This window comes from Vidua macroura, chromosome 3 (genome assembly GCF_024509145.1).
Source record: "Vidua macroura isolate BioBank_ID:100142 chromosome 3, ASM2450914v1, whole genome shotgun sequence".
In the NCBI taxonomy this organism is placed as follows: Eukaryota; Metazoa; Chordata; class Aves; order Passeriformes; family Viduidae; genus Vidua; species Vidua macroura.
The window spans coordinates 71,735,943-71,856,718 of record NC_071573.1 but is presented as its reverse complement, the minus strand read 5'-3'; the positions used below and the strand labels follow the sequence as shown (position 1 = coordinate 71,856,718).

Genomic DNA, 120,776 nt, shown 5'->3' with positions numbered 1-120,776 from the left:
AGCTTATGTGTTTTCAGCAACAATCTGGCAGAAAAAATAGAGGAGCAGCAGCAGACCTGTTCTTTGAAGAAACCTTATAAAAGTAAAGGTGGAACCACACCAAAAATCTCTCCCATGCATAAATGCTTTAGAAACAGCATGGGAGTTTTATGGCAATGTAGGATTATTTAGAGCATGAAGGACAGTGAACAACAATTTGCTCAAACAGGACTCCATATTTTAGGACCACACAGTGATGTGTTCATGACACATTCAGTGAAGTGTTGGAAAAGAGGCTCACAAAACATTGGCAAAATCAAGTAATTTAATTTTCAAATTTCCTCCCTTTTGTGATAGATGTGCTTAATTTTTTTTTCCTGGACAAATGACAATTTTTCTGCAATTAAATAAGAATTTTAGGACATGTGTTTCAGTGAGGGGTGTCGTGGTTTGACATGGAAGTGAATTTTTTCCAGGAAGTTGGGTCAAACCAATCAGTGGTCAGGTTTGGATATTGGCACCTGGAGTGACCACTGAAAGTATGGACACGCCTCTGAGAACACAGGGGGTTAAAAGCAAGAACTCCCAGGAGAACTCTCTCTTTTGGTTCCGGTCGTCAGAGAGTGCAGACTCCCCCCCTGCCCAGCCTTAGGCTGGGTGGGGGAGGGGAAGCCACGCGGCCTTGTCCAGGTAGGCCGAGGGGCTGAAGGTCTGGAACCGAGCCAGCTCCTGGACGGAAGGGTGGAGAGAAGCGGAGATGCCTTTGCCCCCCCCCCCCCCCCAAGAGGGAAAGAGACAGAGAGCCTGGCGGCACCTGGAAATCTGCCGGCAGAGGAGAAGGAGAAGGGGGTGGAATGCCCAGCGTGGGAGGCGGAACGGCGGACAGAGATATCAGCCGTCCAGGGAGTCTGAACTTTTAACCCTTTCCAGGAAATGAGGGCTTTTTAAAGGTATTACTCCTCCTTGATTTGTAGTGGAAGAGAGATAGTCCGGGAACTGAGATGTTAGAAGAAGAAATATTTAGGTGGGAAGAGATGATGAAGTAGCTTTGGCTGGACTTTTCTTGTTAGCCATGGACTGAACCAAAATCTCCTGCAATGGAGACTGCATTTTAGGGGGATGCAGTGGTGACCCAGGGAGACCTGTTTCAGCTTCGAACAGCACAAGAATGGCGAGAAACGAAGAGAGCTGAAGAGGGAATGGTGATACCCTCTGTCTTCGGGAAGAAGATGAGTCCTGTTTTTGGACCCCTCGGCCCCAGGGGAAAATGGGGGGGGACTGTAGTCCCAGGATGAGAAACTGAACTGTTGTATCTTTGGGTCTGTGGCAGAGCATCCTTAAAGGAGCCCTATGAGCAGTCTGTCCATGCACGGTGGTGAGAGCACTGTGACATGGAATGGAGAGTGTCACACTGGCAGATTTTTTCCGGGCGGTTGCCATGTGTGACAGGGAAACACAGGGGGGCAGCTGTGTTTCCTGGGGGTCTGTGGTACAAGAGAGACTTCTCTCTCCCTTGATAGTTTGAGTATAGATTACCTGAAGGGTGGTGATTTGATCAAGAATCCCGGGTGATGTTTCATGGCTGGGTGTTTTTGGAATTGGGAGGAGGAGGGGTGGTTTAAAAGGTCTTCATCCTGGATTTAGTTTATGTGTTTTCTGTATTAGTAGTAGTTTAATAAAGTTTTTTTTCCTTTGTTATTAAGCTTGGGCCTGCTCTGCTCTGTTCCTGATAACATCTCACAGCATTTATTTAGAAAAGGTGCATTTTCATGGGGACGCTGGCATTGCGCCAGTGTCCAACCATGACAGGGGAAAAAACCAAACAGCAAGACATTGAACCCATTATATATGAGTTTGACCAGAAAACTGAAAACCACATTTTGCACCACAAATAGCAGAGGTGAGAAGTTGAAGTGAAAAGGCCGAGACTGCTGGCATCAATGTCAGTATCTACAGCACAGTCAGTTAAATAAGAAGAGAGAAGAAAAAAGAATGAAAAGATCTCAGGTTAATTGTCAGTTGTCAAGCCAGCTTGAAATTAAGTGTGAGTAGAGCAAAGGATGATTAAAGGCATTTCTAGTAACGAGCTGGCACCAGAAGCTTGATTTTGTTTTGATCAGAAAGCAAAGAGCTCAGGAAACTCCTTGATAACCCTTGCATGAAACCAAGTAGTAAGGGAGTAGTAGTAATGAGCAGGTACATACATATTCCTTTGCATAAAACCATCTCTGATCATTTTACCTGTGTCTCTCTTTCAAAACACTCTGCTGCTCAACCTTTCTATGGGCCAGCAAAGATCATCACAGGAGATGAAGACACACAAGGACTGACTACGGAAGTGCATTCCCTTGGTTGAAAAATCCCAGCAGTGGTAGGGTGTCACATTCAGAAAACATGTGGTCTTAGTCTTTATAATCTTATTCCTTTTTATATCTTAAATGGCTTCAGACTGCAAGAGCTGGAAAGGGTTTAAGAATGAATGAAAATATTTCCTTTTTACAACCATTTCCTCACTTTTCTCCCACCATCTTTCTAGTGTGAACAATCTTCAGGATGTGTCATGGAGACCTGAGAACCATGATGTTTGGAGGTTTTTTTCCCCTTCAATTTCAACAGTAAATTGTACATAAAACTGATTTGCTCCAGTTTAGAGGGGATTGTCCATACTTTTGTGGTAAGGTTCAGACTTCCCAGGACTTGAAGTGAGCAGGTGCAGCAGGGTCTCAGGCTGCCACTTCTCTGATGCTGTGCCTCCCCCAGGAGCAGGGCTGAGAGGGAGATGTTGTTAGGAATGCTGCAGGGCTCCCTAGGATGAGCTTCTGGCTTGGAGCCAGGTGGGGAGCTTCCTGGGGATAGGGCACAGCTCTCTGGTCTCATCCCTTTGCTTCGTCCCTAACACGTGTTCTCACCCACCCTGTCACTGAGGGTGACTGTGATAATTAATGACCAGCAGTTCCCAGACTGTTCAAGGACTCAGTTAAAATTTGCAGTGGCAGAACTACCCTAGTGAGGTATACTGAAATATCTCAACAGGTATTTGAGGGCTCTTTCAAACCATCTATGCTGCAGCTTCACAATTACACTAGTGTGAAAATTTCCCTGCTGTTTTTGGATCTGATCTGAAAGTTCATTGCCAAAATGGGAAGATTCACACGGATTGTTGTGCTTTGGATGAGGACTGCCTTCTGCTGCCAGCCATTTTTCAGCTTCCAGTACCAAAAATCTTGTGCTGGGGGGATGGTGTTTCACTTTGAGGAATCCCCAAACTCCTCCATTCTGTTGGATTTTGTTTGATTTAGACCCTGCTGGCTGTGTTTTCCTGAAATGAGAATAGGGAAATGCCAGACATATTATTTGTGTGTCTGCAGGAGATGCTGTAATGAAAACAGCACGGAATTTGCAGGAGGAGAAGCCCACATTGTCCTGGGGGCCTGTGTCTCTGAGACAATTACTGGGACAAGTGACTGCTGTAGAGGTGCAATCATCATCAGGGCTGAAACCTCTGCAAGCTGCCCATCTTCCAGTGTGGAAAGCATGCACAGGCAACATCTCTTCATTAGCAATTTCAAGGAATGAGATGGAGGAGATGCACAAGAGGTGGCAGCAGTCTGTGGGGACAGCTTGCCCTGGTGAAATAATGAGGGAAAGGAAAAAACAACAGAAGCTAAACCACAGCTAGTTCCAGCTAGAGGAGCTGATTAAACAGACCAGGAGGAAGTTCAGAGCAGCAGTATGTCTTGGACATTACTTGTTTGTTAAGTAAGGACATCCAATTATCACAGAAGCAACTGGAGAGGTTTTTCAGAGAGCCACAACTTATATTCCAGAAGTGTTTCTTTAAAAATCAACAGCTGGAGTTTGCAACAGATGGTGAAAGCACAGTAAAAGCAGGGATTACAACCAGAGGGCGAAACGGGAATTTCAATGCTAGTACCAAACATTCCTGACAGGAAAGATTCAGTTGTCTGTGGATAATAAGCATGCTGTCGCAATCCCTGCTGCATCCCAGAACTAAGATTTGAGTGACACTGTCCTTAGGAGGGCCATATTTGTGGCATCCACATGTCACCCAAGGAGAACAGCTAGTCTTCAGAAACTGGCTCAAGGGATTTCTGAATTGCTAAAAAGTGATCTGGAACAAAGAAGAGAGAAAATGAAGCAAAACCCCAAGGAAAGGTCTCTCTCTGCATCTGTGTTAGCCAGCAGCTTGTTTGTTTTGCCATAAGCTTTGTAGACATTCTCACAAGCTGAAGCTCCAGATAATTCAGAGAGTAGACAAAGTTGAAAAGCAAGAAGGCCGAAGAATGAAAAATGATCAGATGTAATGTGATTAGGAAAGATGAGAACACCTTTTGGAGCTCAAAGGTAAAGAAAATTATGTATGCCTGTAACATGCAAAACTATAGAGAGAATGGGATGGGAGAATGAGAAGGGCAAAGCTTGTTGCTGTAACATATGGGCTCAGAGTCAATAGGAGGATCTATGTCAGACAGGCTTTAGGTTTTTAAGTCTAAAGCTGTCATTCAGAAAACCCTGTCAATTCATTGCTTCCCCCAAAAATATCTCTCATGCAGGCCAGAAATCTCTCTTGGTAGCTGGAGGTCTCTGCTGTGCCAAAGGCCTGACCTGAGCAGGACTTCTCCTGTACACTGAATGACAGGCCAGGCTTAGTTTCCTGCCAGCTTCACGCTTTACAGGACAGCAGGACGGCTGAAACAAATGAGCCAGTGGTAGAATTTTGGTAAGCCCTGTAGAAACTGGGGCTCCCCAGCCTTCCTTGCCTTGGCTGCTCTTGCTGGTCCAAGGGGTCTCCTGCTTATGGCATCTCCCTTATCCATAGGTCTGTGTGGGTCCTGGATTGGCAAGCCAGGAAGACCAGCTCCATGCTTCTCTTGCAGGGAGGAAAACCCCTGGGAAGCTGGCTTCTAAGCTAAACTGGTATTTTCATCAAAATCTGTGCTGGAGATAAAGATGACATGTTCTCCCAAAAGGTTTGTGCAGCCTTCGAGGGCTTGACAGAAGAATAATTAGCTTCCCTAGATGTCTGCTGTCATCCTGAACAGTGGAGAAAATGCACAAATGAGATGAGCAGGCTAAAAAACTTGGAAAAAACCAGCTTTGATTGCAGATGTTTCAAGGAAGAGAAAGGTAGCCTCTGTAATTTGGCAGCATTCAGGTCCTCTACTGAGGCAGGGCCTCTGGTGGTCCTGGAGACCTCAAATTCCAAATTTATTTCCCGAGTTCCTATGTAAACTCATTTTTCTCCACAGACAAGACCCAGATCACAGGATCAAGCATCCAGAATCACTTGGGTTGGAAAAGACCTCTAACCTTTGACCTTGTCAGCTACACCATAGCATTGAGTCCAGCTATTTCTTGAACACCTCCAGGGATAGTGACTCCAACACTCCCCTGGGCAGGCCATTCCAATGCTTAACAACCCTTTCTGTGGAGAAATTATTTCCCATGTCCAATTTGAAACTCCCCTGGCACAGACTGAGGTAACAACCTCTGAATTTTACCATGGCAGCCAAGCAAAAATGATTAACACCAGACTTCTTTTTTGAACTTTAATTCAGGAGAGGCATCTCCCACTAATCGGATCCTAACAGGGAACAAGTATCAAAAATAATGAAAGCAATCCAAAATCTCCAATGAAACGTTCTTAATAACTGTCTAACTCATTAGTAGGAAGCAATGTTGTAAATTTGGTACACCTCCCCCTCATTTGACTTCCTCTGGCAATCAGAGTGGCCCTGGAAGGCTCCACCAGGCAGGAAGAATGGGCAGCAGGCCCATGGCAGCAATCTATTTAATGACTGGGTTGTGGTGCGAGTGACTGTCATCTGTGAGAGGAGGATATTTTCCAGTTTGTCCTTGGCAGCCGAAGCTTTGCTGAAGGATAACCACATTGCAGAGACAGGGAATTTCAAGAGCTGCTTTTGCTTTTAGGCATTTTGAGTGATGTGTACTCTTATGAAGTTCAGATTTGGATCTGTACTTCCTTGAAGCTCAAGGAGGGCTGAGCATCTCTAATTAGGAAAAGTAATCCCTTTAATTTCAAATAACAGCGGGAGGCTTGTTTACATACATCAACCATAGAGGTTTCTCAAGACCTTCAATTTACAGGCAGTGCTCATCTACAGTTATTTTACTGTTATGTGAACTTTTTCTAGTTCAGTGTGGAAAAAAGCAGCTTTGGGCTGACCTAATTATAGCCTTTCACAGGTAGGAAGCCTACAGGAAAGATGGAGAGATACTTTTTACAAGGGCATGTAGTGACAGGACAAAGGGGAATGGCTTCAAACCAAAAGAGGGTAGGTTTAGATTAGATATTAGGAATAAACTCTTCAGTCTCACAAGGTGGTGAGGCACGGGAACAGGTCATGCAGAGAAGCTCTGAATGCCTCATTCTTTAAGTGTTCAAGACAGTGTTGGATGGGATCCTGAGCACCCTGGTCTAGTGGAAGGTGGCCCTGCCCAGAGCAGGGTGGTTGGAACTAGATTATCTTTAAAGTCCCTTCCAATCAAAACCATTCTATGATTCTACATGTGTCTACTCAGTGACACAAAATGAAAGGTTTTCATTCAGGAGCTGAAGCTTGGGTCCCCTGTCAATGGTCTTACATCTACAGCTTTACAGCCCTTATGATGAAAACATGGTTTTAATGCTGAGAAGCTTTAAACTAAACAAAAAAGCAGTTTCAGCGGCAGAATGTTAATTATGGACACTAAATATATGAAGTATTTAACGGCTTGGCCCAGCTTCTGAAAGAAATATCTGCACACACCTACATGACAAAGCTTGTTCTATTACAGCAGAGCTTCCTCTGCAACAGCAGTACTACCAGAAAACAACATAGTTTGTTGTTTTGAAATGACACTGTTTCATTTGAAATAATCAGAAGACAATAAGTATTGTTTATCTGCTTCTGTTACTGTTCCAAAGGAAACTGAAGAGTGCAATGCCCAAGCCCTTTATTCAGTTTCTTCCTCAGGAAGGAAACAACAGTCCAAGTCACAGCATTTTGTCACTTGGTGCCACAATGACACGCTCTTGTTGCACACCAGAAATGGTCTAAAAGAATAAATCAGCATGGATAACAGTTTTTCACCAGCTAAGCACTCCCCAAACTTCGAAAAATTTGCCTAAACTGGTGTAAAACTAACTAATGAATAAGCTCCTCTGTTATTTAGTATGTTCATGGCTGTTCAGTAACTGCTAGGTGGCAGGTTTTTTTTTTTTTTTTTCTGCTGCTCTTGTCTTCTGACACTTTCAATGTCCCACAGCAGAATATATTTGATGGCATCACTGAAATGCAATGTGTCTTCAGGTTCATCTGTTCTGCTGAGGAGATGTCAGAGGTTAAATACAGCTCTTCACGGAGAAAGAAAAGCACCATAAAAATCATGGTGCTAGGAACTAAATTAAATCACCTCCTGTTAGTTCAGGTGCTACTGCTGAACTTCTCCTTTTCTGATTATTTCCCCACTACTTTAAGAGTAAGGCTAAGATAAAAATTACAGATAATATTTTGGGCCTAGTAATGCCCTGTATAGGTTATAGAGAAGTATCAAAATTACTGCTTAGTTAGCACTAACAGATACCTACCTAGGACACATTTTGCTTATAACAGCATGTCCCCCACCTTAGGGGCTTCAAGAATAGTAGCTCTTTCCTTTTTGCACACAAAAGGCCTGGGAGGCATTGAAAGTAGTGCACAAACACAAGTAACAGTTTTCAGAGCAGCATGTGGCCAGCTGGTAATGTCACCTTTGCAGGGATGTCATCCATCCACTGACTCCAGCTGCCATACTGCATCAACTGTGGGAGCTGGAAATGTTTAGTGAAGTCACCACACACTGACTCTTGCTATTCAGACTTTCAGCATTAAACTTCCACTGCAATGGGTAAGGGCATGAGCACCAAGTTTGTTCCTTGCCTGTCTTACTCCTGGTAACAAGGCAGAGGGATGTCTTCAGAAAAGAGATTCTCACTAATACATTATTGCTTAGCTTTGGTTTTAAATGTTGAATTTTCAGTTATTCTTATGAAAAATTAGAAGAAACAAATTAGAAGAAAATTAGATTAGAAAGTCAAATCACAGCCCTTCTAGTCCAGAATTTCAGTAAATTTCTGTGCCAGTACCTAGTCCAGCTTCCCCTGAAGGACTCCGTCACAAGGATTGCTCTCCCATGAATACAATGAGGATATGAGCTTATTCAGAATTTTCTATTCATGGATAAAGTTATCTTGAGGACACACTATAGTTATCTTCAGGGACATGAGAATTGGAAGGCTACCCTACATCACTCTTCTGCAAGAGTAAGCTAAAAAAAGCCTGAGCAGTTTTTTTTGGTGTTTTTTTTTTTGGTTTTTTTTTTTTTTTCTTTTCTCTCCTGGCATGCCATATCTGAAGGCAGAAGTAATTAACACAAGGAAAAATGAACAAAGTTGCCAAACCTGGCTGTTCAAATCAATAGGACCTATCCATAATCTGAGAGATCTGGACAAAGAGACAATTACACAACAAAAGTGGTCTACTAAAGATTTTCGAAGTAGAAGAGCTTGGCAGAAAATTGTGTGATTATTTATTAGTCTGGCTTCCAAGTCCCTCTCTTGGCCTTCTCCCTAAATCCTACTCAGCTTGGAAAACCCCTTTCACAGGAGAGACTGTCAGGAAGTCTATAAGCAGATCTTTAGGCAATCCTGAGGGGCAACCTCAGGCTAAAAATAAATAAATGACCTGGCAACATTAATCTTTGAATGCTGCTGCTTGCCATACTGAATCCAGAAGTACTGCTGCTCATGTTTCTGCCTTCCTACAGACAGATGGCAAACTAGAGCCAAGTCAAGAAAATCCTGGTCCAGAAGCTCTAGGTGCCAGGTACAGGTATCTATCTCCAAAATCTGTCTTGAGCACCCTTTATTCTTACATACCCACAGGCTAGCTGTTCTCTTCCATCTCTAGGCTATAGAGTGCAGCTCCCAGCTGAAATCAGCACATACATACACACATATCTATCTATCTATCTATCTATCTATCTATCTATCTATCTATCTATCTATCTTTTTTGCAGCTACCAAAATGTAAATTAACTCCAATGCAAAGGAATTCAAATCTCTCTCTCTGTAAAGAATATCAGCTTTTAAAAATACTTCTGACCTTTTTCACATAAATCAAATCTAATGCAAATGTACATTCATGGGAGGAAAGACAACGAAGTTATCTTTACATGAGTTGTGAAGACTATTAGGAGAATTATATAAAAAGTTCATTTATTTCCAAATAAACCCATATTTTTCTTCATGTAACATAAGCCTCTTCCAGGGCTTTTTTGGGGGGTTGGATCTTGCTGCAAAACATCAGTATTTATTTTTCTAAGGTGGTTTTGAAAATGCAAGGTATCTGGGAGGTTACCTTGCCCAGCTTGTGAATTTTGCTTCACATACTGGAAACAGACACCATAAAACACAATAGTATCTTCATAAAATAGCGTTTCCACTATAGAGAAAATAACCTTGAAACTAGACTAACAGAAATTTCATTATGTTTTATACAGCAGGAATGGTTTGGCTCCAGGTCTATTTAATCAAAACCCTGAAGGCTGAAATCCCACTATATTACAAGAGCATTACTCGCTTAGACTTAATTACAGATTCCACTTGGAATATGACCCTGTCTGCCTCAAAAGCAGCAACTCAGATAACAGGACAGCTTTGCAACATCATTTTTTTTGGCACCTGAATCCTGAACTTGGCACAGCTGATTAAGATCAAATAAATGTTGACATGATGACCCTGTTACAGAAACACAATGCCTTTCCAATACTTACCCCAGCATGCCACAATAGATACTCTGGAACATTTACTTTGTGTGTGGTGTCTCCAGCAAGTAGCTCCACTTTCAGTACTACTGATTGCCACTCAGAGAAATGTTTGTTTCCAAAGTCCCCAGATTATGGGTCTTAATCTGTCATGACACTGAGTCATTCAGGGAACTCAGCTTCGACAGAAGGCTTCAGGAGGAAAAAGAGTTACTTTTAACCTGTGCCAGAACTTTTGTGCTTGAGCAACTGGAGAACAAGGAAAAGCATTTTTAGGAACAGACCTAGAGGTGACTGAGCTGGCAGTACTCAGGCATTTGCAATTCAATGCACCAACATAGTTCAGCTCTATTTCTTGAATGTCTGAGGACGATGTTTCCACACACCCTATCCTGCAAAGCTCTGTGTCAGAGGTGAGCTGGGTACTGCCCTCTTGACAGAAACTGTAAGTTCAATAGAAGGCTACATGCCACAACTATGAATATTTCAAACGGAGATGGCACAGCTTTATATGCTTTGTTTCTGTCACGTGGGAAAGCTGTTGAAAATTTCTAGATGAGCAAAGAAAGCAGTTCATATACCTCTGGGAAAAGGGGCTGAATCTGCGGAATCTGTACCCCATTTTCATAGCCTGAAAGAAAAAAAAAATCAACCCTCCCTCAACTCTCTATTCTGATTGTTTAACTTAATGATGTGATCAGAGTGCAGAAGTTTACAGAGTATCTTGTAAAGAACTCTAATGCCTGTGGATCCTAAATAAACCCCTGATCACATACAAGTTTTAGGTGTGGTATTTCATATGAAAGCAGAAATAATTTTTTATTTCCTCCTAAAGTCAAATTAGCCCTACATAATAAGCATGATCATTCCTGGACTCCAGAGAGAATCAAAAGAAGTCCAGATCATGAGGGAAACACAGAGTGACTCTGGTACAAATTTATTTTTATTTTTGCCGCTCTTTAGAGCATCTCCCTCTCTTTTAAATATCGCTCCCTCCTCTTCCTGCACCAAGACATTGTTTGTTTAGAGATAAAACTCCTGAGCCCAGAGTTAAAATACAGTCCTTAGGGTCTAAGTATGAATGCAATGACAAGCATGATTCTGTAAGATTACATCAGTTCATCCAAAAATGAGAAACACTGAAGTCTTCTGGAGGGGCAACGAGACTAATAATAGTTGATAGAATACTTTTTTCCCCTGCAAAATCAAACTGTAATTCCTGCAGTGCATCAGAGATTAAACAGCAGGCAAACACTCACATCTACTTTACAGCCCTACAGCCTAGATGGGAAAAATGGCAGTTCAAATAATGTGCCTGTGTCAAATCATAGGGGAGTCTGACTATGAACTCTTGCTGTTTTGCAGCCAAAACTAGGTTATATATACATGTTCAGATTTTGACTTGTTAGAGAATGTCCTGTGAGAAGCATCAGAAAAAACCTGAACCTGAATAATCTGGACAAAGCTGTGCCTTTGGGTTGGGGTGGGTTTTTTTATTCTGTTTTGTGTTGTATCTTGTTCATTTATTTAAATCAGTGCCTGGTCTACTCTTCAGAAACAGTCAAAGAAATAATTTCACATGGGTTGTTGGAGAATATCTGTGTAGCTTGACTGAGATTACAGTGAGAATCTAAGATTTCATCAAGTTTTTCAGCCTCCAGTCTTCTGTGCGGAAATAAATGGCAGAAGAGAACACTGGTGACATTTTGAAGTCTCTTTGGAAAGAAAGAACAATTTAGCAAAATCATTATTATAGACTGTAATGCATTTATGAACAGAATGTAATATAAGCTTTTTAATAATATTTGACATAACTGGATTACTGTCTCTTCAGTTTTTCGTGGTTATCACTGAACACTTTCAGTTTACATTCTTAAATAAATTACTGTGTAAATAAAATATGCTCAGAGATCTTGTATGTGAACAGTACTTACATTTAATTACAAACGATCTGGATATGTTTATAGGTGAAATACATTAAAATTGTTTACAGGAAATAAGCTCAAATAGCACTAATTTTGAAATCTACATTTTCACAACAGTACTGAGAGTAGCTCAGCTATTTTTTTGAACATGCTTTTCAAAATGGAGTTTGGAATGCAGTAGAAAAAAAATCAAAGAAATGCCAAAAGAGGGAAGCACAGAAGATCAAAACTCCATAACAGGTTGGATCAATAAAATATTAAACTGCAGTTCTTAAATGTAAGTACTACACCAAGTAGTAGTGTGGCTGTTCTTAAATGTTAAAGCCCTTGTTTTCTAAAGGAGACAGTAATAAGCATTTTTCCTATTCAATCCACTCAAGATTTAGACATCGTGCTACAAAAGCGAACATATCTGACACTTCTTCTATAACTTTAGCAGTTGGCTTTCCTGCTCCATGCCCAGCCTTGGTGTCAACATGGATGAGAAGTGGATTGGTTTGTTTACTGCTTCGGCCCACAATGTACTGCAGGGTAGCGATGAACTTCAGAGAATGCAGAGGGACCACACGGTCATCGTGGTCTGCTGTGAGAAGTAGTGTGGAGGGATACTGGATGCCATCTTCTTCTGGTAGTTTGACATTGTGAAGTGGAGAGTACCTGAGAAAAACACACAAATGTTTCCATATCTTCTTCCTCAAGACCCAACAAGAAGGTCCTTTCCTACTGAAACCATCACAGTGGCATTTGTTAGCACTCAGAATAGAACAGTTCTCAGTTACGTTAATCAGAATTGTGCTAATGGCAACTGACACACGGTAGTGGCCACAGATCTCTGGCTCTGAAATGTGAAGCAAGTACATTTCTTTATTTTCAAGAGAGATGTATGTGTACATCTCATAGGAATGTCCAAAATATCAGGAGAAGCCAGCAGGGGAAGTGCAGCAAAATCTGTCAAGTCCATAGAAGGATCCATCCTGCTGGCAACAGGGAAATTGAGACTCTCAACAGAAGCTGAGAAATTAATTAAGATCTTACTACGGTCTAGTGCCATTCAATTCCTACAAATAAATCCAACCCACATTGTATAATACAATTCACAATGGTGACTGTCTCTCCCTCATGGTAAAATGCAATTTATGTAGTGGTCCACTTGAGAATATTCTGTTGTAATAGCCTAAAAGAGTCATTATTCAGAAAGAAAACCTTATGAACTGTTAAAAGCTGCTAGGAGAACAAGGTCTTTGAAAACAGAACCACTTGATTTAACAGGGCTTTGAAGACAGTCTTTGATTCAAAACTGACTTGTAAGGAAATGCTGAAGTCCCCAAATTCAGTGTGGGAAAGGATGAAGTAATCACTAGAATAGATATTGATCATGACAACCAGAAACTGTTGAGCAGACTACGCGTTTTAACGACCACAGAAAGTATTTAGAGGCACTTACTTGCGCAGCCATTCAAACTGCTCCTTACAGTCGGAGCAACCATAGTCAGTGGTCCAAGCGTGGCCAATGGTGTACTTGTGGAATTTGAGCATGTCCATCACTCCCACTTGGGCAATAGCACAACCAAACAGGTCAGGGCGCTGATTAGCACAGGCAGCTTCAGCAGGAAAACAATTCCATTAGTATTCAAATCTCAAAGAATTTAGTTCAACAGTAAAAGCTTCACTACCAACTTGTACTGGGAGTAGGCTGTCAGTGAAAATGAAGTCAAATAGACTTTCAAGCAAAACTGTAAGCAAATACACAAATGGATAAAAACCGTAACTCTGAAAAAATGGCATGTTCAAAAGAACTTAAGAGCCATTTCTGTGCTCTTCAGACACCAAACGTCATTCTATGAAAACTGCCTTTCAAACCACCAAATTGGGACTGAAGGAGAAATGAACTTTTAAAGCATGTGCGATTTTGAACTACTGCACTGAAGGTACCTAAACCATTCACTGTTTAAACTTTTAATACTAGTCTCAAGAAAGAAAAGGGCATTAAGGATCAAAAGCCCTCCATTTACTGATGAAAATTGTCTTCCATAATTACTATGTAAACTCATAAGAAAAGAATTTTGATAAAAGCAGACTGTTACAAAACAGTGGAATAACTTTAAATTAACGAAGTGAATTGCTGCTGTATTTTCTTGTTTTATGTTTTTTATCTTCCTACCATTGGAAGGGACAATTTCTTTAAGAATAATGCTTGCCATTATATATTTTAAAAACAACTGCAGTAGGCCCATCAAGCTCAGTGTTCAATGTATAAGAGTGGCAACTGGGAGATCTCTCCTGTAAATTATTATCTGATGAACTACTTATTTCAGTTTTCTCCTAGTTGGAGTAATCTTCAGCCATCCTATTAAAAAGCCATCAAAACACATATCCTCTGTAAATACAACTTTTTTCTCTCTTACTGTTTATTCATCCACTGTTCATCATATCTTGTAAGTAAGTTCTTCAATTCCAATTACTGTTTCTTGATTTAAACCTTTTCCCTGATTTTACAAATTCCCCTGCCTTTTTTGAATTTTAAGAAATAAGAGCACTGAAATTATCACATAACTATTACAACAGATCCCAGAATCTCCCTTAATTAATTCAGAACTATTCACTGTGCATCCCCATGTAGGTATAATCTCTCCCAAATTCTTATCTCCTCATTTTTGTCCATTGTGAAAACGGATTGATTATCGCCACTCTTTGCCTCCTGCTAACCATGACATTGCCATGATGTGACTTTGCTTCCAGCTCAGCAAGGACTTTCTTTCACAGCTTTTGAAAATCCAAGAACAGCTCCTCACCTAGATCAGTGTTACAAGCCCCATATGAAGCCTGACTCCTTCAGATAGCTCTAACACATTTGAAAGCTGCAACTTCAGCCTGCAGAATTCTTTCTTTTATGTCAGCTATTATTTATTGGTTTCAACTAGCTTGCCCATTAGATAAGTCAGATTTACTCAGCTGCAGCTTGTGGATCACCATGAACCATTTAAAACTTGGCATTACACTTGCCCCCTTCTGTTCCTCAGACATTCAGGCTTAGTAGCCTGCGATTTCAAATCAGAGTTCACTTAGGATCCTGCATGTGCACCATCTGGTCCTAGCAACACGCTACTTTTCATTAGATTGATTCATTCTGAAACCTTTCCTGCTGATGCTTCAACTGGAGCTCCCCAGAATATTCCCCATGAAGACAGACTGGTGCAGGGAACCCCCAACCCTCTCCTCAGGAGGGAACATCAATACAAACAGACCATTTAGTTGTTCTGATTTGCAATTAATTTTCTTTAATGCTCCTTTTACATCTCACTAACCTGCAAGCCCCACAGATCATCTGGCCAGCTTCCTGCCTCTGACGTGCACAGAAAAATGTCATTGCTAATCTTAATATTGGAAGCAATTTTCTCATCATTCTCCTGTGGTCTGTCTGTCCCTGCCAAGAGTTCACATTATACCCTATTTTCTTGATTTAAACATGATTTTTACTTTCTGAAAAATGAAATTTTACTTCTGGTCATCTCTGATATGCAACTATGCTAACTCTTCCTTATTTATGAGTCATTTCCATAAGGTACATATTAAAGAGATGCTATGTAAAAGATCTCTAGGTTTTAACAAAAGATCAGATCCCTCCTCTTCAAGCTATCTTCTTTTATGAACATAAACGGTATTGTGGTAGGAACAAAAGTCAAAACAACTAATATAACATTTTGTTTTAATATTCTTTATTTCAGAGTGTCTCTTGAAGCACTGTCTGTTGCTCAGGATTTTGGAAGAAATTGCTCCTTACTAGTTCCTTAAGTAGTTACTTCAGTGAGAAATCACCTACGGAGACACTCATCCATGCACAATGCACCTTTTCAATTAGCCATAATAATTATCTGCATTAATAAAGTGTAATCTGGAACAACAATTTATTTGTGAATTTTATGCCCCTACACATAACTTTGAGCTTTATAATTCAGTACAAAAGTAAGCCTTCACAATGTCAGACCTGGTTTTGTCTAGGCAAACATGAGAGGTCAAGCACTGCATTTGCACAGAGGTTTTCAGCTCACAGCTGTGCTGCTCTGCTCAGCTTGGGGATCACACTGCAGGACAAGGAAGTCTTGTTTTGCAGTTGAATGAGGCAAGATGAGCTCAGGGCTCTGCAGTCCTCAGAGTCACCTCCTGCTAGTCTGACTGAAAGGAAGCAGTATTTTGGAAGAGTGACAATACTCTTCTTTGTCAGCTTTTTCTTCAGTAAATAAGAACAAAGAAAATCTCGCAGTTGGTCCTTGAACCTACAGGATGAGTTATGATCTCTAATGTTGCATCAGCAACTATTGCAAAATTTACTTTTGCTTTGATAAAAAAGACCTTATAAGAATTTCCTGAATTCACCTAATTCTACTCAGTCAAGGAAAATCCCTATCTGGTTCATCAAGAGCATGGAAATCCTGCTTGACTGTAATCTACCAGTAAATTCAAGGGAAGGATTCTAACAAGATTTTTTAGAGCAGGGAGGTCTAGATTCCTACCACCTGTCTCCTACCAGAATGATGTACTTCCTGCAGTTGTCACTTGCTTCCCTTTATTGACTCAAGGAGCCCAGCTGAACAGTTCAGCCAGTAACCCAGGGGGTTTTCTTACTGAAGCTGGGTAGGATGAATCTCATCCTGACTGAAGCTGAAGTCCCCATAACGATAAAGAAGTATTTTCAGAAGAAATGTAAAATATTCAAAGTTTCATTGCATTTCCAACTATTTCCAACATAAAACTGACTTGTACAATGCTTGCATTCCAAATGGAGTACAAACCCTTTAATCCTTTATCATATTCACCCATTTCTATTTTAAATGGAGAAACACCTTCTGCCACTTGTTATTGAGAAGAATATAAGCAAAACCCAAAATAGAGCTTTACAAGTACTTGTTACTTCATCTTTAAAACAATTGCTTTTTAAAAATAATAATGCAGGTCTAAGATGGCTTAGACCAAAGATCTGTATAATTCCAAATCCTTTTTCTCATGCTGGATGCCAATTCACTGAAAAGTAGAATAAAATCAATAGAGTCAGTACAGAGCAGCAAATAAATGCAAAAAGAAGAGTAAGCAGAGTGGGCCTAGGAAAACTGCTTGTTTTCTATCATTCAGTGGTTTATGAACTTGTGGTGCCCTTTTTACCTCCTTTTCACAGAAGTAGCTCAAATCTATCATACTGTCTGTCACCTTTCATGCTGCTTAAAAAAGGCAAACAGAACCTGATACTATTACTTTGTGTCTCCTTTTCCTTTCAAAATTGTACAAAAATCACCTTCTTTTTTCTTCTGTTACTTTCAGATGCCTTCAGATAGGGATCTTATCAGAAATATATTTTGTAACTCTTAGACTGCTCAGAATGAGATCTTCCTGTGACAAGACTTCTGTTTAAGAGGAGGCTATTAATTTCCTTGAATTTAAGAATACAGCAGTGAATTTTAAGTGAACATGATGCATTTGTAACAGACCACACACAGTTTCCCAGTGCTACATGAATTAATAGTTCAGTGCTAACTTTGTAATGGTTAACCTGAAAAAAGAAAGATAAACCCCCCCCCCTCCATGTTTTTTAAACCATTCTTACTTTTTGTGTGATTCTACCACAGGGTTAGCTCTTACCACACAAGACTGTGTGGTTTTTAACAGTTAGTCTTTACCAGAGACTGCAGAATTCCAATGTTCTATGCAAATAGCAAATGAAGTCCTACTGTACATATTTAACACCTGGTACACATTAATGCACTGACATACTGGCAACTTTTGACAGGCAGATCTCATCAATTTTTGTCTGGTTACTTTAATAAGCCCAGCACCAAATCTGGGAAATAGACAAGCAGTTCTTACCAACTAAGAGGCCCCCATTTGAGCCTCCATTAATAGTCAGCTTCTTTGGGGATGTGTAGCCTTCCTTGATGAGGTATTTGGCAGCACACTGAAAGTCATCAAAGCAATTTTGTTTGTTGGCCAAGATACCACCTAGCACGGAAACAAAATAAATCAATTGATACCATAAAAATCCTTTTGATACCATCTCTTCAGAACAATATGTGTCCAAAAATACCTGGGAACAATTCCAGTTTCATGAATATTTTAATAATTGATGCAGCTCAGAAAAACAGCAAAAATGAAAGATTCTGTCTTTCAGAGAGGCTATAAGATGGTTCTGTCAATAACTCTGATGCTTTCAGAAACTCTGAATAATACATACCTATACTGTGGAGTAAGTGCCAGGTAATGTTCCTAACCAGTGAAAGGAAAGCTAAATGCTTTGCACAGCAAAATATATACAAAATGACCACATACAACACACTTGAGGGTTGAGCTAATGGGACTTTAAATCCTTAAACTCAGTGACAGTTTCTTAAGGCAATAAAGATTCAACTTATAAAATAGGCTATGTAAAATAAGCACTTCTAATTTCCTGGATATATAATATGTGGCTGGTAATTTACTCTTTTTTTTTATGAGTTGTTTTCAAACCAGATGATATAAAGCTATGGTCAAAAAGGGACTTCACAGTTGCATCTTGCTTTGAAATTTTATTAATTAACTTTCAATATGAAAATGCTTAAGATACTGCCATCATGTTGAATGAAATTCCAAAAGTCATCAGATGTATAAGGGAACAAATAATGACAGAAAATGTTGGTTCTGAAGACATTATTAATAAGATCTCCACGTCTGAAAAAAAAAATTGCAGAGTGGGATAGGGAAGGAAAAGGATGGTTTTTCCCTACAATCTTTCAATTATTTTAATAGAAGAGTCTCAGCTTCGAGAACTCATAGTTGTTCAAATCTTGGTTGTTTGGCAAGAGACTGAAACTAGATCCTCAAATGTTATCATACCTAAAGACCATGGTAATCTCAGGCAATTAAATGCTAGTAAGAAATGGGAACTAGGAAGAAAATCCTTGCATTCCTGTAGCAAAGGCAGTGGCCCAGCCAGGCAAACAGGGCTTATAGGATGCAGAAATGAAGTCCAGTTTCTTCTACTTTCTTTAAAAGCTGAATGTTTATTCCAAGCTGATTACCTAAGGTCCCCCCTATGATCCAGGAACCTCCAGGACAATTACTTTTACCCTAAATTAAGTGAGACGAGCTACAGTCTGGAGGTGTCTCTTTATCTCCATTCTCCATCAAGTGATCCTAGACAACCAGTTTACAATGGTTGCTTTGCTTCTATGTCACAGATGTTTAGCAAGATAAGTCTGACATTTAGTCATAAAGAGCTTGTAGAACTGAAACCAGTACATTTGTAATTTTTTGTATTTTTTTTTTTAACAAATACACATCATTCTTGTATTAACAAGACTGTTGAAGAGAGACATACTGGGATGACAAAAAAGTCTTCAAGCAGGTGGCAATAAGGGAGAAATAAATCTTACTCCTTGTTCAAAACACCAGGCTGGTATAAGGTCAGAATCCTATTTAAAATTAAACCTAAGGGAAAAAACTTTTGTAATTGCTTCTGGAATTAAAAAGGAACAGATATATATTTTATTTCAAACTGCAATAAAAGACTTGGGTCAAAATCAAGCAGGAAAGAGGTGGATCAAAGAAGCATTATCATATTAAGATAAATTTTATTAAAATCTACTGCAAATCAATCTGCAAATTAAAATTAATGAAGAATATTTCATCTTTAGCAATAATATCCTGTATCTGCAAGCAAATACAGCTTCTATTTATGAAACTATTATGTAATTAACTCAATTTTGAGGAAATGACCCAGACAAGTTACCATAGATGAAATACTAAAATCAAGATGCAATGATCTGGAAATACCATTTTGTCTGATAAAAAGATATTATGGATTACTGCCATGGCAAATTGCTAGATCATAAGCACCACTGTTTTGGTACATTTGCCTTGCTGACAACATTCCCAGCAACTTATGCATCAGATTCTTGGAATATGAGTAGAGGGTCATGATTAAATAAGGATAGGTATGTTCCTGAGATAAGAAGGACTTTTTCAAGCTTTTTCCCCTGGTGGAGGAATGTGGACAGTTGTCAACAATAAGGCAAGTAGACAAAGACAATGAAATGATTAAGACAAGAACTTGATGGGAAAACCATGGACAGAAATACATCAAAAGTGTTAAGAAAAGGGGAAAAGAGATTGACAGAGCTTTTCAGTGTTTGACTGAGTTTCCCTGTGGCATGACAGTCAGCTTAAAAAAAAAACTAGAAAGTCAAATGGTTGCCTACAAGTTGGATACCCCAAGAGTTTGGAGGGGATGATGTGAATGCACTTCTGGAGCTGACAGTTTTCATATGAACTTCAATCACAGAATCACAGAACCATTTAGGTTGGGAAAGACCTTTAAGATTATCAAGTTCAGCTGTTAACTCAGCACTGTCATGTCCCTAAGACACATCTATGTGTCTTTTAAATACCTCCAGAGATGGTGACTCAACCACTTCCATGGGCAGCCTGTTCCAGTGCTTGAAAATCCTTTTGTTGAACATGTTTTTCCAGTCACATTCATCAAATATTAAAAAAAAATCTATTCATAAATTTTATAAAAACAATATAGAAAAGTTTATACTCTGAACTCAAGAGTTCACACCTTCCATAATGTTCTGCAATTTTTCTTTTTTAATGTGTGTGTGTGATACCAAGAGAGCCTAAATAGTCAGTTTTGTTGTCTTGGGGATTTAGAATTGGGCACCTGCAATAATGAAAGAGGTATGTGAAAGCAAGCCAGGTCTTTTACAATAGACAGACATTTTTTTAAGATCAGTTCAATATAAATAGCTGCATTTTCCAGTGTTTAAGTCCAGGGAACGTGATATTGCTTAAAAAACCACAATGATTTTCTTGGGAAATACTGTCTTCGTACAAAATCTACTTTTTGCAAAGTAAAATGCAAAAGGAGATGTGAGCACAGGAGAAGGAGTGAAAAGAAAATGTTGCAATTTTCATTGCTAAGCCTGCACCTTTGTTCCTGTGCTTTGACTGACTTACCTTTGTGCCAGGTCTCCCCATATTCGCCCCCGCCCCTGATGTTCGCCACTGCTAGAACACCTCCCAGGTGTCGCACAAAAATAAGCCTTGACACGCTGAAAAAGCAAACAGATACGAGGATTATTTTTATTTTCCAATTTTTATACACCTACCACTTCTGCAAAAATACTTTGAGGGAAAGATCTCTCCCAAAATCAATGATGAAATTGTGAATTAAGAACCTCTTGATAGCGAACCTGAGTAGTTAGGCTTTTTTTGATGGTTATCCATGGAAATGAAACTCCCAGCAGCTTTAGGAGAGGAAGGAACCAGTGCTGGTCTGTTCTTCCTCCCTTAGTTCTGCTCTTTGGAGGAGAGTGGTCAGTGGTTTGGCCTAACAGATGACCATTCAGAATGTGTCACCATTTACAAAAATTATCTTCAAAGCCATTAGTCTGCAGACTAGAGTTATGCAGTACCACTGGTCCTCCATAGCTTTCCGAATTGTTCCTCCATCATGGGACCTCCACTTCTTCAGAGAGGAAAGGAAGATTTAGCCCAAAGGAAGAAATCAAAGAATTAAGATCAGCACTTGGTCTTTGTTTATGAGCAGGTATTTTCAACCTAACTTCTGCTTAATATACTTCTTTTGGACCTTTGCAATACTCTGTTTACAAATAAAAATTCTGCATCTACCATTCTTTTGTGCCATGGTCAGCAGTCACATCAGCAGGTGGCCAATCTCATTCTTATTCAGTTTTCTCTCATATTGCTAAATACATAACAAACAGTGTAACATAAAATTACAGGTTCTGCTTCCTCTATCATCTCCTGAACCTGTCTGAAAGCCAAAATAGCATATTTTTTAAAAATGCCAAATTGCAAAAGCATCAAAGATATTACTATCTTTTTCACATGGATTGAAATAATTAAAATTATATTTAACAATTAAAAAATATTAATTGTTGATCTGCAGTTGACGCAGTAGCTTAATATAGCAGAAGCTGCAGAAGGCCAACCACACATATGCTAAGGAGACAAGTAAAATATTAAAATTTAACCTCAACAAGTCTTTTTTTCCGCCTCTAGTATGTTTAAATTTCTTATTTACTTGAAATTTTTGTTCATCCAGAAACCACTGTCTGCAGAAAATACATTTGTTCAACCACAAGGGCAAGGATTGGGTCTTTTTACCTTTAAGTCCCACTAATCAGAAATGGCTTGAAAAATGGTATTCTTACAGTGTGTCTCATGTGGATGTAGTATCCCAACAGGTGAAGTTTTCATACCTCCCAAAGAAATTACCTATGTACTGGCACATGTTCTTGAAAGTATATATCAAGGAGTAAGGAAATGAAAAGAAAAGCACAAGGATAACTGGTAAGAGATTTCTGTATTTTTATAACCATCAAAGGAAAACCTTCCATCTAGGCTGGTTATCTGGCCCATCAGATGGCTCAGGAGCCATGAATTATCTCAGCTTCTGTAAAATGAATTCTTACTCACTGTGAATTACATGTCCTTTAGACTGCTGTGACATGCTGATCAAATTCAAATTTATATTCTATAAGCACACTGTGCAAAGGTCAGAGAGTATCACTCTGTCAAACTCCAGGACTCTTAATTTCAACAGGTTGCTACACAGATAATGTGGAGTAACCTAACAGAAGGTTGCTTTATGAGACTGGCTTCTTAATTTTTGGTATATAATTTTTGGTACAAACCCTCCCAAAATATTCTGCACTTCTTTTCCCTGTCTGCCTCAAACTTTGGATCTCTTGGGCCAAAGTTCTTTGATTCCCTAATAACCAGAAGTAACAAGTAACAATTAGAAGTAAGATAAGAGCTTGCTTCCCAAACATACTGCCTGAGAATACTTTAAAAAATAAGATATTCCACAACAGAATCCATCCTCTTCCATTTATTGAAAGAAACTGTGCCTGTCTGAAGGATCATGGTGAGTCAGGACCCTAACTTGACCAATGTTTTCAGTATTTGTAACAGACTTTCTCAAAGCTGTTCTCTTGAACTTTACTTTAAAGTTCAAGAAACCAGGTTTTACAAGTATAGAATCCAAACTCATTACTTTTTTAAAAAGTGAAAATTCTAAGTAATCAGACAGCACAAAGCTCAAGTTTTACACACAACCCTATTACTGCCTCCTGTATTTTTCCAGGTGGATTCTTGCTTCCAGATTTGATTTCAAGTCAGCTTGGCATCTGAGTCACAGCAAACTGCCCAGTCAACCTGCATGGCTATGAAATGTCTTATTCTGCAAAACGAAGTCTGGCTCCCTGCTCTTTCCAACAGTCTGTAGCCTTTTGCTCATTGTCCCTGTTCTTCCTTCTCTCCTGGAAGCAGGGTAAAGGAAAGGGCAACAGAATCAAGATGGAGTCAGTGGAAGGATCAGAAGATAGTTCCTGCTGTGGAGAGTTCCTTCCAGACCCTCTAATCACTCTTAAGGAGCATAAAACAAAAAATAATAAATCAGATACTGTTTTTTACAGTAGAGAAAAATGTGAGGAGCTGTGCTTCTCAGAGCAAGAACATTTCCCCAGAATTACTGATCTTTGTGAGGTATTAGAGTTGACAGAAAAATGCAGGCTAGTGCACAGGTGATGGGGAAGAAGTCCTGAGCCACTGGACTTGGTTGCTTTTTAGGCTTTTGTGGACCTGAAGAGAGCAGTAACAGAACAAGCAAAAGGCATAATCCTCCACTCTGCACTGAGGGCTGCTCTTTTGCCTGACCTTTCTCCAGGCTCACAATCTCTCTTCCCTGCACCACCTCTTTGCTTAAAGGCTGGGAACAACGTGGCAGTGATGTGCAATTTCACAGTCTGCTGCACAACCAGCTGTATTCCAGGATGACTTAGAAATTGCTCCTCCTGTACCCACGCAGGCACACACAGAGCAGTGAAGGGAAACATGTTGGTTTCTCCAGTGTAGTTAGCCAAATCTGAGGCATTAGTGGTGGGTTTGTGATGGCATTTCCCCAGCAGCTCACACAAGCCACTGGTATCAGCTCCATCAGCCTTCACTTGCACTTGCTATGTGGGCTGTATAATTAATGACAGTGCTCTAGCAAGCACCATCTCAAAATGCCACCAAACGAAGTTCCCCAGTCCAGAGAAGCATCTGAAAGATGCATGCTTGCATTCAAAAATAAACTACTACTGTAAATGACTTAATGACTTTGGCCTATCATTCTTGCAGTTATTTCTGGATCCTGTAACCTGTTGGTTAGTTTCTATTGCTTTCAGTGAAAAAGATTTTTTTTTTCATTTTTGATGTGAAAAGGAACACCAGTTTGTGAATTAAGCAGAAATAAGTTCCTCAAACCAGAGAGCTGGCTCATGCTAATGAGTGTGAAATACCAGTAATAAAATACAGTACAGGCTGGAAGACATACAGGACAGAATTTAACCACTTGAAAGGGGAAAATGGAATGTTTTGTGGAAAGTTTTAAGAGTCTTAAGTTTAAGTAAAAAAGCCTAGGAGTATTTAGCCAGGAATTATTTTTTTTTTTTTTTTAAAGGTAAGCTGGCTCTTACTGGTTACATTTCCATGGCTACATCTCAGGTCAGAAATGGGTGAATGATGTGGCAAGCCTCAGCCTTGGCCATCCTGTGGCTGTTTACTAGCACTCATGCCTGTGGTCTTAAAAAACAAACAAACACACAAACCCAAACAAACAAACAAGCAAAAAAAAAAAAAAAAAAAAAAAAAAAAAAAAAGCCCCACCAAATCGTGGTGTTGGGCTGTGGATGGAACAGCACTTGGATTTGGGAACTCCTTGTGGAGTACTACTATATACTGGAGTATATAGTAAAAGGGATGGAATAAAACATTAGTGGAATTTGCCAGGTAAAGGGTGAACTGGACATCCTGCCTTTCTGACATAAATTCCCTCTTAAAATTTCCTTTCCCTGATTTTGCCTGCCTACGTTTGGAACACATTCCCTCACCAAGTACTCAATTCTCAGGTTTTTAGTCATAAACATGTATTTGAAGGCTTTGGCTTTTTTTTTTTTCTTTTATAAAGAGAAAATTGAGAAATCAGATCTTGATATTACAGGGAAAGAGTAAGGAGGGAGGTGTGGCCAGTTATGTTTTATTTACATTGTCAGTGGGATAATCTGGAGGTCACTGATAGTTCTCTGTGCATTTACTTTTAAGGGACTGTTACAGATTCATATTCTTAATTTATGAACTGTATAATGAAGGGTTCAGGAAAATATAGGTCACTGCTCCTAACTCCCATCTTCCTCTCTTCTAAATGTCAGCTGCCCCCTTTTGCTGCTGCTTGCTGGACTCCTACGAGAATCAATTTTTAGCTTGCCAAAATGGCAGAAAACCACCCACTCCATTTTGCTGGGATAGTTTTCTGTCATTCTTGCGAGGTAAATCAGCTTAGCAAAAGCTCCAGCAAGCACCAGGGCCAATGGATGGGAGGTGGAAGCAGGGATTGTGAAATACCTTCTCCTTCTGCCAGCAACCAGCTCTGCAGTATGTGAAATTTTACCTTAAATCAATAGATACATAATATTTATTTTACATTCTTTAAAAATTAAAACATGGTAAGTTTTATCACAGTTTTCAGCATCTACCATAAACCGTAATAAATTAGTGGTTGAACCTAACTAGAAAAGAATTTTAAAATTATGCTAGTTATATAATTATATCTCTCAAGAACCACAGGAAATTAGAAGTGTAGCTTTATGAGGCAGATAAAAAGCTTACAAATAATCACAGAGCACAAGATGGGAGGTCCATTGTTAGACAAGGTATTTGCTAAAAAGGACAAGAAACAGTAAATGCAATCACAGCAAACAAGAAAGGCAAGCACTATAAAGGATTTCTTGAAATGTGCAACTTTAAAGCAAGACTGGTAGGTAACAATCCTAAACTTAATAGGATTGTTTCATAATAGATTATTTTTCTGTGGTGAGCTGCTCCTCTGCTTCCTGAAAAACTATTCTCTATTCAGCCCTTTCCATTTCTGTTTTCCTCTGCCTCACCTAGGAGCATTTCTTAGGTATTCAAGCACTGCTTTTTGGCAAGTCTATTCAAATTGCCTTTCTTAAGAAATAAGCCTTTTCTTTAAAGAGATCATCTATGCAATAAAGCTCATGGCTTTTGAGAGCTACAAAGCCTGTTCTGAACACAGCATTTTTGGTTTACAATGTGTTGCTTTGCATTTCTGAGAACAGTATGATTTGCATCTCAAGACACAATCCTCCTTCCCAGGAGGGACCCAGAAGGATTTTGTTTCCGATGTAATCCCAAAAGTATAATATGAAAATGCAGCCAAATTTAAATTATTTAAATTAATTTAGTCAAACATTTGATTTTCTATAATATTTAGACATAGGTAATTGTTTAACTTGGAAAAAAGAAAACTTCCTATGCTATTAGTTCAGCAGTGGGGTCAAATATTTCCTTTAATATATTTGTCCATGTTTTTCTGTTGAACTCAGTGACAGAGCAAGAAGAGGTTAAGGTGTAATCCTTACACCTTAGCAGGTGTAAGGCAGGGTGACTGCTGTAAACATCAGGAGAGCAGAGCACTTCTCTGCTCCAACACAATTCTTCTGTGAGCCTCAAATTCAGAACTAACGAAGTAGACAAATGATGCCTGGGCAGCCGTTATGGCTCCCATCTTGCTTCTTAGGAACCTGAAATGCATCCTGTCAGATTCATGGTCCACCCTGCCCACAGTTTGTGACAGCTGTTAATACCAGATACTTCAGAAAAAGTTGTGAATCACCCTGCTTACCTGTAGCTTGGTGTAATTGATATGTTGAAGCCTCCATATCCATACAAGAAGGCAGGATGAGAACCATCCAATTTAATTCCTTTCTTGTGAATAATAAACATTGGGATCTTAGTGCCATCTTTGCTAGGGTAGAAAACCTAAGACGAGAGAAGAAGAAATACGAAATGCACTTAGTGCTGTAACTCTCCACAAGTGCTGTTAACAAGAATCTGAGGTGACTGTTTCTATAGGGTCTGATGGGTAAAACCTTCTGAGCAACTTGCACCAATTGCCCAGGTGGGGTTCAGTAATGGGTACCACCTGCTTTGTTGCTTAGCAGCTCTGGAAAATATATCAAAATGAGACAATATAAAGGGTATGATGGCATCACCTTTAGGTAGCTTATCCATCAATTCTACACACAAGAGGGTTTAAGAAAATGTTACAAAAAGAATACAGTTCTCTGCAAGGGAAGACTGACAAAACACAAGGGCTGCATGGTCCATCACATGTGAAAGGAGTTGGCACAGAGAACAAACTGAACTAGAACCAGACTTCCTGCACAGATGAATTCACCGAGACAAGTCTGTATCCAGCAAAAGTGGACTAAGCATTGCCCAGTCTTTCAGGTTGTCTCATGGACACTTCAACCTTGTCAGGGTGGCAACACAAGCCATGACAGAAACTTTTGTAGCACTTTGGTGCATTTTCAGACATTACTAGGCAACTAGAACCAGGGGACCCAACCTTGCAGAATCCCCAGTCCATCAAGTAAGACAACTGAACTGCCCACTGGCTTTCTTCCTGAAAGGAAACCAGCTCCCAAAACACCAAGTATCCACATAGCACATGCTTTCATACATCTTTCTGTTGCTGCCACAGCGCTGTGTGAAGTTAAAAGCTGAACTCCATGTACACAAACTAGACTGCAATTGCTTAACACAGTTCCCACATCTTCTTGTTTTGATGCATGTCTCTGCCTGCATAGTCTAATTTGGGATCCACTGTGTCATATTTTGCCAATCAAGAAAAAACATGTGGCTGTGAATGCAGTCTATTGCTTTTCCTAAAATTCTGGCTGATTCCTTTTCACTGCCTTGCTTTAACATCATTGCAACTTTGAATCTACTTAGAACAAAAATGTAGTAAATGAAGAATGACACATTCTTATAATTGAGTTGCATGTTTACATTCTCTGCTTTTAAAGGAAATAGTCCCACCATGATTTGTAAAGCACATGATCAACAGGTTCTATTTTTACAACACATGAACCTCATCAGTAATATGAACCTATGCAAAACATTTATTCCGAGCATTGCCTGTAATGTGAAACATGTAAATCCACATGGCTGAAAACAAAGTAATCACATTTAGTTTTAGTTTAATCATGGCTAAGGAAATGTGTGAAATTTCAAATGAAATCACATCTACCTCCAAAGGACTTACCAAAACCTCTAGACATATTAAAGATAAAAATTCAGCATTTCACAGTGCCCACAGTAGATGAAAAAAAAATTAAAAAACCAAAACCAAAAGCCTAAGGGTGTTTGTACAAAGATAAAATCACTATTTCCAACTGCCATAACTGTATCTTAACTGACAAAGTGCTTGTCAGAACAGTAGAGTATAATGGATTTTAACTTTAAATAGTTACTTGAACATTGTAAACAAATAAAATAACTGATGAACAGGAGAACTGCTGAGGCTGATGATGAGGAGTTCCAGAGACTCTTCCCTAAAACGTCATCTGTCAACTCTAGCTGTTGCTGGAAATTCTCAGGAAGCAAGCACCCGGCCTTTATACATTTCTAGAAACTTACTGCCGTTGGCCAGTCCTTTCCTGATGATTAAAGTATGCCACTAATTTTACTGCTGGTTTCTGAATGAGGACTTTATCTTTTATATAACAACTCCTTGAAAACTGACTTCTGTAGGGCTTTTATTGTCATCAGTTAAGATAAAATAACATACCATTAAATTAAATCTCAACAGAAAAAAAAGACGCATGTCAAGCTGCATGTCATTGCTTAAATTTCCAGTTTAAGGGTTTTCAGTCCTATCTTTGCTAAAATGATTATTACCTCTCCCTCCAAGAACACACAAAAGAGGGGGCAGAAATCAATTCAGTGACACACTAAGATATGTGAAGCCATTTAAGCTTCTCCAAATAGACTATTTTCAACAACTGATTCAATCTCACCTTTAAATTAGCTGTTATCTCTGAAGCAAGTCCAATGGTTTATTCATGTAGCCAATAAAGGGATGTGCTTCTGTCTCAAAGATTAAGGTAAACTGCAAAGGGCAAGCCCTAAAAAGGATTTCCCAAGATGGTGTTTCATGCTTAACTTTAGATGCTATCAGCTTTTACAGTGGTAAATGCTCATAAAAGGGTACTACCTTTTCCTGCTTTATCACAGATAGGAGAGATCCACTTGTGCCAGTCACATTATATTACTCGTTGTTCATATATTTTCCAATAAGGTCTTAAGTCACTTAAGTCAGCATATATAAGAAGAGGATAAGTTAGGAAAATTAAATTGAAGGGAAAAGGATGGAGAAAAACACTTCAGAAATATTATTATGAATGCTGAAACTCACCATTCAAGGCAAGGCATGCTAAAAATAAGTATCTTCAGCCTTTAGGAATGCTAGAGCAATGCTGTGTGGTTGACAGGGCACTCCTGCTGCATGCAACCCTTGGTGCTATTCTAGGACTACAGTACTGGAGCAGTAAAGCAGCCCTGGAATAGTCCTGACTTTTAGTCTCACATTAATGTCCCTGTGTCGCATGGCAGTGGGGTCCCAGTGCCAGAATCACCTTCAATTCTGATAGCAGAGCCTGAATTATACATTTATAGCCTCTAGTCTACTTATTGTGATGGAAGGCGAAAGCAACACTGTTTGCACAGCTACTCATTGCTACAAATTACATGAAAATTAAGCTACATAAGCGAAACAGAGCCCAATCTTAATCATTCTTCTGTAGTGCATACATATGCATTTATAGAGTGGTGCATTACTTTCTTTTGATTTTTAAACTTAGCATTTGAAACCAATTTACACTCCATTTTCACCAGAAAAAGCCAATGGATGTTTAGTCAAAGACAGTTTACACAGTAAGTTTTACAAGCAAATACAGTCTGTGGTCTGGCTTGTAAATTTACTTAGGGGTTAAACAAGATAAAAAAGTTCAGTACATTCATTCCTGGGGAGGTCTTTGTCCTCCTAATTATCATCTGCTTTAAATGTGCAAGTATTTATTAGGTGAATCTTCACTTAGAGAAGAGGGGAACTATCAGCTGGCATTGTGGACACAGACCTAAATTCAGAAAGGCTCTATATTTATCCACCTCTGCCTCTGCAATGACAAGAAGCATCCTTTCCATCTCAAGTCACCAGGAGGCAAAACAAAGTATTTTAGAAAACCAAAAGGTCTGAAAAACAGAGGCTGCAAAAGAAGTTTTTCTTTCATTTATCTACAGAGATAACATAGCCAGACATTGATACTTACACACAGAACTAAAAATAATTTTGGCAATCATCAATATGCACTTCTTTTGTAAATCAGTACCTTAAAGAAAGTGACACAATCATCTCAATAAATAAATAAAACTAATCTGTCTGCATACTCACATTGTGCCAGGTAACTAAAAACACCTAAAATTACTGACATTGAATAGAAACTTCAATTTTTAAAAATTAAAAAACTCAGCAACTTCTGAGTATTTAGTTTTACTTTTTCTCCCTTTCAGAACTATTTATCTATTTATATAATGGAGAGATTAAAAGATGTATATAATTATACTTGTTTGGGTAAGAAAAGTGCACCTTAAATCATCTTGCTTTTACAAAACCTGAAATCCTTCTACACAAAAACCAACCCCAAACCTTTACACATTCAAAATTAACCTTCTAAGGTAAGCTTCAACACAGGTTTTGAAAGGCTGCTGTAAAACACAAATCCAAAAGAATCTTGTACATATGGGTCTAATGTATATATTTTTTTAACTGTGAGCAATATCTGAATGCTTACAAATCTTTTATCATTTGCCTGACTTGCTCATTAATGGCAAATCATTAAAATCCAGTTAAAAAGTGATTACTTTGTCTTGTCAAAAAAGAGTTATGCCCTGTAGATAAAACATGAATTGTATACACGAGAAGAAACTTTAATTTCTGAGACTTGAAAACACCCCCTAAGTCACAGTAGGCTAATTATTCTTAGGAAGCCAGTAGTTATTCTAATAATATCTCTCCCAAATTCTCTTTCAAGATTAGGTATTACATGCCAGAAATAGCAATTGTTTCCATGTCTATGTGTGCTTGATCAAAACCAGGTAAGAATCACACTTGTCATTAGACTGATAACCATTGCGTGAAACACCAAAAAATTTGACAAAGAGCAACTAAACCAGCATATAAATCAATTTGGAATGCTCCTTATTAAAAATTCATGTTCAATAATTTAGGTTTATTAACATCACAACAATGCCTTCAAAATAGTTTTTTCCAATGTCTCCTATATAGTTTTTCTGAGACAATCCATTTTCATTTGGAACAAACACAGGATTTAGCAGTTTTGTGGGATTTAGCAATTTTTTTCTACTTCTAGGTAAGAGCAGCTGCCCTCACACTGCTGCAGCCACCAGAAAGTTACAGACAGCACTGGGAAGGCAAAACACTGTTCAGTCCCAGCAACCCCTGGCACAGGGGCTACAGGGAATGACTACTTGGAACTGAGTTTCAAACATCCAGTTTCACATAAAGTATTCCCCTTGTTAAGTGAAGATTTCTCATCACACTTACACCAACATTTGAGTTTTGAGATTTGGGGAAGAAAAGTATAAGGAATTTATACTAAATCTCATAACATTGCCCACATTTTGCCAAATGTCAAAAATGCTTTGTTAAATAGTCACTGGTTTAAAAATCCCACACCAGTATGTTTGAAAGGTGACTGGAACAGTAAACTTAAAGGAATAGTCCCTAGAGAAAGTCTTCCTTCACAGATGGTGGCATCAAAGTTTTCAAACCTATATTTAGGTACAGAGATAACAGTGTCAGAACAATGCCACATAGCAACATCTCCCACTGACAAGTCCTAACACTTGGTGCTTCAGGAAGGCAAGTCACAAAGACCCTACCCTCACACAAGCAAGTCTGAACATGCAGTGCTGGCATCCTCTCTTGAGATGCCAGGGCAAAAAAACTCACTGATTCAAACAGAATCATGTGCTACCTTCCACACCATCTGTCCATTCTCTTCCTCATCACCTTACAAAACAGACACTAGTCTGGGGTTAAAGATTATAGTACATCACAAGCTCCCCATTTACTGCAGCAGTGGCATGGACCCAAGTATATGCAGTGGCTCCCTAGGCAGCTCTGGCAGCCAGCCAATGGCCACACATAAGAGCAATTCTTACTAAATACTAGTTTTTGTATTCTTATATAGAACATGAATCAGAAGTCAGGAAAAATAGTCATGAATCAGAAATCAGGAGAACTGTTACCACTATAGAGCAAATCCACAGGATCTGATGTTTCCTTTCTTCAGAGGGGAATCCTCATCAATCTTCTTCAAGCCTCTTAAATTAGCTTCAAAGCAATTCTGTGTAGGTTGCAAAGCTTGCTTAACACTGAGCTGGAGAGGGGCCAAAGTAACTCAGCACAGCAAAAATTCATGCAGGTAAAACCCAGAAAGGACACCCACCACAGACATTTGCAAAAGCACTATGAAAATAATCATGAAACCGCTCAGAAGAAATTATTTCACCACCCACCCACCGGCACAAAAAGCAGACTCATGCTGACAGAGGCAAAGTGCCAGGAGATGGTCTTTTAGAGGAAATGTCTCCTTGTTACTAGGTTCAGCTGCCTAACTGCAGGGAGGTATCTCACAGGGTGATGGGAGGATGTAGGGGAAGACAAGAAAAAAATACAGATGAAAGATGAGAAACCCTGCAAGACTGGCACGGCAGAAACTGCTTTTAAATCACTCTATTCTAGGTAAGTTAAAAGGTATCATCCCCCTTACATAAAGCCTTAGTGGTAAATGGGATCCAGTGAGACACCCATACACCCTCTACTTCTGCAACCAGAGAGGCTTCTTGCCTCTTCTGTTTATCCTTTGCCCCTTTCAGTACAATCTCAGAGCTTCCTGCAGCAGAATAATTAGAATCTGCCAAGTACAGTTATTCCTCTTCTTTCATCATTTTGCCTTGAAGTGTAGAGACAGAAAGATATGAGACAGATAAATTTACCTTTTCATTTAAATATACACTGTGTCCTGTTAAACAGAAGAATGTCCCAGGGGCCTTTGTAAGTTACAGTCTCTTTTCTGAATTACCTCTGTGTTTATGCATTTAGGAAATGTACTACTGTGAAGTAGTATAGCATGAGACAAACAAAAGGATGGCTTGATGGAAGTAGCACACCATTATGAATCAAATCACAAATAACAGCTGCTGGCTAGTCCATTTTTTTCATTAAATCAAGCTTTACTTCACTGAGTAAACTGCTCTGACAAGAGACAACTCACTGCAGTAGTGTGTAGGCATTAGAAAAGAAACACTACTCATTTTTACCAAGCTGGAAATGAGTTCAAATTGTAATGAGAAACACTCTACGAGTAAAAATACTGAGGCAACTTAGCATGGGGTAAGCAAGAGAAAAACTTACTTTTTGCAAGCTACTTCACAATAACTATTCTCATTTATGTTTTTATGATGTGGTAGATGCACACACATGCTGAGAGATGAGAGAGATACATTCACTCATACTAGCTACTAATTAGCTAACTAATTAACATTCACTAGTAACTAGCTAATTCACCTTTCCTGGTTTTGACTCCATCTTGCTTCACACTTTCTTGGTCATCTCAACACAGCCTCACTGCTGAGTGTTTTATAAGCTTCAGGAAAATGACACAACTACTGCTGGATTTTCTCCCTAATCTAGGGGCATCTACACAGTTCAGGGTGCTCAAATTTCACCTGTAAGCTCATATCCAAAAATTCTTGCACAGAGAAAATTCAATCTTGACAATGGGGATGTCAAATGTCAGCTTATGTCAAAGCCTCAAAGAGGATCCATGCATTTGCTTACATGGCCAAGAAGCTTTGTTCATGACTTTCAAAGGCCAGACAACTTCAGAGGGCTCTGCTCTCTCTTCCTTAGAGAATCATACCACGTTTATAGATGTCAAGTTGGGTAGCCAAAATCATAAGTGCTATAAATCACTAAACACCTACAAAACCTGCATGAGGCTAGTAGAATATTAAAAAATTCATTAATGCTTTTTGCTTTGAAAGAAAAGAGAGATCTTCTACACCAGACAGTGCATGTTTCAAAATCAGTTCCAACTCACTTTCCTGTGAATATTTATTCTGAAGTACTTACTGAAATAATAGGTCATTAAAAGTATTGTGATGCAGTTCCATATACATTTTCCCACTCAAATTATAGCTTAATATAATTTACTTTCTGAGATACACTTTAAATTCAAGTTACTCACTTGTGCCCCTACATGACTAAAAAAACCACCAAAATGGTAGCAGAAGGGGAAAAAAATCCCTTGAGAATCGTCAAGGTAAAACTAAAGTCCTGTAAAATATCTATGGCGCTATCTTATAAAAAATAATTCTAAGGTTCAGATGCTATTAATTTCAACAGTTTCCTCTGGAGACAGTACTATTGTTTTCAGATTTGTAGTAGTCATTTGTACAATGAAGAAAAATCACTCAGTGAGTAGCCAGAAGCAAAGAGGAGTTTTCATTCATTGTTGTAACGATGCTTAGGGAAAAAAATTATTCCAAGTCTAATATAAAGCAACCCAGCAAACATTTCAACTGATGGTGCAGTTTCCAGACAGATGTAAAAATTAAGACTTTGAAGGGACTTCATACCAGGAACACTAAGGAGTGTGCTGGAGCACCCTTCTAATACTCTTGGAACAGGGCAGAGAAAAACAAGTAACAGAAGAGGAACATTTTTTTTTTAAAGCCCTAAGACTAAGGACAGTTTGCAGCTATCTTTCCTTTCTTAGGCAAAACATGAACAAGACAGCAAAAGCCAATAAATTTGTATCATAATCCACAACTAATAATCAACTATCAATGTAGTTGATCGACAGATCAAATTTCTAATGACACCAGATCAACTAGAATGAGAGCTATCAGTTCAAAAACCATCAGTAAGCAGAAAGAAAAAGTCAGGGAATGTCCTTACTGGCAAAATACGACTCTGAGATTTCAGGCATTATGCTTTGAAGCTTTTCTGCATCCAGATTATTTTTAGCTGTTAGCAGGGATCTCTGTACACTGGTTCTTTCAAAAATAATTGACAAATTGGATGAAGAGCAAGCAGTTCAGGGAGTTGTCAGGGAGAATTTATGTAGCAATTTTTCCCTGTCTGTGAGAATAGAAGCTGGAACTAAGAAAATAATATCTTTCTTTATATCATTCATCTACACAGTTGAAACACTAGTTACTGTGAATAATAATAGTTCTTAGAGGTTCCCCATGTCCCATAAATCTCCTGTGAGATGACTCAAGGACAGAGCAGAAATAATTAATCTAAGGGAAGATAATATTTTATCAGTACCTACGAGCAGTGTTGATAAAATCAAATCAACTGCTAAATTAAGATGCAAACTAGCTTACCATTAATAAAATTGCCACTGATGAATTTGTGCTGCATCATAAGCAGAAAAAAGCCAGAGAAAATGAGTGATTTAAATGTTTTTGCGTAGAAAGTGAGCTGAAAAAAAACCTATCTTTATTTTCCTTCAAAAAAATTTCTTTCAGAATGCACCAAGATTTTGTGATTTTTAAGTTTTTACTACTTCAGTTTTTATACTGAGGACAAATAAGAGAGGTTTGCAGAACAATTCCACTCATGTGTTTCACTTACACAATTTTGCAACTTTGCATCTCTGGATATTTATCAAAGCACTTTATGTTTAGCTTGTCTTTTCAGCAGTGAACCCAATTTAAGAAAAAACAACCCACCAAATCTGTTGACAAAGCACTGACTAAGCTTTTTAAGCTCTGCCTTACTGTTCATAGTGCATTTTTTCTCTGTGTTTTTTATAAATGGAGTAAATGGAGACTATGCCCTTCAAAGTGGTCAGCAACACCAGCATATTACTAAGATTGTTTGATTGTGCCATCAAACACTGAATAGAAGTTCTCCAAAATCCCCTCACTGCTATTTAGCAGAAATTATTTTCTCAGTATAAACTGAACTGTTCATAATATTATGTGATCATCCTGGTTAATATGCATCCTTTGCTAAGGTAATCATGCTCACAGTGAATGCAAGAGTTGTAACTTTAGGTTACAAGACTCACTATGATTTGCTTCCCTTTTCCCCTTTCAATAGCAGTCTGCTCCAAGTAGTGGCCACACAGACTCAATCATTTTTCAGAGGTTTTCATCTTCCATGTGTCTATGTAAGATCTCACCAACATCTGAAATTGTTGTTTTCCACTCTCAACTCTGTTAATCTGCTTTCTACCATGATGATGAATATTAATTAACAAAAAGAAAAACCCTAATCCACCAAGCAGTTTTGACCCTGGATGAAGACAGCAAGTATAATTTTATTGGGCTGCAGTGATTACGTGTGTATATATACATATCAAGATTTTATCTGCATTTTTTAGCAGTTCTAATTTGGATTTGTCTCCTTTAGGTAGTTAATGCATAGCTATCATTATCAATCATCCAAATGTAATTTATTCCTCTGTTCTGCTTCAAGCTTTAGTTGGTAAGGGCCCTATGATGGTCTGCATTTCCATGCTGTCCAGCACACTGTTGAATGTGGCCCATGATTAAGACTCTTAAAAGTCCTGCAATAACCAAGCAAATAAAGGAGCAACAACCTTCTAATTTATTCTCTGCCAGCTGCCCTACCTCCTTAAACCTCTTTGTAATAGTTGCATGCCAAGCCTAATAAATAACTGCATAAACTAGTTATGAATTTGTGTGTGCCTGGAGGCCTGCAACTCTGCAACACAAACCTCTCAGCTCTGCCAGAGCCACTGCTATTCTGAAAACACTCCAGTTTCCAGTTGCCTACAGGGACACCATTCAGAATGAGAGATGCATCCACTGTAAAGTATTTAAATGGGAGTATGGAGCTGTGGTGAAGCTTAATTGCTAACAGGAAACACGGAGACACTGCAGAAAGAGGGGACAGGGGAGTCCTTTTTGAAAGGAGTAACAAAGAGAAGCCAAAACTACCTGAAATACTGAAATGCAATCCAGCAAGGCCAGAAATACAACATACTCTATAACCTGACAGATACAATCACATAAAGAACAGTGAACAAGTCACTAAAAAGTAATTTAGAAAAGTATCTTGAAGATGTAGACATGCCAAACTGAACTTGAATGATGAATTGTTGGGGAACAGGCAAACCCTACATGAGGACATAAACCAAAGTCTCACCCACACTGTGTTATGAACCCCCCCTGTTGTATTCACATTTGCAAAGCTGGAGTGCTGTGTTCAGCTGAAACCATGGCATACCATATACTGAGCATCTAAACAGATTCCAGGAAGAGGATGCAGTGATAGGAGGCCAGGAAATAGAATCCACTAGAGAAACTGAACAGAGTGCAGATTTTTCTTTTGTTTTGATTGTTTTTAGCCTAAAGGAAAATAAAATTCAGGGACACACAGTGTCAATCTTTAAATATGCATAACTTGGCTGTAACCTGAAGAGAACCAATTGCCTTCCACGGCAGTGAGGGACACAAAGCAATACATTTCAAACTCAAGAAGGGAATTCAGGTGAGACCTTTAGGTGGTATCCCCCTCTTCCCTGCAAAAGCTTTTTAACAGTAAACTCAGTGAGAACCTGGGACAGATTGCCTAGGGAGGTTTTTAAACACAAGGCAGACAGAAACCAGACAGGATTGGTACAGGCAGAAGTGACCTGCCATAGTGACCACGACAGCTCAGTCATGCCCATGTCACCACCACATCCAAACACATTCAGGTGTGGTAGTTTCTTCTTTTTCCCAGTCTTTTTGCCCCTTGTTTATTACAGCAGCTCTGCTACAGGTTTTTCTGTTCACAGCTGCAGGCACCTGTTGGGCAGTAGAAGCTGGTTTCTCTCTTCTTGCAAGAAAAGCCAGTATCCTACCTCCTGGGACTTCAGTAGATAAGATGAGCTACTGAGATTGTTTGTACACGAATTTTATGTGATTTCAAGAAGAGAAGCTTCAAAAGCAGAAGTGAAGAAGACAGACTCAAAAACAGAACAAGTACCTCCCTTCTCACAGACTTCTGCCTTTCATAAAACCATGAAACTGAGAAATATGAAGACCATCCAGGAAATTTACATACATAACAAAATCTACAGGAACAGCTGGTGAGAACAGAGATATATTCAAGAATCCACCACTTGCATTATGGGTCTGTATTAGTTAAACTTGAGAAATGGAATAAAAATTTAAGTATTAAACATTTACATGTTAAAACCAAAGAAAACATTTTTAAAACTTGCCCATATGTATAACACAGATGTGCAAACACCTATTAAGAGTGCCCAACATTTTATTTTCAAATAATATGAGCTTCACTAACAAATAAATTACTATAATTGCTACTGTTCTGGAAATTTGTTTGGATTTAAACACTGTCCTGTGGCACAGACAGATACATACCTGGGTATGTAACTCTTACTAAGAATAAATCCCCTTCCTAGGAAACCTAAAGACTATTAAATGCACTCACATGACACAGCTAGCACAGCACTGAAAAATACAACCAGAGAAGTCTGGTTTTCTTGGAGGCCTAGTAAAGGCAGCCAGTGTTCCTCCCTGCTAGGTCAGTGGCTGGAATGCTGGCCTACGCCAGTGATGACTGACAACTGCAATCATCGAATGATCTTTTGCCAGCTGAATAAAACTCACGATTGTGGTCCCAGAGCAATCTGTCCTCAATACAGCATTACCATCACAATTAAATCCCACCCCACCAGCCAGGCTCCATGAGGCAAAATGATGGGTGGGCAGATGGATACAATATTCCCATTCTGCAGAGGAGCATTCTCATTCTGAACAATGCTGGCATGCCAAAGTTTGACATTTATCTTCTTAGTGAGAAAAGGGGCAGCTATCACTTTTTTCTTTCAGTAGAGGACTATGCTGAAATGTCCCATTTTTATGACTACTTGGTTTAATCAAGAATTAAACAGTTATAAAGAGGCTTTAGAGCATTTTTTCCTGTGGAACCATTCTATGTTTGACCCTCTACCATGGAGGGTATTGGCCATTCAATCTGCACTATACAATACACACAAACACTATAATAATCAAAAGACTATGTGCTGTCAGCCTTTATTACTATTAGACATATCAAGAGGGGGGCTTTTTATTGATGCTGAAGTTCTCTGAACTATTTGTGTAAGATTTTAATAACCATCTTGATTAGGTTTTCAACCCACATCTGAAAACTCAACTCTGAGGATCAGCAAACCACTGCCATTAGAACAACAAACCATATCCGCAGAGCAACACCTCATCAGTGTGAAGCCATGGACAAATTTCATCCTGAATGTTTCTGTTCTTGTAGAATGAAGTTAATAATATTCACTACCTTTGAGAAATAACACTATACAAATGGGAGAAGAAAAGTTGGAAGTAGGTTTCCACTGAGGAACATTAAGCAGAATTCTTACTTACTCTGTAAGAGAGTTAATAAAAATAGCAATGTGTTCATGCTTAATTAGTGGAGGTGAGTTCAATCAGAGGAGTGAATATGAGAGGTGGAAGAAAAATAGAAGGGAAGAAATTCTTCAGTGACTTTTTAGAAAGAAGACAAACCTCAAGTACTTTTACTACAACAATATAATTTTAATATCTCTATATCAGCAAAGAATCTACCTACTGAGGTTCCTGAAGACTTCAACACATGTGTTCATTTAAGGTGTCCAAGTGAATAACTTTGTAAATATTTTTGATGGCAAAAGGTATTTTTCCATTTACTGCAAAAATCAAAACTATTTTTTATTTACAATCAACAATGCAATCATTTAAGACACGTGAGGCAACCCTTTAAGCTCCACTACAATTCCTTAAGCTCTTGTTTAAAACTCCTGGGTGCAAAGAGGAACTCAATTCACTACACTGTGTTTAATGGCTACAGGTCTGTGTTATTTTGCCTTGTGTTTGAAGGAATTCTGAGAGAGCGTGGAATGCAGCTTGGGATTAAGTAAGCCAACTAATATATCCCTTCACTAGAAAAGTGGAAAACAAACCACTGCAAGTTCAAAACAAAGTTTTACTGAGTAAGGCACAAGAATAGTATTTCATAATGAGCTTTAGTTAAACTGCTAAGCTATCACTTCTCTTGTATGCTTGAAACAAATGAACGTTTCTATGAAGTCTAGAGCATGAAGGGTCCACAGATGCTTCCATTTTAAGAAGCTCTCCAACTCCCTGCATACTCAACAGAAAAATAAACAATTTATTATTAAAAGCTTGGAACTATTGAATCTCAAAGCCTGTAAGACAATAAAAACAAGCACAGAGAGTGTTTTAAAAAATATTTTAGTATTATTTCCCACATTGTGTGGTCAGTAGTGTGCTAATTCTTCCTAATAGAAGTTTTGCACTCCCCCGCATCCCAAACTGTAATTTCCATTGTTCTGCATTCTGCTGAACAAAAGCTCCAACTTTGTAAACTATGCATCTATCCCCAGTGGTATATAAGAAGGGGATAGAGAAAATCCAGACATTTAGACCTTAAAATAGGATTTGAACTGGACTGGTGAAGAAAGCAATGCAAAGTCTATCGCTTCATCCCCTTATTTGTAATAGAGAGATGTGGTTCCTACTCCAGATATCAAAGGAATATCTGAATTGCATTGGATGGGGCTACTTAAATTATAATGGATATAGAGCCAACTGCTATTCTGCTACTCCAGCATATGGATTTCAAAGTTCAAGAGCACTTAAGGTCATCATAAGAAATCCATCTCTTCATACTCTATCTAGATGTAAAGTCCTTGACTCTGACAATTTCCTCCCTTAAAAAGGAGTGTAATGTGGCTGCGAATATTTAACATATTTAATATAGAATCTCTTTGCTTTCAAGAACTAAAAGGGCCTTTAAACTAGAGCACTACATTTTCAGTGTTTCAGTGTTTCTTCACTGACCTCCAATTAGAAGAGGTAATGGCAGACTAATGTGGTGTTTGTAGCAATCCAAGGGTGTAAGATACTGTATTTCACAGGCATCCCACCAATGCTGTCACAGTTGTCACTGTGATTTTGTTGATGTCCTCCAGAGTGAGACTGGTGCCTTGGTGCCAAAGCACTGGGTGAGATCAGAGCCGAAGGCTTCAACCTCCTTCCTAGGAGCTCTGAAAGAAGTGGCTCAAAGCTATTTTCTCCCCTGCAAGAGAGCAGGTGTCTGCCATACTGTGGCAAGCACTAAAACTGTGGTGTTTGTCCCACTCCTTCTTCCTCCCCATATTTCACAGAATCACAGAATAGGCTTAGTTGGAAGGGACCCACAAACATCATTGAGTCCAGCTCCTAGCCCTGCAGAGGACCATCCCCAAGAGTCACACCGTGTGCCTGAAAGTATTGTCCAAACACTTCTTGAACTCATTTTCTTCCTTACTGCAATACAAAACCTCATGGAAATAAAAAGAATAAAATAGACACAAACAACAATAAGCAACTTGTTTTCCCCAAGCATTAATTCTATCCTCTCATTCCATGAGATCAAGGCAGGATTCAAACCCCAAATACTGTGAGAAGAAAGTTCGACTCCTCAAAAATCAACCCCTTTTTGATTGTGATGGATTCTTAGGAGAGGGATGAAAATTATGCCAAAATTAATACTCCTCTGTAGAAAAGGGGAAAATTATTTGTCTCTGTTCGGAATCAGTTGCAAGTACATGCCTTCAGTTCTCTGGTATGAGAGTGCTTTGTCTCAGCAGATAGATTCAAAGCTACTGAACTTTTCTCCAACTTAAAATGAACAATTAATATAGAAAGTTACACTTGAGTTCTGGTGAATGGGGTTGGCATTTGGGCTGCCGCTGTGTAACACCTTCGTCAGCAAAATGGACACTGGGATTGAGAGTATCCTCAGCAAGTTTGCTGACACCAAGCTGTGCAGTGCAGTGCAGTGGACAGGCTAGAAGGAAGGGATGTCAACTGGAGGGACCATGGCAGGCTTGAGAGGTGGGACTGTGTGAACCTCATGAAGTTCAACAAGGCTAAGTGCAAACTCCTGCACTTGGACTGACACATTCCCAAGCACAAATACAGGCTAGATGGAACTGGACTGAGAGCAGCCCTGCAGTGAAATACTTGGGGGTGCTGGTTGACCAGACACTCAATGTGTCCCAGCCAATGTGCACTCAGAGCTCAGAAAGCCAACTGTGTCCAGGGCTGCATCCAAAGAAGCACGGCCAGCAGGTCACCACTCTGGTGAGGCCCCACCTGGAGCACTGCATCCAGCTCTGGGGTGCCCAACATATGCAGGACACTGGCATGTCAGAGCAGGCCCAGAGGGGACACACAAAGATGATCAGAGGGCTGGAGTACCCCTCCTATGAAGACAGGCTGAGAAAGTTGGGGTTGTTCAGCCTGGAGAAGGCTCTGGGGTAGCCTAATTGTGCCTTTCCAGTATCTAAGAGGGGTCTAAAAAAGAACCGGAGAGGAACTTTTTACAAGAGCATATTGCAATAGAAAAAAAAGGAAATTGGTTTAAACTGCAGAAGGGAAGGTCTAGATGAGAGATTATGAATGAATTCTTTACTGTGAGGGTGGTGAGACACTGGAACAGGTTGCCCAGAGAAGATGTGGATACATGATCCTTGGAAGTGTTCAAGGCCAGGACGGATGGGATTTTGAGCAACCTGCCCACAGCAGTGGGGTTGAAACTAGATGGTCTTTGAAATCCCTTCCAACTCAAACCATTCTTTGATTCTATGATATATATGTGGGTAAGGGGCAGAAAACTATGTTAAGACCATCTCTGTAACTACAATGAAAAATTAGAGATAATTATAATATCAGCTCTTGCATTGCTTAGCAGGTTGAGCTTACTACAGTTTTCAGAGGACACTGCTTTCCTCTGTTATTTTTATATTAATGAGGGAATCTAATGCTCACGGAATAATACCACCAGCAACAGCAAGATCCAGGAATAGCATGGGCAGGTGCTGGGCACAAGTTTCTCTGCCAATCAATCTCAAGCCTCAGTGTTGTATTGTCCTGAAGCAGAGATTAATCACTGTGCCAAACTGTATGGTGTAAAGTTCCACTTGGAATGAAAATGACTGTAGACAAATTTTCCCTATCAGTGCCTCATAACTTGAAATCAGTAGTGCAAGGATTTAGTGATGGGAGTGAAAGACTAAGCAAGAAAATAATAAAATTCTCATGAAAATTACTTCACCTGCAAAAGTAATTTATGCAAAAGAAAGGTGGAAATTCATCCCAACCCGAAGAGAAATATGTTTTTTAAGACCTGTGCTTCTTGCATCTGTGCTGCAATATTTAAACAGCAGCTGCTTTTTAAATCAAACTAAGTTGTAAAACCAAGCTGTGTTATGAATTTCACCTTTTGCAAGAGCTAATCCAAAGTGCATCTGTCAATAGCAACATCTATTTTTGGTTCATCTCAAAGTATTTTAAGTACTGGAGGGTATTCAAAGAATGGTAAAAGGAGCCAATCAACATTTTTATTGTTGCAATTTTAACACTTAAAAGCCTACACATCAACCTTAAAGTAGGTGTGCTGTGAGCCACACCAGAAGACTGTTTATCCATGATCAAGTATCACTGTGAGGTGCTAACATGGAGAGGCATATAAGAACATAGCTGGCAACTTTACAGAGATAAAATACTTTTATTTAAATAAAATGCTTTTATTTAAAGCAACAGTTGAGTTATTAACACAGTAAACATCTTAGGGCAAGTGCTGTTTTTAAGTTCCCGTAAAAGTGACTTTTTCCTTCTGTAAAGCCCATCCCAGGATATTTCCTAAAAAAATCTGTCATTGTGATAGATGGAAGTACGCAGGGAAGAGAAACCAAATTTCAAAATTGGCAGAGAAAGAGTAATGAAAGCAACTTAACATATTATTTAACAAAAGCAGCCAGGAAGAATTTTTAATGTGTGGCAACCATTTAAAACAGTTTGACTTTTTCATGAAGGTCACAGAGTCTTTCAAGATAAGGGCATAAGTACAAGCTACAGCACAATAAATTAGACTGTATTTGCAGGGTGCCACATGGAGCCAATAACTTACAAACATGCTCTCACCCTACTGCAAAAGTCATGTGTGTTGAAACAGCTCTCCCTTCAGTGCAAGTTGGCTAATTTGTTCTTAGTTTGGGCTGTCAAAGTGTAAGATCTTAACCCTAGGTGCAAAAACAGCAGCAGCTCTACCACAAATTTTCTTAGTGTAGTAAACTTTACTACTAGTCTACCCTTGCACTTTACAACATATACCAAATACTGTAGATTGGATTTGAAAGACCAAAAAGAGGGACTGTGGCAATTTTCCAGTTGCCATTAATTCAGGTTTCATATACATGAGACTGCTTACATTTCAATTCAAATCTTGACCCTGTTATATTCAAAGACTGTTGAAGAACAACTCAATACAGTTTCATATATGCTACACAGCAAAGCTGGGAATATTGCTAGTATTAGTAGGTATTTCTTCAGGTATATGAGAATAAAGACAGAACCTTGGCAAGACCTGCCTTTCATTAAGGACATGGATTAGGACAGTCAGCAACATTATTCTTTATTACTCAGTAATTCTGATGGAAATTAAAATTATTAAATAGATTCTGCAGCATTGTTCATTCTCCTATAATAATCAGGGTTTGCCTACTTTCAGTATATTTCTTGCATTCTTATTTTTGATTTTTTTTCACAATTCCCTGCAATGTTGGCTGTGTTTTGAAATGGCTATGTATTCATCTAGGCTGACAGCCTTTCATACCTTGCTTTGATACCCTTTCCCTCTTCCAAGCAGAACCACTTTGAAAGCTCTAAGTGGCACCACACAAATGGAAACAAAGATGAGTTCATCTGACCTGTGCAGCACTGACAGGCTCAGTTACTACAAACTTGAGCAGGCAGTTGCAGCCCTGACCTTGACAAACAGCCCTTTTCACAGCTCAGCTAAGATTTCTCTATGGATCTGAATGAAAGACATCAAAAAATAATTTCCAAGAGGTTGCCATACTGAGATCATTTGTTGGTATAAGGCAAAACTGGATGACTGGTGAGCCAAGAGTGCTCTTTATAAGCACTGACCCCAGTGTATCCACACAGGTCACATTTCCCTAGAGCTGGAACTAAGCAGAAGCTGAGTAAGGAGAAAACCAGAAACACTGATACTGACTTCCACCACATTACAACCTAGCAGTGAATCTCTGCCAGTGCTTTACAAAGTGAAGGTTTCCAAGGGCATAGCAACAGTATCCTTTCTCCTTGAAATTATTTGTATTACTGTTCTATTTTACCTTAGTTTATCATGTAATTGATTTAAGTGTAAAATGAGATTTTATTTTTCCAGACATTTATTTTATAAAATTTGATTTACTAGAAAAATACATTATTTCTAATTTACAGCAACCTTGTCTATATCCTTTTTAATTACATGGGTATTTGTGTTTCATTATTATCCTTCTGGGTTTGATGGCAGCATTACAATTGTACCAAGCTCTTTCCTAAAGAGAATGCATTTTTCTTTTTTTTATCCAGCTCACTCTGCCCTAAAGTTATCCTGAGGAAGTCCCTTAATGAATTTGAGTGAAGCAGCAAAAATCCATTCTCTGTGAGAACATTTCCAGGAAATTATTCTCTACCACACTCTTATTTCTGTCTGGAGATGCAGAGACAAACAGATGGGGCTGTTTACAACCACCCCATGTACACATACTTCCGTCTTTATGCTTTTAGACAATGTGCCTTGTGCATGTGTCAGAGGCAAAATTAAAAATAAGATATTAAGAGAAGCATCTAATCTCTTTCGAAGACTCTAAGCCATGCTGTCACATGGCTTTATGTTGCTTACCTTCTACATAATTTCACCTTTTTGGAGGCTAAGCTTATTTAAGTACCACTTTTGGCACTAGATTTTGTTATGCCTTTGTCTATAGAAAGAAAAAGCCTCTATTCCATTCTTACTCTTAGTCAGAAGATGAAAACATCCTACATATAAGAAAATGAATCCACCCTCCAATATTTATTCTATAAATTGCAGGTCTTAAATATGCTAAACATCTAAATATAATGACTGTTTTTCTTGACCCCTAATGATTTAGGTTGAGTCACCATCCCTGGATCTTTTTAAAAGACAAATAGATGGGCACTTAGTGACACATTTAGTGATGGACTTGGCAATATTAGGTTTACAGTTGGATTTGCTATTAAAAGGTCTTTTCAACCTAAATGATTCTATGATTTCAACAAATTTCCATGAACTCTCTACAAGTTCCACACCTGTCTTAAAAGTCCTGACCAGGGCATAGTAGTTTATCAGGGTCTACCCAAAGCAATTGTCTGTGAAGAACCCTGTATTCTCCTGAACCTGTTTCATATAATCTGTAGCTTACACTGTTTTCCACTGAAGTAATTTCTCGTAACTTTATTAACCTTAAATTTAGCTAATTCTTATACAGCTTCACTATGTGTAATAGGCACCTCCAAAGGAGTCTCCATGCTACTACACTGAGACACTTGTCTGAGCCTTTAGAGCACCTACAGAAGTATTCAGTTCAAAACCAAAGCATAGTTCTAAAGCAAGCCTCCTCACTAATAGCCAAGTCCAGTTGTCTTGAGCTCTTGCCTAGGTGATTAGAGCAAGACAGCAGGGTTCATGTTCATTACCTGAACTGTCTGGTAAACCGAAGGATCAAATCCTTTAACAGTCACTTCTCGGAAAACTCTTGGCTCCAGTTCCTCTTTGGTCAGATCACAGTGATATATAATACCTAAAATACAGAACACAATGCAAGCTTGTCAGCTTAGTATATATCCATCACTAAAAACATGCCAGTTCAGGCACTGTGATGAAGTCATGAATGGGAAAGGTAACTCAGCAGAGTGAAAATCAGTAGTTCTGGACAGATTTTTTCATTTATTATACAATTTAACACTTACATACATGCATTTCATCTAGGAGGGTGCAAAGACTTTTGTGCAGAAAGAATAATTCTCATCACTCACACAAAGCCAGGAGGCTCAAGCAAAATAGGGGAAAAAAAACGTTCACAAAAAGTTAGAAAGGACTTATGGAGAACAATAATGTTAGAAGAAAGAAATGTGAAATCAAATTTGAAACACACCCTTTTACAACCATCAGAATGAAAATAAATATATCAAGAATTTTACTCAGGTCAATGATTTTCGCTTTATGATAAAATATTTGAAATTAAAATTCAAATGGCCTAGATAACAGAAAGAGCTAAACATCCACTTGAAATTGTGGCAGATTAGCACAGATTACCTATGGAACTGAACAAAATCTGGTCTTGAGTAGCTTCTTTTACATCTTGATCCTGCAGGTTTGAAGCCAATTGCACTTGAGTTGTACATATGATTTCCAAAGGATTGTGCCCATGAGAAAACTTATGTCTATAAATAGTACAGCATTTCTAGGTTGCAGCAGAGGCCGAATCACAGGGAATGCAGCTATCTAGACACTACACAGATGCGTAATTAGCCAAGAATAAATTTGCATTTAAACTATAAAATGTATTTCCTGTCATTCAACTCTAATAACATTTGAATATGTGTCATACAATGTGACTATTGTATTTGCACATTGGTTAACATACTAAAAAATCCTAATATTCATGCCTGTACTACAGATACATAAGATACATAAACTAACTTGAGTGTTAATTATTCTTTGTTCTTCTCCTTTACAACAAACTGGTCCCTGCAAAATTTGGAACATATATTAGGGAAAAGAACACTAAAAGGTATGACAGTAAGCACTCTACTGGGATCGTCAATGTAATAAAATTAACCAAGGTGGACAGGACTTGATTGAAATCCTGCTGTATTGTGTGCATTGTAGTCACATTCAGGAAATAGAAGCAACTACTACAGAGGTTATACCCAAAAAAAAATCATACAGACTAAAACATGAAATAATGAGGAAACTTATCTGATACCACAGAATTGCCTCTTTAAGTTAGTTTTATAGACTGGAAAATCAGGAAGATAGAGATTGGTAAACAAATGCAGATGTAAACTAACACTTCTAGCAACTGATAAAGCCTTTTTCCATAACAGTGAATTAACAGAGGACTAGAAATAGGACTACTCTAGTCTGCTGTGATTTTTTTTTTTATTTATCACAAAATGACTAGTAAGCCTGATCAGGTTGATAGGCGCAAACCAGCATTAAGGTACCACTTCCCTTAAAGATCAGGATCCAGAAAATGGTGTGGAAGTGCAGTGTAAAGCCCTCCAGGCAGCAACAGCAGAGCAGCTGTTTGACACACAGGCAGCTGTCCAAGCTGGGCAATGTACTGGCAAACACTGCACACAGCACAGGCAGAATTGCCACATCTTAGCAAACCACATGATAAAGAATAAGCACGGTCACAGACTGCATTTCCAGAGCAAATCAACCTAATGTTACATTAATATGCAATTCAACCCCTGCTACTGCATCTCTTGTTCTCTTGTATTTTTAGTGTCACAGCAGTTAATATAAAAAACCATTGTAATATTTTTAATTGTTTTGCCAGGTACTAAATAAATGTAAAATACCAGAGTGGTCACCTAAGCATCTGACCAGAGTGGACAGCATGGATAACCGTATTTTTCAAGGAATACCAAAAATTATTTTATGGTCTCAGCATATATGGGTTTAGAACTACTTTATTCATTACTTCATATATATGGTTATTATTACTTTTGTTGTAGGTATTAAACACGAGTGTGTTAATTTGTTTCTCATTAGGAAAAAAAGAACAGTCCAACCTAATACAGGTGCAAGTTATACTGATTTCCAATAGTAAAGTATGAATATCTAGGTTAACCAAGGATCAGCCCCATACCTTTTGTATAATTATTCCTCTGATGAGGTGAATGGAGGCTGCACACAAACTAAAATAAACCTACCTAAAAACTACCTCTCTGCTCTGTTTTCTTCATTCGTTCCTTATCTTCATTCAGTCTACCTACATGTCTTACCTCCCCTTTTTCTTCCAGATTCCAGGTCACTCTGCCCCAGTTAACAGAGCTATGCCATAGTGAATTATTTGTAGATGCTAAGGAAATGAATGAAAAGGAGGAAAATAATCTGCCTAAGCAACCAGCAGGCAGTGAGAGCAGCTATTGTTGGCCAGCTGGAAAGCCACAGGCTAAAACAGATCTGGGCTCTTCCCATACACATTTTTAGCAGCTGCAGAGACTCTGCTGGCTCAGCTGAGATGAATGGTGCAGGACTGCAAAACTGGCAACTTCTGGCCACAATGTGGGCAAGTCAACTATGAACCATCAGGCTGGACAAAGTTAAAGATAAATGCAAGAGAGTGCTCAAGCCACTCTCCAGCTGCAATGGCTGCAACAGTCTGAATGCTGTTTAAAAGAGGAACTGAAAATATATAATTTTTCTTTTTATGTAAACAGCAAGACAATAGGCAATTCATCGCACTTCTTATCTGCTAAGATTGAAACCTAATTTTGATAATTTGACATGATCCTTTCTAGCAAAACCAGCAAACTTTATCTGAAGTATTTTACAGCCATTTTGCAATGTAATGTTGCTGGGCTCTAAATGAAACAAGCAAAACCACAGGTCAGATGTTATAATAACATTTTTATCCTCTTATGATACAAAACCTTGGAATAAGAAAAAGATGCTGAAACCTATCTGTCCCTTCATATTTGAATCTTGTGTTGCATTAGATATTGATTGATTGGACCATAGAGAAAACAAAAAAAAAAAAAGAGTGAACAGTAAATACATTTTCTTGTCATATACTAGATTGACAATTGTGTAGAAAGTCCTTTCCTATGCAAAATCCTAGAATATTTACTTTTTTTGCCACACCTGTATTATGTAATGTTTTGGACAGCTCCAGCCTTGCAGGACTGTACAAAGAATATTCCTAAAGCAATCCAACAACACCAAGTACTGTAAGGACAGATAGTAAGGATGCTTAAATAAGGCTATGCATAAACAAATCATAAAACTGTCAGAGAACAATTTCTGTGACTTTCATTAATGTTCTTTAAAATTGTAATTAAAAATCACATTAAACACATTAACAATTATCTTTTACTGAGGTTTTCATCTTCTATCTTGCTGTATGAAGCAAGAACTGTGAGAATGCTACAAATTTATCTCCAGTACAAGTCAGTCTTGAGTCTTAATGCAGGTGTCTCAAATACTAGCAGGCACATTATTTAGGCTTGATGGATCAAAGGATACATTTTTATGTGCACAATCACTGCTAACATGGATGGAAGCAGTTTTATACCAATATACCAAATAACTACTAAGCTACAAAAAATGAGAAACACACTGTTCTCAGGAAAAGAACAATAACATGAGACAAAAAAAAATCTTACCTGGAGATAAAAAGGAAGTAAACTGGTAGAATATTTCAGTGTCCTTCTTTTGGCCACTATATCCCACAATACTACCAACTTCTAGGGGAAAAGTCTTGAGATGTGCACCAGTGGCTAGGTCATGAAGCTGCAGGATATTCTTCACATCATGCAAGTAGCACAAAACCAGGAAATTGGACCTCACACAAGCAACCCATTCTGCACAGCATGGAAAAGAAAAACAAAGCCACAGAAAACACAATTAAAAGACATGAGAAAGAAAACAATCAAACATACTCTGATCCTAAAATTCTTTACCATACCTAAATGCATGCAGCAACATTTCTGACACACACTGCCTTTAACTCTTAAATCTTTGTAAATGAACCCAAAATAAAGTCTGACATTCTCTGGAAATGCATTAACCATGCTGCTTAAAGTTAATTTATGCAGACACAGGAATAAAGAATTGCTTAATCAATATGCTTATGCATTTAGGATATTTATAGATCAATACTGCTCTTAAATATCACATATTTCAATGCATAACCCAAGCAGAACATTTATCTTTGCCAGCAATACTTATGGAAAGTCATGAAAATCAAAACAATCATTATGATTTATACTCAAACTAAACTCGTAAGGAAAAAAGACATGATCCTGTATTGCACATTGAGGTACAGAACCTAGATGTTACTATTTGTCTTTGTTCTTATTGCTGAAGTAATCAGGAGACTATTCTTGCAAGCAAGCCCTACTGGGTATAAGAAAAGGGCTATTCTGGGGTGATATTCTTATCATGCCATTAAAAAAAGCCCTCAAGCTTATTCAAGATGTTAATGTTGCTAAACAGCATTCTTGAGACTGTAAGGTAATAGCAGCAGGATGCAGCACAGTGAACTCAATGCAGCAAAAGAATCCAGGAACAAATCCCTCTGCAGAGGTTCACTGCCTTTATGTCTCTCCTGGCAGTCCTAGTTCTGGTCCTGCCATGTCTGTGCAGCTGTGCAGGAATGAGAGCTTCTGCTCTACAGAACTTTTCCCATCCTGAGTTTTTTCCTTGGAATAATTACTAGACATATGTGAACCTTTATTTCATGGCATGCCAATTTTTCAACTGGACTTTAAAAAATTAAAACCAATAAAAATAAAATATCTGGGTTGGTAATTTCTAAAAGTCTCTGTGGTTCTACTGACTATCTCACTTTAATCTCCATCTCTATAGCCTGTAAAGTGTAGAAACTCTTTGGAGCTCCAGTTCACCCATGATATATAATGCAACATATTCTCTTCTGTCTTCTGTGTCATTGGCTTTAGATCTCTAGTGACAAGTCTGTTTATTTACTCATACAGACAGGAGAAAGATTAAAACATCTTAATCTTGCTCCATATTTCTGTCATTTAAGAAATTATTTTGCAACAAAAGTATTTTAACTTCTCATTAATTCACAAATTGAATACAAGCAAGACAAAATACAAGCATTAAAAATCAAAGAAAGTACCCTGAAGAAGGTAATGTAGGACATTTTTATTTGTTTGTAAGACTAGATGAGGAGGTGATTTTTATTCTCTTCCAACTACATATACACAACTTCTTCTCTGACAATGCAGACTGGAAATCTAAATCGTGGGCAAAAGAGCAGTGTTGGAAAATGGCTTTTTTTTATCTGCTGGAAGCAAAGAATGAGGAGATGAACCAAATGAGCAAGAAATTTTAGGTAGGACAGACAGGGGTACACTGTAATGCCAAAGTAGCACTGAGAGATGGAGAGTCTAATGTGACAACATTAAAGGAAAAAATATCAGAGCATAAGCATATAAAAATTGATGGAATTTCAATTTTATGCCATTTTATGTTATTCACATCTTGACACCTCTTTCTAGTTTCCTCAAAGTCCTATGAAACCAAATCATTTGAATTCTCAGAGTTGTAAAGAGGACAGTCCTATAAATGCATCTTTGCATATTCAAATTCCAGAATAAAAGTTCCGAGTTGTATGTTGTGCCCCTTTCATTAAGGGTAACAAGTTTTTGGAATTGAAGGTCAAAACTCGTTATTCTGAAAGCATCATATATATGCTGTCATAGAGAGTTCAGGTCTGTCATGACCCCTAGAGCTCAATGACCTTCAAATCCTTTTAGCTTGTTTCTGAAGGACCAGTGAAATGCAATACTTGTCTTTCTAGACATGTGAAATCATGTTTCATAAACACCTAAATAAAGCTTTACTACTCCCCTCTTCCCAAACACCACTATTCATATTTTTTGTACTCTCAAAGTTTCCAACTCCCTCATGAGCTTCTAGTCTAAATTTGGGAATTTTCTAACCAAAGCCCCAGAGAACACTAACTGAAATTCTAGCCATGACCTGAAATAATAAGGTACAGCATAACATAACACTGTTTATAAATTAGTAATCAATGTGTAATTTTAACTCTAGGGTGGCAAAAATTTCTTAAGTGAGGCTAGAGAACATAATAAACGTTTTAAGTTAATAGTTCTATTCAATTACATATTTTGAAATACAGAATCACTCTTGGCTGTATACACAAGGAAAATGTGTAGTAATTTAAATATTTTTTACATTGTCACTGCACAAATTTTCCAGCATTTTTACATGGTTTATGAAATTCATACCACATATTAATTAAAAAGTTAGCATCCCAACAGCAACACACCTTTTTTGCATGCAGAATTATTGCCTCTGCAATGAGTAGGAGATCCCATGAGCTCCACTGGTGTTCTTAGCAACATCTATAATTAAAATGTCCAGTTTTACTCTCAAAATTTCTTGAAAAAAAGTTCCACAAAATGGATTATAAACACTCTCAGATCAACTTCAAATGTATATAATATATAGCTTTGCCTCAACAAAAAAAAAAAAAGGGATTTTTATTTTAAAATTATGTTGTGGTGATGCTTTAATTCCTCACTAATTATTTGATTAAACAGTTCAGTTTAATGGATTTTTTCTTTAAGAGCTGATGTTCATTATTACTTTGACTTACATATTTATGAAGAGGTATTACTCTTTTTATTAGAAAGATTCAATTGCTCAGGAGAAAGGCTGCTGGCTTATGTGGGGATTTCTGCTACTAAGGAACTTGCCTAGGAAGCAGCAATATCAACTCTCCATCACCTCTTTGTTTTACAAATTAAATGCTCTCAGGTGGAGATAACAGACGAGAAGCCAATGCAAAATGTTTTTACAACATTCCATGAAATTTAGGAACACAGCTTCTGTGTACAGTACCTGTATTATAACTGGGTTTGGTGCACTGCTAACTGCCTCCAAAACTTACAGTAATGGCAGCTACAAAGAAATGCAAAAATCAAAATAGAGCAAAATATTGAGGCAGACTTGAAAGACCAGAAGTAAAAGAAGACACTAAGAACCAACACTTACATACACAGCAAGCTAAAACAATGCTGAATTATTAACAACAGCTATTTTTCAACTGCAAGCTTTAAGCTGAGTCTCTGTTATTCCCATGCTCAGCACTGAGAACCACAGATACTGTTGGGTGTGTTGCATTAGCAGCCAACCTTTTCGTTTTGCTCGTGCAGTGCAGGATGCATCCTGCATGCCTTTGTATTTCCTAGGAACTTTTAAGACTGTGTGATTTCAAATCTCCTGTCTAAGCCTGACACCATTGCTGTAGGCACCCTTTATAGACAAATAGGGAGAAGAAATAAGCACCTGTAGAGTGCAAATGAACCATTTCTTTTGGATACCCCATTCTGGGATACTGTGAATTGCCTGCTGAGCACTTTCACACACACAGGTGATGGTTTTTAAAAAGCTAACTATCCAAAACTTCACCAATGTATAGGTCAATTTATTTTCAATTAATACCAATGAACAGAGCAGTTACTCTCCTGGATGTACCTAAATTTATCAACCTACCTACTTCCAACATCCATCAGGCACAGGATTTATATTACTACACAATAAACACTAAGAAGTTGTCTTCTCCAACCTGAGCATCTCGCTTCAGGCATCAGAGAGAGATGAACACACTTGGAGGCAGTACTTTCCTAAGTACTGAAAGCAGGTGTGAAGAGTTATCCTTGGTACTGGCCAGTTCTCTCTGAAGAGTACAGTGACCACTTTGGTGACTACAATATGTTACAGACAATTCTTCAATAGCTAAATTTGGGCTAGAGGAGATACAATTCTTAACAAGGCCTAGCAAACTGAGCTCAACTGTGTCTAGAACTTCTAGTTCAACCTTCAAAAAATTCATACACTGCTACTTTCCAAAAACTTTTTTTTTTTAATTTTGACAGCTATCATTAGTCACAAAACCACTAATATGGCACCTGCAATGTTGCTATGAACAACTTTTTGAAATAGTTTCAGCGAAAAAAGGGGTTGGGTCCTCACACAAAACATCTGTGCCACTAACCTTAATGACTTGAAACAGTTTTGACCTTTCTTTTCTGCAGCACTAACTACAGCATGTGAAGTGTCTGAACGTAGAAACATGCTTTGACAGATGCAGGCTGAAATGCTGATGGAGAACACACCCCGCTAGAAGAGCCAAGCAGCCATAGAGCATCAGCAGTTCCTCAGTTACTTGATGTACCCTGTGCTTATGCACCCACTCAACGCGTGTTTTGTTGAGTGAGAATAATTACTGTATTTCAATGGACAGCCAAAGCTGTAGCTGCGAGACGGACCTGGAAGGTCACGGTGGCTATTTTTGGTCATCACAGACAGTGACCATAAACTTCAGTGTCTCTGCAGATTAACAGGTACCAATGCTGATCTCAACTACAATGAGCTCTAACCATCACTCAAGGCTACTTATGGGTAGCCTTGCAGGTAAAGCATGAGCAAAACAGAATAAAACATGAATAATTCTGAAACAAGTGTGTCGCTGTTGAGGCAGGAAGGGAATAATGAAGACTCCAAATCAGAAGGCAAGAAGAGAACTAATTTATTTCAAATACACTGCTCCTTTTATACAGCACATCGTGCAGACCAATTTCATTGTTCTTAAAGTAAAAACATCTCACACCATCGGTGCGCTGTGAATAGCGCACGGTGGCAGAACGTATCTATAAATGTGAACAGCAAGAGAGATAATGAATTGTTTACATTCCTCTCAAACTCTTTCCCAGGCTTAGCCTGGTAGAAATCTCTCCTTTCTCTCTGACTGAACTGAGAATATCCACACAAGTGAGTAAATGATGACAAGCCCTCACAATACAAAGCATATATCTTCTCACTGAAACCCTACCCTCAGTGGCAGCCTGCCATGTTAAAGTTAGTGGGAAAGCTTCAACCAATTTCAAGAAGTCAAGGATTTGGTGTTCCTTCCAGACTTTCCCTCCTAGCTTCACTACAGTGCCAAACCACAAATTTCAGCTGCAGTAACTCACCTCCCCATCTCTCACATATTTATGAATTAGTTAGCAGGTTAAAGGTATAAAGAAAAATACTATTTTCCACTTGGGAATTGTAGCTGAGGGAAGGGAAGCATTTTACATGTGCTGAGTTTAGGTGTGCAGATGTGTACAAGGTACAGGGAGCAGTGCCAGCTTTGCCTGTGCTCGTTAAATGGCCAACTGAGATTCAAGGAACTGTTCAAGATCCTCTCATCTACAACATATTCAGGAATTGTCTTATTCCTCAGCTCTTCTCACTCAGGAGATCTATTCTGCTTTTCACTGCCACAAGGAAAGGGCTGGATACTAACTGCTGCTCTCCAGTTGCCCTGCTCTACCACTACTGAGCACTCTGGGTGCAATAGAAGGTGTAACAGTTCTCAAAAGAAATCACTTAACCTTCTAAACCCAGCAGGCCTTTCCTGTGCCTTAGAACTAGGGTTGCAGGTTTCTTATGGACAGTCTGCATTTATGGTGTCATAGCTGCCTTTCAATTCAGCATGCTTCTTGCAGCTATGTGGTCATTTAAAGCACAAGTTCAATGTCAGATGTGAATCTCTCCTGTGGTTTTACTTCAGACTCCTTGAAAATTAAAACTAGCTCTTTATAAACAAACTCCAAAAGGTAGGAAATTAGTCTCATCACACTACAATATGCTCTGAGGCACCCTCTTTAATTTCCTTTTAAAATAGCTGTCATTTATTTCTTCCCCTCAGCTCACAGAGTAGAGATCTAAATTTACCTCATCTCTGTGTAAAATCCCTGCTGACAGTTGTAAAATGAAATGCGTGTACAACCTCACTGCAGGGATATGCTTGAAGTTTTCCTTTATTTCCCAAATTATCTCACTTATAAACAGTTCTTGAAAAAGAAAGGGTCAAAGCCAATAGGTAAGTCTATCTTAAAGAACAGGTTGAGGAAACCAAATGACATTCATCCCATCATGTAGTCATGTGTGTTTATTTCTTGGTTAAATTGTATTAGCTGTAGCAACTTTCTAAGAATATAATGATACTTTGTGGAACATCTCTTTATGCCAGTGATGGACACTGGTAAAGATTCTTAATTCTAAATCCTGATTATTATTTGTAAATAAATCTATTTCTGTAACTGCAGCTTTTATGAAATTGAATCTAAGTTAAGACACAGAAATGAAAAGGCTATGTCTTCCAGGTAGGTCATACCAGAGTAGGATCCATACATCCCAATAAAACACATTTGCGACCTAGGGTACCACTAACTATAATGCTTGTGAAGAAATACTAATACAGCTAAATTACATCTTGTTAAAGTCACTCCCACACATAAGTAAAAAGCAGTAATACCCATTTACCCTCTGAATCACTGCTGTCTTAGCTTTTGCAGAAGGAGCTTCATTACACTGTCATCTCTTTATCACCCAAATCAAATTCACTTGACTCCAAGGTTTTCAAGAATGAATTATTAATTGTCATCACTATAATTATGTCTTCCTTAACAAAGCTTGTAATGATTAAAAGAGCCTGATATGGAGACTGGCTTGCTTGCTGGCTACATCAAGTGAAGGAGTGAAGTTTTTTATTTATTCAGGACTACAACTTCCTGAACATGATAAAACTCCCATGTCTTGGTGCAAAGGATACAACACTAATCTGCAAGTATCTGTAATAAAGAAGCACCTGATGAATTTAAATTTACTTTGCTGTAAGATCTACTATAGATTTATTAAGATCTACTTAAAACTCATCTTCTAATGGAGATGCTTTCATTTGTTCAATCCAATTTCTTTACATACGATTCCAAAAAGCTATAGAGGGAAGTAGACATATGATTGTCTGTTCTGGCTTCACATTCAACTACAGTAAAAGATTAATGACACACAACATATTCCTCAAAGTCACCCTGATGGTTTTATATGACAGATTATGTTTGCTTTCAAGTGTTTAAGAGCTGAATGCCTGTTGGGTTTACAATCTAAAGGCCAGTGTCCTCAGCAAACCCATTCATCTGAGCTTTCAGTTTTTAGAGCAGTTCTTGTTAAGTCTGTACTGTCAAGGCTGTCATGTATAAGCCATTAAATGAACATTGCATGCATTAATTTTTTTGTTTGTGCATGAACATGAACTCATCATGACTTTGCCTTTAGAATTAAACAAAAATGGAGTTGAGCTAAATACCACGGTGTAGGGAAGAGCAGACTTGGCATTTATCTTAGTGAGAAGGAATAGATAATCAGTGCTTACAGAGCCACTGGTCAAAGCTCCTTTGGCTGCCTAGACCACTTACCATGTAAATACACACATGGTAGTCACATTTCATGTCAGCCACAGGCTTCTGTCCCATTCTGTTTATACACTCACCATATCCAAGTCAATTTTTCAATGTGGTCCCACTTTATAAACTGCTGTGCCTCGTAACTTAAGCATAGCTTAACACTGCCTGTGTATTTGCACATGACCAAAATTAAGACTTGGAAGCAATTTTTCTAATTCTCTGCTTAGGACTTGAAACATATTTCATTTAAGGTGCAGGTCGCTCCTGATTCAAATAGTTCCCAATTTTAAGAAAAGATCTGTGCCTCACCAAGCTCTAATTTGCTACATTTCCATTCACTAAAATTCTCTCAATATTCTAGACCCCAGTCATTTGCAACATCACTACAATTCTGGATAAGTTTAGAATCAACATTTATGTCACACTGGGGACACCTAGGCTGTGGCAGAAATTACACGGCACATTGTGAACTGCAGGCAGAAATAAAGATTTTTTTTCTTTAGGTGACAAAAGCCTTAAGATGACTTTGGAATAGTAGTAAAATAGGTTTGTCTCAGTGAGGAAAGAGAGAAGTTACTGTATATGCACATATGAAATCAGATACACAAAGAGAATTCTACTTATTCTACAAAGCAGCTCTTCACTGGAAAAGTAGCAAACATGAAGGAATTTGTATAAAAATTGATTAATAAAAAATTCAGAGTATTTTTGAATAACTAATTATGCTAGTCAGATAATTAGTACCTTGTACATAATTGTACCTTCTACTGTATGGAGAGCAAACTACACTAGGCATCTGTCAAAAAACAGCTCAGAGGAGGGTCTTCTGTATTATCTGAACCTAATTCTAAGCTTTCATAGAACTTTCTGGAGAATTATGGGATTAAAAAATACACCTTTATTTTAATTATATAAAAAACCAAATATTTATGTTTTGAACGTGCTTCTATACTTCAAGAATTCCATGCCCTTACACTTTCCTGAGGCTTTTTTTTTTCAAGTATTGTTTACTCCTCTTATTCCAGGAACAAATGAAATCCTATCTCAAATTCTGACCAATTCTGTTCAAAGCATGCTGCAGTACTGCCAGATTTGCTCTTTCCCTTCTTTCTGCTTACAAAGTCCCTCTTGTTTTAATTCCTGATTGTCTAGTAAACATTTATTTTACTGACATTACTTTCCCCTCATTTCCTACAAACACAGAATTAAAACAAGGACAGATGAAGCAACTTTAATAGGGCCACACAGGACGACAGAGAGAGAAAGAGATATTTTGAATCACTTGTATCTCAGCAAGTCTTTTAATTGCAAATCCTAAACAAAGTTTAAACACAGGAAAAAAGCAAGAAGGTCTGTAAAAGATAATTCAACAGAATAATTACTGAATTAATTTGGAAAAAGCAGAACCTAATGTCATTAACCTGACATGAACTCTTACCTAGAACATCCTTCTCATGTTCAGGGACGAGAACTTTCCATTTGGATTCCTCTGGATCACTGAAGTCAATGTTGATTAACCGGTAATTTGGAGAATGGCGGTTTGTCTTGAAAGTGAACACTGTTCCTTCATTGGTGACATACTCGTACTCAGCCTCAAAGTTATCTATCAGCTTCACCCATTGAAGAATTCCTGCAAGATCAAACAGAATGTCAATTCCTCAAACAAAACCTTTCAACACCTGAGGGCAAGGTCTTCCTAACAACTGCTGTAGACTCTTTCTTGAACAATGCTGGTGACCAGTACAGTTATGGAAAGGCCAGAATGTGTACCAGGTATTAAGAACTTCCAAAGACTGCTCCAGATCAATAGGCTGCAGTGGAAAAATGCCAGTTCACAGACATGTTAAGATGATTGGTTTGGAGGAATTTCTGGCAAAATACTGACAGAATTATGGCTCATGTTTCACCAGCTTTCCTAAGGGGCTTCTGGAGAGCTCAGATGTTTGCCACAGCAATGCTCCTACCACAGGGGCTGCTGTGAAGCCAACGCCGCCGAGCGCATCAGGCTCTCGTCAAGGGAGCTCACAAATGCCCCCTTCTACAGACATAGAATGAAGGGCTGCAGCTGAATTGAAAGACTGCACTAAGCTTTCAAGTTCAATTTTATTTTTAACAGCTTTTCTAAAACTACTACTTAATTATAAAGAAATGTTTGAGGATTTTAGTTCCTGCAAAAAATTTCACTTTGAATGGAAAGTTTTCCATCCTCCTTAAAAGCCCAGAACTTCCCACAGAATAGAAATTATGCTATTGGCATGAGTACAATAAACTTCAAAGAGAAATTTCTCTTTCAACTCAGAAACAACATTCCTGAAATGCTGTTCTGCAGAAATTTGTCACCATCAAAGAACAACTACAGTTAGCAAATGTGGATTTAACAGCCTGGTCGGAGAGCCAGAAAACTAGGTAGGTTTTCCCAGAATTGGCTTGTGAGACTTTTGAAAGTTGAAGATAAACAATGATAGCTTGTTATTATAAAAAACCTGCAGGTGTTGTTTTTCTACTCTCTGTTTTCCTGCTTTTCTCAAAGATTGTTTATAAGAAAGTTGTTTTGTTAATTAGCCAATCAGGTGAATGTATTGATTAACTGACCAATCTGGTCTGTCTGTATCAGAACAGTGTATAAAAGAGAGAATTTTCAAGTAAAGCGTGATGCTGTGCAAACCAGCCTTCTGGTGAGTCTGTGTCATTTCTTACTCAACAGCGACAAGCAAAACCATCTGGGTTTCTGAAGAAAGAAACTGCATTTTGCCTATCAATCTCCTAGAATATCACACTCAGTAAAATAAGTGGACTTCTCTCAGAAATGAATTGCCTCAGTTTCAGACTGTGGTACAGAGTGGGTAGTATTGACTCAACCTGAAGATGGGATTTTAAGACTCCACTGCCTTTTATTCACATTTTCCTGATTTGCAATAGGTTGAGAGGCTAGTAGAAAGAAAAAGTAACAAGGCTAGATATGGGATATATTTGTTATACGTACAACCCAACCTATCATCCAAACTTACTACTGCAAGCATCATACATCAGCTATGCCGAAAAATCAGAATCCTTATTGATATGTGAAACTAAAGTTCTTATATCTTAAAATAACATTTAGTGCACTGTCTTCCACTTTCCTAAAGCTACAAGTTAGGTCTTTGCTTTTAAGTATAAAAAAATAAACTGTTCATAAATCTGTTTGTGAAACTCTATAATGCAATGTTTGTATCAATAAAAAAGCATTTCAGCTTATTTTATAATATTAAAAACTGAGCAGAATAATGCAAGTAGATCATAGCCAAGCTGTAATTACTGTAAATTTAAAAGAAGAAAAGAATAATTGAGGAAGCAGTGAGATGACTAAGGTCATTTAAAACCCATTAGATGTAATTACAGAGTATAGTCAGGCCTGGTACATTCATAAAGTTTGTATCTCTTAATTGCCATTTTGGTTTAAAGAAAACCTCCCTGTCTCTTCATGCAAAGTGATTAAATTCCACTTTGTGTACTGCTGTAGTACGAACTTTCCACACAATCCAGTCAATTTAGTATCCTGAGTGAATACACTGCCCTTTAAACTTGACTTTTCCTGAGATCCAAAGTTTTGCCCAAGAGATTTCATGTTGAAGAAAAATCCTGCTAAGTCACTCCAGTTGCTGTGAGTTCCACAGAGAAAACCTGCTTTGATGCCCAGTAAAAACAAAGCAAATCCATTCTACAGCAAACCCTAATAAACAACATGAAACAGTTTCAAGATCCCAAGTCACATGGCATTTTAGTAAATAAAAACTTTAACTGCAGAGTAACACCATAACAATACTGGTATCTGACAGAATGAAACCATCATACTGAAGTACAAGACTTCATAAAAAGAAATTGCCAGACTGTTGAAAAAACACACTTTTTTAATGGCAAATGTGCACAATAGTTGTAGTCTCCACAAGTGCAACAGAACTTGGATTCCATGAAGAAAAAGGACAATAATGTGACACTAGGGATTTACATTGCTTCCTTGCAACTCATTCATCCACTCCCAAGTGAGCAGCTAGTAAAAAAGTGAGAGGGTTGATGTTCTGCAGGGGTACACTTAGTTGTTATCATACAAAAACAAGAGCATCCATCTTATTAAAGTGGCTTTCATGCAGTCCTTAGAAGACAAATATTGCAGATGAATTACCTCTAAACCACTCTTACTGAAGTGGTTAAATACGCCAACATCTAATCCAGGATCAGAGGCAGGAACGAGGCAACTACAGGCAGTCCTTACATCAGACACATCATTGCTGCACAGAGTATGTGCTGCAGTTCTCCAGTGAGAGGAACAAATCCTTTGCAATGACACAGCTATCAGCCATAAGAGGATGCTTCTTTATGCTTGGTTGCAGGTGACCTGGTTGTGGCTGTGATTGAAAGGGATATTCTAGCATTGCTTCAGATCCTCCTGCTTAGCCTTCTCCTTTGGGCTAGAAATACCAACCTAATGACAAACACAGGCAGTTCACTGGGCACTTACATGGCTGAAAAGTGATGGGGACAGACACCATTTCTCCCTAGGTCATGCCAGTGGCAACACAAGGAAGGTACAGTTCACTAGCATGGCACTGCCCCCATGTCAAGCACTCTGACCTTGCCTCCCAGTAACAAAAAGAACAGTATGTCTGTAAGTTATGACTTCAATAAGTACTTGAAAAACAAGGTGAAGGATAGACACTGAGTCCATTCTTCATAAAAAGGAGAGAAAAGAGTTGAAGAACTGGATCTTGATAAGGCATTTACAGGTTTAACCAGCAGCCCTCTGAGAACATATGTCTTTGAGAAGAATCACTGAGAAGTGACATTTGGATAGTCTAAGGCTACTCTTAACACCTGAAACGCTGAAGACTTCCATTTAATCCACATAAGCACACAATGAGACAGATTTATTATATACAGGAAAAGCATGACAGTTTCCTGTATACTGCTGCTATACCCTAATCCTTTCCCCTGCCAGAGTTTCTATTAAAATACATCACTGAAAAGATACAGACGGTTTTGCCTATATGTTTTATACCAATCAGTTGTTCATCATCACATAACTGCATTACAATAGGAACTGCAGGTAGAATTCAGTGGAAAATAAAGCCATACTACGCAACAGAAAATCATAATCTTACAGAGCTAGGTTTCTGCAAAAGACTAAAGCAATATTCAGTGTACAGACAGAATTTTTAAACAAAGTTTTTGGATCCATCGAAGATCAAAAGAGAAATTGTTTCAGTAAGCAACACAGAATATGCCCTCAATCTTCTACTAGCCTCTGAACATAGTCTGCTGAGAGCTCTGGGCGATGAAGCAGGTCTGTGAATGACAGCTACAGGAGAAGGAAAAGCTAATTTGAACAAATTGATAAGAGCATGAATTATCACAAGGTCATGTTACTAACACTCTTTAGACAGAAAGGATAGAGCGGCTGAGAGTCACTGTTAATCACTTCACTACATGTTCTTGATATTTCTATATTTCATGTTTCATGGAAAGGCCAAACAATCAATTAATGGCAAATAACCTCTGTGTACTGGAGAGAAAGGGTTTAATGGTAGGATTATCTGACACTGGGAAAAAAAGTTTTCAAAAGGCAAACACATTTGGCTTTTTTCATGTGCTATAACAGTCAAAATTACCAGGTGAAGATATAAATGCTCGTCTCCATAAATTCCATTCTGTCTTCTCATTTTTTGCAAGACAGCTTTTCCACAAATGGGGCAGTGCTGAGAAAGCTCAGGAAATGAACCAGGAGGCTTGGTTCATAACAACAGGACAGGTTTTCTAACCCAAAGAATGATGCCACATTTTATTACATTACACACATTAAGTAAATAAACTTCTACCTACAGAAAGATAATGATTTTTTAATTCTTAGATTTTCATAGAAACACAGAATGATTTGGGTTCTAACCACTAGTTCCAACCACCCTGCCATAGGGATAGGGTCGTTTCACTAGACCAGGTGCTCAAAGCCCTGTCCAAGCCAGATTTGAATACCTCCAGGGATGGGGCACTCACAACCTCTCTGGGCAACCTCTTATGGTGTTTCACTAATCCACACTAGGTTTTACATTCAATAGAAGACAGAATCTCATGGTACACAGCATACATCAGACTGGAAGAGACTGTTTCAGGGCCCCTGTGGCATGTTTGTAACGTATTCTGGGAACTCAATGGCAAAGTCCTTCACTCAGAGATCTACTTCCACATCAGAACCTAATTTCTTCTTGAATCATGCAATATTCAGGTTGCTCTCAAGCCCCTGCTCTGAGCAAGGCAGCTAGGGAAAAGAACTCAGTTTTTTTTTCCCTCTTTTTTTCTTCAAAGCCACAAATATTTAATTGTCTCACTCTGATCTCCAAAGGCAAGAGAGATTTTCAAACAATTTGGACTCTCTTTAAAAGCAAGATCTCTCTATATCTTGGGACTTGACTTCATTTATAAACATCTGAGGGAGGAAATCCTGTAAAGGAGATATTAAGATGTTCTTAAAAAGAATGCGACTTCTGTATTTGTATTGAGAAGGTACAACTCACTTTGCAGATGATGGATGACAGCTACTCAGTGATCATGGAAAGCTAATGTATTTGCCCTCTAAAATACAAATAAATGGAAGGAAGCAAACTTCATTCTTTTGAGTCACAAAGTTCAGATGTGCCAAGATATATTCAAAGATTAATCCAGAAGACAAAAATCAAGCACTTCTATGAACAGACATTTCTCAATCAGTTTCAAGGCTCCAATTTTACTTCCACTGGGATAATCACTCAAAAGACAGGAGAAGAGAATATATATGATTCATTTTGAGAGTTATAGCTCATGCCCTCAGACAGCAGAACATAGCAACAGAAAAGCAGGCATCAAAGCTAATCTCTCTCCCTCACACTACACTTTCTCTAATATAAAACAATGAAAGCACAAATACCTCCTCTAAAAAATAACTTCATTATGAATACTATTTACCCTGGTGGTGTTCAAAGCCAGCTTGAATAAGGCTTTGAGTAACCTGGTCTAAAGGGAGGTGCCTCTGTCCAGGGCAGGTAGGGTTGGGACTGGATGATCTTTAAGGTCCATTCCAGCCCCTCATCATTCTATGATTCCGTGATTTATAAATGTAATGTCCAGTCAGAGAGTAGCAGCATGAATGTGCCCTTGCTCAAATTAACAGCAAGCTATTTAATTTCATAGAATAGTTTGCATTTGAAGGGACCTTTAAAGGTCATCTATGCCAATCCCCTTGCAATGAGCAGAGACATCTTCAACTGGATCCAGTTGCTCAAACCCCCATCCCACCTGAATTTAAATATTTTCAGGAATAGGGCATCCATCACCTCTCTGTGATGTGGCAACCTGTTCAAATGTTTTAACACATTTATTGTAAAAATCTTCTTCCCCCTGTCTAATTTAAACCTACCCTTTTTTTAGTTTAAAACCACTACTGTTTTTTGCATGGGAACAAGCCCTGCTAAAAGTTTGTTTCCCACCCTTCTTACAGACTCCCTTGAAGTTGTGAGGCAGCAGCAAGGTCTCCCTGAAGCCTTCTCTTCTCCAGGCTGAACAACCACAGCTCTTTCAGTCTTTCCTCACAGGAGACGTGCTCCAGTCTTCTGATCTTCACCATGGTCCTCCTCTAGGCCCGCTCGAACAGGTCAATGTCCTCTCTGTGCTGGGGTCCCCAGAGCTGGACTCTGTTCTGGAGCTCTCATGAGTGCTCCAGATGAGGTCTCATGAGAGCATGGCAGAGGCACAGAATCCCCTCCCTCATCCTGCTGCCCATGCTGCTTTGGATGCAGCCTAGGATACAATTGGCTATCTGGGCTGTGAGTGCACATTGCCGGGTCGCGTCCAGCCTCTCATCCACCAAGTCCTTCTCGGACCCAGCAGGGCTGCTGTCAATCCTTTCAAGCTGCAGCTTGCATTGAAAAAGGGAGTTACCCCAACACAGGTGCAGCACCTTGCATTTGACCTGACGGAACTTTATGAGGTTCTCATGGGTCCATTCCTTGAGCTTGTCCAGGTCCATCTATATGGTATCCTGTCATTCAGGTGTGAAGCACCACTCAGCTTGAAGATGTTTGCAGCCTTGCTGAAGGTGCACTCGATCCCATTGGCTATATAGCACCGCTCCCTGAGTATGTATGGTCCCATTAGACCATAGACACTCATTGCCCCTGTCCATTGGGACACTCAGCTGTTGACCACTACCCCTGGGATGTGATCATCCACCAAAACCTCACCCACCCATCAAATTCATATCTCTCCAGTTTAGAGAGACTAATATGGTAAGGGATCACGTCAAAGGTCTTACAGAAATTCAAATAGGTTTAAAAAGCCCATAGTACTTTTTTTGTCACTAATTTTATTTATTTTTATTGCTAATAATTTGCCTCCAAAAATAAATATATATGAAGTATAAATTTATGTATAATAAAAAATACAGTGAAAGCAAAACTTTGAAATTGACATTTAAGGGATATGAAATATTTTTCTTAAATGCTCTATTGTGGATCCTTCCACATATTTTTCAAGACAACTAATTTTTTTCTCCCCATTCGTTAGGATACAACAGCCTTGTTTTGATATTCATTTTTGAAACTTTTTTTTTTTAAGTTACTTCAATCACAGAAAAGTTTTTCAAAACATGGAAGAGTATTCTCCCTCTCACCACATTCCACTTTATAGATGATGTCTCCTGTCACCTCACTGTCTCTTGTTCATTTTCATTACAAAGTTTCTGATCCACTATTTCAGTCTACACAGCACATACTGACTCATCCCTTTAATGTTACTGTATATAGCACTGTTCATTGCTTATTTATTTATTAAGAGAGCCTGCTAAAATTGCAAGACTAAACTAAAACACAAAAGGCCAAACAATCCTATTTTCAACTCTGATGTGGACAAACATTACCTTTTTCCACCTGCCCTCAAGTCACATACATGCTTTTTTAGTGTGGGGAAAAAAAGAACAACATTCTAAACAAAGAAACAGCAACAAAAAAAATCTGACTCATAGCCTTGCTCTTAAATTCTTTCTTGCAACTGTTCCCTGCCAGTCTAATACAAAGCAATTTGAGCTGACAATGACTAAGCAACCAGCAAGCTATGAACTTCTGTGTTTGCTCCATTTTTATCACATCTTTTCAAGACAGTGGTTCTCAAGTATTTTTCACTAGCTCCTATTCCTCTACATGTGTCCTTCCACCACCTCACACTGTTCCCACCAGACACAAACCACCAACCTCCAAGCAGACCAGTACTCAAGCATAAGAGCCCCTATCACTGTTCTCTCTCTAGAAAGCCCCTGTACCTCCTATTTAAAACAAATCTGTGTTTAGCTTCCTTTCCAATCCAACAACTCAGTTGTGCTTTCCAATTAGCCAACCCTCTCAGCTTTTTGCATTCCAGAAATCACTGCAGCTTTTCATTAAACCTATGTTTCTACACACCCAAAGGTTATAAGAAGAGCCACCACTTCTGCACCCCATGCCGGTTTATATCCCTTTTTTTGCCTCTGCTCTCATGCTTCAGGTCCCCCAGGAAGAGTAAAGTGGGGCTCTGCCTAGGCTCTGCCTAGAGCTCTGAACTCAATCATAAAACAGTTCTACAGTGTTCACAAGAGGATCCTGACTTCTTCATTAGGCTTCCCAGCTACTACCACAATACAAAATAAAGAAGAAGGTCAATACTAAGGACAACTTCAACAAGACCAATAGGCCATGTCATGCTGGTCTATGTTCATAGCCAAGGGTGATTAAACAGCTTTCATTTATTTCTTGCTGCACAACAGATTGGCGCTAAATTCCTTCTTCACAGCACCAAATCACATATTCAAAAGAGTAAACAGTAAAGGCTGACAATCTAATAAAAAAGAAACAATCTAATTTTTCAAGAAAAGGGAAAAATAAAATTTTACCAGGCACAGAAGCATGAAGAGACATGCTACATTAAAAAAACCACTGTTTTTGTGGTTTGGTTTTTTTGGTTGATTAGGCTTTTGGATTTTTTTGGGTGAAGTGTACAAGAAGGTTTACTAATAAATAATTGCTTGATTACTGTGTATCCAGCTGTTTGGCTACTATGAGGCATTTTCAGGTATATGGAGAACAGTTAAGCAAAGTGATTCATGAGAAGTTTTTTTGTTTGACTGGTTCAACAAACAAGCAAACCTGAGTGCTGTCTGTCTTGTCAAGATTAATAAAATAGCTACCGAAAATTGTGCCTTACAGTGCTCAGCTACTGGGTAAATATGTGTTTTTTTAAGAAATACTTAGCATTAGATCACTTTTAAATACTTGTTACAGGAGCCAAGAGTTGAAAAGCCTATGATCAGCTTAGCAAGATAAGTAGGGAAATCTGGAGTACTGAATGAGGGAATAACCTTCTGGTCACGAACCCACAGTGCCGTCCTTTCCGACCCAACAGGCACTGCACTCCTGCTACTGATTCATAAGGCAGAAGTAAACCTTATCAGCTGGCTGACAGAGTGGTCAAATCTGGACAAGAATCCCATAATTTTGTCCCTGACCTTTCTAAACCTCACCCCACAAGGAGCTAGGGTGCCAAGCACAAAGGGAAGAGCTCCCATATCCACAGTTACTTGAAACAGTACAGCAAGGGAGTTACCCCAAAAGTTTAAAGAGCAGCCAGCTGTCTTCTCACAGGGGGTCTTCTCACAGCACTGTCTTGCCACAATACTGTGAATTATGACCTCAGGTCTCGAGAAATAGAATATTTGTAAAACACTGATATGAGATAAACATATTTTTTAAAGTGTGTTTGGTTAAGTTAGTTGTAAACATAAAATTCCAATTGGTAAACCTGGTCATTTCTAACACAAAGAGTTTTGTCACAAAAACTGTGCTGTGAACTGGGTTAATCGGATGGGATTCACAAAACGTCTATGGGTGGTAGGGGAGGAAGGGAAACAGTATCTCCCCAGATCTCTTATCTTTTCAGACTAATTTAAAATCCCCATTAAAATGAATCTATTTGTCATAGGTTACTTATCATAGTGATTTTCTATTCTAAAAAGGAGCATTCTTGGCACAAGTAGCTCACAATAGCCTGCTTAAAAACCTAGCAAACAACCTAAACATTTGAAGAGGAATATGACTCAGTCTGTATACAGTAGATACCCTGTGAAGGGGGGAAGGAAAGCATGCAGAACATTTTAGCTAATCTGTAAGGCAGAAAAGATGCTCAGATGCTCCCTGGAATGATCATGGAAAAAAACAGAAACACTGCTGTGTAGACTATCTTCTGAGGAAAACAATCTGACAATGAATGTCACAGGAGACTGCACAGCAAATTTGATTAATCTATAGCTGTTGACAAAAACATCATGACATACAGTAAAGGGGGAAGATCTATTGACACACCTTAATTTTCAGATGCAAAAATAGACAAGTTAAATCCTCCTGAACATTTAGAAATAGTCTACTCTCATTTATTAGATGCGATCTCCATTCAGAGACTAAGATGATTCCCACTCAACACAGGACAAGTTAACATCCACTGACTCACAGCCTGAGAAATACATGAACAATCAATGAATGCACAGGACACAACTTCCTTCAGTACAACAAAATTAATATAATGTTCTCTCTTCCAGAAAGTCTTTGATGACATCATTATCACCTCACTTATTATTTAATGGCAGTATATGCAAAAAAGAAGCAACAACTCATGCTGTGCAGGAAGGTAATGAAATGAATTAACTCAAGATTACTAAAGCAAAAAATAAGTGGCAAATATTGAACAAACCATATTTCATAAAAAGATAACTTATGAGAAAGTTAAACCAGAGGTTTCCTCTTCTTCAAAGCAATGTACTTTAGATTGTTAGCAAAATCATTCTGTTCCATTTCTTGATGATTCTTGTGGAACAATCTGGATCTTCCCTTTCAGTTTCTTGGATTGAAAAGGTGCAAATTTACTTTTTTATTTGTATTGTCTAGACAGACAGCAAAAGTGGGACAGGCACATAATTGAGCATAAATATGGAAGAAGTTCACAATTTAAGAAGGCAAAAAGGGTTTTACAGCTTTGTTTTTTCAACTGAATGAGCTTATCTGGTTGGATTAATCTTTTCAAAACAGCCACAAACTGTTGAATTTCATTTGAAATTTAAAAAGTAAATATTGTCTTGCTATAAAAACATGCCATATATAAGTAAGAGTAAAAATGGAAGATTACACGTTTCTTTCCCCTATTGGGAAAGAGGGAAAGAGTATATAATTTCATATGTCCAGTATTTCCTACTGGGGAAAGAAATATCTGAGCTCCTGTAAGCTTGTTATGGGCTATATTGTGTTGCTTGATGATTCCCACAGTAGCTGACTCATCCCTGAATTCACAGCCATCTTCCAAGTTCTACCAGGAAGATATTTATTAAGCATTTTTTATTTCCACACATGAAACATACTGTTTAATTTTGCACTCCTGTTTCTTCTTTCTTTTTCCAAGATGGATAACCTTTTTACTCTACTTCCCCACTCTACCCTGCAAATTTAAGCAAAATAATTCAACCAGCTACTGTGCTCTTTGATGGAAAAGGCCTTTTTTTGTCTCTCAGACAGACAAAATGAACTTTATTCTGAGCAAGAAGGTCTCCTAACATATAGGTAGAAGTATTTTTTTTAAATTGTGCCACCTTTCTAACCTACAGTAAGTTAGAAACAAAGCCCACAAATCAGCCAGCCAACCTTAATTCTAACAACCCTTCAGTACAGTGCATTTACTCTTTCTAAATGATGATCTTACAATGCAAATAAATTCAGAATATGAGAAATTTGTTGACAGCAGACATGAAATATTTACAGAGTATATAATTTCATATGTCCAGCTGTGTACAGAAGTAGACTAGTTCAACTAAATCAAACAAGTCTCCAAAAATTAAAATAATAAAAAATTAATCAATAAAGTCTATACATGAGAGAGAAGACTTAAATTTTTATTTGATCGTATGAAATTTGCCACATACCAACCTCTATATATCCAGTGCAATATTGCCAGATTGCATGAAGTTTTCAAAACCTTTTTCTTCAGTCTCAGTGAAATGAGAAAATTATAAAAACAATCACTATTTCTAAATAAGCTGTACAATATACTATCAAAAGGATCCAAACTACGAATCACTTCATAGAAACACAAATGGCTCTCACTGAATCCAAGAGCCTCAACCTAGAAACCATGATATTGCTATCCAGTACAAGAAGAGCTAGTAACACGTAACTGGACTATAAAATACCTATACAGGAATAGTTTATTATTGTGATTCCTTCATAGCTGAGGGAAGTCCTGACCTTTGTTTTACTCCATCCAGACAAGGGAAGTCAGGTCTGCCAGCCAGGATGCTGCTGCAGAATGACGCAGTCAGTACATTGAGCACAGGAGCTTCTACGACCATAGTGTGGCTTTAGTCCATAAATACACACATGTGCATTATCTTGACCTGCTGCTCAAACAGCACTTTAATTCTGATTTATCTCATAGAAATTAAACAGTATAAAGGACACTTTTATAACCAGCCTTTGTGGGATTTTCAAGGACAGGTCCAAACACTGGAAGTGATATAAGGAACACGGATACAAGAGGTCTATTACAGAAGGAAGGATTAAAAAGAAGAGGGGGACAGAACAACCTAAGTACAAAATTACTACAAGATTGTTTGTAATACCAGTTGTGTTCCTTCAGTTCTGAGGTACATTTCGTATATTAGGTCCTTTCCCTTTATATCAGATGTGTTATCTGCTAGATCCTAGATTACCTATGATATCATCCATTTTCTTTCATTTTTCAGTTTCCCTCATTTCCCCCTTTGCCAGTCAGTACAATTTTCGAAGTAACTAATACTCACTTACATAGTCCTGAAACTAGTTCTTTTTTTCTGATAGCTTCTTCACAAACATCTGTGTCTTAATCAGTTTATTTTCTCTCTCCCCTCAACTTTTTTTCAGATTTCCTGCTTTAATTTTTTCCAGTTGCTTTCAGTTTTGAGGTATTTCTCTTTTCTTTTTCTCCCTTTAATCTTAGAAGCATGTGAGCTACAAGCCACTTTTTGCAATCAGCACAGAAGTCCAAATCTGTCCAGAGAGATACTTGTGTTTCACATGGACTGAATCATCCTGAGGGAGCACAGGAGAGTAGGAGCCTCAGCTAACGGTCTAAACAGGTACATTCAGTCCATCATCTTATCACACCTCCACCTAGTCTGGAGGTTATTCTCACTTTGCCTCCAATACAGAATTTGGCAGCAAGTAGAGTCCTTCATTATAGCACAAGTTAAGAAAATTCATTAATCATCTCATCCACTTTGGATCTCAAAGCAGTGAACGATGTAACAGCTGTTGGATGAACATGGCTTAGACTAACTTAGCCTTGTTATTACATACCCAACTCAGCCAATAGTCCATTCAAGGAGATGGATTTACGAATTTAAAACCAAACAGAATTACTCCACTTGTCCACCCTATGGGTCCTTTAAATCACACACCTCCCCATCAGCCAACATTACAATACATTACAATGCATTTCCCCATTTATTTAACAGTCTTCCCTGTTGACTTTATTTCAACTCTGAGAGCACACTTGTCTAACACACTATGAATTGATCTATGACCTACAGACAGCACTTCTGAGAAAAATCAGAATTAAAAACAGGTTGTTTAAGGAGCTCTCTAGAAATGTAGCTATGCTTATAACTGTTTCTTCTAATCCACAAATGGGTTCTGAAACTTCATCATCTCAGGTCACCACAACCTCCCAGTGATGACAAAGCCCTGCTGAACACCATAATGATCCAAATAAACAGATGTACAGGAAGGGTGCGTCTTAAAAGTCCTCTGAAGTGAGTACAACACACAGACAGAGTCTTGTATGCAATGAAGAGACATAAGTCTCTGAACACTGGAAACAGCGGAACCTACTGGTATATGGGTTTGTATAAAGTCATTTGACATTCTAACTTAATTATATTAAGATTCAGCATAGAGTGTCATCCAAGAATTCACATAGGAGAGAGCTGTTATGAATATCAAAGTTGGAAGACAAATCTTCATTGACTTTCATATCTCTGAGAATCCACAGGGGAGAGAACTCTGACTGAAAGTGGCTCAAGTCTAAGATGAGAAAAATTTCTTCCAAAGCATTCTCCACATCTCAGGAATCCATAAGGGTGTCCATTTGAGCGAGTCTTCAAGATATAAGAAGATTAAATTTATGCCACAAGCTTATGGTCTCACGTCTGCCTGGCCAACTGACTTTCCACACATTCTTGTGAGGGTTGGACCACTGCGACACCTGCTTTTCCATTACCACTGATCGCATTTGGGAGCCAACACTTCCAAAAGCAAAGTGGGATTAAGCATCTCTTATTTCCCTGGAAAGCAGGCTACAAATAAGGAAGAGGAGACATTCACCCATACACATCCAAGAGGAAAATCAATGATTTGGCAGCAATTCTAGGTTACCCCATTCTGTACTATTGCTGCACTGTTGTCCACTGGATTAAGCAAGGCAAAAGGATCCTTGCAGGTTAGACAACCCAGTAAGCAGAGCTTTAAATCGGAAAAAACAGGAGAAAGTGATTCCTCAACAAGTAAGGAAGATGGGGTAGGCAAGCCAAAGGCCTGGGTGGTAAGAATGAAAAAGACACAGCAATTCACAAAACAGAGCTGAAGTGAAGTCTCCCCAAGCACAGGCATGTAAAGAAGGAAGTGCTTGCAGAACAGCCTCATGGAGAAAGCACTCAAAACTCTACTGAGGAATCAGCACACTTGGGTGCCTGCCTGAACTGTCTCTACACTGATGCACACAACATGGGAACAAACAGGAGGAGTTAGAAGTCTGTGTGCAGTTTCTGGACTATGACCTCAATGGGATAATGGAGACATGGTGGGATAGCTCACACGAATGCTGCGCTACCATGGATAGGTAAAGGTTGGTTAGTAAGGATAGGTTGGCAAGGTGAGGAGGTGAGTTGTCTTTTATGTGAAAGAACAGCTGGAAATTGTGGAGTTCTGCCTTGGGAATGTTCAGGAGATGGTAAATAGCTCATAGGTTAAGATTAACAGGCAGACCAGCATGGGTATACTACTGTACTGTACTACTGTAGTGGTATATACTACTATGTGCTATAGAGCACATAGTAGTAGTAGTAGTCTACTAGTAGTCTACTGTATGTAGTACATAGTACATGCTATGGACTTTCTAATTAGGAAGAAGTAGATGATACCTTCTTCAGACAACTGGAAGAAGATTCATGTTCACACGCCATACTCCTTACACTGGAAATTCTAGCCACTGTGATGCCTTCTGTATGGAAGGACAATTTTATCTAGGGCTCAAGCAATCTAGAATTCTACAGTGCCTTGATGATAAGCTCCCAAGGTGATCATGAAGCCAAAGAAAGAAAGGTGCCCTGTCTGACCTGGTATGTACAAATAATGAAGAATTGGGTGTGCATGTGAAAGTTGCTGGCAGCCTTGGCTGAAATTTGGTTGTAGACAAGTCGGTAGCAGTGTCCCTTCCTTAGCCTGAAATATGCTGTTAATAAACAAGAGAACAAGTTTCTTGAGATCCAATAGTCAACAAAGAGCTACTGCAGTATTTATTCTGCCATATGGTGTAGAGTGCCATACTTTCAGTTCATACCATTGTGGCTACACAAAAGCCAAAGGCTACTCCAACTAGAAGGCAAGAAAGGAGCACTTCATGAAGGCACATTTGAAATACGAGTTGATATTTCCACTGTAACAACAATGATGCTACCAAATAACACTGGAGGATTTTTATTTCTTAGTATTATACATAGGACTATCTATAATGTAGTCACTTTTTGTAAAAAAGTGCTATCAGCGCTTGCAGGGAGATATGTGAAGTTTTTAAAATATGAAAAAAAGTTTTAATATGGAAAAGTATTAGTGGTGCAGAATGAAATGGAACATGCACTGGTACAACTGCTTATACTATACCAACTTTTCCTTGTGACCTTTTAAACAAACTACAGAATGAAGAATGGAGTTTTTAATCTACTGATGCATAACAGAAAATGGAATGCTAGCAGTGCGTATTTTATCCAATTTCTGCATTAAGGTGGTTAAGCAATACATGTATTTGAATATATAGATATTTCAATATATGTATATATCTGTATTTTCATTCAAACATAAGGTATTTCAAATCTCATACTGTCTTAGAAGGAAGCAAACTTACAAAGCAACACATACCTGATATACCCTGAGACTCCTTCTGTAGATCACAGTACCACAGTCTGTTCACTGGATCACAGCCTTCTCTGATAGACAGCAAGACATATCGACCATCATCCGACACCTGTGAGAAGTTACAGAAAAATTAAAGATAATTCACCCTTTGGAAAAAATAAGTCCATGAAAAGTGAGTTCACACATGCAGAAAAATCGAGTGCTGCTGTTAAAGTAACATTACAAGCTACAACCACATTATAAATTACCTGATGAAGCTTCTTGGTTTGTGTTTGCACATGTATGTACACACAACAGAAATCTGAAATGGTGCCTGCTAGTACAGAAAGTCATTAATGAATCCTTCTTGCTACTCAGGCTGTGCAAACACACTACATTTCTTGACAAAGCTTTTGAAAGTGCAAGTCTAACAAGGAAAGGCAGAAAGTAACAAGAAGTCTTAGAGTCTCCCTCTCCTGACTGAGGTGTTTTGAGCATATTTGAAAATTACCAAATTTTGACGTTTTAGCAACAGAGTTCATAGAGAAGGCTGTTTACTGTCCACATTCTTATATGACCTTATCTAATGGAAATTTAAACCCCCAGTCACAAAATACAAATCTGGGTTCTGGAAATTTTCCACTTGGCACTATACACAGCTTCAAAACAATTCTTACATTGTAATTACTTCTTAGATATATTTCAGTTTATATTTGTGACATTTGTTATGCAAAATATCTGTAGAATGAATTGTGCAAAATAAATTTCAGAAGAATTAGGTTCTAATTATACTGCTATTCCAACAGACACACAATTTAAAAGACACAAGAAAAGTACCTAGTAGAACAGAAACAAATCTCAGTGTATGAAAGTTAATAAAAAACCCCAACAACCAAACACTCCTTGAAACAAAAACAATCCCCAAATGAGTGCTTCCACATTGTATTTTACAGGCATTTTGTTAAGATCTAATTATACCACAAAAAAAGTCCATACAACCAAAAGCTCACAAGACAAATAGAAAAGAACACCTAAGAGTCACACTGTAGCCAAAAAACTACTCCATTATATGAAACAGCAGAGATATCTTTAACAGGGCACCCTGCACCTAGGAACAAATATATCCAGAAATGGAAACCAAGATTTTTTTTGATCTTTCTTGAAAGATACATCTTCAGTGGTTTTAGGTAAGCAATAACTGCAGGTGTAAAGTTTAATTAAGAAAATGATTGCAATAGGCTGCTTAAACATCTGTCCATACTTGTGAAAGCACCAAGCTCCCTTCACTTCCTCACCAACTGAAAAAACATAACAAATAATTTTAAGTTGTATATAAAAATACAGATTTCAGTTATACTCAAGAATATGACACCCAAAACTCTTTTAGTCACTGTCAGAACCCGTATAAATTTATTCTTTGAATCTGTGAGTAAAACAGTTCAGAGAAGACTGATAACTTTACCCAAGAAAGAACAGAGATGTGCAAATTCCTGCTGTTGTTGCAAGGGCAATTCAGAATCTCTGATGACAGCAAATCTGAGTATATCTAAATTTTCCTTCCATATTCCCAGATGGACTAGTTAAGAGTTGATAGCAGTTTATGTTTAATTTGAAGTAAGAACTCCCAAAACATCTTGCTGGTGGGATACCAATTATGTGTGTCTCTATCACTAAAGCTATTCTTATACCAGTGAGTTCTACAACCCTAAGGATTTTGACAGAAACAGGACAAGACAGCTGACTGCAGCATGCTAAAGTGTTCAGTATTATACTGCAGATTTAGACATCTACATTGCAAAGTTACAGTTTGATGAGCAGCAACATCAGCTTATGCAGTCTCCACCTCTAGCTCTTCCTACTGCTATAGCTGCTTGTGTCCATATAAGTTTATTCCCCATGTCATGCCAGTACAAGCATCCAGCATTTGTGAAGTGCATCAGTTCAGGGAACTGATGCAACTGAAAAAATAGCATGTTCATCAACAACAAAAAAATTTAAACCTCCAAGAACCAGAAAAGAAGAATCCAGAAGAACAAAACACCCAAACAAAACAAAGAATCCAGGAGGGGGAGGAGAAAGAAAAAGAAAAAATACTTAAACAATCCACAATAAAAAATAAATAAATAAAAGAAGCCCCTCTGCCAGATTAGTATCTCAATCAGTTCACTGTTCAGTTGCACAAATGGCCAAGTTAACACACAGCACCAAACAGCTGGAACATGAATAACAGGGGTAGAGATTGCTTAATGCAGCTCAGATTGCACACTGATCATTGTGTAAACACAGCCCAAATGCCACTGACCCTACACTGTAAACAGACAAGAGTCTGGTTTTCGGGATGGCAAAAGGAAATAGGATTTACCAACTATCATTTGAATTATTCTTACACTGCTACATCATCTTCATGAGCTGAGCTGCAATCCCTGCTCTTGGCTCACAAATTTATGAACTGAAATTTCATACTAGTACCTCAGTCAAATCTCAGAATGCATTAATGGTTTAGCATAACAGGGACAGCTGCAATGTCAGACCTGATTTCCTACATTTAAGACGAAAAGGAAACATATCTCAAGAATTTCTGAGAGAGCTCTGGAATGCCAGTCAGTGCACACTTCTCTCATTAAAATAATTATTATCATTTCAAACAACACCCACTGGTAAAAGGTAAGCAGGCTATAAAGCAATTTCACCTCTTAAAACAACATTTAGTATCTGTCAAAACAGGACAGAAGAAATCCTGCAGCCTTTCAACTGGAGCTTTTGAAAACCTTCAGCATAACAATGATTTTACTGGCACAACACAGCACTAATCCCTAACTCAGCACCAGTAAAGGAAGGTTTATTTCAAAGAGCTGATGTTGGTATGTAGCTTTTAGTTTCACTACGACTGTCATTCAGTCAGTTGGCAATTTTAAGTTTGTTAGATCTACTATTTCTTAAAAAATTGTTGTGACCATCATTACACATACAAACACACACAACAGTATCACTAAGACAGCTGTACTCCTAAGTACTATTTTATCTAGTCTTTCAAGCATCAAAACCTTTAAATCCTCCTTCATAGTAAGAGTTCTGGTTTATAGTGGAGTGTTTTCTCTGGGTTGTTTTGCTGCCTAGCGATTTTGTTTTAATGTTATCTGTTCTCTCCATTTTGATGAACAGTAACCACTGCTAAGACAAATATTAACAGAAGGAGCGGTTTACCTGTAACTTCAATATATCAAAAAACACAAAAAAATTATTTGAAGTCTAATCAGTAAGAATTACCTTCTAACCACTCAAATCTCATCTTTGTTACAAAATACAACTAATTCATTATACAAGCCCTACATAAGGAACTGCAAACAGTTATGAGGATCCACAGCAAAAACAAAGTGAAATATTTTGTCTAGCAGCAGCAGCAGATTTCAGACCAAAAACTCATACATAATTGAACAAACAACAACAAAAAAGAATGAACACAAGAAAGCTGTTTGGTTTTTAGACTTCCTGGCTTTATGTATCGCTCAACTAAAATATCAATATGAGACATATTAGAGTACTCTACTTCCAAGTAATTTGCATACTAACAGTGAATATTAATGCAAGCTCTGTGAACACTACCTGGACAGTCACCACTGCCAGATTCAGGATAATGAAGAATTCTCTATAGTCAGTTCACAAATAGGGGCTCTTAGAGTACATCGTATTCTATTAAGGCAACTATACATACACATCATTCCTTTATAGATAATAAATTAAAAGCTTTACTACTTTTGCTCTTTTTTATTATCCTGGTGGAAAAAACCTAATCACTGCGTAATTTATTTCTGCGCAACAAGGTACTAAAAATAAAAAAATAAAATTCAGTTATTAGATCCTATGTCTGTGTTGAGAAAAAGATAAACCCTCTTTTTAACTGCAGGCATTAACATTGTGGTAATCTACAACCTGATCTGCATCTGCAGTTATTTCACAAACTACCGCTCCTCATGCACTGGTGCCCTTTGCACATGAAACTGAGCAATTGTCATTGCTATCTAATGCATTTCCAATGAAGCATAGCAAATGAATCACATAAAAAAAAAAAAAAAAAAAAAAAAAAAAAAAAAAAAAAAAAAGCAAAGTTCAAAAAATCACAGCCAGAAGCAAAGCTAAAAGGTCAAATTACTAACTGTAATGTATCCAGCCATGAAAGATCAGATCATCCAGAAAAAGATGTGTGGCAATAAAGATGCAACTGTGCAACGCATGGAACTAGAAACTCACTGCATCAATAAGCTGGATTTTAACACTGCTACAATTTTCACTATATGCTATGGACGTAACAGCTTAAAACCACCCAGAGTGACTGAATAGATTTTTTAAAAAATATTTATTTAGGAATGTACCCAGTCACCACAATAAAACAGATTAATGACAGCAGTTACTTCATTTAGATATATGCTACACAAAGACTTTTGCATAACACCACTGACCATGGATATGACTCCACTAAGAATAATTTACATGCAAGAAACCTTTCACTTGCTGCAGAAATTACCTCTTTTGTTATTTATGAGTATTTTTAAGCTTTTTATCAGATGAACAAAGGAAAATATTAAGCACAAAACTCCACAAAGCACGTTGGTTCTACAGAGATAAAAAAAATTACTGTAAAATTTGCTGAAACATTTGGCAAGTAAAGAGCAATTACACTGTCTGAACAGCCTCAAGTGTTCTACCATCACAGATGTGCACATGCGCCTGTGCTGCAAAGATCTGCCTGCATGATGACAAAGAACCCCCACAGTAGTCTCTTAGCCTTTCAAATTCCATTTTTATTATCTCACATTTATTAGAAAAAACAAAACTATTTTCTTTCCTAGAACAGGAAACTCTTTGGTAAAGGGTTGTGGGGTTTTGTGGGTTTGTTATGGGGGTTGTGGGGTGTGGTACTGGTTTGTTGTTTTCTTAATGAAGGGAACATACTGCTATGTTCTGATATTATTTTTGCAATGGTGCCAGAAAGTCACTGAAGTTTGCAAATAGCTCCTATCACATTTTATGTTCTTGCAGTCTTTTAAGACATTGAGGACTGGGGCATGAACTCCCTCTCACAAAGCAACCTCTTGGGACTGTCTGCACAATCCAAGCCACCTGAAGCTGCTACTTTCCAGCTGTAAAGGCACTGTTTTGTTTTCTGTTTGCAGAGTACTGGTTTCAGAATCAACCAATTTTCAGAAGCCCTAATGATGGGTGATCACAGGAATGCAAAATTTCAGGATGAGGTCCAACCGAATCCCCTTCCTACATTCTGAGGCACAGGCCTGACATATTTTATGCAGGACGTGGACATGGTTATATGCAAACAACATTCTGATGTGTTCTATCCACCCACTCCCCAGGTTAGAAAACTTGCTCCAGGTATTAATTCAAATCTCTTATTCCAGCTGGGTTTTTATTCTTGGATTTTAGATACAATGTGCTGGTATAAAGAGCACTTCTATTCTGACCATAACCTTTTGAGCCTCTGCTAACTTTGGGGTTGAAGGAGCCCTACCAAAGCCAGAGAACAGGGATTTTGACCCTAGATCATCACAGCAATATATACACATATTTACATGCATTCTCTTCCCTAAGTCTAGCACAGAACAAAATCAGTAGCCTTTTGGGGTGACAAACATCACACACTATTTTACTGTGGCTTTCAGCTTGCTTTTGAGCAATGAAAGCACCAAAGCATCTGAACCTGGTTATGTAAGAGATTATCAGCTCCCATAGTACCACGTGCAGCCACGATTACCTGCCTCTTTCTTATGAGTAAAATTCTCTGGGCCTCCTGCCATCATACTAGTCTTCAATAGAAGGGATTCATCCTTGACTAAGACAGTGTAAGGCTTTAGAAAAATTCCTACTGCCCTGTTTTACCCAGCAGCATGTCTCACTTGAGTGAACTGGCAATGTGTTCAGCCCTCCATGCTGCTCACTCTTCCCCTGTGGATGCTTCTGTGTTGCTGCAGGGAAACCACTATAGCCAGAACACATTTGGCACAGCCTACTCCTCTGTGTTTTGAATTTCATGTGTAAGATCACCTCCCTGGTTTAGAACCAGTGATGTTAACTGACAGCTCAAAATATAAAATCAAGAATTAAAAAATAAAATTGTCAATTCAGAGACAGTGCACAGTGTTTGTTAGAAAACATGAAAAATTTTACTTATTTTACTGCAGGCAGAATTGGGATGGGAGGGTTCCTCTCACCCACTCCTTTCTGTTCTGTTTACTTTCCTGCTGGTACCATAGGGACTTCTCACACTACCAACTGTGAAAGACTGTTATATAACTTATTGTTTAACTTTGAGAATAACAGTCTGCCTGTGAGAGATATGTTCAGTCAGTCTGGAGAAGAAGCAAGAAAATGCCACTTTAACAGAGAAGCATGGGAAGCTTCTAATTTCCCAGAGTACCTATGACATTGCCAAGGTTTTAAAAATCTTCATACCAGACTGCCCTCTGCTGGGCTGTAATGCAATTAAATTCTACCCCTGCTCTTCACAACTCCCCCACCATTCTAGAATCTGTACCAGAAATGTTTATGCTTTTTCTAAGCTAATGAAAAGATTTGACAGCCTCTTTTTCAAAACTTACATATCTGACTAAGAAAAAACAGTTTTTTTCCTCAGAAACAACCCATTCAAGTGAAGAGCTGGAAATGCATCTGTATTTCTCTGCCCAACACCATTTTCAGCACCAGAGATTTTGTTTAAATCGAGCATACTTGGGGGTGGTGTTGAATGTATAACAAGAACCCTGAAGCTATTTGCTTGCATATTGTCTTGTAAATATAGTAAGCTGACAAAATTTTATACAACCCTCTTTTGTCCTTATGAATGACCTAGTTTCCTATCTCCATTGAGAATACACACTACTCCAACTCCCTACAGCACACCTGAGATTATTTTTCCTGAAGTATCATGGCAACATTATTAATTTTGCAGTCTCTGAAGGATCTCCTTGTCAGGTGCTTTTCACTTGCAAGCAAAGTATTTCTCTTCCTTGACAGTAGTTGCAAGGTCTGCAAATTGTGTTCAAACCTATGTATGAAAGTTCAACTCTCCCCCTACCATAGAGAAAGGTTTGGTACTTAAGACTAAAACACCCACACTACAATTCAACTGTTTTCACTGAAGCTTATGTAAAACATAATGCCTCTAGTTAGCAGGACTAGCAAAGCTGGTAAAATAAAACCAGTTTTTTATTTATCTAACAGAAACACATGAAAGCATGCATTTTATAATGTTGAGCTCTGCAAAGTTGTATTTTAAAATCTACAGCAGCATCTTAGCACCAAGGAAGTATATTCAGGACAGCACCAAACAGCCATATAATTTGATTTTGACTAATGATATTTTAATTTTTCCCCCACTACTTTGTGGTCTTCTACTTTCTTAAACACTTAAAAAAACTACCAGAAAATTGTTGGAATGGCCTGAAAAGAATATTTCTGACCCACTGCACAAGGATGAATCCACATTTTGCAATTGCACTGTTTTGGTTTGGGTATGTTGTTTTTTGGGTTTTTTTTGTTTTTTTTTTTTTTAATTGCAGAATATTTTTCTCCTGACTATTAAAAGAACCTTTCTTTTCTGGCAACCTACAGTAAAGACACCTCTAACATTTTCATGGGTTAATGTGTTGAAAAGTGACACAAACTGATGATCGCATTTTTCAAGAGAGGTTTTCGCAGAGAGAAGTATTTGCAGGAATTGAGTACCCCAAACCAGGATAAAACCACTTCAATATTTATCACAAGTGTCAGAAAAAAAAAAGACCAACACAGAAACAAAACGTACTGATCAAACATAGTAGGCAGGAGAGTATAGAGTATTACAAGTATTCATCCACAGGGAAAATGTCATTTCCCTGATAAATAGAATGACCATCACTACATTCCAGCAGCACTTCAAGTAAGTGCACTCAACTGCACACTGCTAAATCTAATATGGGGAATAAGACACATTAATTACAAAAGGTTTACTGGGATTTTGCACTATATAGTAGTTCCACAAAAAAAGCTTAGGAAATCAATTCCATTTCCAGTAACACAGTCTGTACCATATGTGTACTGAGAAAACTTGTAGGGAAATTGAGAGTTTTCCAATTATACACAGAGTATTAACAGATTTTGACCTGTATATCTCCATTCCGCAATTATGCAGATATATTTATTTTTCAGGGAAGACATTGCAAAATTAAATATAACCAAATAAATACGCAGCAGGGAATATCCAGACATGCTGGCTATTAGAGTAAGCTTTTTGTGCAGAAAGTAGAAGCTGGGGATAAACATTGACCAAGAAGAAACAAGAACAGTGACACATTGTCAATCAAATGATCTTCTCTCTCTTGGAATATGTATCAGGCAGAATGACCTTAGTGAAGAAATAGGGGGTATGATTGTGTCATTGCAGGCTGGAGGAGTGATTTAAAGCAAATTATGCAGTCATATTTTCAGGAATTCTTTATCAATGATTCTTAGTTCCATTGTCAACTCTACAACACTAATAAAAATCAAAAAATCAAAATCGAAAAGTAAAAAAAAAAGTTTTCAAATTAATATCCACTATCAGTTGTTAGAATCTGAAAAACAGAATATGATAATGGTAAGGATGTTTACCGTACCTCAGCTCCCCCCATCCATTTTGGTTCATCAGGAAATTCAGCACATAGGATATCTTCTGACTGGTTAGTTCCTAATACGTGATAATACAGCTTTTGATGCAGATTAGTGGAGGTCTCAGTGCCTAGTGAAATGCAGATATTTAAACCAGTAAGTTCTCAAAGAAATGCAACAATCATATGAAACCCTTAGAAACTTGTGTATCCTTTTGTATATAAAATAGAAATTCAGAAGAGAGAACTAGGAATGGTTCCAAGCTACAGCCATTCCCCTCCAAACAAACACCAACCTACTAAACAAGATAAAACTTCATGCTGGAAACCTGTTTAAAAAGTAACCCTTTCCTTTTATTGTTGATAACACCTTCTTCAAATTTGAAGATTTATCATTTCAAGCTTTGCTTTCTAGAAATAAAAGCAAGCAAAGTGAAGAAAAACAAGAATTTCTGCCACCCTCTAATGACATTTTCATTTCCACTTCACCCAGTGCAACTAAGGGGAGATTTACTGCTAATTAACATTCCTAGAAACCTTCGTACTTCCATCTGCTGAAAATATAAAAGTGATGTATTTTAAAGCACTGCATGAGGTGCCATTTGATTTACTTTTTAAAAAAAAAAATTCATTCTTTCAACGTTTTCCAACACTTCAGCTATTAACTACAAACAAGAGGTAAATAAAAACCTCAACAAAACAAGGTCGGTGTCTATCTTGCAAGTCTGGCAAAATTATAGGCTTCAAAAGCAAATACAGAGGCAAAATTCAGGCTCTCTCCTGTTTAATGAAGAGCACATCTCCAGAAGAAACTTTTCAGTAGCTCCACCTTATAATAAAAGCTGCTAAATTCATTCCCCAATGATGCTCCTCCACAATTTATTCCACTTTGTGTGGTGCTCCTTGAATTTTGCTAGCATAAACATTTCATTTTGCTTTGCTGTGAACCACACATGAATTAATCTGGTTGAACAAAAAAAAAAAAAAAACCTTATGCCTCACATTGCTATTCATCAAAGTCAATCTCCTAAAGCAGTTTATCTATGCCCACACAAATGCATAAGGGGAAAGATCTAAGTAAGCTTCCACCAGGCATCAAATTCCAGCCGACACCACCAACAATATGGAACCTAAGTAAATCATCCCAGAGAAAAATAAAGGGAGTAGCAAACTTTGATGAGAAAAAGAGGGGCAAGCAGACAAAAAGTGACTCACACTAATTGAACACAGGCTTTGGCAATACAAGACATAATTTGATCTCTAATTGCACAACCAATACAGCCACTTATTTCAATACAGATTTGTAGAACTAATTATTTGTTGCACCAATTCACTGCAAAAGTGATTTTGCTTCCACATAGCATGCAATTAGAACAGTCATACCTACCATCACTTTTCCCATCTTGTTTCGGGTAGCAATTATAGAACATGCCTTTTCCATCATGGGTCCATGCCATGCAACTGAATTTAACTCTCTCCAGTGTATCTGGGAGATCCTCAGGACCTTCTACTTTCATGAACTTGATAGTAATCCAATCAGAGCCACTAGAACTCAGGCCATATGCAAAGTATTCACCATCTTCACTGAATGCATAACCTAGGAAAATGGAAACAAACAAAATGAAGAGAGATTAAATTGGGATACTAGTTAAAGAAACTGTTCACCAAACACTAAGAGAAAGTTTATTTTCTAAAAACAGTGCAAGACACTACATCTGTTATCACTTGAGATTCACACCACTTTTCCAGTCTCTGTGGACTTCTCAATTAATTCACAGATCCAAGTTTAGGCACAGTAAGTGTATCCATGTTCAGTAACGTAACTTATGCCCAACCAATTATGGTTTGAATCATGCTTCTTCTACTGCCCTGAGCTTGGCAAGAAGAGCTAGAAAATGAAAATAAACACAGGTAGAGAACTTGAGTGAAATTTTTAGACAGAAACAGTACCAAAGAAGCTAACAAAGATGCAAGCTATGTATCCTGAAATAGTGTAAATACCACTTAAAAAATGGAGTCACTGAAAACTAGACCCTTTAAAACCCTGAAAACTGAAGTAACTGGGAAACTTTACCACTAGCATGCAAATGGTTAATTACCAGTATTCTCAGTTAAGACCTGTGATATATACTTCATTTCATCCAAACAGTGAGGAATAAAGAGCTTCCATTGTAGTTGATGAAGATCAAATTCATGCTTGCAAATCAAGTCAAGCAAAGAGACTGAATTATCACAGGCCTGTACAGACCTGAAAGTATCTACCAAAAAATTACCTAAGAAAAAGTTTAATTTCATAACCATGATAGTTTTGAGAAGCACCACTGTGCCACACCAATATATTCTCTCTCATAAGAATGTAAGAGTGGCAGTTCTGGTTCAGAACAAAATTCTACCTAGTCGTCCTCAGGAGTAACCACAGTGTGATACCTACACAAGTAAGAACAATCTCATAATCATGGAAGGGTTTGGTTGGAAGGGATCTTAAAAATCATCTAGCTCCTACCCTCCTATTGTAGACAGGGACACCTTCCACTAGACAAATGTTGCTCAAAGCTCTGTCTAATCTGGCCTTGAATACTTTCAGGGATTGTACATCCACAACTTCTCTGGGCAACCTGTTCCAGTGCCTCACCACCTTCACAGTAAAGAATTTTTTTGTAAATATCTAATCTAAACCTATTGTCTTTCAGTTTAAAACCATTCTCCCTTGTCCTATCACTACATACCCTTGTAAAAAGTCCCTCTCCAGCTTTCTTTTAGGCTCTCTTTAAGTACAGGAAAGTTACTATAGGGTCATCCCACAGCTTTCTCTTTTCCAGGCTAAATAATCTCAGCTCTCTCAGCCCTTCATCATAGGTAAGGTGCTTCAGCCCTCTAATCTTTTCATGGACTCCTCTGGACTCCCTCCAGGTCTTTCCTAGAATGGGGACCGAGTGTTGGATGCAGTACTCCAGGCAGAGTCTCACAGGAGCCCAGTGGAGGGGCAGAATCCCATCCCTCACCCTGCTGGCCACGCTGCTTTGGACGCAGCCCAGGATTAAATCGGCTTTCTGGGCTGCAAGCTCACATTGCTGGCTCATGTCCAGCCTCTCATTCCCCAGGACTCCCAAGCCCTTGTTAGCAAGGATGCTCTCAATCTCTTCATTCCCCAGCCTGTGCTGATACTGTGCAATGCAAGCACAAGAACAACATGCAGGAACAAATGCAAGAACAATGCAAGCACATGTAATATTTCCCTCAAATATTCTTATAATCTCCAACCATTTTCAGTTTAGCAGACTCCGTTTCCAATCAGTAGCTGGCTAATACTCCTGAATGCTTCCCGTCCCCTTGATTATGTCCAGCTTGCCTTTTTCCACCACCACCATCCACAGGTAAGGGATAAAAAGGCCATAAAAAGGCCATATTGATTCTTTTCAGCTAGGTCACTTTTAGAGAAACATTCACTAATTCTAATGGCTGTTTTTATTAACTGTCCTTGAACAGACTTAGAGGACTTTTAGGTCCAAGAATCTGCTTTTAAAAATGAGCAAGTAGGGAGTGTGAAAATTGACAGCTAAGAGAAGTTATAGCCCTAATGAACACAAACAATCTTGTGATCACAGAAGTTAATGCTACGTTCCTTCACAAGTCTCTAACTTGTTGGCTTGTGTTAAAGCTGCAAAATACAATTTTAAGAGAACTAATTAAGATAAATACATAAACTTTTTTTCCTTGCTAGGGACAGCCTCAATAGCTGCTCATATTTCACTGGAAACCTGTTACAGAGTTGTGAAAAAAAGCATTGGGAAACTGAACCAAGTTAACTGTGGATACAATGTAGCTTTAGAAGCGTTCTTCTTACACACAGGGCTATTGTAATTACTTAGATTAAATTTTCAACTTCTGCTGAAGACTGAGACTTACTCAGCAGGACCTGCTGTCTCACTAACCTCGTAAGGCCACGGTGCCATCATCAGAAAGCTTATTTGGATCAAGAAAAACTTTGGCATCAGCATCTAAGGAATCTTGTACGTATAAAACTCGCTGATTCTGGAGCCCAGTATTGTAGAAGTGAAAATACCTAAAAAGAACACAAGAGGGAAAAATTGAGTAGGAAGAACTCTGATTTTCAGTTAGGCAAGCACAAAGAACTTGTATGAAGTTGTCATGAAGTGAATAAAAGACAGATGAATAGGTTAGGGAAACACAAGTTTCACAGCAGAGTAGGAGTCATGGCTAGGATGCGTCCAAAATATCCTTTAAGAATAAAAGCTGCATTTGCTACAGTACATTTCAAAGAATTCTAAGTATACTATAAACTCCACATAACTGTCTATGTTATCACTGGCAGCTGCAGCATTTTTCTGTTACAAGTACTGGCACAGGTTCCCATGCCTTATGTTCTCAGCTTTGTCATTCTTACAGCTGCTTTCAATCCATACTAGGTGACAGACTTATGTTCAAATCAAACAGAACCAAAACTGTTTGAATGTCCCTACAAATGTGTGTTTGAAAAAGTTGTAAGAACAGACAAATACAGAGCTCTCTTTAGTGAGTGATACTCTTCACATCCTAAGACACTACAGAGCTCACAGAAATTAACACCCATTTTCATAGTGCTTTACTACACAAACACATGACTTAAAGAACCAGCGGCAGCTTCACCTGGGGGAACAGGAAATTTACAGAGCAACATTCAAATCTAAATATAAGTTCATATATTCCCTAAGACTGACAAGTACTTGGCAACAAACATTGGAACTTGGCAAAGCCAGAAGGGGAAAATATACTCACAAAGGCCTGGTTAACAACATCAGCTATTAATATGTTCAAGTAATAACAGTAATGTTCAGCAACTGCAAAACTGTAAGATTAAAAGAAATAGAAGAAAAAGAAAAGTAATTTTCTATTTGATCAGCCATTTTCTTGCCAATTTCACCTCTGCAATGCTAGGCAAAAAGCTGGGAAGCAAAGGTCAAGCAATGAGACAGACACAGCACCTCCCTAGGCACCCTTCTTTTCTGCAGACTCTACAGAACAACTCTTCAGATACTGCCATTCTTCATCAGAAAACCAGACCAGTTAAATTTAAAGATTTCTGAGTGTCATGAGAAGTTCAGAAAATTCTTCAAATAGAATAGTTCCTTACCCCACACCTTACTGAGTGTTATTTGACTTGGTAGAGACCTCTTGATTGCCTCAAACACCACAACATAGGGCTTTTCTATTCTATTTGTATTATATTTTAACCACTTTGATTTAAATCCAGCACATGCCAAGAAATGGAGTATCACTGAGAAAGACTAATAAGACATCTATTAAAGTCGAAGTAAAGTGTCATGAATTAAAAGCACATCGAGCTCCTGGCACAAATGTTCTTCCTGGAGGACAGTCAGCTGCATTAAATTAAGAATTTGTATCTACTAGCAGAGACTGTATTTATCACTGCCATGAGCCCTTCTGCAACATTAAGCCTCAACAGCACTGAAGGTAACAACACCCAGATATGTTTGCACTGCACAATGGAGAATGGGTCAGAGAATCCAGAGCAGTCACTGACCAGACCTGGTCACCTGCTACATCTGCATGAGCATCACATACAAACTAACAAGCTGTGCCTGACTCACTCAATAAGGCATATTTCCCCAGGTGCAGCATTGTCCGAAACAGCTCCACTGCTTCTGGGCTTAAACCTCACACCTCTACACACTGGCATGTTGTGCCACATCCATGACAATTAAAATCCACATTAAATCCACCAACAGCTTGGGTTCACTCTCCACCACATACCTTCACCAAACCTCACACAGTACAGAATTTCCCTCCCTTAGTAGTATCAGTGCCTTCCTCACAGCACAGATCACTAAAACAAATCCCTCTCAATATCTTTGTAGAAACCTTAAGGCAACAAGATACCCTCTTTCTCATTATCTGTGGATGATGGGGAACACATACATGGCATACCAGCTGCCCGCTCAACAAGGACAAAACGAATTGAAAATGTTGAAAAAGGTTATCTGTGTTTTTCCCATGATTAAGAGTGGCTGGTTGTTTGCACTACCTCTTTTTCAACTGCTAAAACAATCTTTAGATGTAGTTAAGTCCCTTTACTCCCTTTCCCTAGAAGCTAGCTAGTGTTTCTAAAAAAGGTCACATTAAATTCAGCAGCTGCAGTCTCCAGATCTTGGGTAAGACACAGAAACACCATCTCTTCACTTAGCCTAGGGATATGAGTAGATTAGGCACTGGAATATAGCAGGATTTCTTTGTTTCTAAGAAAACAGTTGCTTTAAGTCCTCCAAATGATTTTTCCCATATATCCTGCAGCTACAGGAACAGTTTTTCACAAGGGAATTCCTACTGCTTTTCACTGGCTATGACTAAACAAAAAAAGCCTACCAGCTGCTCAAAGAATGACCAACGTAAGAGCAGTGTTCTAGCAAATATGTGAAACAGAACACACATGACAGGCTTATGCTGTTTTCAGACAATGTGCCTTTAACTATACTGACAGTGACCAAGCCCTTCTTAAAAAAACTCCTCTAAGCTTTACTTTTACAATTATTCTCCAAAATCACCTGAGTTCTGATAAACTCACAAATTCTTCTTCTTATAAAAGAAAAGCCAACAAAAGAAGAAGATAATATGATGGGAACTGGAGAGAGTGAAGTACCTTGTGCTCTGCATCATCCAACCTCACATTAACATTGGCTTAGTTTTTTTACTTCACAACTATAAAAAAAATACAAATATAATTTGTTTTCCTAATTAATAGTTGCTTCTGACTTGCTTCACATTCATCACCACCTCCAAAGACATTCCTCACATACCTTTTTCCTTTCTTGAAGTGGCAGCTGTACTTAGGATAATCATAAAGTTCAGTCATTCGTTCCTTGAACAGTCCTCTAATAGGACACTGCTCAAGAAAAGGTACTGTGAGCTTGTTCTGAGCTTCCACAAATGCCTGAAAGAAAACAATCAAAAAAATATAACCTGAAACAGAAATTCCCATTTTCTACAGAAAACATTTTCAGAAGCAATGTATCACAGAAATCTTTCCCCCATATACATTATACAATGTCACACATGAAGAATCCAACATGCTTATTTGCATTATGCCACAATTCTTTAATAGAACTCAACTTATATCTTGAATAATGACTCTCCAGGGCATACACTGGGGTAACCAGACAAGAGACAAGACAGTCCTGCCTTTCCCCTTAAAATAACCCAAAAGAAAACTCCAACAACCAAAGAAACTCTAAACAAACAAAACCCCAAACAAACACACAAAAACCCCCAAAACCTAAGGTAACAACCTACAAAAGCACACCATGCTTTTAAAAACTATCATATTTGCCTAAATGACAAATATTGCCCACAGACTGCACTATTATTTCAGGAGCTGGGAAAAGCTTTAAGATGACACAAAATGTTATGTGAATCATCTGTTCATATTATTAATATACAAACAGAATTAGTCCCAGCCAGTATTTCATGATAAGTCCAAAGTATTGTTCACAGATCAGTTCTTAGGAAAAAAATACTAACTTCTGAAAACTTTGAGAAGTCTGGTTTCTTTAAAACACTCCAGCTCCCTGTCACAAACACTTAAGGACAGTGATCAAAACCATTACCACTCCAGCTGTTTGTTGCATGCATAGAAAACCTGGCGCTCTGTTGGTGTTTCATCATCCCTATTTATAGCATGGTACATTAACCTAAAATTAATACCTAAGCATCTTAAGGTGAATCACAGCTACTAACAAGCAGATGTGCAGGCTTTTCTGTCTCTAACATGAAGCAGGTAGGACAGGACACCGTGTATGGCTGTAACTCACAGCCAAATGTCACAGTGGCAGCTGCAGTGTCACCCTTGGACTCCAGCATCTCACCTCCAGCACAAAATCCCATCCACTCATCCCTTGCTTACACGGGGCTCTTTTCCAGGAGAGGGTTTGAAAGAGCCTATTGTTTCTACCTGTCCTGAACGCCTCACAGGGCAATCAGATTAACACACTTTAACATCTGAGTTACAACTTCACTGCAGGGCATGACCCACAGGAACAGCAGGGCTACAATCCACATTGCACAACTTGTGCCTCACAGATCTTCAGAAAAGCCAGTGGCTGTACAGGCAGAGTACCTGGCACACACTTACCAGCTTCTATCAGGGTTTAGTCATGCATTAATTCTTCAGGGGAAGAATTAATATGTGCAAAGCACATCCCAGTGGTAAGTCATGCAGCCTCCACATTGTATCCCTATAACCATCCCCCCATCAGATGGTGAAAGAACCTAATCAAATTTACCCAGGAATTATGTCCATCTGAATTGGTTTCTCTAAATGGAAACATGTGTATTTCAAAGACCACATACACAAAAATATGGACGTGGATCCTGTACAAATAAACTAACTTCTTCCAGTCTGTGACATTTTCAGAGAAATGGTGACTTATAAAAACATGTGTAAGACCATCCAGTGTATAGGACAGCCAAAAGCACTTTCCAGTTACATGTAGGGAACAGAAACTGGCACACATCTTTGCCTCATCCATCAATAACATGACCAAAATGACAACATTGCTGCAAAGGTATACTGGAACTGTGTGTTACCCACTTTTAACTGCATAGACACATCTTACCACATCTGCTTTCATTAGTGATATTCAAAGAAGAAACACGGGCTTTTCCTGACAAGCATTTGTTGCCCAAGAACATGCCAAGAACAGACTAATTATTACACTCACAACTGTATCACTTGTAATTTTGCTTTTACAGAAACTTAATATATTTTTCTCATTTTCAGTTAGTATGCACCAAAGATTCCAAGCTTATTTGTAAATGGAATACCACAGTTGTATGAAAAAGGAGCAAGGAGTTACCGAGTTTGGTAACTTTGTGGAGTTACTCTACTCCACAAAGAGTTTTGTGGAGAAGAATACAGTCCACTTTGGAAACTTTCTGTTTCCACACTTTTGAGCATGAAGTTGCACTCATGTTTAAAAAGCAATACATAATTGAAACATTGCTCTAGATAAAGCACAAGAACATATGTCAGCAGAAACTCTCACAGTAAACAACTCCACCCATCACGTTGAGCTAAACAGATGCCACCCAGGCATCTGGCTAACGGTAACTGTACACCTTCATGAACCTAGAGAGAAAGATGTTTATTGTACCTGTAGATATCTGCATCTGACAATGTATCATAAGCCTTGAACCGGGGCAGACATTGCTAGCAGCAGAAAGTATAGAATAAGGGTCCATGTAAAGCAACTTCTTATGGCTGTTTTGGAAGATAAGGTAATTTGAAAGCACAACAATTTTTAAAACAGTGTACTACCAGTAGAGATGGCCTACTTGAGGCTGAAGTGTCTGGTCATTAAGTAGGCCAATTGTCATTATAAAACAATAGTGAAACTAAATTTCAGCTAAGAAACACATGCCACAAATTCATTTTAACCATGCTTTTCTACAATCTATAACCTTTCTACATTCTACTAAGCTACTCGATCAAGATAATTATTCCACTGACAGTATACTTTCCAAGAAAAAAAACTCAGAATAGAAATTGTTTTAACATGACCAGTCTTTGTTATTACTCTGCAAAGCATTTACAGTTCATATATATATTCAGCCAAGAGTAGTTCAGTGCAACTCCTACAAGAGAGCACATATCTTTCCTAAGTATTACAAAGAAAAATTTATTAGAGTTCTTGTGACTTCCAAGTGCAATTGGAAAATTTTATCAAAATGTGAATAAAACACTGGTCTATTATCAAACCCATTTAATTGTAGATTTGAGAGTTTCAGTTCTAGTCCTAATTCAAATATACACATGTTCAGAATAGTACAACCCAACCCCACGTGATCCCTGCTTTTTCATCACTTGTCCATCCCTCATGTCTGGAACAAGCTCAGCATTACTGCCTACACTGTCAGGGAGTTAAGGTACTGTACATGACTAACATAGCAGCAAAAGGCTTTGCTGTAGCCTAAAAATGAGCTTATTTCCCACAAAGTGTTAAAACAAACCAAGAAGTTGAAAGTCCAACTAAGCCAAAGCCAAGACAACAGTGCAAGTGTGGTATTGCAGTTGTGGCCTATGTCATTACTAGAAGTGTTTTACCAATGTAGCGCATTTCAGCTATGCCAGGGATGTTTCCTCAATCTGTCTTAGAAGTCAATGGCCAAACAGCAGCAGACCATGAACTCACATTCTGCACTTCCTTTCCCCAAAGTGAGATAGGAACTTCCCCACCTGACCATGGGTTTGTTTTTATTACATTATTATACCTTACATATCTGGAGGAGGGAGTTTGGTTGCTTACAGCTGCCCTTGACTGGTCCAACCAAGCACACACAGGGGAAAAAAAAAAATGAATGCTTCTCTTCAGTATGACACCACCCACCACCTTGAACATTCAAACTGGCCAAGAGAAATAGGAGCAAAGATAAGCATGGGTTTAGTTTTAAAAATTCTGTGATCTAAGTTATACCAAGTACTTCAGACTTTCATAGAACCATAGAATGGTTTGGGTAGGAAAGGTCCTTGAAGATCATTTAGTTCAATGTCCCTGCCATGGGCTGGGACATTTGTCAGTAAACCAGGTTGCTCAAAGCCCCATTCAACCTTTCCCCATTAAAACACAGGGGCAAAAAAATGGCATTGCTGTTGGTGCCATGAGATACCACATGAACTACATCTTTGTTCACTATGCAAGTTTTCAAAATGCACTGGCAGGTTCCTCAAAAGCAGAATACCAGTGTATCTGGTCTATACAAGAGAAGCATGTGAAAGCAGCCATTCCCATGCAAAGAAAGGTTACCTTCGTCTCTTCACTATCAGGATCTTCAAGCCAGCAGTACGGATCGCTGATTTTACATCCATGGTAATCTGACACCTGAATTTATAAAAGACAGTAATTTTAAAAAAGACTTGCACACAAGCAAACTCTATCCATCAAGGAATGATAGTCAGCACGATGAAGGGCATTGGGAGTTTCACAAAAGTATACAGTGCTAAGGAGCAAAGACAGAACCAACACATTGCTCCCAGGTAAGTTATTAGTATTACCATTCTTTGGTGATGGCACCACAGCAGCAGAGTAATTCTCAGAAAAAAACACAGAGCACCAGAAAAAATGGTGAGATGCACATAAATTCCTTCCACAAGACAGATTAGTAAGCAAAAAAGAAACCCCACCAACCAAACCAAGACCCTTAAGGTTTTCAAGCCAAATTATAAAACCTGATTACTGGATGCACCCAAAGCATGGTTCCTGGTTACACAAACGGTCTCTGGTTTAGCCCTCCCTATTACTGTTGCCCACAAATATGTGCATAATGTGTATATATATAAATCTTAATTTAAAAAATCAAAAGCCCACCCCCAAAACAAACAAAACAAATAAACCATAAAAGATGAATCCACGTGGTTGAATTTACCTGCTTCCTTCCTCGAGTACATAAAAAAAGACTAGATACTTGCTACTAGGGCTTGCACAGTTCAGGCTTACAGTCAAATAGGAAAATAAATGCTTCAGGATTTTTGCCAGCTTTGGCTCATACCGGCAAACAGTTTGGTTTAAATGCAATGTAAATCTTTCCTGGCCGGTGCACAATGCACAGTGCTTTGAGGAAGGGAAAGAAAATCGAACCCATTTTAGCCAAACTTACACTGTAATCCCTTGTGTATCCAGATACAGTGGAAACACAAGGAGATGAGACTATGTTACAGATGTGCCATCCTATATAAATAGACTATTCATTCCTCCGCTGACGCTGCTGCAGCCCGGGCGGAGGCCTGGGTTTCCCTGACACACGCACCGGCACCGGAGCTCCGGGATGTGCCGTGCGGGCGCTGCTCCCGCACCCCCGGTCCCGCCGCCCACCCCGCACCGGCTCCCGGCCCCGCGGGCCCCGCACACGCGGGACGTGCCCAGAGGCACCGGCGCACGGGCCCGAACCCCGCCCTAACAAGCGCCCGGCAGCCGCCGCGGCCCGCGGGCGCGACAAACCCGAGACCCTCTGCACGGAGCACGCCGGGCGTTCCGCGGCCGCAGCCGAACAAAGCCCCGAGAGCCGAGCGGCCCCGCGGGGAACGGCGAGCCGGGTGCCCCGCGCCCGGGCCCGGCGGCCGCCGCACGCCGGCTGCTGTCCCAGCCAGCGCCCTACTCACGGCGGTCTCGTCGCGGTACACCTCGGGGTACTGGAAGGCCGGCATGGCGGGCTGCGGCGGAGAGGGCCGGGAAGTAGAGGAGGCCGAGGAGGAAGAGGAGGAGGAGGAAGCGAGGCGCGGAGGCGGCCGCGGGGCTGGGGCCGTGTTTTGGGTCGTGGCGGCAGCAGCCGGCAGCAGGCGCGCAGCGCGGCACAGGCGCAGCGCCACAGCCGCCATACGGCCGCCCCCTAGCAGCGCCGCGCGCAGCGCCGCGCAGCGCCCCCTGCCGGCTCCCGCCAAGCGGGCGGCAGCGGGGCCGGGCACCATGGCGGCGGCTGAGGGGCCGGCCCTGCCACTGCAGTCCCGCCGCCCTCGGTCTCTGCTCTCCCGTCCCGGTCACCGTGCTCCGGCGTGGTTGTGTACCCGGCTCCGCCTGGGTTTCATCCTCCTTACAGTAAACGTTTGCAAAAAAAAAAAAAAAACCAAAAAAAAAACCCAAAAACAAACCCAAAAAAAACCCAAAACCGCAGGTTTTCATATTTTTCCCGCTCGGCTCCCCAGCCTTGGCACGCGGTGAGGGAAGAGGCTCGGGTCTGGTTGCAGAGGTCCGAAATCAGAGCTGATTCATAGGTGGGGCTGATTCTGTGATTCTAATTCTGTGGTGCAGGCAGCTCAAAGCCAGGTTACAGAATCACAGAATCGATTAGGTTGGAAAAGACTTCTGAGATCATCAACCTGTGACAGAACAGCACCTTGTCAAGTAAAGCATGGCACTAAGTGCCAATCTTTCCTTAAAAACTTCAGGAATGGAGACTCCGCTACCTCTCTGGGCAGCCCATTCCAATGTCTAATCACCCTTTCTGTGAAGAAATTCCTCCAGATGTCCAACCTAAAACTACCCTAGTGCAGTGTAAGACTGTGTCCTCTCATTCTGTCACTGGTTGCCTGGGAGAAGAGACCGACCCTCACCTGGGTAGAAGCTCCTTTTGGGGAGTTGTAAAGAGCGATAAGGTCACCCCTGAGCCTTCTCTTCTCCAGGCTAAACCTGGCTTGGTCCACTCAAACCTTTAGTGGTTTCCATCGAACATAGCTCTACAAGTTTCCAGTGACTCCACTTCACCCTAAAAGTGAAGGACAAGTTGGCCACCTGGTCCCAGTGAAGGTGGCCACTCCAGACCACCAGCCCAGCTGGCTGGTGCTTGTCACCCTCACCCCCAGAGTCATGGTGTGTAGTCCCACGCCAGCTCCCACCCTGGCCTGCACAGCCAGTCTGGATGAAAGGGCACCCAGTAAAGGTGTTTCAAGTAGATGACTTCAGGCTCATCCATGGCGTGTTTATTTTACAATAGGATTTCCTGGGTCAGAAAACCTGCAAAACATTTTTCCTCCAAGGAGAGACCAGGTATACTACTCCTGCACAATGGAGGAGACAGGAGGCAGTTTAGCAACATGGCTAAACTGCTTTTCTTCTAAATGAAGCTGCTGCCCACAGCCTTTGCCACGCTGTCCTGTCAGCCTGGGGAGGACTTCACTGCAGCTCTTCAGCCAGGGTAAACTCATGTATGTGTGTATATGTGTGTGTGTATGTGTGTGTGTGTGTGTGTGTGTGTGTGTGTGTGTGTGGTTAATGGCACCAGCTGGAGACATGGAGGTTCGTGTGTGGCCTTTAAAGGTCTGGTAAGCCCAAAGAGTGCTCATGGTTCTTAATAAAGTAACCACGTGGAATGACAATGACCTCAAACATTTTGGAAATGGCATCAAACCTTTATAGTTACCAGCTCAGAACTGTGTCTTGATTGCCTTCTCTTAATAGAAAGAGTTACCATCTCTAATTGAACATCCTGTGTAGAGGCTAAGTGTTGTGTACATATGAAATATGCCAGCCCCGTAATGGTCACTGTTACTAAGTGACACAACCATGCTCATCGTCTTTGCTTACATCCTAAACAACAGCTATGTGGCTTCTTTTCTCTCACCCTTTCTCTTTTGGTCATTTTTCCTTCTTACCTTGTTTCTTTGTTAATCTTCTCCCTTTGCAAGACAGCAGGACAGCTGCTGACTACGACTATACTTTTTGTTCTGGAGCTCAGGAACATGCCACCAGCAAGGAGGTTGATGGCAATGCCTTGACATGCCCGATGTTGATAAAAGCTTGCTAATTGTCTGAGCAACTTGCTTAGGTAGATACTTGCAAGCCAAAGGTGTTTCTGTCTAAAGCTTCCCAGACAGAATTGTATATGCAGACAAATTTGCATCATGGAGAGAATTATTAGCTCAATACCTCTGTCAAGTGTTCTGCTTGCCTGTGTGCAACACAAACAAGCTGTATGTCCACAGTGTGTCTGGGAGTTTTGAGCAGCTTACTGCAAATTTATTTTGTAGACAGTAGAAGCTGTGCATTTGATTCAGAGCTGCAGTTTTCCTCATGAAAATGTCTTTTTCAGCCTGAAGGTATTGTCCGGGATGAATGTATTTATGTTTAGAATGCCTGACTGTTCAGCAGCTTGGGCAAGGTTATCTGTTGTATATCTGACTGAACAGCCTACGTCTCAATATCCTGAGCATTTCCACAACGTCTCAGAAGATCAGCTTCATGCTGTAAAAGCAGCCAGTATGAGTTGTAGTGGAAGTTTTGGTCAGCTGTGCTTCTTCCACACAGCTGGAGCTCCCTGAGCTGGCGGGAGAGGGCAGCCTGGCCACGCGGGTGCTCCGCCCGGAGTTCCTCGGGCTCCAGCAGCGCTCTCAGAGCAGGGCAGGGTAACTCCTGAACGGGCTAGCAAGCATCCAGTAAGCACAGCAAGTGTCCATCACAATACCTTTCAATTCATCCTGGATACGGGATGAAGGTGGGGATATACAAAAATCCCCCAAGTACATAGCGGTCCAAGGTAAGATCTCTGGATCTGTAATTTTACAAGCAGTAATTTTCTTTCAAAGATGAGCACCAGGGACTGAAAGTGAATTTTCTCTGTACTGTAAAGTTCTCCCTTGCTTTTGGGGGGGTACTGGGGGGAGAAGGAAGTGAATAACAGCAGAAGGAGCAAATCTACACTGTTGGATCTTTTCTTATCAGGAAAGCAGTTAATACAGGTTCACATAGTGTCTGTCTAAAACACTGCGCAAAACACATCTTTCTTACCAGACACCATGCACACCCTGTACAAATGAAAGAGAGTGCAGTCTACAGTCTGATAACAGAAATCCTTACAATGAAAGGTGTAGCACGCTTCTGCCCTTTTCGATATGTTTGGTTAACACAAAATTAAAAGTTATTCACATTAGGACTGTGCTATGACTGAAAATCTGAAGCCTATCTTAATTGTTTGTATTGTAGCAGAAAGTAAATTTCTACTAAAATTTTACCTTTTCTTGGGCCTAACCAACATTAACGGAGTTCAGCTTTGATATTTGCTATCTTTTGAAGATAAATTGCTGAATAAGGAAAATTTTATCTTCCCATATATAAAACAAAAAGTTTGAAAATCTCTCAGTAGTGTTAGTCATCTTATCACACTCCCATGTTAGCGTGATTCTGATCATTTGCAAAATAGATACTGGTCTCTGCTGATATTAATTATAATTCTGCTGATCACCCAGTCATTAGCAAAATCTCTTTCAGCTTAGTCAGCATCTCCACAATGACTCACTGCAAGTAGTATATTGACTCAGTAGGAAGTGAACTCATCATCTTGGTCAGGGAAGATCTGACAAAAAATCTAGCAGCAAATTTTGTTTTTACCTTTCCTTGTCGCCCTTTCCCCAGCCTCACTCACATTATGACTTACCAATAACTGGAAACTTTTCTGTTATGGAATGAAGACACGTCTGTACCTTTACTCCTGTTTTCTGTGTATGTTTTTTATTTCATTTACTTGTGTGACATCAGTTCTGCTGTTCAGACGTTTACCAACAGGTGTCAGCAGAACCTCAGTCTTGTGCTACGATGAGCGTGTGCTGAGGTGTACGAATAACTCCAGTTTCGGAGGAATGTGACTCTCAAATTGGAGAGCACTGACTCAAGAGCTTAAGTCTTGTTGATTTTCAGTGATCCTTTGATTCCCAAATTATGTTCATCTAGCCTACACATTATGATCATTTTATATTGTTAATGGGTAATTAAAGGATTGCTTTTTTTTTGAGCTGAATTATGAAGTGGCTTACATAATAAAATATGATTTTATTATCTCAGTCACAGAAAATTCTATGTGACATAGGTCTGGTCAACATCTGAAAGTACAATCAAGCAAAACAATATTTCATTGTGGTAAACTTCTCTGTAGGCCATGGGACAGGATGGGTTCATTGAAGTCAGTGTCACACTGCAGAATCATCCTCTAGCTTTCCCTAGGTATGTGCATTGGTGTGCTTACATGTGCTTACTCTGCTGTGGAGTTAGTTCAGTGATGTAGTGATGTCCACAAGAATTAGCATGGCATTACAATTACAAAGTAGTATTAAAAGGTATTTCATCAGGTAGGCAATCTAAACCAACATACCTAAACTGTTATAGGAGGATGAAAACAGAGATTATAGTAAAAGTACACCCAATCCAAAATCACTTTATGAAGGAACTTTTTCAGACAGATGAAAGTTAAGGTGTTTTAGGTTCATCTTTTCCTTGTGCAGTGATCTGAGGTGAAGAAGGAATAAAATTCTAATCGTAGACAAGACTGATGACTCTTTATTATTATTATTAAATTTTAACATTAAAAGAAGGATTTGCCAAAAACCAGAGATCACATAGTAGAATCTGTGCTCTTGTGTCCTTGGGTAGACAGTCAATACTCAGGTCTCACTGCATGTGGTGTGCTTGGGTTGTTTAATAAGTTTTCACAGAGAGCTTCAGTATTTGCAAGATTTGTAGGTCTGGTGCCTACTTATGCACCAAATCCCTGTGTTCCTGATACCTAGACTATACTTACTTCAGCATTTCTGGAAATTAATCCTAATCTTATACAATTCAGCTGGAACTCGTAGCTCAAATATTTTGCGAAATTCTTCTTAAGAAGATTCTTGCAGAAGAAAAGTTAGAAGGAGTTGAACTTTTCTTGCTACACAGTATTTTATTGTCACACTGGGGAGAAGGGTGTGACATAAAGTCCATCAAAGTCAATAGAAGTTTTTCTGTCTACTTTTTCCCCACACCTATTTCACTGACTCTTGAATCAGCCCTTCCTTCACCTCCTCCCACCAAATATCACTCTGAAAAAAATAACTATATTTACAAATATAATTTTCTATCTAAAAAATTATGTTCATTCTTTTGTGTGGAAAGATAGCAAATATGTATTAGTAAAATGGAGATATAAGTGTTAATTTTTAGTGTTTGCTTTTGCCTTTCTGAAGTATCTTTTGTTGTAGTTGTTATTGTATGCTGCAAAAACACCTTATATGCTAACTCCTACTTTCAGTGTCAAAAGCAGCTAAGGTAATCTTTATATAGAAAAGGATGACAGTATATATAATTCTTACATGGCAGTATCTGGAAATGGAGATAAATATGAATTGGAGGAAGGTTTTTCATTCTTTTCCATTCTGAAAATGTAAGGAGAAAAATTTTCTTGCTTTGGATGAAATCTTCTGCCTATTGAAGTCACTGATTTCAAGAGTGTAGGAATGTCACCCCTAGTCTTGGCAGTGAGCAAATCAGTAGGCAGCTTCCTGTTAATAGATTATGACATGTTGACAGAATTTGAAATACACTAAACATAGGGAATCTGATATATTTTTCTTGGAAAGGAAAACAGTTTTAGCTCTTTTTAAAAGACTCCACATCTAGAAATAATCTTCTTCTGCAGTCATCATTTACCCATGTTTAATGTGTTTTGAATGTATGTGTTCAAATGGCTTAGAAACAAAATTTTCTGTTATGCCTCAGGAAACATTTGGTTTGGGTTATAAAAATATAGAAGTTATAGATCCCTGCAGAAAGAATAAACTTTGGAGTCAGAGCACCAGAAATGTGCTTCCAAGAGGGACTTGCACATGCCTTTGAGAAGAACTTCTCAATACTTGAGAAAGAAAGAAAACTATATATAATTCAGTAATCACCAAATCTGAAATTCAAATTGAATTGAACTCTGTGCAAGGTTATCCTACAAAGTAGTGCTTTAGCCACCCTAGCAATTAATTTAAAATATTACCTCTATAATTCCACATTGAAGGCAAAAATAAGAAGAATGAAAAAATTGCTTTTTAAGAAAGGCACCTTATTTCAGTAGATGCTAAATAATTATAATTCACTTTTTAAACATTTAGTAATAACTTTAGCCTCCTCTCTGAAGTAGTGTGAGTCAAACCTAGTCCTGAAACTGAATAACACATTCCAAAGTTGCTGAATATCAAATCTCTGTATTTCTAGTGCTGCAGACTCTGTGCAATTCAGATGGGGACCAGGGCATCACTGTGCCATTTTCCACACATGGCCAGGTGGTCCAGATGCTCCATGCATTTATGATCTACTGCTTTCAATCAAAGTGAAGAACACCAGACAACAGGTAGCTTCAGAGACATGGAGGAAAATAATGTGATGTTATGGGTCACTGTGCATGTAACACTTGCAGCATGCCCACAAGCTGGTGTTTTGTAGACTGTGAAAAAGGAAAGCTCCTGGGGAAAGGCTGAAGGTGCATAATGGCAAAGTTCTGTATGTTTTTACAGAGGGCTTCACCTTGACTGACAGAGCAATGTAGCAAGAGGGCATTACTGATGTGAAAGGTTCTTGAATGTGTGATGACAGATGGTGCCACAGGTTGTCCAAGATGGCAGCGTGGCTGCAGTCTGTACACAGGAGAATTGTGTCGTGCTTGATGTTGGAGGAGTGGATGGGAACATGGGAGGAGAGAGGAGACCTACTTACAGCTGTGGGCATGGAGGAATGAGCAGGAAATGGGCTCCATCCAAATCAGGGAGAAGCATCTTGTGGTGAAAGGATGAAAGCTGGACTGGTAATTTTAGCTGTGTGGAAGTATGAGGAAGGTCAAAGTGCTGAAGTTTTGTGTATCAAAATTTACAGAGAGCCTCGAGAGTCCTAGACTGAAGGTGCTGGACAAGCTCAAGTCCAAAGCAACAGAACAGCCAGTGATGTTAACCACAGTGACTGGAAAAAGCAGTAGCAAGGAGAGCTTAGAAGACAGATTAAGAGCTCTGGTGAGCCATACTGAGCTTGAGCCGACAGCGAGACATTCAGAGAGAAGCAGACTGAGCTTTGGGCTTGGACAGACTGGAGCAGACAGGTGGATTTGAGTGATCAGGGTGAGCAGTTGGGCTTGTGTGTACAGATGACCTTCCCCAGAGAGGAGGTGCCCTTTCCAGTGGGAGGAGGGAAGCTGACCAAGGACAGAGCCCTCTGGAGCTCACAGAAAGCTGGAGAAAAATGAGGGCATGTTATTCTCCTGTTCCAGTATGCGATTTGTTGACAAGAAAATCTTTTAATAACTAATTTCAAACCATACAACCAAAATTTTTCAAGAGATACCTTCTAAAGTAGTGTGGGGCCGGTACAGAAGCCCTATGTGGTTTATTCTGTAAATAGTCACTTTTGTAGAAGAATTTGAAGTTTTTCAAGTTACAACAGTATTACTGAAAATTAATGTCTTTTATGAATTCTGTTATTTATTTCTCTTGGAGAATTGTGCGGGAATTTCAATGATTCAATGCATATTAGAACAAGTTAAACATTTTTCTTCAACTGGAAATTTTAATTCAATTTTTGCAAACTTTTCTTTTTAGGCTTTTTTATTCCTGTGGTTTCAAATTCTGACAAAATGTGAATGAGGAGAAATTGAGAGAAATTTCATGGAAATAAATTCATCTTCTGAATATTTTTATTAGAAGTTCTTCCTTTGCCTTGAGTCTAGACAGAGGAGATATTTTTCAGTGCCTGGAACACGTTCCTGAATGCAGCCAGAAAACATGGAGCAAATCAGAGAAATTGCATAAATAGGTATGACACATTATTTGTACAAAAAAATTCCACAAAAAAAATCCTCACAAACTTCCCTCTAATTCGTTATATCTAATTAATCTAATTTATTTTTGCCTCTTGGCAGGTCTCCTATTCTAAACTCTGCATATGCCTGAGAGTCATCAAAATGCACAGGACAGGGCCAAGGTAAAACAAGGCCTCTGCCCTATAATTTCATAAACCGACTATTCCAAAGCATTGCTAAAATTACCCAGGCCAGAAGAACCCTTTATGAATCTTGGTAAAAAAATTTAAACAAGCATTTGTACTAAATAACAGTCTTATTATTTAGTACCCCTTCTCCCCGTTCCTCTCATATGTAGTGGGATTGTGATGTCAATATTCTTCACCCATTTTTGATGTTTAGCTTCTGTAGAACCAATAGGCAACTGCTACAGGTTATTTGATCCTTTACAAAAATTATTTAATTATCTACAATTAAATATTCTAGAGGAAATAAAAGTACTTGGGAGAGAAACCTAAATGAGAGAAAAACAAGAATTAAAGACTAGGACACCACATCTTCTGCAAGAAGGGTCTTGCTTGCCTTGTAGACTTTCTTTGATCTCTAATTATGTTAGATGTTATGTTGTTGATGTTAGTGCTGTAAATAATCCCTCTGAATTCACTAATTAAATCTTTTAATATTACTCATTCCCTCCTACCAAAACTTACTTAAGTAATTAAAAACATCATGGTAATTTATTCTGACCGTATGACTATTTTGTCAGTTATTTATTTAAATAATTTTATTTTATTACAACCTCACAAAAATGTGAAAAGCCAAAAGGTATTTGGAGTTAGGCTGTGTTTGTTCACTTTATTTATGTGCTTACTCTTGCGAACTTCAGGGCATTTACAAAGGTATAAAGGGTAACAATTTTTACCACACCAAGTAAAACTTGCAAAATATCTCCGTTTGCTTCATGATAAGCATGTTATCTAAATCTTGTAAGCACTAAAGAGATCAGAGAAAGAAATGTACCTTTCTCTTGTGTAATGCTACCTGGATTTTCTTTTTGTCTCATGGGGGACTGGTATATTGCTGTAAACCAGCCTTCTTAATCACTTCTGTACTCACTGCCCTTTTACTGATACCACTCACATGGAGAAAGACACATTTCTACACAGCTCTTAGGATTTCTCTTTTACCAGAGCTAACTGAAGGTGGCTGCCTACGTAAGATCTTTGCTCACACTGGCAGCTCTGAGCTGGGGGGTTTCAGCCAAAGACACATTGGAGCATCAGACAGACTTGCTCCAAGACTCATACACAGTAAATTTAGTAACCATGCCCCTGCACCTACTAAAGAAACTGAGTTTGTCTTCTAGTTTCAGGGTAATAAAGCTAACAGCCTCATTTCCTGGAGGGTGCTGAAAATAAATTCAGCCAGACCCCTTGTTCCAGGGAGTGGAAAAGTTGGCAAGCAGTGTTCTCCAAGGAAAATCAAACAGAACAAGTCCCTTGGTTGGAAACACAGGGCCGTCTTCCTTTTTCTTTTTGCAGAGCACAGAGCTGAAATTGTGGTTATCTGAGTTAACGCTTTTTTATTCCCTGGAGGCAGCCTGATATGCAAAATAGACACTGTGCCAACCACCAGGCTGGAGCAGGTAGCTTGCCTGCTGAGCCATCCACTTCCTACAGCCCTCCATACCCAGGGGAGGTCAACTCCCCCTGATTTGCTCCTCTTATCTTCTCCTTTTTAGGATGATTTGGTCACCAGTGAGGAGAGGCACTCAGTGATCAGACAGAGCGTTACAGCTGAGCCTGACACTTCACAAATCACATTAAAAAAAAGATTTATCCGTGTCTTCCCCACTGCCATTCAACTCCTCCAATCCCCCTCATAATCTGTCCCTGAATGGGCAAAATCAGGTTTGGAATGAAAGCAAGGAAATCAGGAGAGCCTTGACTGCCCAGCTCCCTGGGAGTCTGCCTTAGAAACCACTCAACCAGCCCACAGCTCATAGCTTCACTAGTCAAATTGTTGGGATCATGATTATAGGCAGGTCTTCCGTGGAACCTCATGCTTCTGTCATTCCACCAGGTCCTCGCCTTTCCTCAAGTACATCAAAGGACATCTTCACCATAGGTGAGCAGAAATCTTATGTTGCCTTATGTTGTGTTGATTAAACTACTTGAAGACCCTTCTGGAGTGACTCAGGGAGGACCTCACCTGGTCTAGGAAAAGGGAATTCTGGAATGGCACCACTAGAGGACCATCAGCAGGTCTGTTGTCCAGCTTGCACCTACAAAGCAGGTGATGAGTAACTAGCAGGACTGAACACATAGCCATGTTTCTGGCCCATATATCTAAACCTTTCTGCTAACATCCAACTTAACTGTGCATCTTTCATTGTTTTGCTACAAATCTTGCAGAATCCAATGCTGTCCAAAAAGCATGCCCTGAAAGCTCATTTACCAGTACATACTATGCTGTCTGGTATGGTAAAAAAAAATGCCCAGGCCAATGAAGTCAGGTCCCCTCCTCCTTTCCCCTGCCCTTGCATACCTGCACACTCAGCACTTCCCTCACATAAAGCATGATCTGCTTGTAGGTTTGCTTATCACAGTCTCAAGAGTAAGTACTATGCAAAGTTAAAAACTGTTGAGCACAAGGGCATTTGACCCTGACCACAACCTGCTGTTCCTTTAACAAACAATTAAGACATTCCATGTGTGACAAAATTTGAAAGCAAACCCAAGAATTAACCAGCTTGTTTTAAATAGGGATATAAATAAAAACCAGCCCAGCCATTGCCTAAGAGATAAGCCAAAACTTTGGGGTTCAATAAAAGTTCAGTCACTTCTGAAGCCTGAATATTTATTTAGGGAACAGGGTCATAATTTAGGGAAAGGGTCTTTATTTAGGGATTTTAGGGAACACAATGTCCCCCTGAATCTCATTTCTATTTGAGTAAATTTCCTCTGAGTATGGATGATGCTAAAGGAAAACAACAAAGCCAAATCCATTCTCGCCTAGCACAAAAAGTATTTCTGTAGTACTTCTAATTCTAGTGTGAAGTAGCAACAAACAAAATAGTCACAAAGGTATCTGCATAACTCTGCATTATGTGTCTATCTCAAGGCTTGTGAGAAGAGAATGCAGTAAAAAAACTGCATTTAAATCAGGTTTGTCATAGAAGCTTTGCTGGCATAATACAGATTATCTTTGAAAAGATGCTAACAAAAATACTCAAATTTTAAAATTAGTGGCACATTGCTTGATCAATTTCATTAGAATAGCAAATACCATTTCTTATATGAAATGATGTATCAAATCCTTGAATAAGCTAACTGAAATACATCTCATTGTTAATATAGTTATATATTATATATGTATGATATGGATCATATAACTCAGGAAAACCTAAAATAGTTTTAATGTTCTATCTAGGTAACAAAATGCTAGAATAAAACTGCATGTATCAGGAGAATTTGAAAGTTGCTTTTTAGCATGAAAATTTTCTCTGTGGCAGAAAAACATGTAAGAGAACTTTGGTTCTGCTTAGTAGTGTGAAGTTAAGAAAATCAGTAATTAAGTAATGAGATCATGGAAAGTGACTATACCCACACATTTTTCGAGGTGATATGGAGTGCAGAGAGTTCGTTTTTCAGGGTTTGTAGATTGAAGATTACACATTAACCACTAACCTAACTGATAACTCTATGGACAGAGTCCGTTCTTCTATGTAACATGGCCTCACTTGTCCCATGCAGGATATTTTATGAGAGCTCTAAAAGTTATACTTGCACTGTTTTCTTGCAAATTATTTTCCATGTAGGTCAAAGGAGCCTTTCCTAAAGGTTTCAGCAAAATATCTAATGATTTTCATGTAGATAAAATGAAACCTTACATGGAAACTATTACAAGGAGAAGTTTTACTTCAGAATAAGAAAGTGATAAATTTTATTCCTAATCCTGTTGAATTTGGAAGAACACTGCTGTTTGTCTAAGAATTGCATACTACAGCCTATCACTGCAATGTAAAGCTTAAATGCTTTAAAGTATTTAAGTATCTAACAAGTATTGTGATTTCAAAGAGGCTGGGTACATGAGCATTTTTGAAATCTTAGTACCTTCTACATAAAATCAAGGGCAGTAGCGAGGTCAAGGGGTTTTTGTGATGCTTCTGACACTTCTTTTTGTGAGAGATTTTCTCTGAGTAGCAGAGAAATTTTTAATATGTCTGAAGTTGCTCGTTTAATATTTTGTTTTAACATCAGAGAAAGGTAAGCACATTGTTACAACAATTAGTACAATGTTAAGATTTGTTTTGAAAAGAAGGAAGTTTCCATGCAATATTCTAAAGCAATGTTTTGTAGCAGTATCAGGAGTCAGATTGAAGTCAGAAGATCCATTTGTTCTGTTAAACACAGGAAAATATATAAGCACATAATGGTGTTATTATCTTCCTAATTAAAATCTTTAGTGTCTCACACTACAACTGAACTAAAATTGTGTAGCCATTATGGTAAGTTAACACTCAGATACAGCACAATGGTATCAATATTGAATTTTATCATCCTGTAGATCCTTTGTGATAGTTTTTTTCTTTCAACCTTATGTAAATAAAGTGAACACATACCATTCATTAACTAGTACATATTTTTCCATATGCATTTATAGCATTAGCAAAACATTAATTTTCAACCACATAATTTTATGTCTCTTTTTTCACAGACATGCTACAAAAGTGTTTCAGTCGCCGTGATGTTGAGGTTTTCTGTTATTGGTAAAAAGAAATTGTAGTTATTTTGTTGAAATCAAAAGGATTCAGAGCATTTCAATGTCCGTATTTCCAAGATGAAAGTTGTACTGAATCTTTTGACTCACCCAGTTGCTCCCACTTCACCATCCTAATTCATTTTCATTATGTGGCAATTTTATTAATCATACATTTAATATGTGCCTACTATTCCAAATCTACTAATACTATGATATTTCAGCAGGATTTTCAAAACAAATCAGCCCAAATAATTTGATTGCTTTCCCCCAAATTTCCGCTTTTCCAAGAAATTTCAAATTAACAGCTTTTCCACCATAAAAACTGAATGTCAAAATGTAAAGAAAAACTTGTCCTAAAACAAAGTTTTCTTTTTAAACTAGCAACAGTAATTTTCATTTGAGTAATTTTAAAATGCATTTCTTCTATGTAACATACAACAAATAGATTGAGTTTTCGCTCAGCTGTGGCAATAATTGTCTTTTTGAAAGGCTTCAAACTCAAAAAAAATTTAGAATTTTTTGATTAACTTCAGAGAAATCATATATTTTTGATTTCTTGAAAACTCCCTTTAAAAGGCAGATAGTACTTTCTTGTTTGATTTATGCCTCTTTTGAGGAGCTTCTTAAAGATCAGAAAGTTTAGAGGTCAATGAGATGATCTGACCCTTAGTAAGTGAACCCCTAATTATTCTGAAAGACTGAGGCGCGGGGGATCTGGGATCTTCATTATTCTCCGAAATGCAGTGTTTCCACTGAGCTCTGTTGAGAGATCCCTTTCCTCAATCAGCTCTTTGCCTGCCCAGCAATTCTATACTTTACATTCTTGTTTTGCAGATAACACAAAATCTGTCAAATGAGATATATACTTGATCTTTCTTATCATATTGTTTTACCACAAATGAGGCAGCACATGGTATACAATTCTAAAATAGCACCAGAAACTATTATGTTCTGCTTCCAAAGTGAGGCTGTCTGAAGTCCACAGATGCTGGCAATGTCTTTTGAAAACCTTCAGGAGCTTGATCCAAAGCCAGCTCAAGGTAATGAGACATTTTCAACTGACTTAAAAATATTGCTCCTCAGAGTGCAAAACGTGTTATGAATTACAAAGTAATAGGTGCATCTTACTTTCACGCTTTTTAGGGTGTTGTGGTGTGGAGTATTTTTAAACAATCAGTTTAAAGGCTAGTTCCAAAGTCCACTGGACTCAGAAGGCTGAATCAAGTTGAAAATTCTGTTCAGTGAGTATTAATATTTCACTAAAGTAAAATTCAGCTCATAATACACCCATTTCTTACCTAGCTGACTAGATCCTTCCTCATCCTGCTTTGCCCTTCTATTGAATATAAGCTGATTGGTGCCCATGTTTGCAAAGAAAGACCCTTGTACTGAGGCAGTTTGTTCATAGTTAGATTTAGTGACCTGTGCTCCTAAGCTGTAATGATAAATGATACAATAATGCAAATGTTTCAGGCTCTAGACCCCCTTTTCTTTGGGTCTTATATGAACAAAATGATGAAGTATTTCCTGACCCATACTCTGAGAGATGCCCATTTTTTAAAGGAATTTTCTATAGCACACATGAACCCAGTTAAAATGAATGAGAACTGGGGAATTCAGTCAGTAAAAATAGTGACTGGCCAGGAGTGAGCTCCATTTAGGAGCTCTGCGTGAGTTAAGTATGATATTTTACTTCTTCACCACTATACACCGCAGTGAAATGTGTTAGTCTTATTACAAAGAAACAGATTTTTGTCTTTCACCTATTTTTTACTGCAGGTTCCTGTCTTTTAACTTTGATTTGTGCAGCTGCACTGTCTGCTGTGTGCTGGTGTCCCCACAGGATCCTTTGTTTCCTACCTTTGAAAACATTCAAAACAAACAAGACCCTTTCTCTTCCCATAGACAGTACACATAATATTAATGGTTATCTACCTGTGATAAGCAGAGCAGTATCATTTTACATGACTTGAAAGGGTCATCCATATCGTCAAGCACAATTAACTTGTCTTACTCTCACAAAATGGGCTAGGGGAAGTAACTAAGAAGCCATACTTCTTCACATACCTGGAAAAACAGTTCCAGGACAAGGAGACACCCAAAAGGCACAAAAAGATCCTAAACAACAAGCACAACAGGCTTTCTATTGAGAAAAGAAGCTATATTGCACCTTTTTGATGTGATACTCTCTGTGGTGCCTGTGTGTATTTACTGAGATGAACAGTTGCATACAAGTTTGAACAAGTCGAGCTGCAGAATTTGACTTCCTGCTTATCCCACTTTTAAAGAAAGCAAACTCTTTGAAATATTTCTTGAAAACAGAGTGAAAGTTGTTTTGAGGATATATCCAGACTTCAATAAAAAGTGTTCTGAAATGTCACAGAACTTGTACTGTTTCTCTATTCAGGTTTTGGTTTGCAGCCTACCTAGATCAGAAGAGCAAACTAAGAATGAGTAGTAACTCCAGTTCTCTGAAGGAGGCTTTCACACCCTATGGTACCTTTCAGTTCTCAAAACTAATGTGAAACAAAGATTTTGCTTAGAGGAGAAAATGTCCAAGAAACCACTGTGTGGAGAACAATGTTTGTAATTCAGCATGTGAGCATATCCCCTCTGAGTCAGCACTGAATCAGTGTCCCAGCTGATGTTTAGGGTAGTGTCATAGTGTTTAATTCAGATGTAATGATGTTGACCACTTGGGCTATGGAGAATGGCATAGCAGTTGTCACAATAACACAGCTATTAACTGTGTGACGTGACCAAATGCCATATCAAAGTACTGCTCTAGCCACATACATTATTCCTGCAATTAAATGAAATTTATTTCACTTCCAGTCTTAAATAACTGGGTAGTACTGCTGCCAACAAGGTGCTGACTTTCGACAGAAGAATGATTGACTGTCAATAGCACATCCATTATCCTTTAGAGTTTTTTGCTACAATGCTTTAGGATCCTTTAGGAGAAAGTGACCTGGTTAACCCAGATTTTTTCTTTATTAATAAAATCACAAGTTTGAATCTGCCATTTTCTTTTTACTACTAATGAAAAAATCTTTACAATGCCAATCATGTTGTGTCTTTTCCCCATTTAATATACCTGTATAGGGAGAGATGGTCAGAATAAAGCTAGCCTTCCTTGCTCAGATGAAATTTAAAATAGAGAAATAATTGAACAATGCCTATTACCTGTGTTTTTATTAAAAAAAAATGTAGATTTATTTTTGTCAGCAGAAAAAAAAATGTCTTGAAAAGAAAGCAACAGTATTCCCAAATAATTCTTGTCAATTTTAAATTATTCTGTGATTCCGTGAATCATTTCTATGACCGTTTTCACCTTAATAAGAAAAGGAAAGTTGGAAATGCTTCAGACATCCATTGTCTTTAATGTAATGATTAAAGCTAGACTGGTAAAGAAATTAAAGCTTCCTTTCCTCCTCTTACCCTGTAGTGTCAAATTTTTTGCCAGCCCTGTGCTGAGCGAGCGCAGCCTGCATGAAAACGGGGAGGTCTCAGGGGTTTGGGAGCGGCTGGATGAGGAGGGTGGGTTTTGCCCTGCAGGGAGAGTGGAGTCCCCGCGAGGCAGCGGGGGCTGGGGATGGACCAGCTCTGTCCGTGCTCGCAGCCCACGGCTGCTGTAACATGAAGCTCGGGAAAGGTCAGCGGCCGCGCTCTGCAGTCGGCTCTCTGCCTATCTGTGCCATCTCTTGAAATAACAGCGACTTCCAGGACTCCTTTACCTTCTTCCCTCTCCGGCCCCGGCATCCCTTCCCTCCCCAGTCCTTCTCTGGCACACATCCTTCAGCACCACTCTCTTTTCTTCCTTGAGCTTTTCCTGTTGTCATCACCAAGACCTCTATGTCCTCTATTGTACTGTGTCCTCTCAGGCTCAAAGGCTATCTCTGGCTCTGGAGATAAAGTCTCCACTAAGAAGGATGGAAATTTAATTTGGAAAGAAAACACCATAAAGGGTTAAGAAAAAGAAACATGCTGGTGCCCTGTTTTGGGAACAAATCCACTCTCTCTGTTATTTACTCACATAGGTAAAATCAATCAATTATCTACTCTTTCCTTATCATACCCAAACTTTGTGAATTTCCTGAAAAATCTATTTATGATCTGTACCCTTGAAAACTTGGAAGCAGTTCATTGGAGAGAAACTTCCATATTGCTCTGCCAAGTGGATTACCAAAATAGACCTGCATTGTTATTTTTGAGCATTCGTGACCCTTCATTCGTTTGTTTGTTTTAAGGGGATTTTTTTGATTGAAGCTGTTTTGCCTTGGTGATAATGAAAGTTGAAAAGGATGTTTCAAGCAATAAAAAAGTAATTGTTTAAGTTTGCAGTGCAAATTATTTCAGAGTGATCTGTGTATTTGAAAGAAGGAGACCGCTTCTCTAACATGCTATAGTATGTAGTAGATCAGGTACTAAGAAACTTCACTAACCTGGAAATGAAACTTTGGGTAGAAAAGTAATTTCTTATGTACTTTTAGGGCATAAAGTCTTGATTAGATTTTCTTCTGAAATGAAGAAACCATCCTTCCCAAATGAAGAAACCTGCTGCAAGAGCTGTGCTTGGGGCTGCTGGGCCACCTGTGGCTCCTTTTCCCACGTGCTTCTCACAGATGTGCCAGCAGTGTGTCTTTTGCTGCTGGGAGTGTTTGTCACTATCAGGGCCTCCTCATCACCTGCTCAGCTGGGGCACCAGCCTGGTGACTGGCAGGGGAGGGGGAGACAGACTTTTCTGTTCACAGACACCAATCCTATGCAAATTAAATGGCTGTCTGCAGGGAGATACATTGGTGAGTAGCTGAGTCCCTTCTCTTGACCATACACATAGCAGAGAAAGCACCCTGTGCACTGTCACACCACAGCACTGATGGCATTGAGGAGTTATAGCAACCTCTTCTTTGCATTGCTGAATTGTGTATGCAATTCAGCAATGCATTATATTGTTTTTATATATAATGTATTGTTTATGCAATACAGCATAAACACATCCAAATCATGTTCCTACCTGAAGAATGTTTCACATTTGAAAAAAAGCAAACAAACCAAGTGAAGATTCTTAACCTAATAGCAATATGATGAGCAGTGCACACAATTTAACAGACTTTGTAATTAACTGTTCCCCAGTGCCTGCTAAAATATTTGACCAGACTCTCCAAGGAAATTCAGTTATGATTAAGGAAGAAAGAGAGCAGGGGCTATTTAAAAGGAAGGTGTTTGGAGTAAAATACCTTAAAAATGTTCCTAGGACAGACAGATAATCTCTAAAAATGTCCATGCACTTTGCTACAATGCTGCTCCTGGTTTCAAAAAGACATGTCTCCTTGTACAAACAAAGGAATCAAAATAAACTCTGATTGCTGAAGCTATGTTACCATTTAGAAGCACCCTTACATCCACTCTACTGAAGATAAACTCTCTTCCTCAGCCACAACTATCTGCAGCCTTTCAGGACCGGGCATTGAAGTAGTGCTCTGAACACCTTCTCAAACATCATGGTACCTATTTATCAGTGGTTCATCTGCATTCCTTGCTCTTTAATTTGCTTTTGAAGCTCCTAACACTCAAGGTAGATCTGAGCTCAAGAATTACAGACATGTTGTGTCCTTCCTGAAAGTTTCGCTAGGAGATCTCTGAAAGAAAATTGTCAATTTTCACACAGAGAACAAGTATTCCTTGCCCTTAACCAAATGCATAGATGTCTGACTATACCATTGTAAAATGCCATTAGATAAACACCCCTCTCATAAATCTGGTGGAATAATACGCCATTTGCAAGAACGCCTACTGAAAAGTAATATTTTAGGTCCAGAAAGAACTACTTTTTCAAATGGTAATCTCTTAAAATTATGGATTATTCCATAACTCCAGTGAATAGACATACTTGTAGGAATATGCATGCATTTCTGTGCCCCAAATCCTGTGTTTATCTTCTAAAAATGATGACCAAGACATTGTTGTCTCCATTAAGGTAAGTGGTAGGATTTCAGGTCAATAAATTAAACTAATATCTCACCGGAGGAAGTCCTAATCTTTACATCTCTTCCACTTTTCTTTTACACTATTTCTACCAGAATAGCCCATTTATTTGACAGGTGAAATTATAGTAAAGAGTGATTGATTTGACATAAAGTCATGCCAAAAATGGGTAAGTGAATTGTAGAAAGTATTTAATGGTTTGTGGCCATAGTAAATAATTCTCCTGGCTTTAACAGCTTGATGCAACCTAGAAATATTGTTATAAGTCCAGCTCATCCTACATGGCATCACAGCTGCCACTTTTCTTTGGCAATTGATGTACACAGGCTTTTGAAGCATCAGATGGCATGGGACACTACAGTATATAAATTATCTAAAGCTATTGGAAACTTTTCTTTTTCAGCTTCGAGAAACCATTATATTTGCAAACCAAGAGATTCCCATGCTATGTGAAGACCATGGGCAGCAAAACCCCTCCCCTGCTCAAATGAAACAAAATGTAATAAGGATGATGGTCTTTGAGGAAGACAAATGATCCGATCCATGAGTGAACTCCTGGCTAAAGAGTTCCATCAACTTCCCTTCCAAGGGCCTAGCACCTTGGAGCCCATTTTTTGGAATTGCTTGCCTTACATAATCATATTTGGAACAAATATTAGAACATATTTTTCAACCATTGAATCAACGGGTTCTGAAATGCCTGCCAGAGTTGATGGAGAAAGAATACAAATTTACTTCTAAGATAAATTCTAAGAATGGGATTAAACAGCAAGACATAATGATGATGATGTCCAAGCATGGACATTAATATTTAAGCCATCAGGCTTTGTTAGTTTCATGTCTGGACCTTCTGAACAGCACTAAAATAAATGTGATCTCAGTTCATGAAATGAATTGTGTCACATTAAGGAAAGGCTTTACTTTTCTGCTGGCCACTAGCAGAGACCAATGATTTTTTTTGTCTTGAAATTAAACTTGACTCCAAATTCTTTTTTGTGTTTGAAGATAATTTCTTCCTACTTCTTTCTGCGGCAATAAACTACCTACAGTAAGAAAAATGATATCACATAGGATGTGCTGGGGCTCCTCTCTGCTCTCTTGGGTGCATAAAGTAGCCACCAGATTTGGGATCAGAAACACATTTTCCCTCATGCCCAATTGGTGAGGCCCATAGGTGTCTGGAAGGAGTGAGGGCTTCTCTACAGAGGCACACAAATCAATTCCTGCAGCCCTGGGAGCAAACCAAACAGCAAACATAAGCAGGACATTGCCAGTGATCTTGATTTCCCTTGCTCCCTTCTTGTGCCACTACGTGGTCCTGCAAGAATCTTCACAAATCTTTTTTCTGTGGTATGCTGGGAATTACATGGCTTGTGGTAGATGGAGACATGTGAATACATGTGCTCAGCATCCTTTTAGGCCTTTTTTTCTGGGCCCCAGTCTGTGTGATAGTCTTAGATCCCACAGTATATTAAAGAGAAAAAAGTCCCGGATTTCGTAAACAGAAAATCCAAACAATGCACTGCATGCCTCTCCTCTTGGGAAGAGGGCAAGAAAACATTTTGTGTATATATGATGAACACTACCTGTGCTACTTAATGCATTAATGACAATTACTTGCAAACTTCTGGCAACTGAGCTGTAAGGCTGTAAAGCACAGACTAGAATAAAGTATGGGAAAGTAGCACAGACAACCAGAGATTTCATTGTATAACTCCATAAGTATTTTTAGCATGCTAAGCATAAATTACCTTCAGTTACATAGATGGGGGAACTCAAAGGTAAATGTAATTGTTAATATTCCCAGCATGTGTATCTAAATTATGTTATTTATTGACCATTTGTACTATGAATAAGTGTACTTAAAGACACTTCAGTGCAAAGTGTTACTGTCTGCTAAAGATCTTTTCACTAAATGTTTGCAGAGTCCTGAGTGGTTTGCAAGTCAATTAAACCACTGATGGAACAGAAATAAACACTTCCTATTGAGAAATGTCACATCAGTCTTTCTGCTCCATTTCATTGTGTCATTTAATGCACTGAATGGCATTCAAGTGACACAGCACCAGCTATGATATCATGGCTTGGGCTATATAACGTGCTGAGCCACGTGCAGATGGGTAAACAATATTGTAGTTGCACCAACTGGCACAGAGACCAGAGACAAGCTGTCATGTATTTATTCTTAGGGCATACTAACCTGCAACTGGAGTATGGAAGAATGGATTTTCTCCCATGCATTACTCTCTAAGGAGCAGCATGCAGGCATGTGCAATTTAACACCTGCTAGCTCTCCATTCCTTGAAAATTAAGAAGTGTGGCAACCAGAGTTGTCAGGATTTTTTTGGTATTAGGTTTCCTCTTGCTTTCTACAAATGGGAATGTCAGCAAACACTGTCACTCTGTTCTACCTGATACATCACTCACATTGTTCAGGTTAATAGATAAGGCACTGGAGTTTCAGGAGTGCTAACAAGTTGCACTTCAGTTAGTGCTTGCAATTTTTCAAACAGATGAAGTATCTACCTATTATAAAGTATCTTTATGAAGAGCTTAAGAGGTCCTGATTTCTTCAGAGCTATGTAGTTACAAGGAAGGTAAAAGCATTCTTGGTGAGCAGAGAAACCATATGCCCCTATGTTAATATAAGGCCTAGTGAATTCAGTTTTAAAATACTTGGAGGCTTCCATATTTTTATTTAATTGTTTAGATACTCTGATATGGTTGATAGCATGTTATTTAATAACAGCAGAATATATGTCAGAGTTGACTTAGAATTCATTGTTATATTGAGTACTATGTTTCATTCAAATCTAAATTGTGGAGGAAGTATACAGTAGTATATAGAAATATTTGATGAGATAAACACACATAAAAAAGAGAAGATAGCTCAATGCACTTGGGAGCTATTAGAGTTGTTCTTGTACTTCAAATTAATGTTGGTGTCATATGATTCATATTTTATGATAAATTAATGTAGCACCCTGAAATAGAAATAAACAAGACTCCATTTCTCAGAAATGTGCTTGCATTACTGTTGAATCAGAGCTTTGCATCAATACCAGTGGAACACATGAAAGAAGTGTCCTTTTTTTCTTCTACAGGGATATTTTTGGAACTGTGTTTGAAAATACTGAAGAGCTTGTAGCTGCAGCAAACCAAAGTGTGTTAGGTAGCCAAGATAGCCAGGAATGAAACTTGCTGCATTTCCTAATCAAAGCAGTGACACAGTATTTTCTCTGCTCCTCTTGCCAGCTAATGGTGCTCAGCCTCCTTCCCACTGCCCCTGAACCATGCTTCCAGCACCGGGTGTGTCAGAAGGAAGAGAGACCTGTCCCTCTTTTCCATCCGTGCCTTTGCTCACAGGGTGCACCTCAATTTGACCTTGATTATTTTTATACATTCATGGCCCTTTTTTTGCTATGCACTTTAGAAACAAAATTAGAAATTAAATTGGAATCAGGAAAATGGGATTGAAAAGGCCTGGAGACTTCACTTTCTGTTATTGGGAAAGCAAAAAGATATGAAATGAAAAAAAGAGAAATATGCATAGAAAAACAAAGTCATGGGTTTGTGTATATTTCTTGTAACCCTACTGTATACAAAAGGAAAGTCATTAAGGTTACAAGTCATGAGAGTGCCTCTTGATGGTAAAATTGCTTTGTCAACAAAAGGGCTAAGTATATTTCATCTCCTGCTCTTTCTGTCTATATATTATATGCTTACTCGTTTGAGTATAATAAACCCCTAAAATTTACAGCTTCTTCTAGTATTTTTATGTGAAGTTAACTGAAAACAGATTTTACTCAGGGAAAGAAAACAAAACCCACTACATTTTTGCAACTGAAATGCTTCTGCTTTGGAATCAGTCCTCTGAACAGAGAAGGTTCTCAGTGAACCACTGCTTCTAGGTCTCTCTGCTGTGGGACCCTGTACACAAGGCTCTTTGGCAGATGGGAACACCTCCTCTCACCTGTGCATGTTCTCCTCAGGGGAGCCCAGCATCAGGTGTTTGCTTATTTGCTCTCCTTTTGGACCTTTGGCTTGACCTGTCATTGCTCAGCCTGACTCATCTCCAGTGGGAAGGGTGGAGGTTTTTCTGTCCCAGAAGAACAGATTTGATGGTTACAAGGTTCTTCAGGGATGTGGGAATTTTGGAGTCAAACTCTCTGAGGCTGAAGATACTAGCCAGATTTTTTGTTTCCTGGATGAAGGGACTATGACATCGTGCACAATGTAAGCACAGGTACTTTCCTCTTCATCCAAGCTTAAGGAAATACAGGACATAATATTTCTTCCCTGAGCACAGAAAATCATTTGAAGCTTTGAAGCTGTTTCACAAGGGTACCAAATGCAAGCAAGAGAAAAATATTCCTGACACCTCTTTTTTTCAGTCCTCATTGTAGTTTGTTTAGAAAGTCCTGTCATGCTGAGTAGAACACTGAGATGGGAATTATTGGGTGCTTACCACTCTCCATTCAGCCTGCTAAATACCTCACCCAGATATCCCCCTCCACAGCCAGGTGTTCCAGCCTGTAGTGTGGGTTATTAAAAGGGTGAAGTTCCTTCTGGTGCCTTGGCCTTAACAAGGTTCTTCTTAAGTAATAGACACTCAGCATTGGTGTGAGCCAGCTGCTTCAGTACATTCTCATTCTGCCATGGACAACATGTGCCATCAAGTGCTGAAGGTCACCATGAAGTCACCTGGAAGGGTATGAATGATTCCAGGTATGGATGCAGCTGGATACAGAGCTCTTGCAAGAGAAAATCTTAGATTTGCAGTAACCAGAATCCAACCCAAAGCCAGTAGGAGTCAAAACAGATATTGCTGCATTCAGTGTGAAGGAGCCACTCCATTAGCTGCAGGGAAAAAAACCTCATCTTTTCAGCACAGGCTTGCTATGCAAAAGCAACATTAAGCCACTTCACAGTTAAAACTTTAGAACAGACTAACATGAAAATTATTGGGAAAACAAAAGAAAATATTTTAAATTGACTACACTACACTAGAGGTAAGAATACCTCTTAAAGGAAACTTTCTGAGAGCTTGGATAAAATTTTATATATTGTAACATTTTAAAATAGGCAGTATCTTCCAAGAATTTCGCCAGGTGCCTGGATTTCTTTGTCCTGGGGGAAGAAGGGAGTGTGAAATAAAACCAGAGCAGATTGATAAATCTGTAGTATAATGCTGCAGTGAGCCAATCTTTGGGCAGCATCTCAAACTGCAGCTAGTGAGACCAGATGCATTGCCCCACAGAATGTGTGACAGAAATCAACAACACATGTGGTGAGCTGCCCTTTCATACCTTAAATCATGCCCATCTTAACCTTCTAAATTGCCACAGTGGTCATGTCACAGCTTAAAACATATCTTTCCTGGCTCCTTATGTTTGCTGCCCTGAGAGTTATTCTTGAGGCTAGTGGAAGGCAGGAAGTTAGGTGCTGATTTTTTTTTTTTTCCATGTGTATGTAAAGCTTGATAGACTAAACTTGGAGGGTCAACAATAGGCGAAATTAAAACAGTTCTAAAAATGAACTAGACAAGAGGAAACAATTATAGGGCTGCTGTTTGGAGGAAACAAGCACTGGGTGGTTCAGTCGCTAACACAATGAAGGAGACAGTCCATGATGGTACTTCTAAACCCTTCCTGGTCTGATATTCCCAAACTGTCCTGTGTTGTTTAGTTGCCTGGAACACTGCCACAGACACATCCTGATAGGTCAGGAGCAATCCTCGGCAATTGCTGTGAGAAATAGGAAGCAGGCAAAGAGGGCAGCAGTAAGTGACATCTGCTCCTTTGAGGAGCAGCGAGCACTTTCCTTTCTCTGGGTTGTCTGAGGCAACGCCTTTGGTCAAAAAATAACTCCAGGAGGTATCATGGATTTCAGAAAACATCATCAGATAACATTTACAGTTGCCCAGGTCTGCTTTTAGGATGTCAGAGTGCTTGGTAGTATTCTTGCTGCCATAACCCCAAATGACTATAGCAATATTAATCAGTGGGGATCAAAAGAGACATGACCTTAAGCCAAATGCACTGACTGGGAACTTAGAAGACTTGTCCTGGTTTTTGTGTTGATACAGAATTACACTGAATGCTCAGCTTTCCACCTGTGACTACAATTCTTGCCCTCTCCTTGTCCTTTAAATGATACATTCAGCTGCAAGAGGTTTGTGGCAGGCACTGGCTCACACTGGCTGTTAGTACTCTACATGGCGCAGCAATGCTAGGTTTCACACTGCCATGACAGTAACAGAGAAACTCTTGCATCCATCTGCCTTACTGCTAATTAATGAACTTACCTATCAAACCCTAGATCTGTAAAATAATCAGTTTCATTTTTAGTGGCAGACTTTTTCCAGGCTCTCTGATGTCTAATTGAAAGTTAATGATTAAAAACCAAAGGTCTTTGTTGAAGGCACAGGAATG

General features: G+C 38.8%; 1 protein-coding gene and 1 long non-coding RNA gene across 3 annotated transcripts; one reads left to right on the top strand and one right to left on the bottom strand.

Annotated features, from left to right (window-relative positions):
• Positions 1 to 9,242: 9,242 nt before the first annotated feature.
• On the bottom strand, positions 9,243 to 95,890 carry PREP (prolyl endopeptidase). Of its 2 annotated transcripts, none has more exons than XM_053973144.1 (15): positions 95,681 to 95,890; positions 94,329 to 94,403; positions 90,327 to 90,460; positions 87,447 to 87,577; positions 84,902 to 85,111; positions 83,524 to 83,645; positions 74,906 to 75,011; positions 59,107 to 59,298; positions 50,043 to 50,240; positions 46,338 to 46,441; positions 26,470 to 26,606; positions 20,715 to 20,809; positions 17,589 to 17,720; positions 13,177 to 13,333; positions 9,243 to 12,389 (listed from the first exon to the last, which is right to left on the bottom strand). In XM_053973144.1, exons 1-15 carry the CDS (start codon positions 95,723 to 95,725, stop codon positions 12,095 to 12,097), a joined length of 2,133 nt encoding a protein of 710 aa, XP_053829119.1. In that variant the 5' UTR covers positions 95,726 to 95,890; the 3' UTR covers positions 9,243 to 12,094. The 2 variants fall into 2 exon arrangements, with proteins under 2 accessions (XP_053829119.1, XP_053829120.1); XM_053973145.1 differs by lacking the exon at positions 95,681 to 95,890 and adding an exon at positions 95,179 to 95,242.
• A 342-nt stretch (positions 95,891 to 96,232) lies between these two features.
• On the top strand, positions 96,233 to 103,578 carry LOC128805529 (uncharacterized). Its single transcript, XR_008436474.1, has 4 exons — positions 96,233 to 97,209; positions 102,021 to 102,156; positions 102,675 to 102,913; positions 103,391 to 103,578. It is a non-coding gene; the product is annotated as an uncharacterized LOC128805529 (long non-coding RNA).
• Positions 103,579 to 120,776: the final 17,198 nt, after the last annotated feature.

Bases quoted from the DNA above. Each gene is read 5' to 3' on its own strand.
- PREP (XM_053973144.1), bottom strand. From the start codon at position 95,725: ATGCCGGCCTTCCAGTACCCCGAGGTGTACCGCGACGAGACCGCC. The intron at 75,012-83,523 runs GTACGGTAAACA...AACTTCTCACAG, and splicing joins AATGGATGGGGGGAGCTGAG to GTGTCGGATGATGGTCGATA. The intron at 13,334-17,588 runs GTAAGAACTGCT...TTCCTGCTGAAG, and splicing joins AAATGGGGGCCTCTTAGTTG to CTGCCTGTGCTAATCAGCGC.